Source organism: Mesoplodon densirostris, chromosome 6, assembly GCF_025265405.1.
Source record: "Mesoplodon densirostris isolate mMesDen1 chromosome 6, mMesDen1 primary haplotype, whole genome shotgun sequence".
Classification (NCBI taxonomy): domain Eukaryota; kingdom Metazoa; phylum Chordata; class Mammalia; order Artiodactyla; family Ziphiidae; genus Mesoplodon; species Mesoplodon densirostris.
This window is the reverse complement of record NC_082666.1, coordinates 19,734,506-19,856,401: the sequence shown is the minus strand read 5'-3', so window position 1 is coordinate 19,856,401 and position 121,896 is coordinate 19,734,506. Positions and strand designations below refer to the sequence as shown.

Here is a 121,896-nt window from a genome sequence, read left to right as displayed (position 1 = left end):
GCATTCCATAACCATTAGCTATTATTATCAACGGTATTATTGTTGTTATGCCTTCCTTTCTGTGGGCCTCAGTTTCCTCATCTCCAAACTTAAAATGTAGCCTAAAAACTTTCTATGATGCCACCTCACTTGAGCCTTAAAGTGGCATTACCATTCCCATTTTACAGAGGGGAAAACTGAGGCACTCAGAATTGAAGCCAGGCTGAGGATTCAATCCAAGTTCTTCTAACTCTCAGTCTCCAGATCTGTCCCAGCTCCTGGACTGAGGAAACATAAAAAAGGACCTGAAATTCAGCTGGTGACTCAGCTGGATGCTTAAAAAATAGTCTTTCTTCTCCATTTCATGGGGGTAAATTGAAATGTCCTTCGTGTGCACCAGTTTCCAAAACACCCTCTCAGCATGACAGCCACAGTGCCGGGACCGTTCCCAGTCTCTCTGGAAACCCTGGCACTTCTGGCGGACTCTGCAGGCTGATGAGAGCTGATGAAACCCCCTTGCAAGAAACAACCCAAATCACATGTTTCAAATGCAAACCACTGGACTTTGGGTCTCTGCCTAAAGTCCTCACATGGGCACCTTCTCCCTCTTTCTGAAGAACTGAGACCGCCTTTGGGAATAAACCCAAATAATCCTCCAAAGACCACGGGGTCCATCCCCTATTGGTAAGTAAGCCAGACTTAGGCCCCATCAAATGGATAGGTAGAAATTCTGTTTCTTGACAAAACAAAACCAGTAGCCAAAAAATAAAACCCACCAACTCCAAAGGAGGTGCCTCGAAATTTCTCTTTGGAAGTCCCTATACGTATCTAACCTCAGTCCTTCATGCTTCAGTTTCAGTCATTTCCTTTCCTTCTGTTCTAGAGGGCAGAAACAATGTCTCTTTTCACTGCAGCCAATCTCAGCTTCTCTTCTCAGCTCCAAAACAGCCCAGGTTTGTTATCAGCGATTTTCCTTTCCAACTTTCTTACTGAGAAGCAGAAGCTTTCCAAACGTAGGTAATGATCCGCTCCAACCTGTCACTTCTTTCAACAAAAGCCAGGGAAAGGAACAGGGAAGAGTCTTGTCCAAAGTCGCGCAGCAAGAAGGCTCTGGCTCTGCCTGTGCCAGACCCATCACACAGGGGAGAGGCCAGCTCGGCGGCCGCCCCGCTGCGCGCCCCTGGGCAAGTCTCAGACCCTCTTTGGGCCTTAGTCTCCCCATCTTCGTACGAAGAAAGGCTGGCCTTATTCCTGCAGTTCGTTCCAGTTCCTACCACTGTCGGAGCTGCCCACCCTCATGCTAGCCCTTGCTCTACCTCCGTACCCCTGCCAAAAAGAGGAAAAGAAACTTGCGTTACGCGTCCGGGGAGGGCGCACGGCTCCGAGTTGTCAGGCTGCGCAGGTTGTTGCCGGGTGAGCGAATATCACACAAATCCCACGACAGAGAAGTCCCACCTCCCCGGTAACCACAGCTACCCGGGCCACACCTCCAACCCAAACACAGCCCGAGGCCCAGCCAAGGACCACCTCCGGATTCCCTCGGTACCCCTCCCCTCCCGGTGACCAGCCCCAGCGAGAGAGAGAGAGAGAGAGAGAGAGAGAGAGAGAGAGAGAGAGAGAGAGAAAGCCAACTCCCCCATTGCGCGGAGGTGGAAACTGAGGCCAGAGAGTAGAGACTGCGCAACCCGTAGGCCGGCCGCGTTTGGACTCGGACCCTGATAGCCCGTCCAGGGCTCCCTCCTATTCCCGGGGCGGCAATCCGTCTCCTTCCCGTGCTCAGGGGTTTCCACGTGGGAGAGGCCGAAAGCTGCGCAGTCCCTGTGGATCGGAGCCCACCCATGCTGTCCACTCTCCCTCCCCATTCCGCCGACGGAGAAACTGAGACCCTGCGAGGGGCCAGGACCCGCCCCAGAACCACCGCGAACCCCTCCCCGCGTCTCACCTGCTGGCAGCCACGGCGCGCGGGTGGTTTCCCGGAGTTGAGCGGCAAACAAAGGCCTCCAATCCGGGCGCGGGGCGGGGCGGCGATATTTTGCATAATCCCGGAGGCCGGCCTGTGACGACCAGGGCGAGGCCTTTGGAGGCGGGGCCTCTGGAAGTTCCACCAATCGCAGAAAGGAGACAGCCCACGTCCCGCCCCCAGGGATTCCGACGTAGATCCAGGCTCCAGGACTGAAAATCTCAAATCTGGGAGATTGCGTGTCCTTCTGGAACGCACCCAGTGGCAGATGGGAGGCCTGGAGTTAAGACATTTGTGCAGGGTCGCACAGAGCCACAGTGAGGGAGAAACCATAAACTTTGATAGCCGAAACTACTGCTTCATAATAGTAGTAATAAACTTTTCTGGAGCACTTACATGTCAGGCACTGTTGTAAACTCTTACTATGCTCGATCCTCTCGTAAAAGGTTAAGTGGGTGTTATCACTACCCGCCAAGTGTATTCTACTAAAAACCATCATTAGACAAGTGGGCAAACGCAGGCCTGGAGAGAGATGAGAACTTGCCCTAGGTCCTGCAGTGAGAACAGCACAGAAATAATCCTTTGTTCAGTGAAAGCGCACCGTGAAGGGTGGCAGTGTAAGGCATCAAACTGGCCTAGGCTCTCGCCCTAGCTCTGCCAGTGGCGGCCACTGAACTTCAGGTAAATGGGATTCTCAACTCTGACCTCACAGGATTGCCGAGGGGAGTAAATAAATATGCATAGCACCAGGCCTAAAAGAAATAACTCAATGACACTAATTTAAAGGGCTCCTGGACCAATCCTATTTCACAGAGGGGAGGGGGTGGAATAGGCCCAAAGACAGGAAGTGACTTGCCCAAGGTCTGGCATCCAGCTGTGTTGCAGCCCAGTTCTCTTTCCTCATGGCAGAAAGCTCTTCCCAGTTCCCCAGGTTGCCACTGGGTCCCTACACACCCACACACTCTCCAGCGTTTATTGTTTGTAGATTTTTAAAAATAAATTTATTTATTTATTTATTTGTTTTTATTTTTGGCTGTGTTGGGTCTTCGTTGCTGTGCGCAGGCTTTCTCTAGTTGCAGTGAGCGGGGGCTACTCTTCCTTGCGGTGCACAGGCTTCTCATGGTCGTGGCTTCTCTGCTTGTTGCAGAGCACGGGCTCTAGGCGCGCGGGCTTCAGTAGTTGTGGCACATGGGCTCAGTAGCTCCGCGGCATGTGGGATCTTCCCTGGCCAGGGTTTGAACCCGTGTCCCTTGCATTGGTAGGCAGGTTCTTAACCACTGTACCACCAGGGAAGCCCTGTCTGTAGATTTTTGATGAAGGCCATTCTGATCAGTGTGAGGTGATACCTCATTGTAGTTTTGTTTTGCATTTCTCTAATAATTAGTGATGCTGGGCATCTTTTCATGTGCCTCTTGGCCATCTGCATGGCCTCTTTGGTGAAGTGTCTATTTAGGTCTTCCCCCATTTTTTTTTTTTTTTCCGGTACGCGGGCCTCTCACTGCTGTGGCCTCTCCCGTTGCAGAGCACAGGCTTCGGACGTGCAGGCTCAGTGGCCATGGCTCATGGGCTCAGCCGCTCCGCGGCATGTGGGATCTTTTCGGACCGGGGCACGAACCCGTGTCCCCTGCATTGGCAGGCGGACTCTCAACCACTGCACCACCAGGGAAGCCGCCCCCCCAATTTTTTTAATGAGTTGTTTGTTTTCTTGATATTGAGCTCCATGAGCTGTTTGTATATTTTGGAGATTAATCCTTTGTCTGTTGCTTCATTTGCAAAAAGGAACGAAATTGGGTCATTTGTAGAGATGTGGATGGACCTAGAGTCTGTCATACAGTGAAGTAAACCAGAAAGAGAAAAATAAATATCGTATATTAACACATATATGTGGAATCTAGAAAAATGGTACAGATGAACCTATTTGTAGGGCAGGAATAGAGACATAGACGTAGAGAACGGACATGTGGACACGTCGGGGGGAAGGGAAGGGTGGGACGAATTGGGAGATTAGGTTTGACATAAATACACTACCGTGTGTAAAATAGATAGCTAGTGGGAACCTGCTGTATAGCACAGGGAGCTCAGCTTGGGGCTCTGTGATGACCTAGATGGGTGGGATGGGGGGGGCAAGGGAGGTCCAAGAGGGAGGGGATATATGTATACATATAGCTGATTCACTTCATTGTACAGCAGAAACTAACACAACATTGTAAAGCAATTTTACTCCAATTACAAAAAAATGATACAAATGAACTTATTTACAAAACAGAAATAGACTCATAGACATTGAAAACAAACTTATGGTTACCAAAGAGGAAAGGGGGGGAGGGATAAATTAGGAGTTTGGGAGTAACAGTTACACATCACTATCTATAAAATAAACAACAAGGACCTACTGTATAGCACAGGGAACTATATTCAATCTTGTAATAAAAAACTTGAAAAAGAGTATATATATATATATATATATATATATATGTTTACATAACTGAAGCACTTTGCTGTACACCTGAAACTAACACAACATTGTAAGTCAACTATACTTCAATTAAAAAAATAATAAAAATAGATAAATAAATACGGTGATGAAAAAAAAAAAGATGAGAAATCTGAGGCTCAGAGAAGTTAAGTGACCTGCCCAAGATCACACAGCCAGGAAGTGGTGGATGTAGAATTTGAGTCCAAATGTCAGACTCTGAGGTATGGACTCTTTGAGGTGTGCCTTGTTCTCTGTCCTTGCGATCCTCACAGTGGTCTACTCCATCCCTCACCCTGCTTTCTTCCAAGCAGAGAGGGTGCCAAGTGATTTGAAGGCCAACTCAGCACTTGCTTGGGCAGGCCCTATTGCAAACCAAAAACTCTCCCTCTTCCGTCTTCTCCTTCATCTAGCAGCAGACCCTGAAACTGTCTAGTCATACCTTCCGCTCGCCCCCAGCTCTGGCATTATGAGTAAAGATGTTGTGGCCAGGTGGACCTCTGGCCCCTCCCTCTCCCAATATCCAAGCTGCCTTAGCCCATTGTTTTAGGTCCCTTCAAAGGCAACAGGACAGGACACATGTTTATCCTGGGGATTCACGTTGTGAACCTCAGGTAGCTGTGAGTCCAAATTTGTCCACTATCACTCATAAGGTATGCAACCTGGGGCAAGTAACTTGGCCTTTCTAAGCCCACTTGCAAAGGAATTTTTTTAAGCTTAAAGTTCTACTGGGAGGGGAACCCTCATACCCAATGGCCTACAGCCCCAGAGTCAGACCCAGGAATTTCAGAACCAACAGTTCCAGAAACTCACTCTTGTCCTTTTTCCAGAGGACAAACTTGGAATGGTGGGCAGCAGCTGCTGGGAGCTCCCTGACCCCTGGGGTTGGATGGAGTGGGGAGACGGCTGGTATAAGACACCAGAAGTCACGAGTTCATAGGGCAGGCCAGTAACTGGCCTGAAATTCACACAGCAAGTCAGTAATAGATGAAAACCTCTTGATTCAGAACAGATGCACAAGGACTCGGGCCTGGAAAAGATGTGGTGTTTATAAGGTCAGACGGCTCCTTTGTTCACCAGCATCCCAATGCAATCGTCTCCCTGGGGCTGACTCCAAGCCTGGAGTCTGAGCCCACACACAGCATCCCAGCCTCGACCAGAAGCAAGTAGCAGTATCCCCATTGTATTTATTTCCTGTGGCTACTGTAACAGCTTGCCACCAGTTCATGGTTTAAAACAACACTAATTTGTTCTTACAAAGGGAGGTCAAAGCCCAAAATCAGTTTCACCTTGCTAAAGTCAAGGTGTTGGCAGGGCAGGTTCCATCTGCAGGCTCAGGGAGAATCCATTTCCTTGCCTTTTTCAGCTTCTAAATGGCCACCTGTATTCCTGGGCTCGTGGTCCCTTCCTCCATCTTTGAACTGCATCCCTCCAACCTCTGCTTCCATCATCACAACACCTTTTCCTCTGCTGTGCCAAATCTCCCTCTGCCTTCCTCTTATGAGGACCCTTGTGATTACATCAGGCCCACCCAGATAATCCAGGATAACCTCCCCATCTAAATGCCTTAATCACATCTCCCTTTGCCATATAGGTAACACTCACACGCAACAGGAATCTGGATATCTTTGGGAGCCATTACTCAGCCAACCACACCCATTTTCTACATTGGGAACTAGGGTTCAGAAAGGTGAAGTCACCTGCCCGTGACCGCACAGGAGTTGGAGTCTGATGACAGGAGATCTGGGGCCTGACAAAGCCCTCTTGCAGCCAGTTGCGGGTTATTCCCTGCAGGGGTACTAGGGCTGGAGAGGAGCATACAGAGTCCCATGGGAGGGGCTGCGGCTTTGGGGGATACTGGCTGCTTTAGAGGTCCAGTGGAATCCAGGGCTCTGGACTCAGGTGGTCTTCTTAAGCTGGGGAGGGGACAGGAGCAGGTAAGAGCCAGATCTGGTACAAGTCTGGGGAATCAACTGCCCCCAACCCACTTCTGGCAGACCCCTGGACACAGGGCTGGACAAAGCAGGACTTCTCAAAGTGTTCTTGCGCCAGAGAAAGACTGGGGATGAAGGAAATGGGCACTAGGGCTGGCAGAGGGGCTGTGTAGCAGACCATTTTTTTGGCCCCCTCCCCTCCCCGCTCCCTCCATGTTTTTTTTTTTTTTTTTTTCGGTACGTGGGCCTCTCACTGTTGTGGCCTCTCCCGTTGTAGAGCACAGGCTCCGGACGCGCAGGCTCAGCGGCCATGGCTCACGGGCCCAGCCGCTCCGTGGCATGTGGGATCTTCCCGGACTGGGGCACGAACCCGTGTCCCCTGCATCGGCAGGCAGACTTTCAACCACTGCGCCACCAGGGAAGCCCCCTTCCATGGGTTTTTGCTTCTAACACTCACTGCCCTTGGCTCCTGGACCAGCTTGGTCTGCACAGATAGAGGGTGGGAAGTGACTGGGAATTCACTGCCTCTCCCCTCTCCCCCAGACCTTGTCCAAAGACTGACAACTTGAAAGCCCTGTCCCCTTACCCTGAGTGGGGACAACTCTAGGCCAAGCTTACACTCCAGTGTCCCCCGTGGGATCAGGCTGCCACTGTCCTCCCAGGACTCTTTGCCTGTAATCACATCCTGCTTGGCTTCCTCACCTTCCCTCCTGATTCTCCCATTGCTATACTGGACTCTCCACCACACTTCCTTAATGAATCACCTGCACAAACATCGTCATCTCAGAGTCAGTTTCTGGGACCCGCCCTAAGATAGGCCACCTCTCTGTGTTTTAAAACATTCATGCACATTGTGCGTTCTGCTTCATAACGTAAATGTGCGCTTAAAATATTACTGTGTAAGTTTCAGGGGTACAGCGTTACAGTTTAACAACTATATATACCTGTGCATTTTGAGCTAAAAATATCTGTAAATCACCTTCAAGGAAGGTGTTCCAAAGATGTGGCTGTTGCTCCAGTGCCCCTGCGTACCTGCTGTGTGACCCAGATTGAGCCAAGGGGGGGCAGGGAAAATGTGATATTCTGGGTGCCTCCATCTGTCTTACCATCCCCTCTCCACGTCAAGCAATCAAAATGCCAGCCACACAGGCAGGCCACATAGCACGCTGGGTCCTAATCTTGTTCAGATCTCTTTATTGAAAAATTAAAGTCATAAGCTCTGTATATAAATACACTGACGACGCTGATCACCTGCAAGGCCTCTGGGATTCGGCTAGGGGTGTGGTGGGAAACTGGGGTCCTGGGGTACCCAAGGGTGTGGGATGGAAATAAATAATAAATACCATGGAGGATGAGGAGCTAGGAGGAACGGGGGTGTGAATGGGGGGTGCTCGATGCGTATTTGTGGCACTGAAGGTCCTGCAAGATGCCGCCCTGGCTGGGGGCTGTGTCTACGGATTCTCATGTCACTGCACTCCAGACAAAAGCTCGGGCATCTGGGGATGGGCCAGGTCCTAGCTGGCCGGGGAGCAGCAGGGCCTCCACGCAACCCAAAGTTCCAGGCCCTGGGAGGCCTCAGGTGAAGACATAGGCGCTCTACCCTTCCCCTTCGTTTCTTCCCTTCCTGAGGTTTCATGCTTGTACTGAGTGCTTACTGTGTACTGGGCATTGCACCAGACCCCGACCTGACCTTCTGTTTGCCTGGCCCAGCTCTTTTTTCCCGGTTCTGGTCCAGTGGGCCAGGAAGGAGTGGAGGGATGTCTTCCTGCCACCCTGGCCATGCAGCCCCGGCCCCTGAAGGAGCTCAATAGTGCCAGGAGGGAGGAAGGACCAAGGCCGGGGGCTGGTCAGCAGCGGGAGGCCCTCGGGCCTTGGCCGCTAGAGCATCACATTGAACTCGGTGACCAGAAAGTCGACGTAGTCACGCTCCTTGCTCTTGAAGGCCTCTGCGATGATGCGCGCGGCCTCGCGATGCTCCTTGCCCCGAAGCGTCACCCCGTTCACTTCCAGGATCACGTGGCCCACCTTGAGCTGCCCACAGTTGTGGGCTGAGCCGCCTCGCTGCAGGAGTGAGACACAGGGCATGAGCACATGGGGTGCCTGAGGGCTAGGCCAGCCTGGCCTTGACCACCCACCAGGGTAGGCCTGCCACTGCCAACCAGGCAGCCACAACCTGGTGCCCACTGCCCTGATTAGGAAAACTGTGGCTCAGCGACAGCAAAGGCGGTATGAGCCTGGGTCTGCCCTTGGGTGCTGGGTCATCTCTGGGCGTGGCAAACCCCTGGGGATGCTGAGGGGGGACCTTCAGGGGTAGGGAGACGCGGTCAGGCAGGTCCCTGGGGACGTACCTGAATTGTGACGATCCTAGGCAGGGGCTGGCGGGTGTTGGCGCCGCCCTCGATGGCGATGCCCAGGGTGGCTGCACTTTTCTTCACGCGGACCAGGGTGGAGGTGGGCTCCAGGAGTCCGGGCTGCAGGTGTGAGAAAGGAAACCAGTGACAGGCCTCCTGGGTGGACAGGGTGCCATGACAGGCCTCTGGGTCAGCAGGGTGCAGACTCCAGCCCCGTGTTGGGAGCCTGCAGTGTGCTAGCACTAAGCGCAGCACTTGGTGTTCTCAGCTCTCTAATTCTGAGGCTCGGGAGGTTAAGAGGCTGGCCCAAGGCTGCCTGGGGGTGACACCAGGACTTGAATGCAGCCTGACTGCCTCGCCACCACATCACATCAGAACTGAGCTTAAAGATCCTTGAGACCCACCTTGAGCACTTGGCTTGTCTGTGTCAGTGGCCAAGGGAGGGTCTTCATACTCTGAATACAGAGGTCTTTGCTGACACCCACATCCCTCCAGTGACGGGGGGCTCACTACCTCCCCTGTGGTTACTTGTCAAGTTGAACCCTGCTCAGGACCTCCTGTTCTTCACCTGGGGCCGGCCTCCCCCTCCCCCTCTGCACCCCCCACTCCTCGCTCACCGGTTTGGCGGCCCCCTCTGTGGTCCTCTCGTTCCGAGGCGTCTCCTTGCTACTCCTGCCCTTGGCGGACACCACCTGTCTGCCTCGGCCTGGGGCGCTGGCTTCTGCCTCGCCGGCGTCCACGCCACTGTCCTCGCTCAGGGTCTGCCCGCTGTCCGAGAGCTGGGAGAGTGTGGAGGCTGCTGGGAGTGGGGACAGGAGGAGAGGCATGGTTTACAGCTGGGGCTGGTGAGGGCTTCCTGGAGGAGCTGGGCGGCAGGCTGGAAGGCTGGGGATTCTCTGGGCAGAGACTCCCTGCCACCCTCCCACCTACTGAGACCTGACCTTCCAACTGGGCCTGGCCCCAAGGCCACCACTTCCAGGACGTCTGCTTTGACTGCCCTTGGCCTAATGATTAAAACAGAGCTTAGGAGGCAAACCCAGCTCACAGATACGGGCTTTGTTTTGCTTTATCTTGTTTTGTTTCTTTTAACTCTCACAGTGTTGTCAATTTTTAACGAAGGGCCAACACATTCGAATTAGGAGATTTCACACAAAAATTAAATTCCAAGCTTCTCGGGGCGGCGGGGGGAAGGAAGGTTTGCCATGCTTGGTCTGTGCCCCTGCTGACCCCACCTGGCCTGAGCTGAGTGATGGGCACACGCCCTCTGGTTTAACAGTCAAACCGAAGCCGCTTCACTATGTGCGTAACGGCTTGGCCCCTGAGACTGAGACACTCTCGAGTCTGGCAGGTGGGGTTTGAATCCTCTCTGACCAGCTGTGCAATCCTGGGAGAGTTACACAGCCTCTCTGAGCCTCCATGTTCTCGTTCTAACCCAGGAGCAATGATGCCTATCCCATGGGTTATCATAAAGACTAATAGACACGATGTGTTGGGTGAAGCAGCCAAGAGAACAGACTTATGCTAGATTGCCTGGCTCCACAATTACATTCTGTGTCTCAGTTTCTTCATCTGTAAAATGGGAATAATAACAGTCCAGCCTCACAGAGCTGTTCGGAGGATTAGATAAGTTACTAATATCGGCAGGGTCCCTAGAACAGTGTTCCTGGCACACAGAAAGTGCTGTACACCTGTTAGCTTTATTATCATGTGTGTCCGGCTCAGTGCCAGGTCGAGAGTGATCCATCTATGATAGCTCAGGTTTCTCTCACCACATCCTGCCTGCTCTTCCCTTAGTTGCCTTCCCTCAGTGAGCTACTGAATGCAGGGACTCCGCATTCTGCATCCTAGTCTGCCCGCTGCTGGCATACAGCAGGTGCTAAGTAAATGTCCCCTGACCTGGCTGGCCACCTTCCCTGGCCAAGGCTGCCCCATGCATCATCAACTTCGCCACAAGATGGCAGCAGAATCCAACAAAACATACCCAACTCACTAAGAGGAGGGAGGGGGTCCAGGGCCTGCGGAGGGCTCAGCCTTACGGAGCGGAAAGCCAGCTCTGCCATATGCCTGCCACCTCCCCAGCTGGACAACCTCTGGAAGCTCAGGGCATGCGGCCTCGGGCTGGCCTCCCAGGTGTCTGGAAGGTCGAGCCCGCACTCTGACCCTGCAGCCCCAGGTCAGGAGACCTCCAGGGGTCCAGAGACTGCAATTTCAATGCCCACCTGTCCCCCAGCACCTGCTCTGTGCCTGGCACTGGGGGACAGAGATCACAGAAGCCACCCCTGCCCTGAACAGGCTCAGTCTTCTTGGGGAGACTTGTAGTTGAGTGCAGGATGACCAGGTCTGGGGCCCCTGGAGGAGGAGCCCGACCCTCACAGCCACCTGGCAGGACTGTCACTGTTATCTCCAGTCCCCAGTGGGAGAGCATGGCAGCCTGTCCATAGTCACACAGCCAGTAATAGCAGAGCGGGGACTCACATTCCCGCCTCTGCCTCCAAAGCCCCTCAGTGAGGGCTTGGGCTCGGGACCCTGTTCCCTGGACCCCCTGACCCTGAGAGGGGCAGGCCTGGGCTCGAAGGCCCCTCACTGGGTGAGCATCTGGTCCCACCTTGGCTGTGTTGATGGGCAGATCAACGTGGGGGGGGCAGGGAGCCCCTAAGATGACACAGCAGCACCCTGAGCCCAGCCCGCCAGGGTCTGTGGTACTCACTGCGCGTCTGGGGCAGTGCCCTCACTTCGTTCACGTCGGGCTCGCTGTCTGGGCGGTGCACCTCCACCATGACAAAGTGCTGGTTTGTGCCCGTCTGGTCTGGGTGGCCAGAGGGGGAGGGTGGCGGAAGGCTGCCCCCCGCCAGCGTGGCCTCTGCAGGGGGGCTTTTCAGGTGCGGGGGTGACTGGACCCGCGGGAAGGGGCCAATGGGGTGCTGGTTGACCAGGGCCAGATGGGCGTCCAGCGGCCTCTTGGAGCCGGGGTTGGCCGGGGAGATGGAGGCGTAGATGGGGGAGGAGGGCGAGTCCTGTGCTGAGGAGGCCTCTGGGGCAGGGGAGGTGCCCGCCGGCGGGCTGCGGTTCCGCGGAGCAGAGAAGACGATACCCGCGTGGGAAGATGCGGAGGAAGGCGGCTGGAGGTCCTCTCTGCCCGGCTTCCTCGTCTGGGTGGTCAGGTGGTCGTGGCCTTGGGGCAAAGGTGATGGGGGAGGCGGTGGCATGTAGCTAGGCAGTCCCTTGGAGGTGGACTTGACATCATCCTGCCAAAACACCCAACAGGAGTAGGAGTCAGAGCCCATCGTGCCTGTTAGAGGGGAGACCTGAGTGCCCCAGTGCACCAGGCCCTGGCTGCAATTCCGTCCCTGCTCTATCAGCTCTTGGCCACGCTGCTCTGAATAATGCAACACCCGAGTGGAAAACTTCTCCCTGCATCTCAGCCCCTGATAAGCATCAGGATCTTGGCGGGAGTCTCTGGGGATGGCGTCGTTACCTTTGGGAACTGAAGTTCTTGGCATTAGCCAGGGCTTGTCACAGGGCACGGGACTTAATTAGATGCAGGATGCAGAGATGGAAAACAAAGAAGGCCTTTCTTTGGCTTTTCTTTTTAAGGGATTATCATAGCTTCTGGAGACAGGAGGCGTGACAGGACTGATGGGAGAGAGTGGATAGAAGGTGGACAGACATGGGCTGGGGTGCTGTGTGGCCCTGGGCAAGACACAGCACCTCTCTGAGTGCACCTCTGGGCAACGGGGAAAACTGCACCCACCCAGCAGAGTCGTGGCGGGGTGGTGAGAAGCAGCGTGTGTAATGCATTAGCAAGGGGCCTGTGACCTGACAGGTGCTTGGTGAGTGGCAGAGCCTGTCATCACTATGCCCCCCTCCCTATGCCAGCATCCAACACTGGCACAGCTCTGATGGCCTTGTGGGCACTGTTCCAAATTCTTTACTTAGCTTAATGAATTGACTCCTTGCCACAGACTTATGGGGTAGTACACTATTATTACCCCCATTTTTACAGATGGGAAAACTGAGGCACAGAGAAGTTAAGAAACTTGCCCAAAGTCACACAGTCAGTGGCAGAGGGTGGGATTTGAACCCAGGCAGTCTGGCTCCAAAGCCCAGGCCATTCAAGAGTTATGTGGGGGCTTCCCTGGTGGCGCAGTGGTTGAGAGTCCGCCTGCCGATGCAGGGGACACAGGTTCGTGCCCCGGTCCGGGAGGATCCCACATGCCACGGAGCGGCTGGGCCCGTGAGCCATGGCCGCTGAGCCTGTGCGTCCAGAGCCTGTGCTCCGCAACGGGAGAGGCCACAGCGGTGAGAGGCCCGTGTACCGCAAAAAAAAAAAAAAAAGAGTTATGTGGGTCAGATCACAAGGCAACGCTACCCAGACTGCTGATGCGCGCGTGTGGGCACGAGGTCACGTTTAACTCCCTTTTCCAGTGCAATCACAGGGCCTCCTGGAGGAGCTCTCGCCACACACTTCATGCTTCAGTACTTGCTATGACAACGTTCAGATAACACATCAGAAGTAACACCAACTTGGCAAATAGTCCAACAGCCTGACAGCCCTGCCTCGGATCCCCAGAACTAGCTGAGAGCTCACAGCCGAGGGCCTCTGTCCCCTACCTGTGGCTCTCACCAGGGAGCCGGCCCCCAGGGTCTCAGGGAGACCCGGGAGGGCAAAACACAATGAAAGGGCCAGAGAGGGTCTTACCAGGGAAACGTCTGAGAGGGTGTTCATATTGCCCTGGACGGCCTCCCCCGTCTCCTCCAGGTCCAGAGTGTTCTAGAACAGAGGAGAAAGCCACGTGAGCAAATACAAACTGAGAGGGAAAAACCACGTTGCTCTTAGGACACCAAATCTACATGCCCTGAGACATCTTTGTGCTGTGGTTTAAGTTTCTCCTGACCTGCCCCACTCCGTGGGAATTTACTTTACACATTAAAATTAATGTCGATTTTCATTTGGAAATCAATTTCAAGGATGTCAATTTCTTGGAGACTTTCCAGGCCTCTCCTGAACTATGTGCGGATGCTGTGGCGTGGCTCTGGCCTTGACTGGGATTTCCTGTAGCTCAGCCCACACTCAACACTCTCAAAGCCTCCAAAACCCAAGGGTTCTCTCTCCACTGCTCCCCTCAGGATCCCAGGGAGGTGTGAAAGTGGCAAGATGAGAGGCGGATGGGGAAAGTCTCTCTCTCTTTTAATTTTAATGGTTTTGTGCTGTGGGGGACGGGGGAGAGGGTTATGGTTTCAATGGAGCTTATTTTGCAAAGATGTTCATTTCTTCCTTTCCTACCTCACCGGAAGCCTAACGCTCCCTCAGGTGACACTGAGCTGCCACCTCCAGCCACCCCGGGACGCCCAGCAGTGCTCCTCTCTAAGCTGGGCTCCTGAGGGCTCAGCAGAGTTACTTCTCTCCACCTTGCCGGGCCCAGGATGGCAAGGAGCCTCCACGACCATCACCGGGCTCAACTCTCAAGTTCAGCAACCCATACTGAGCAGTCTCAGTGCTCCAGACCGAGGGCCTGGGGACACAGAGGAGGTGAGACACCGCCCCTGCCTTCAATAGCTTAGAGAGAGCAGGGTGGACACAAATAAGCAAGGAGGCGACTGCACAGGGTGAGGAGGGGTCATCCGGGAAGGCTCCCTAAAGGAGCGAGCACGGCTTAAAGCTGGGCAAAGGAAGGGAGGATGGGTGTTTCAGAGGGAGGGGTGTGCATTAAGGAGGAAGGATAGAGGATGCTTGAGAATCTTCGGGGGGTTCCACATGAGTCAAGAGCTGCTTAGACCTAAGCCTGAGGGCAGTGGGTCACCATGGAGATGTGGTCAGGTTTGCCTCCTAAGAAGATCCCCTTTGCTCACTTCCTCTCCAGCCACGCTAGAGCCATGCAGGCATGTCAGGGCCTTTACATTTCACACTGGCTGTTCCTTCTGTCTGGAACATGCTTCCCCGGGACTATCCACAAGGCATGATCTGTTTGCTCACCTCCTTCAAGACCTTACTTAAATATCACCTCCTCAGAAAGGTCCACGCTGACAACCCCACCTAAAATCACAACCCCCACCCCTGCCCTGCTTTATTTTCCTCCTTTGCACTGATCACTATTCTTCACCCAGCAGCCACGATGTAATCTTGAAAGGTAAATCAGACAGTGTCTCTCCCCAGCTCATAATCCCTCCAGGGTCTTTCCATTTTACGCAGAGGAAATTCCAAACTCTGCCTTCGCTGTGCCTGGTGACTGGGCCCTTTCTTGCTACTCTTCCAACAGGATGGGATGGTTCCTGCCTCAGGGCCTTTGCACTCACTGCTCTGACTGCACTACACTCCTGGCTCACTCTCTCACTTTAGTTAGTTCTGACCTTAGTGAGGCCTTCCCTGACCAGCCCTGTTTTCAAACAGCGCCCCTCTCCAACCCCCCCATACCACCTCTGTCTAACCCTTGACCCTGCTTCGTTTTTCTGTATAAGATTTATCACCACCTGATCGGATACTATTGATTTGCTTATTGTTTGTCTCCCCACTAGGATAAATCCTCAAAGGCAGGACTTGTGACTACCTAGTCCCTACTCTATCCTCAGTGTTCCGGATAGTGGCTGCTTGGTAAATATTTACTAAGCAAATTAATTAATCCGCGAATGAATCAATGGGTGAATGAATTAAGCAGTGACCCTGGCTGTCACAGGGAGGAGGCCCGAGCAGGCAAAGAATTGAGCAAGGTGGCTACGGTAGGTCACAGAGAGCAGTAATGGTGGCTTGAATGAGGGTGAAGGCAGCAGGTGGATGGGAGGAGCCCCTTGACTCCATACCCCTAGGGCAGAGGCTACCAAGTCACTCCACACTGACCCCCATCTCAAATGAGCCTCCTGAAGCCTTGAGCGTTCTGGGTGGGCACAGGGAACGTGGTCAGCCACAGGAATCCACCAACCTACAAGATGCCCCGCCCTCCCGGCCCTGAGCCTTTCTCACCCAGGGCTCCTCATCTGGTCCTGTGATGCCTCTGGGACAACGTCAGGCTGGGACAACATCAGGCCAGGACAACTGCCTTGTTTTATCAACAAAGCTGAGGCTTATGTGCAAACCTCAGCTTCCTGACCTCTCCCGCTCTCTCCAACACTGTCTCCTGCACACCACCTCACGGGAAGACGCCCCAACAGCTTCGGTGATGCAAGGATGGGGAGATCCTTGAGGAGGGGAGGCCTGCTCTTTCACACACTGATTAGTGGTTCTGGCTTTTCTGAGATCGCACCCAGCTCTGCTACTCACAGGTGAGTGACACTGGGCAAACCACGGAACTGCTCTGTGCCTCCGTTTCCTCATCTTTAATATGGGTAAACAGCAGTTCCTCCCTCACGGAGTGGATGCATGAACACCTGAAAGATGCTCAGAACAGAGCCTGGCACAATGTAAGAGGGGAGGTTACCAGAAGCCTGGGATCTTGCAAATCTCCCCTAGGAACCAAATGGCTACACAACGTGCCCTGGCCCATGTGAGCACTTCGATAGAAAGAAACAGTAATCCTTTCATATACCCCCTCCTCCAAAACCGTAATGAGTCCAGTGCTCCCAGGAAACAGTCCAGCTGGGCAACACAGACCATCTAGGATGAAGGTGGATGGCGAGGCAGGTTACGTGCAGTGACTTCCCAAGACTCGGCCGTTACTGCCCTGGCCTCAGTAGGAGGCCCCAAGGGGACCATAGACCTGGAAGGTGCCTACACCAAAGACAAGAGGGGCCTCCATCACCTCAAATGTAGCTAGCCACTGCCACCTGCCCCCAAAATTCACCTTGTCGGCACCCTGGGGGCTTAGATGACAGTCCACGGTTGGACAAAAGACATGGGATTCTGTCCTGTTCTGGCACATCAGGAGCTTTGAATATTCATTTAGTTGATCAACAAGCATGTATCAGGCAGCCTTGACCTATGAGGAAAGCTCACGGGGGTAAAGGTGAGCAGGCCACTCCCCAACACCCAGCAGAGGGCCAGGCATGAAGGAGCTGCCCACAAACTGTTGTTCAGGATCACTGATGCGGCTGGCATTGTAATAAGGCCCACAGGAGGGGGCAAGGAAGGGTCCTGATCCTGGCAACACAAGCATGTTTTGCCGAGTGCTACAGGGAGGGCGTGACTTTCTCTTAGAGAGAAGGACATCAGAGAACTCCAAACTGTGGAGGGCCTACTGCATGCCAGATCCCTGCTGGATGTTTTCCTTACATGATCTCATTGATTCTCCCAACGACCCTGTAAGGCAGGCACTCTGACTGTCCCCACTCACATCTTTTACACTTAAGCTCAGAGAAGGCAGTGACTTGTTCAAGGCCACAGGGCCATTCTACAGCAGATCAGTTTTCTAACCCATGTCAGGGTGACCCCAAAGCCCGTGCAACCTTACCCTGACCCCAGAATTGAATAGGGTCCTGATACTATAGGAACCAAAGGGCCCCAGGAGGACCCTCTCTGAAACAAGAGAGAACACAGCCATTGCTGGGCCCTGGCCTCAGTCATTTCCTGCTGTTAGTGGTATCCTGGAGCCAAGATGGAAGGCAGGCATGGAGAGGTGGGAGGGTGAGGGTGGATCAGGGACAGACATCCGGCCCTGGGAGGAAGGCCTGAAGTGGAGCAAACGGCAGACGGGTTGGAGTCCAGCCCTGCCAGACTCCATCTGCTGAATCCAGACGCTCAGGAGCCCCGAGTCCCCGAGCCATGTTCCTTGTGCATCTGAAATAGCTGCAGACAGCAGGCTAAGAACCCGGGGGATGCGTCAGCAGAAACGCTTCTGGAACAGGCTTCGAGAGGAGGATCAAGGTCAGAGCTCACGAAGGAGCCTGTGCGTCCTGGCCTCCTCCCCACTCCCCTCAGCCCCAGCTGCTTGGGCTGCCCTCCTCCCGCACCCACTGAGGCCAGAGACTAGCTAAGGGTTGAAACCTGGAGGCTCAATGAATCCTGCCAGGTGGGACCCTTCATCAGTTCCACAGCTGAGGTGACGGAGGCTCAGAGAGGGGAGGCCACCTGCCCAAGGTCACACAGCAAGGACGGAGCAGGAAGCTGAACCCTACTCAAGGTCTGAGTCTGTTATCCAGACTACTTGCCATGAGAGCCAGGATGCCCTCAAGACCTGCTGCCGTTGCTCCCCCATCTCCTTCCTCCTCAAATCTGTGGCGGTTCAGAAAATCCCCTGCCTTCCAAAGAGAACTCCTTTTCATCTGAGTTTGCCCAGTCAGGGCTCAGATACCCCAGGGTCTGGTTTGAGGGGAACTGTGGGGAGAAAATGAAAGGAAATCATAAGGGGGCAATCACCTGTGCCTGCCTCTGCCAGATGGACTCATGATCCTGGAAAGGGAGGCCCGTAAGGCCGTGCGTGAGGCCTTACGCATCCTGTGAGGGAGGCCCTCCCCTCCCCTGCCCTCTTTCTCTCCCCTCTCTCCCCTCCCCTCTCTACAGCCCAGTTCCGGGGCTCTCTGCTCCCACCCTCTCATTACAATGGGAAGGCTCTTACATAAAGGTGCTATTTTCAGCTCTTCATTCTTCTTGCTTCTTTACTCTGATGTCTGGACTACAGGCTCCCCCCCCACCTCCACCCCAAAATGCACCAGAGGCCTGAGGCTGGGAGTGCCCTCCCCTTTCTGTCAATGGGCACACTGAGGCACAGAGTCACAAAGGCTTCTGGAAGGTCGGCAGTGGAGGCTGCTGAGAGGAAGGGGACAGCGGGAGAGAGAGAAACTAGAGAGGGAGGAGTGAGAATAAGAGGGAAAAAGAGAAGGGAGAAGACTGGGGAGAAAAGACCAAGAAGTGGAGAGCAAGGGGAGAAAGAGGAAGGGAACGTGAGAGAACAGCAGGACGTGGTAGCCTCGCCAGAGCTGGGGAAGAGGGGCTTGTCGCAGCCGGTAGAGCCAGACAGTCCTGGTGTTCCTGGGGGGCAGGGGGCTGCCCAGAGTGAAGGGGACAGGTGTGGGGGTCCAAAACGATCGAGTGGCCAGACCCTGGGGTGATGGCCGTGCTGGTGGAGACAGATCATGCCGTCCCAGCCTGTCCGAGCCGGGGCTTGGGTGGAAGTCTGGAAGCTGGAGCGGGGGTGGGTGGCCGAGGAGAGGACAGCGAGAAAAACAATCCTCAACACAGAGGGCTGGAACCTGCACTCGCTGGCGAGGCTGAGGCCATGGGAGCGGGCACTGGGCCTTTTAGCAGCTTGTCCACTCCTGCTACCATGTTTGGCCACCAAACCACAGAAGCAGAAAAGCCCCCGGGAAGATGGTGCACAAAGCCCTCCCGAGAGGCGGGTGTTACTGCCTTGTCCCAGCACAGCCCGTGCTTCCTTCTGCCTCCATGCATCTCCCTCCCAATGGTCTTAGGCAAAGGACGTCATTCAGTGAACAGAGAGGGTGACCCAGAATCTCCAGGTCAGGGACAGAAGAGCCCGTAGGACAGGCATTGGAAAGCGGGGCTCCAGGAAGGAGTCAGAAGCCGGTGAACCTGGCTGGGGGAAAACCCTGCATCTTTTATTTTCATTAACCTCTAACCGAAATGTAGCATCTCCTTCCTTTATGAATAGAGGCAACACAGCCCAGCAGCGCCTGTGACGCTGTCACAGATCTTTCGTAGCACATGGCAGAGGCTACAAAGTCCCATTTATGCTCATCACGGCCTGACAATTACAGCTGTTACTGACCTGCTGTCAGACCTGGTTACTGGGCGTGATGATAAAGCAGCACACATTTTACCATTTGTTTCCATATTTGAAAAAGGCATTTCATCATCTGATTTGTTTCCTTTGTCATCCTGTGTGTTTTAGTTTTAAACATTTAAAACTGTTATCCCGAGAACGGGTCCCAGGGCTTTGCCAGCTTGCCAGAAGGGTCCATGGCACAGAAAAGGTGAAGCCCCCCACCCTACAGTCCTACGTCAGTGTTTAGTCCAGCTCTCCTAGGTTATAGCCGGGCAAACCTGGGCTCTGAGGGGAGCAGGGGCTGGTCATGTCCCAGCAGGCTCTGACCTCCATGGACTTGGTTCTATTTGGTGGAAACAGCTTCCAGCACTCGCAGTCCCCACACAGGGAGGAGAATGCTCCTCAAAGCACTGGGAGGAATGGTCCTTATTTCAGACACCGGCTAAGGCAAAGCTGCAGCCACCCTGAGGGTCACTAATGCCTCCGGTGACACTATGGTTCTATGCTCTTGTACCACCCTCCGACCCACTTATCAAAGTGTGAATTATGGAGATGACTTGATTCGAGGCTGCCGTCCTCACTGCCCTTGCTAAGCTTCGTGAGGGTGGGCATGTTGTCTCTTGTTCCCGGCTACCAGTGCCCCGCTCAGAGCCTGCATGCAGGAGGTGCTCAACGAATGCTTGCCACATAAATAAGGAACGGCAGAATGACTGAGTAAAGAGATGGGCTCCTTCCTGCTCCCCCGCTAGGGAAGAACTTGCCCAGAAGAGGACTCCTAAACTCACCCGGGTTGGACCAGAGGCAGATGCAGCAGGTGGGATGTGTACCTCTCATCATTTGCTCCCTGTTTCTGGAAAGAGCTGCCTTGACAGTCAGGGGTCTCTGCAGCTGGAGGCGTCTGAGACAGGCCTGAACACCTCCGCCCTCCTTTGGCCCCGGATGAGGAGGAAGGCAAGGAGGCCATGGGGAGGAGTGTGACACTGCCAAGGGCTGACAGCCATGCCCTGCACCCCCTTCTCACCTTACTGCAGGGGAGACGGGCAATGGCCTTTAGAGGCAGGGGCCCCTTTCCAGGTACATGAGAGGCCTAGAATGCAAAACCTCTCAAATCCAGGAGGAAGAGGGCTGTGGGTAAGGCCAGGGCAAGTTCCACTGCCACCCCGACCTCAATAGCATCTGCTCCATGGGTACAAGGCTGGCTTTGGCCTTTCAGCCCCTTTTCCTCTGCAGTGCCCTTTGCCAGCCTTTAGAGTATCAACAGAATCGGCTCCTATAGAGTCCACACCTGTAAGTCCACCCCTACTCTCACTCAATCTCCACAACAACCTGTAGATGGCTGGCCTTATCAGCCCACTGTACAGGTGCAGAAACTGAGGCTCCAAAAGCTTAAGTCGCCTGCCCAAGGTGACACGGCTACTAGTTGGGAGAGCCAACCCTGGTGTGTGGGATTCCAGAGCTTGTGCACTTAAGCCCCTCTGCCACAGACCTGCTCACACTAGATGAGGAATTCAAGAAATGTCTGGCAGGCCTTTCTTCTTTCACGCAGCTCTCCTGGCCGACATCTTTATGGGAGGGGAATGATGCCGTTTGGAGGCAGCCCAAAATTCCCAGGGCTGACTCTCTATTAGACAAATGGAAAATAAACACAATTTGTTGAAGGGGGAGGGCTGCATCTGATTTCCTTTGATTGATTGTGTCTGGTTTGAGGGAAAATGGCTGCAGAATGAGCCACGTTTAACCTGGGATTGATAACCGTGCAGCACGAGCCAGGGAATTTGGGTTAAATGGAAACCGGCTCCAGCTGGGGCATCCGTCTGTGGCATGTGGGTCACAAGAGCCAGCCGCCTGCCCCCTTGCCCGTCTGAACGCCAGAGCAGAGGACATTTTCCTACGATGTGGGAGGTAACTGTCCAGGAGGCTGGAACGTTAGAAGATGATCCTGGGTGGCCAGGGAATGAGGTTTCATTTCGGTTTCTGCTTCACATTTCCTTGAACTCTGCTCTGTGCCAAGCCCTGGGCTGGCAGTGGGGACACAGACAGGAGAAAGATGAGGTTCCTGCCTGACCCCACCAGCTTTCCCTGTGTACTGGGGAAGACACTCAGGCAGAGGTTAAAGCAACATGGCGGGCATTTTAATGGAGATGTGAAAAGCACGCGTGCTCCACGAGGGAAGGGATTTTGGCCATGAGCAAGAAATGTTTTTGGTTGCTGTCCATCCAGATTGTGGGGCACGTTTGTTACTCAGCATCCCTGCAGCAAAAGCTCACTAATACATGGTGGTGTTGCAGACCAGTGCCTGGCACTTAGCGGCAAATGAATTAATATTATTTTAAGCTCTCTCTCAGGAGGAATGATGCAGCCCTTGTTCAAATACACAGGTAAGTGGTGGGAACACAGGGCTGCCATTCCTTGCCGTGCCTCCCCTGGACTATTTTCCAGAATCTCCTGACAAGAGGACTCTCAGAGTTGGAGGAGACTTGGGGGTCTGCCTGCATCATACAGATGGGGAGACTGAGGCTGACGGTGAGTGAGGGGCTTTCCTGAGGGTGCACTGCGTGGTGGGGGCAGACAGGAGGAAGGGTGTGGGCTCCTGACTCCCTGGATGGGCCTGGTGCCCTGCATTCCTGCATAGAGGGGCTTCCGGGAGGAGGTTTCTGTCCTTAGCTCCGCAAGCAGGCAGCATGGGGTGTCCAGTCTAAGACCTGCTGTGGGTGTGGCGGGAGGGTGTTCCCAGGAGACCCTGAGGCCAGGGCTGACCAGGCAGCAGGAAGAGCTGGCGCCTGCAGAGCCCGTCATCACGTCTCTTAGCAGCTCAGGCTGCACGACCTCCCCAAGCCCTTCCTGGGAATGAACCTGTTCTTGGTTCAAACCCATCCCCGTCTGTTCTCAACACTCAGTGACATCCTGGTGAACTAAGTCAGATCACGTCAGCCCCTGCTCTAACCTGCCAACGGCTCCCACCTCACTCAGACGCGAGGTCAAAGTCCTCGGCACATAACCCGCCACTGCCCTTCCCCTTGCTTACTGCTCCAGCCTCATGGTTTCCGGACTTTGCTCAGACACTCCAGGCCTGCTCCCACCTTAGGGCCTTTACATTCGCTGTTCCCTCTGCTGGAAACACTCTTCCCCAGCTGTGGGCAGGACCATCTTCCTCACCTTTTCCAGATCTTACGCAGGTGTCACTTCCTGACCACGCCACCCCCTCCCCAAGTCCCCTTTCCTGTTTCGTTTTTCTCCTTAGCACTTTTTACCACTTAACATACCGTGCATTTCAGTTATTTATGTGGTTTGGTCTGTCATTCCTGCTCTACCCTAAATTCCATAATGGGAAGTATTTCTTTGTATTGTTTTCACCACTGTATGCCCAGCACCTAGAACTGGATATAGCACATAGCGATCACTCAATTGATATTTGGTAACAGAAAAGAGGGAAGAGAAAGAGGGAGAGAGGAGATAGATAGATAGATAGACAGATAGGTAGATAGATAGATAGATAGATAGATAGGTAATGCCTAGCAAGCATCTGGTGAGCTGCTTCAGGGAAGAATCACAACCAGACTGCAGTGTTAACAGCACCAGCTCAGAGGTAAGCAGGCCTGGGTTTGAATCCACATTCTACTGTTCACTAGCTGAGCAATCTTGAGCAAGTCACTTCTCTCTAAGCCTCAGTTTTCTTCTCCGTAAAATGAGGATCATAGCAGTACTTGCCACACCTAGTTACTGGGCAGGTCAAAGAAGATACAGTTGGAAAGCATTATCATAGTGTCATGGAGTTGCTTGACAAATGCCAGCTACTATTATTATTAATAAAGGCCCAAATTATTCATATGGACCAGGCTCTATGCTGAGCACTAGGGATTCAATGGTAACTCCAGACACAGTTGTTGCCCTCAAGCAGCCCACAGTCAAGGCGGGTAACCAGCCAGTCTTGTACAAATGATTGGAATATAATGACACAAGAGCCATGACAGCAAGAAGCCCAAGGGGCTGAAGGAGCCAGAGGCTCAAAGTCACTCTCCTTGAGAGGATCAGGGAAGTCTGCTTGGAAGAGGTGGCATGTGAGCTAAGGGCTGAAGCACACACAGGAGCTAGCCAGGCCACGTGAAGTGGGAAGGAGAACACTCCAGACAGACAGATCGTGTGGCATATGTGAAGGCCGAGAGGTCTCTCAACAGCTCCACAGCACAGAAATTATCATCCTCATTGTATAAAACTGAGCTCAGAGAGGTGAAACTACTTCTTGAGGTCACACAGCAAGGAAGCGGCAGAGCTGGGATTTGAACAGAGGGCATTCTCACTCCAGAGCCTGAAAAACCTGATGAACTGGCAAATAGGAGAGACAGGGAGCACCAGGAAGAACCCCAGCTCCCCACCAGGGCTGGGTGCGGGTGTAAGGAGGTGGGGGGCAGGACCACAGCCCCCTGCCTCTGCCCCAGCTGAGGCACTCCCACAGCCCCCCTTGGCAGGAAGGACGGTACCTCCATCAGGTCTATGAGCCACAGCAGCCGCTCCTGGGGAGGAAGCGTGGGCAAAAGGCAAAAAGAAAAATACATCAAATAAATATTAGGGATGGAATGGGCACAGCAAACCCCCTTCCCAAACACCACCCCCCCCACCCACACACAAAGGCAAAATAAACAAAAGGATTCTCCAAGTCCCTTTTTTCTTTACTTGGGATGCTGTGGGCAAGAATAAAGAAGGGGTGAGGAAACCCCACTTCTACAATCAGCATGGCCTCGTTCTAACTGCCTCCTTGAAGGAAACCAGGGGTTCCTCACTGCTCTGCAGAAATGACACGTGTCCTTAAAAAGGGCCTTCAGGAGATGGTCATGCCCCTGGGGGCAATCCTGGGACTCTCTAGCAGTTGAGGCTAGGGTCATTATTCCCACTTGGCAGATGGGAAAACTGAGGCTAAGCAAAGGGAAGTGATTTGTCCAAGGTCACACCTGCAACTGAAAGGCAGAGCCTGAAGGAGGACCCTGTTCAGAAGCCTCGATCAGAGAAGACCCAGATTTCAGGGAGGCTCAGGCCCCGTGGTGGCAGAGAAGCTCAGCATCTGCAAACTGGAGCCCTGGGCTGTGCGTGTGGAAAGCACCCAGGGGGGATGAAGTTTGGAGGGGGGGTGGCAGGTCCTCAGCCCAGTGCTTTCCAGAAGCCACCAAATGCCTGCAAGGCCCTGGATACAGGGTGGTTTTTCCAGCCAGGCTGTGACAGGTCAGGAAGAACAGAGGTTTCCTCTGCCCTCAGGCTGTGGGCAGCATGTCTGGGATGTTACTCATCCTTTACTCCTCCCAGCAAGCTGGGGAAAGCAGCACGGCTGCCCCAACACGAGGAGGGAAACAGAGGCACTGCGGATCGAGGCAGCCTTTCCACATTGCCTCTCCTGCCTGTACGATGTTCTCTTAGCACCCACCTGCGAGGGCTCGCCCTGGTCTTGGTGAGTCCTGATCTGACATGCCCGAGCTATCCAGTGGGTCTCAGACTCATGGTTATTCCCATTTCAGAAGCTGGGAGACCCCTTCCATCTGTCCCACAAACTCCCTGCCTAAAATCATCCCGTGGCCTTTCTGAAGTCTGCCTTTCCCAGGGTGCTCCAATCCACAGAGAGGGTCTCTCCGGCAGGGCAGGGTCAACTGCCACAGCTGGGGCTCAGATGGCCAGGGTCAGCACTCCCCAGGTGCAGGAGAGACCCCCGGGCTGCGACAGGGTCATGGGAGGCCAGTGCTGAGCTGGGGCTGGGACCCCTGCCCAGAGCCCTTCCTGGGTATAATAGTTACCCTGAGGCGTCTTAGTGCTGCAGCCTGGCCTGCCATCAGGGCATCAGGGCTGCCGTGGCCAGGGCCACCCAGGGCCTCAGGTGATTTAACCTAAACCTCTTGCCTCCCAGGTTAGAACACACCCCATTCCACCCACTGGATTTCTCATGCCTGATTCTAAAGGGACCATCCCAGAATTATAGTCGGCAACCCTCCAAGTTTTAGAGCAGTGACTGATGTGAAGCCACATATGGACATCATCAAGCCAATCTCTGTGCAGTTGGACCCAGAGAGAAATAAACCCTCGGGCCAGGGCCCCGCAGCCTGAAACCAGCTCATCACCTGTGTGCTACATCAGAGCCAAACATGCAGCCCCAGGTGGGAGGCAGCCTCCTCCCTGCCCCAGAAGTGAACTGCTTATCCTGAAGCATGACATCGCCTCCAGTGCAGCTGCATCCAGAGCCAGGAGGAATATGTGGCAGCTTCCTGGTCGCCCCAGGAAGGATGAGGACTCTTGGGGGATGAAGGTGACTTGGGATGGTAGGGATAGGAGGTAGAGAAGTAGAAGTTTCCCCAGAAACTCAGATCCCCAGAGCTAAAAAAAAAAAAAAAAAAAAAAAAGCTATATTGGGAGCTGGAGTCCTCAAGGGAAAGGCACACATGCTCCCGGGCTGTCTCCTGGTGGCTGCAAGCTCATCTGTGCCCACTTACCACCTGTGTCTGCAGGGGGACATCACGGCACTCTCAGACCTCCTGCTCCCCCAACAGGACAACGAACACAGTCTAACAGAGATTCCACCCGTAAGAGCTCCCAGTTCAGTGTCTGGGAGTAACAGTGTTTAAGGAACTGGACTTGCCCACTCCCTCTCCGACAGACAGGGAAGGAGAGGATGGGGCCAAGCCGGCTCTCCCGACCTCCAGCTCCGCCTCTCCCCAAGGCACCGACCTTAATAACTGGCTGTTCCGCATGATGGATAATAAGGCATTTCCTCTGCCCTTTCCTTGCAAAGGCCTCCCGGGGTTAATCTGCCTTTGAGCATGCTGGGGGCAGAGTCACACCATGAGATGGACCAGATGCTTTTCTAGGGGCTGGCGAGTCTGGGAGAAAGTCAGGCTGGGCTCTGGGGCTCCAGAGAATCAGGAGGGTGTGTCTCAGGGAAGATCCCAGTCACCAGGACCACGACCACGACCACGAATGCCCCGTGTGGTCTCTCGTGGGATCCTCGCATGGACTGGCATTACTTTTTCTATTCGTCTCCTGACCTGTGTTTTTCACCTTTCTCCCGCAGCCTGCACCCTATCCCCCAGACTCTGAGCGCCTGGGGCAGGGCTACAGCTGCCTTGTTCACCGGTTGTGTCCTAGAGCCCATGCCTGGCATGCGGCAGGCACCCAACAATTAGGAGGCTTTCAGAGGTGAAAAAACGGAGGCTCGGAAAGGCAAGGCACAGAGCTGGCAAGGGGTCGAATCCCAGCACAGACGCCCAGTGCTGGGACTCGAACCTGCATGGGTCTCACTCCAAAGCCGTTCTCTTAACTCCCCTGCTGGCCATCAAGCCAGGGACGGGGCAGGGGCAGCTCACCCTGGCTGCGCTGACAGTGGCGGAGGTGCCGTGGCTGCCCGTGGACGAGCCTGTGTCGCTGCAGGAGACCGTGGAGTAGGTGTCCCCGGCCACAGGGCCGGGGGGCTGCCGTGCCTTCATCGACTCGATCTCCCGCCTCAGCACCAGGTGGTCGAAGCGCTCCAGGTCTTGGGGGGAGATGGTACCTCTCACCTCAGAGAAGAGCAAGAACTGGAGACAGGGACAAGCCGGGCACTCAGCAGGGAGCTCCACCAGCAGGTGGGACGGCCCCCTGCCACCCCAAATGACCTGCATGCAAACCTGGCCACTGGCCTCCCCTCCTTCACCCTCGTGGCTCCCCACTGTCCTAGGAGAAAAGTCCAAGCACCTTCGCCTGGAGGCCGGGCCCGGCATCATCTGACCCCTGCTTCCCTCTCACCTCTTCCTCCCTGGCATCTCAGCCTGCACATAAGGCTGCAAGTCCCTGAACAGGAAGCCCCTGGCTGTCCCTTCCCCCTCCTCTCCAAACTGCGCTTCCTCTGTTAAGTCTTCCCAAATGCAACCACTCCCAGGGGATTTAATCACTTCTTCCTCGGTGCAGCTTTTGAACCTCCAACAGACTTCCACTAGAGCAGGGTTCTCAGAGAGGGCAGCAGGGCACAGTCACTTGGGGGGCTCGTAAAAATTACTGGTGGCCGGCTCCCATCCACAGAGGTGTGCGACTTCAGCCAGCCTGGGGTGGGGCTTGAGCATCGCTTTTCAAGAGCAATCCAGACGAGTCGAAATGTACACTCAGCATGGAAAGCCGCTGTGTTAGGGCCCCAATCAGAGGGGACCTTAACTGACAGTTTCCCCAGGAGTCTGCGGGCTCCCCCGGGGCAGGGTCTGCCTCGGTCACCAGCCTCCACCTGGGGTTCAGTTTGGGCCTCTTTGTGGGCTCTCAGGAGAGGAGTTGGGGACAGAGGGCGGCAGGGAAGGATGCGGAGACCCTGAGAGCTGAAGCCAGGCGCCCCCAGCCCCGCCTCGCCCGAGGAGGCGCAGGTCACCTTGGCATGGGTGTTGAGCAGCTCGAACAGGGCCATGACGAGGGCGTCCACGGACACGCTGCCGCCGCGGTACTCCTCCAGGTAGTAGGCCATGGTGGCACGCTCCTGCGCGCTCAGTAGGTGCCGCGCCTGCGCCTCCAGCAGCACCCGCGTCTGGTTCCCCAGGCTGCTCAGGGTCACCTGGGAGCCGGCCGGCCCCTTGTAAAACCCCAGCTGAAAGACAGCAAGACAGAGGCCTGGGAATACGGAGCTGCTCTGGAGGCAAATGGCCAGGCCCAGCCAGCGACCCCCCTGCCGAGGGATGGGGTGGGTCCCTCTGAGGTCTCGGCCCACATGGGAAAGCTGCAGATGTTACCGGTATGTTCCCTGAGCACGCGGCCTCGTGTGCAGTTGCAAAGTGCTTTCACGGCTCATGTAGCACTTTTACATATGTGATCGCATCACAGCCTCGTGACCATTCAGAGTCAAGCAGTATTATTATTATGGTGCCCATTTTACTCTCTAGGTTGAAGTATCCTTCTTGGTATGGGGATAATAGTAATTTTATTTCCAAAACATAGCTCAGCTCCGCACCCACACACTCCACCCTTCCTGCCTCTGCCACCATCAGCCGCCATCCGGTCTCCCTCCTTGGCTTTTCTGCCTCTCTCTGTCACCTACACGGAGCTGCTGAGAGGACCTCGTAAAAACACAGATCTCCTCACCTTGATCCCGTTTAAGCTCTTCAATGGCAACCTATCATTTTAGGTTAGCAGGCAAACCTCTTACACGACCCACTGAGTCCTGTGTGATCTGGCTCTCCCACCAACAAGCCAAGTGTGGCACCTGCCTCAGGGCTCTGGCACATGCTGTGCCCCCTGCCTACAACATCTGATCTCACTAACCTCCACTTCACATTCAGTTTATGGCCCAGACACCGTGTCACTACCTCAGAGAGCCTTCGCCCTCTCCCTCTGGTTTCTCCCCCAACCTAAACTGGGTGTCTCTGTCATTCTCTCTCATCAGACGCAGCACCTTTCCTGGACGGCACTGAAAGTCTTTTGTGATTAGATACATGTGCGGTTTTTTGTTTTTATGTGTGTCTCCTTCACTGGGGATAACCTCCACCAGGGTGGGGACCCGATCTGTTCTGTTCGTGCCGTTAACCCAGGTGTCCAGGGCAGTACCCAGAACCCGGTGGCACTCACAGACGTGTGTAGCATGGAAGATGGACAGTCAGCGGGCTGCCCAAATGAAACGAGATCGTGTCCGTGAGTCTCTCAGTCCACCCTGCCAGGCCCAGAGCTCCCTGCATGGGGAGCTGTGAAGAAGCCGAAGACACCCAGACAGAGAGCAACCTACCTTGTTGGTCCCCTCTGCTGTGAGATCCCCAGGAAAGCTATGAAGAAAGACAAGCATGTTCAACCTCATGTCTGAGCAGTTCAAACAGGCGCGGGGAAGGGAACGGCTGCTTTGCTGTCGGATGAGCAAAGCTTTGGGAGAACTATGGCCTGCACTCGCCGGGGCCACTCAAGGGAATATCAGCCCCTGGACAGACGGGCAGCTTCTGTCCTCCTGACCAACCATGTGGATGGCATTTCTAAAACCATGCAAGGTGGTCTCCTGAGTTGTTTCCAACCCTACAGGGGCCAGGGAGGTAACAAGGAGAGGAGAGACTAAACGGCAACTGCCTCGTGGCCTCGGAGTCAGGCCAACATTAGGGAGGGTGGGGATGGGGTCAACTGGAGATGCTGAAGTGCAATGCGCAGGTGCAGCTTGGTTCCAGTCTATTTTCACAAAGAAACGTGGGCTCAAGCTGCCAGGATCCCTGATTTTCAAGAAGCAGCCAGAAATCCAGTTTTTTCCACGGGAAACCAGATGACCTTTTAAATGTTGGTAACTAATTTTTAAAAATTATAATACTGTGCAGGTGAAAGGAAGAGAGGAAAGAGGGAATGAAGAAAGCGAGAAAGAGATGCTCTGGGTGTGTTTGGCTTGGGGGCCACCAGCCAGTCTGAGACTTCTGATGGAAGTCCAAAGGTGATACTTTACATTATCAGCAGCTGCACAGCCACCTGGCAACTGTATCTCACTTTATGACTCCCAAGGCCCTTTCCCCCAGTTAATGCATGGGATCCTCATCCACACACCTGGGATGGGGGCTGGGGTTATGATTCCCACTCCTCAGACAAAGCAACTGAGGGCCAAAAAGTAAGTTATGTGATTTGCTGGGGGGCAAATAAAGAACGGGAGAGCCAGATCCTGTGGCTCAGCTTTCCAAGGGAAACCAAGGCCAGGAGGGGACAAGGGATGTGCCCGAGGTCCTGCCCGGCAAATGGAAGGGACCCCGGGGCTGGGACCACAGGCTCTGGGAATCAGTGCAGTCTTCACAGGTCAGGGCACAGTGCATGGCGAAGAGGTGGGAAGGGCTGTTACTGGCTTTCAGAAATGTCCCTGGGGTCCTGGGGCTCAGAGCGAGAGAGCAGGGCAGCCACACCCTGTTGAGTTCGTGGCGGTGTCCCCGATCCGGGAACTGGCGATCCACTTGGTCTCGTCCACGGTGGTTCGGGCGCAGGGCAGCCTCCCGACATCCTTCACTGTCAGGATGAGGTGCTGGGATGACGTGAGCAACCTGACTGCTTCGTCGTGCAGGATGTTGAGAAAGCTCTGCCCGTTCACCTCCAGAATCTGGTCCCCAACCTGCCAAGACCACAACACAACACAGTCACCTGGGCTGTTTGCAGGACGCCGACATATCAGGGCTTCAGAGCCCTGGTCCCAATTCTCCTCCTGGGTAGCCTACCAAGGAGGTCACCGAGCCTCAGAGAGTCTGTGTGGGTGCTTGAGGTCATACGGCAGGAGGCTCGAAGAGGTTATGTGAATTCCTGAGGGTCACACAGCAAATCAATGGCAGAACCAACTGTCCAGTCCTGATCTTCAACTCATGTTCCTGTCACTAGAAAGGGCCACCTCCCCTCAATTTAGCAATGGCTTTGAGGGATGTGTCTATGAGATTCCCAAGGGTCCCCTGATCTAGAAAACAAAAGCCATTTCAGAGGCCTGGAGGTGGGTGGAATTAGGGGTAGGATGAGGTGTGAAGGCAGAGTTCCATTATTTTCCTTTTACACTTCTACATTGTTAAAATGTTTACAAGCATGCATTCTTATATTACCTTAAAGTGTAAACATCATTTTAAGTTACTCAAGAAAAAAGCAATAAATGAGAAAACTAGCCTTCCGTTAAAGGAATAATATATTGCTTGGATTCTTATCACAAGAAGGCGGTCTGGGGGCTTCCCTGGTGGTGCAGTGGTTAAGAATCCGCCTGACAGTGCAGGGGACACAGGTTCAAGCCCCTGGTCTGGGAAGATCCCATGTGCCGCGGAGCAACTAAGCCCGTGCGCCACAACTACTGAGCCTGCACTCTAGAGCCTGCGAGCCACAACTACTGATCCCACGTGCCACGACTACTAAGCCCGCGTGCCACAACTACTGAAGCCTGCGCACCTAGAGCCCGTGCTCTCCAACAAGAGAAGCCACTGCAATGAGGAGCCCGTGCGCAGCAACGAAGACCCAACGCAGCCAAAAAGAAATAAAATAAATAAATTTTTAAAAAGAAGGCAGGGGCCTCCCTGGTGGCGCAAGTGGTTGGGAGTCCGCCTGCCGATGCAGGGGATACGGGTTCGTGCCCCGGTCTGGGAGGATCCCATGTGCCGCGGAGCGGCTGGGCCCGTGAGCCATGGCCGCTGGGCCTGCGCATCCGGAGCCTGTGCTCCGCAACGGGAGAGGCCACAACAGTGAGGGGCCCACATACCGCAAAAAGAAAAAAAAATAAAAAATAAAAAAATAAATAAAAAAAAATAAAAAGAAGGCAGTTTTATTTTGTAATATAAGAACATATTTTTTAATGAAAGGAGTAAAAAATAGAGAGAAAAAACTAGCCTTCCAATAAACATAAGTATGTGACAAAACCAGAAGAAGTTGGCTGGGAAGCTGCTGCAGTGTGACCCGGGGCACGTCAGAAGGACGTGCAGCGTGTTTAAACTCGGAGGTTCGGTGCTTTTCCTCTGTTCACCGATGGGTGACCAGAGGGGGCTGCCCAGGGTCAGAGCCCACCGTGGCCTTGAAGGGCAGCCCCATGATGCCAATTATTTTTTATTTTTTATATTTGTTTATTTATTTATTTATTTGGCTGCACCGGGTCTTAGTTGCGGCACACTGGATCTTCATTGCCGTGTGTGGGATCTTTTAGTTGTGGCAGGCAGGCTCCTTAGTTGCGGCTCACAGGCTCCTTAGTTGCGGCTCGCCAGCTCCTTAGTTGCAGCATGCATGTGGGATCTAGTTCCCTGACCAGGGATCAAACCCGGGCCCCCTGCATTGGGAGCACGGAGTCTTAACCACTGGACCACCAGGGAAGTCCCTGTAATGCCAATTATTCCTGGCCGCTTTTCCTTCTCCCCCCGTCCCAGCCTGCTGATGGCACGTGGTCACCCTCAGGGGCGTTTTCCAGCATTTTTCAAAGCAGAATTTGGAAAAGGTGAGCCAATTGGGAATTTGGAAGAAAAAGAGAATAAGATGTGTTGATGAGGCTGAGAACTGAAACCCTGGTCCCCAGTTTCTCATCTTTTCTTTAACCCCTCACCTGCTGTTGAGGAGTTTCCAGAACAGAAAGTGGTTACAAATTCAGACTTTCTGGGCATCCCTGGTGGCACAGTGGTTGAGAGTCTGCCTGCCGATGCAGGGGACACGGGTTCATGCCCCGGTCCGGGAGGATCCCACGTGCCACGGAGCAGCTGGGCCCATGAGCCATGGCCACTGAGCCTGTGCATCCAGAGCCTGTGCTCCGCAACGGGAGAGGCCACAGCAGTGAGAGGCCCGCGTACCGCAAAAAAAAGAAAAAAAATTCAGACTTTCCGACCCTCCTCTGCACCAGCGTTGATGTGCTCAGAGAGGGCCCACTGCATCTTTGCCTCCACAACCCCATTCCACATTTCCTGCACACCTACTACATGCCAGGCTCTGAGCTGGGACACAGTGCACAGCCAGACAGATCACATCCTGCTCTCAGGCTGCTCAGCGGGCTCCGTCTTGTGCTATAATTGGGTTTTCCCACCAGCCTCTCCACGCTATGTCCCCAGGGCCCGGCACCCAGTGGGATTGCAATAAAAATTCATCAAATGAATGAAGAGTCAGACACCAGTCCCTCCATTCCTAGCTCCAGGACCATCTCTGCTGCAGCTCAGTGGGGACCAACACATGACACCAGCCTGGGGCCCCAAATTTCAAACCACTTTTAACCAGATGCTGACTGTATATCAAGAACCTTGTCTGTCCCTTTACATAGTTTTCCTTATTTAATATCTTCAGTATCCTGCCAAGTAGGTATCACTGCTCTGCATCTCACCAGAGAGAAGACAGAGGCTCAGAGAGGTTAAGTAAATAGTCTGTGGTCACAGAGCTAGTGAAGAGGACAGCTAGGGTGTAAACCCAGGTCAGGTCCCAAGGCCCTAGTGCTTTCTACTACTGGGCTGCTGTCGGGCTTCAGATCCAGCGTGTCCAAAGGCTGCCATTCCTCCCTAGCCCTGCCTGCAGCATCCAGCTCTGAAAACCCACCCCCATCATAAACTCTACCTTTATTCCCTGACTAGACTCTCCAGGAAGTCTCACCTTCCTCCTCTCCCATCGGTCCCCTAACCTGGGTCCCCACCTGCTCATACCTGAGCTCCTGAGCTGGCATCCTCCTCCGTGCATTAACTTCTAAACTGGCCTCAGACCTAGCACCCGATTAATGTTTCTTCAACTTTCTGCTTTCACGATATCCTTCCCGGCTTAAAAACCTCAACAACCCCTATAATCCAGGAGCCAGCATAACGCTAAGGGTTTCAAAGACCATCAGATTCAGGTCCAAATCCTGGCTCTGCTACTTTCATGCCACATGAGCTCAAGCAAATCCCCCAATGAGCTTTTGTCCCTTAGTTTCCTCTGGTGTAAAATGGGGAATCCTAGCCCAGGATTGCCCTCCCAATCTCTATAGTCATCAGCATGTGTTTCCCAATGCCACCAGCAATATCAACAATTTTTTTCTCTCTTTCTGCATCTTCGAGCTCCCTAGTTGAGAAACTGGGGTCCCTGAGAACTTAGGCAACCCCAGCTGGTTTCCTTGTAAAGAGCTAGAGGTGAGACCCAACACCTGATTTGGGGCTTGGCACACAGCAAGTGCTCAATAAGTGCTTATGCGCGGAGGTATGGATTTCGCCACTTCCCACTGTGCCTCTCTCCCGGCTGGTGTTCCCCGATGCTGAGAAGCAGAGCTGTGTCAAAGGAGAGCTTCCCAGGCAGGCATTCGGGCCTTACTGAGAGCAGAGGGATGCTCTCAAGGCAAGGACGGCCCCCTCGGCCCACGTCATCACAGTCTCCCTGAGTAGCGTCTCTACCTCTCCCCTCTGCCCCTGGTTGTCCCCCCCACAGATCCGAGCTGGAGCCAGGCTGTACTTTTCATCTGCTGAAGGGCTCTGTTTCCTTAAGTATCCCTCTCAATAGCTTTGGCTTTTGTTAAGCTAAGGAAGTCAATTTTAGCCTTTCCCACACACTTTATTTCATCCCAGCAGTTTAATTAAAGGAAGTAACATCTGAGAGACCAGATAAGTAAGGGCATCCTTTTGTGAGCAAGCCTCTCCCTACAGGTCCAGGCCTGGGGGAAGCAACTCAATTCTACAAGCACCTCCCTGGCCCTTCACAGCAAGGCTGGAGAAGCACGGAATGTCCCAAATATTGCATGGGACGTATGTACACTAAAAAAAGTATTCGCTCTTTAGCTGGAACTCAGATTTAAACGGTGGCCTGTATTTTTATTCCCTAAATCTGGCAACGCTGAGGTCAGGGTGTCAGTAGCCTCTGGGGGCAATGGTTCTTGGGGGTGTGTGTGTACCGATTTAGTGCTGTGGTTTCCAAACTTCAGTTACTCTCCCTTCCCTGAGCTGGGCACCTGTTCTCTATGCAGTGCTGTGGTCACCGGCTCACATTCACTGCAGCCTCCACGTAAGCATTAACATCCATGAAATCAAAGGTCTGCTGTGCTAATCGCATTTCCCCCTAATGTCTGCTGAATGAATCCCTACCCGATCTGTGAGTCACTGTGGGGTAATCCACTTGGGGAACAGGTGTGAAGTAGGAGTCACACTCTGGAAACCCCGACTTAATGGGGGGGGGTACGTGAGCCCGTCTTCCCCATCTCTTTCCATCCTCTCCTATCTTTCTTCTTCTTCAGAGCCCGTTTTAAAACTGAAGCTCTACACAGGGAGATCAGCTCAGTGCTTTGTGACCGCCTGGAGGGGTGGGATGGGGAGGGTGGGAGGGAGGGAGACGCAGGAGGGAAGGGATGTGGGAACAGATGTATATGTATGACTGATTCACTTTGTTATAAAGCAGAAACTAATAAAAATAAAATCAAAATAAAATCGAAGCTCTAGACGGGGTTGTCTCCACGCAGCCCTCTGCAGCATGTGAGTTGGTCTGAGTGACTCCCATTTCTGTGTCCAGCTCTGTCTTTCATTCCCTCTACTTCTTGGAAAGCTTCCCGAGGTCCGGGAGCCCCGTCAGAACAGGCGTCTGCATGTTCACTGTCATTCAGAATTCACAAGCCACGTTCAAATAAATCCAGCGTCTCACGTGCTGCTCACAGCAGCCCCAGGCCAGCAGGCTGTGGAGTCCCGTCCCTACGGTCCAACAGAAAGATGCCCGTCGTTCTGAAGCCAGGCAGCCATGATACAGTGGCCGTGTGGTCCTGCACAGCTCGAGGACACTCCTCGTCTCCAAAAGGCACATGATACTGCCCGCCTTTTCCAGGTCTCTGAGAAGCAAGTGGGACCACTCAGCACAGAGCCTGACACTCGAGAGGCTTTCGAGATTTTCATTCACTTCCCTTCCAAATGGCGGGGACAGGTTGACATGTCAACTTGCTCAAGGTCATGGTCACACGTGGACAGTGAGCCAGCATTTGAGCCCAGCCTCTCCCCGATTCCCCCCCAAGCCTGTGCCACCTTTATCCCACATAGTGTCTGGCACGCGGGAAGCATTTAGTAAACAGGAAGGGATTGCAGAGACCCCTCCTCTCTCCTCTCCCAGGCTCACTTCCACTCACTTCCCCTTTTCCTTTGGTTTGTGCAATGTGAAGTCCAGGTGGAGTGTTTAAAGGTCTTCATCTGGCTCTTCCCCTAAAGCACTTCCCCACCCCCCCCCGCCCAGAAAAAATACCTAAGAGTTCTCCGTGTTTATTCATTGAAATGTTACTCTCTCCTTCCCACGGTAGCCAGCTCTGAGTTAGATAACCCGGGTGGGGGAGGGGGAGGGCAGATTTAAGGCAAAAAAAAAAAAAAGGAAAAAGGAAAACGTGGCTACTGTCAGGCCTCCCAAGGTCCCCTACATATGGGGAGACAGGCAGCACAGGGGCGTGTCAGGGAGCACAGAGCGAGGCAACAGCAAAGCCCAGACCCTTAGGCTGATTCACCAAGAAAACACCCACCAGCCCAGAGCTGTCAGGACACGACCCCCTGGAGAAGGGAGAGACAGGAGCAGAGTGTGACTGAGTGTCTAATATCGCTCAGCTTTCAGACAGGCGCCGACGGGGAGGCCGTAGAAGGATGAACAAATAAAGGAGCCTTTCTTTTATTTGTCACCACAGGCGTCCTATTCATCACCGGTGGTGAAGCAGCGGAGGGTGGAGCGCGGGAGGGCCCTTCATTTTAAGGCAGAGGAAAGACTCCTCCATCATCCACAGCCATCGAGTGACAGGCTCGGGTTCGGGATGCTCCGAGGAGAGAGGAAAGGGACTTCAACAAGGACAGGACACTGATTTTCCCCTGAACTTGGCCAGCCAACCACCGGGAAGCAGGAATTCACTTCCCCTGGGTCTGAGGTCCCTGGAGCAGTAGAAAGAGCTCAGCAGGCTTAGGAGTGAGCTGGCCTCGGTAATGATTCCCTCTTACTCCTTAAGAGACTTGGGGAAAATAATGTTATCGCTCTAGGCCTTTCTTCCCTCAAAACGGGAATAAGACCAGCATCTGTGAAGAGTGTTACACCAACTAAATAAGAAGCCATTTGCTGGGTGGTTACTAAGCACAGACCCAGGAGTCTTGCCCTCGGGATCTAATTCCAGGCTCTGCCACTTCTCAGCTGTGTGACCTCGGGTCATTTCCCTGCCCTCTCTGTGGCTCAGTTACCTTCTCTGGAAAATGGGGAAAGCATCAGTGCCTACCTCATAGGTCTGAGGATTAAATGAGTTAATACATTCTCCACTGTATCCCCAGCACCTAAAACAGCACCTGGCACATGGTAGGTGCTCAATGAATATTTATTGAATGAACACATACAAAGCAGGTAAAACAGTATCCAGCATACAGTAAGTCCTCAATAAATGCTAGCTGCGTATTTGAAAACCATGTTTACCCTTAAAGTGATCCTTGGTCACTCACCAACCAGCTATTGCAATTCTGCCTCCTCTGAGTCTCTCAAAGCCATACCCTCCGGCTTTCCACCTTCCGCGTCAACACTCACACATGATGGCCACACCCACGAGGCACATACTGTTATCCCCATCTTACAGATGAGGAGGCTGAGGCCAGAAAGTGAAGTGACAAGAGCTGGGATTTGGCCTTCGTTCTGCCCGCCTGCCAAACCTCTGCTCGAACCAGTATCGGCTCCTCCTCGAGGAAAAACCAGCCTACCCTTCCACCTCTGACATGACCTCTCAGGCCCGGGCATTCTGCCACGCACACAGTAGGTGCTCTGTTCTTGCCTGGTGAGAGGAACACACAAGCCCAAAGAACCCATGGAAGGATGGCAACAGGGCTGAGCTCCCACATCAGAGGGAGGCAGGGGAGAGACCTGCCAACCACTCGACCCCTGTGCCGAGCTGGCGGGCAGGAATCCACCCCCTCTGGATGCGCACACCAGTGGGCGCCTCGCTGGGCCAGGGACCTAAGGAGGCTGACTTCAGGCCCTTCTTCACCACCTTCCCAAGACTTTACTGAAATGGATTTTGCGGCTTCAAATGAGGACTCCGCTGACTGTAGCATTACCACAACGAAAATTCAAATTCTACTGAAGAGTTTTATTGCAATTATGAATCTTTAATAGTCTTCCATGTCAGGTTTAAAACTTTAATGGGCTTGTTTTCTTTCTTGTTTTTTTTTTTGGGGGGGGGTGAGCAATGCAGTTTTAATGAGACATTAGTTTTTTCCAACAGTTCAGAAGTCAGTAAACCTTGTCTGTATTTTTTTAAAAAAAGATCAAGGTAAATGCTCAGAAGGTTCCTTGAACAAGCAAGCTGTGGGTGAGGGCTGGGTCTGGGTGAGTTCATCACACCCTCTCTGGTCAACCTTGCTCCCACAAGGCAGAACCCACTCAGACATGCCACGGATGGAACTGGCGGACATGGCGCATTCTGACTTCCTTCTGGTTCCTTCTTCTCACACGAACACTTCCATTGTCGGTCCTTGCTTACTCTATTCAGGACATGGGTAGCCCTCAAAGAAGGCCTGCTCTAACCCCCAGGTCATCAGTGGAAAAACGGAGGCCCAGAGAGGGGAAAGGACTTGCCCAAGGTCATACTCTGAGTCAATGGTGGAACGAGGGCAGAGAAGCCACTCCTGAGCTCTTCTCACAGGAGAGTTTGGCTTTCAAGTGAAAACATCAGAGCAATTACAACGGTCAAACCCAGGAGGAATAACAGCTATGGAACCCCTTGAGCAGCTCGCTCAGGCCAGTGGCCTCGTACAATTTGGCTCTACTCTTAATAAGCACCACCTGAGGCATGGAATGGTCTAGCCTGTTCTATAGATGAGGGCAGTGAGGTTCAGAGAGGTGAAGTCACTTGCCCAAGGACACCCACCAGTCAAACTGCAGAGCAAGATATGAACCCAGCCCAACGGCTATTCTGAGCCCCCGACTTATATTTGCCTATTCAACATTTCAACTCAGAGGATGCAAAGCCACTCTAAACCAGCACTGTCCGAAAGAACTTTCTGTAGTACCAGCCCCAAATCTCTCATCATAGTTCGAGACCATGCTGGGCTGTAAGCACTGAGTTCAGGGCCAGAGTACCACACCCCCCTTTGCATGGCACACGGGAGGGCACCCCACCAACGCCTGACAGAATCAGTAACTTGTGAATAAACAATGAGATGAATGGATGAACAAATACACGAACAAGCAAGCTAGTCCCCTTGCCCTTTCTGGTTTCTGTAGACAGGCAAGAGACATTTTCCATGTATGTAAAGGTCTAGTTTGACAAGGCCAGGGCATGCAGGGAGGCTGGGTACTTGCAGCCTGGCTCTGTGCACTGAAGCAGGGAAAGAATATCCAATTTGTCAATCACAAGTAAGGGAAAGAGGTAAAAACACAAACCACAATTTAGCTTTGGCTGGAATTTCACTCTGGGAAATGGTGCACATTTATCCAGCCCTTCATTTTGGAAGAGAGAAAACTGGGGTGAGGGGTACAGAAAATATGTCATGGGTCTGAGGCCTCCTGGTCAGTTGGGGTAAAGCTGGCCTGGAACTAGCCCTCTCACCTGCTTTGTGCTGCTCCACAGACCTGTAAAAATCAGTGAGTTCTCAAGTTCAAGTCTTCATATACACAGAGTGACCAATCAGAAGAGGTACAGTATATACTCTATGCTGTATACTCTACATTTATAATGGTGACAGAAGAGAGAAAACAGGAATAAACTTAATAAACAGGAAATGTGCAACACACAGGTGAAGAAAACTTATAACACTCAAAATGGACTCAACAAACAGGAAAAGAAAAAAAAAGATGGCCTGTTGTTGGAAAGGATTCAGCATCATTAAGATGTCAATTCTCTCTCATTTGAAAATTTAACATTATCCCCATAAAAACACAAACAAGCTTTTGTTAGATAAGGTGACATAAAAAGTTCATGTGAGGGGCTTCCCTGGTGGCGCAGTGGTTGAGGGTCCGCCTGCCGATGCAGGGGATGTGGGTTCGTGCCCCGGTCCGGGAGGATCCCACATGCCGCGGAGCGGCTGGGCCCGGGAGCCATGGCCACTGAGCCTGCGCGTCCGGAGCCTGTGCTCTGCAACGGGAGAGGCCACAACGGTGAGAGGCCCGCGTACCGCCAAAAAAAAAAAAAAAAGTTCATGTGAAAAAATAAAACTGCACATGGAGGAACCCTAAATGCATATGGCTAAGTGGAGGAAGCCAATCTGAAAAGGTTACATAGTGTATGATTCCAACCACATGACATTCTGGAAAAGGCAAAACTATGGAGACAGTAAAAAGATCAGTGGTTTGCCAGGGGTTTGGGGAAGGAGTGGGGGGATGAACAGGCAGAACACAGAGGATTTTTAGGGCAGTGAAACTATTCCTATGATACTGTAATGGTGGATACATTTCAGTATACATTTGTTGAAACCTACAGAATGTACAATACCAAGAGTGAACCCTAATGTAAACTATGGATTTTAGTTAATAATAATGTATCACAATGTGGCTCATCACTGTAATAAACGTACCACACTAATGAAAGATGTTAATAATAAGGGAAATTAAATTGTGTGTGAAAAGGGTGGATGGAGAAAGGGGTATATGAAAACTCTATACTCTCTGCTTAATTTTTTTTTATCAACCTAAAATTACTGTAAAAATGAATCTGTTAATTTTTAATAATAATTTTTAATAAAAAAATAAAAATAAGAGAATAGCTATGAAAACCCTGATACAGAATTGCTACAGGAGGAGGTACCAGATACTAAATCCTGCTCTAAAGCCTCTGCAATTAAACGGTGGGGGACTGAGCAGATGGACAGACAGGGGAACAGGCTAGAAATAGGACCAAGGACACACAGAAATGTAGTACATGATAAAGGTGGCATCACAAATCATTGTGGCGAAGATGGGCTTTTAATACATAGCACTAGGATAACTATGTAGCCATTTGGAAACAGATAAAATTGGATCCATATCTTATACTGCACACAAGAATAAATGAGATCTGCATGGAGTTCAGGGCCAGTGTGCTAATCAGAGCTTTAAAAAGAAAAATGTATTTACAAGTGTTAAAAGAAAAAAATGGATAAAATGCTCTATATCTAAGAAAGGTTTTCTAAAGAGACCTCAAATTCAACAGAAGAAAGAATTGGTAATTAAACTAAATGATAATTTAAAAAACTTGCACATTGGGAAAAAAAAAAACTCTATAAGCAAAGTTGAAAGAAAATGACAACCAAGGAGAAAACATTTGTAATACATGTCACAGATAAAGGACTGGTAAGCCTTAATATATAAAGAATTCTTAAATTTTAGGGGGAAAAGTCCAAAATCTTGACAACAGAAGGATAATAAAAGACACAACCAAGTTACAAGAAGACATAAAAATGGTCCATAAACATATTAAAAGATGTTCAATTTCACTCATAAGAAAATTACAAGTTAAGCTACATCAAGATACCCTTTCTCACCTATCAGATAGGAAACAATTAAAAACTTGACAGCACCTGTCGGGCATGCTCAGACATGGTTGGTGGGAATTCAAGATGGAACAACTCTTATGGAGTGGGACGTTGCAATATTGACCAACTATATATGTATTTACCCTTTGACACAGAAATCCCAACTCTAGAAATTTACCCTGAAGATACACTTCCCAAAGTTATAGAAAACATATACATGGAGTTACCCACTGCATCATTGTTTGTAACTGTAAAATACTGAAAACAATCTAAGCGCCCAGACAGAGGACAGCAGTTGAATAAAGTACAGCAAAGCCACACAGTGGAGTACTATGCAGCTGTAAAAAAGAATGACAAAGACTTCTGTGCAATGACATGCAGTGATTTCCAGGATGCTAAATTTTCAAAAATTAACTGAAAAAGAATATCTATCGCATACTACCTTTTATATAAGGAAGGCAAAAGAACATATACATGTATCTGCTTATTCTTGCAAAAAGAAACAGAAATTAGCTTATTTAGTTGTCTTGCGAGGAGTGGTGGGGGTGGGTAGAAGGGATGTGGGGGAGAAGTAATACTTTGAGTACGTTTTTTTTGTACAGTTTTGATGTTTTTGTTATTCAAAGAGTAAAATTAAATCAATAAAAATGTGGGGAAACCCTACTGAATTCCAGCAGAAACAAATGAACCTATTTCAAATCAATAACAGAAGTAAGGTGAAGGGGAAAAAAGAAATAACCCAAGTAACACAGTACTTTGACTATAAACACTCAGTTTACAGACAAAATGTACTGCAACCAAATCAGAAACACAACTTAGTGGGTTCGTTTTCCAGTGCTATGTATGTGGCAACTGCAAAACTACTTTTGTGTCTTGGAAGACTGGGCAAATGATAAATATAATGAACCACCTAGACAAGAACCAAGAACCTCCCTCAGGGCCAGCACTATGCTAGGTGTTGGGGATACAGTATGTACTGTACTGTATTAGTTCCCTATAGCTGCTGTGACAAATTATCACAACGTTAGTGGCTTAAAAGGACATAAATTTATTATCTTACAGTTCTCAAGGTCAGAAATCCAGCATGGGTCTCACTGGACTAAGACTAAGATGTCAGCAGGGCTGAGTTCCTTTCTGGAGGCTCTAAGACACAATCCATTGCCTTGCCTTTTCCAAGCTTCTAGAGGCCACCCACGTTCCTTGGCTGTGGCCCCATTCCTCTATCCTCAAAGCCAGCATCTTCAGGTTGAATCCTTCTCATACAGCCATCTTTCTTGTTCTCTCTTATTATTCTCTCCTCCACTTTCAAGGTCTCTTGTGATTACACTGGGCCCACCTGGATAATCCAGAATCATCTATGTCAAAGTTAGCTGATCAGCAACCTTAATTTCATCTGTAATCTTAACTCTCCTTTGTCATATAACCTAACATATTCACAGGTTCTGGGGATTAGGATGTAGACATCTTTGGGGCTCATTATTCTGCTTACCACATGAGTGGTACTCAAAACACGGCAACACTCATGGTTAGCCAAAAAGAACCAAACACTAAAAGGTTTTCACCACCCCATCTGGGTGAGAAAGTTTAACAGGGCATCTGGCACTTTGCCAGCTGGAGCACACTTTGGTTCAAACTTGCTAAGAAATATTTGACAAAGTGGTACAAAACGTTTGCAACTCTCCTTCTAGGAATTAATCCCAAGAAAATCATCAAGACTATGCAAAACAAAAAGTTTCAAAAATAATTTGGACCCCCCCTCTTAAGTGTCTATGAATCGATCACTCAAATACCCTATGGTATATCCATACAGTGATGCTATAGAGTCATAAACAATAATGTTGCAGAATATTTAATGACATATAATTATTTTTTCCAATTAAACTTAAAATTGCATCTAATAGAAATAGGCAAACAGTAAAAAATGGGTATATACACAAATTGTAAAAATCCTGCCTCCCCAAAGTTCCCTTCCCTTAAAAACACGTCTCAGGCCCCCAGACTACTGAAGTCACAGGCCCCAGGACTGAGACTAAGAAGTAACCACCATTATACATATATAATGGAGTACTACTCAGCCATAAAAAAGAACGAAATTTTGCCATTTGTAGCAACATGGATGGCCTTGGAGGGATTTATGCTAAGTGAAATAAGTTGGACAGAGAAAGGCAAACCTATGACATCACTTATATATGGAACCTAAAAGATACAACAAACTAGTAAATATAACAAAAAAGAAGCAGACCCACAGACATAGAGAACAAACTAGTGGTTACCAGTGGGGAGAGAGGGGGAGGGGCAATATAGGAGTGGAGGGGTGGAAGGTACAATCTATTAGGTATAAGACAGGCTACAAGGATGTATCGTACAACATGGGGAACATAGCCAATATTTTGTAATAACTGTAAATGGAGTGTAACCTCTAAAAATTGTATAACTTTTTTAAAAAAAGTAACCACCATTAACAGTTTCTTGGGCATCCTCCCAGGAACTCTCTTCACATATGTAAGTATGTACAAATATACTTCTCTTCTTAAAAAAAAATGGAATCACATAACTCCGCTCTGTACTTTAATATTTTGCAAAGGTCTTTCTGAAATGGAAAGATGTTATGGAGGATGGGGGAAAGCAAACAGTCCGACCCCAACTTTGAACTATTTTTGTCCATATCCTAGGCCCTGTGAGCGTAACACTCTGGAAGGACAGACATCTAGACTGTTGCATGAGGTTTTCCCTTAGTGTAGGATTTTTTACATCTTCTACAGTGGTCATGCTTTACTTGTGAATTCAGGTTTTTTAATGTTATCTTAAAATTGCCCATCTAACGTGGTCTTCAAATGTGTTAAAGAGACTGGGAAGGAATATGCCAAAATGTTCACAGGAGTTGCCTCTGAGAAGTGAATTCCAGGCAATTTTAATTTCAAGCTCTTTATTCATTTTCTCTGCTTTCCAGACTACATATGGAGGCTATATTGTTGAGGGTAAAGAAAATAAATTCAAAAAAGAAATGTAAAAATTTGCCAGGGGGCATGATATAAAGCTAACATCTCCCTTGACATTTGGGTGTCTGGGGAAGAGTGGGCCTGGGCCCTTGGCAGATCTGTTATGCCACCCTGGAGAAGAATCTTTTTTACACCATCCAGTCCAATCCTTGTCTCTTAGTAATTTGGGAAAAGGCATTCTCGTCCCTCTCTGGGCTCAGCAGCTTGCTGGCACAGATAGGCTGGGAGGCGATTTAAGCTCTTCTGGAAAGATCCCCTGAGGTTTCTCTCATTTGTTGCTCCTTTTAAAATCTTACTTCAATTGGAAACAACTAAACGCCTGACTTCAAGGGAATGGTTAGGTAAATTATAATTCAGCCAGAAGATGGAGTATTATCATGCAGCTGTTACAAATTGCACTTATGAGAAGTTTTTAATTACATGGGAAAACGCAAGTGAAAATGTGGGATGCAAAATAGTGTATACTGTATAATATCATTGTGTAAAAGTGTACAGAGAAAGGAATAAAAGGTGCTAACAGGTGGAAACAACCCAAATGTCCATCAACTCACAAATGGACAAACAAAATATGTTATAGCTACACAACAGAATATTATTTCACTATAAAAAGGAATTTACTGATATATGCTACAACACTATGTTAAGTGAAAGGAGTCAGACACCAAGGCCACATATTCTATGATTCACTGATATGAAATGCCCCAAATAGGCAAACCTTTAGAGACAGAAATGGGGAATGACTGCTAAAAGGGTACAGGAATTTTTTGCAGGGGGTAGGGGAGATGATGAACATGTTTTAAAATTAGATGGAGGTGATGGTTGTGCAATCTTATGAATGTACTTCACTGATCTGCATACTTTGAAAGGGTGATTTTTATGGTATGCGAATTATATGTAAAAAAATAAAAGATGTTAACAAAGGTTGTCTTCAGAAGGTAGGACATCTGGGTCCTTCTACTGTCGCATGTTTTCGCGTGTGTATTACATATTGAATCTATTACGTTAATAGCTGGAAAAAATAAACAAAAAAGCAACAAAGTCGCCCAAAGGGTGTGAGTTAATAGTTCTAGTACACAGCCCCACCCAGGTCTCTGGACTTCCCAACCTCTGAAAGCTCTGGCCTCCTTCTGTCTGCCTTACAGCAAACAGCTCCTTGATTCTGGAGTTAATGCAATCAGTCCAAGTGCTATGTGTCTCTCCGGGTTTGTCCAGCCATCGGTGAGGCCTGGGAAAAGCCAGGGTCTCCTTCCCCGCCCCACGCCCCCTCGCCCTGCCTCTCCTCTCGGCAGCCCCCAGGTTCCCCTCAGCACACCTGTGAGCTCCAGCCCATGTGTCTGTGCCTTTGCTCTTGCTAGTACCTCCCTGAAGATCCGTTCCTTCACTTCTCTACCTGGTATAATTGTCCACAGTCAACACCCCAACCAGATTACACAAGGGCAGAAAGCACATGTCTTTTGGCTCCTGCTTTTGCGTCAGACACACACACACGTTTAGCAAATCTCAGGTGTCTGAGTGAATACCCTGTAAGGCCCAGCTAGGGAGCTACTTCCTCTCTGTAGCCACATTGGCTCTCTTCCCCTGGGCTGATGGCTCCCTCCCGAGGTCCCAGCCCAGGCAGGGGAGTGCAGTAGTAACTGCAAGGATTTTGAACCAGCTCTGCTTGGGTTCGAGTCCTGGCTCCACCACTTCCTGGCTGTGTGACCTTGGTTAAGTCATTTAACCTCTCTGAGCCTCACATCCGTGAACAGGGACAAAAACCTTTTTAAAAGGTGGCTGTGAAGGTTTAAAGGAGCTAATATATGTCAAGTGACTGTACATAGTAGATGCTGTGTGTTATTCAAATATTACGTAGTCTTGGTATTAATATGGTACCTAGTTTGCTATTTACTCCTCCCTCCTCCTCAGTAGACTGAGATTTGAGAACAGTAGCCTGTATCTTTGTCCAGCAGTATCAACAACCTAGGAACTTATGAGAAATGCAGGATCACAGTCCCCATCCCAAATTTTCCAAGTCTTATATGCTCTCCTAGAGCCTTGCCACTCTCCATCAGGAGCTGTAGTGGGTTGAAATGTGTCTCTCCCCCCAAAAAAGTGATGTCCAAGTCCTAACCCCCAGTACCTGTTGAATGTCACCTTATTTGGAGATAAGATCTTTGCAGGTGTAATTAAGGATCTTGAGATGGGATCATCTTGGATTTAGGGTGGGCCCTAAATCCAATGATTGGCATCCATAGAAGAGAAAGGAGAGAGAGATGTGAGACCCAGAGACATGCGGGGAAGACCAAGTGACGAAGAGGCAGGCACTGCAGGGATGCTGCCACAAGCCAGGGAGTGGCAGGAACACCAGAAGCTGGAAAAGGCAAGGAAGGATCTTCCCCTAGAGCCTTCAGAAGGAGTATGACCCTGTCGACACCTTGATTTGTGGGAGAATAAATATATGTTGTTTTAAGCCACTAAGCTTGTGACGATCATTTGTTACAATAGCCCTAGGAAACTGATACAGGAAGTAAGAGTTATTTCCTTCCCCTTGAACCTGCCTTCTGAGGCTGGGTCATAAAAAGAATACAGCTCTACTTGTCTCTCTCCCAGGACCCATGCCCTCAGAATCCCTTTCGAAGGCACCATGCTTAGAAGAAGCCCAAACTAGCTCTGTGAGAAGATGGCATGGGGAGGCCCATGCAGGGAAGAGCTGGGGGCCCCCGGCCAGCAGCCAATGCCAACCTCCAGACATGAGACAAAAAGCCTCCCAATGGCTCCGGTGCCCAGACTGAGTCTTCCAGCTGTAGCCTGAGGATCACGGAGCCGAGACAAGCCGCCCGGCTGTGGCCTGTCCACTTCCTGATCCGCAGCAAGGCTGAGCAGAATCTGTGGCTATTGCACACCTCTTGGTTTTGGGATAGTTATGAGGCCATAATAACTGCAGCACTTGCTGAATCATAATCTGCACTTGACAAGGTCCCTGATAATTTGTATGCATGGTCAAGTGCCTGAAGCACCGCCCCGCATGGTTACTGACCTCTCTCAAAGCCCGTCACGTGTGCCCTATCCCACAGCAGGGGCTAAGGAAATGCTCGCTGATCACTGTTTCCCTTATGAAACGGCGGAACAGGCTGACCTCAGATCCAGCGAAGCATGCACATCCTCAATATACAGGCACCGAACTTGGCATGGCCACATGTGGAGCCAGAGGGCAACTGACGACCCTCCCGTGCTGGTCAGTCCCTGCCCAGCTCCTCGGGCCCTTCCCTTGGCCACTTGGGACAGGGATGAGAAGCAGAGCCAGCCCCCGGAAGCCCAGTCTTCCTCCTGTGGACAGCATGTTCATGGGGGCCGTGGGCACCTGAACGAACGCTCTCCCCCTTTGCTGTGACCAGGGCAAGCCACAGCTGGGCTCCTGATTCACGTGGCCTCCCTGTAGAAACTAAGTGTTACTCTTTTCGGCAATAGCCTGCCTGGGAGCAATTACTACCCTAGCAGGGGCCCATTTAAAAGTCAGGAGGTAGGACTAAGCAACTCGAACGTTTGCAATTTACTAAACACCCATTCAGAGGCTAGTTTACAAACCCGGCTAGGAGAGAATGCTATGGAAGGACTGAGAATGTGGCACAGCCAGTGGCAGTGGGGTGGGGGGGAAGAGGCTAAAACTGTCGCCCAGCCCGTGCCAGGATTCTCAGGAAAGAAACCACCTTCTGACTCCTCGGAAAGGTGTTCATCATCTGGGCAGATGCAGCAGCTACCCGAGAGTTTCAGATGCCATCAAGGACCAGTCTCATGGGCTTCCCTGGTGGTGCAGTGGTTGAGAGTCCGCCTGCCGATGCAGGGGACACGGGTTCGTGCCCCGGTCCGGGAGGATCCCACATGCCGCGGAGCAGCTGGGCCCGTGAGCTATGGCCGCTGAGCCTGCGCATCCGGAGCCTGTGCTCCGCAACGGGAGAGGCCACAACAGTGAGAGGCCCGCGTACCGCAAAAAAAAAAAAAAAAAAAAAAGAACCAGTCTCACCCACGAGCACACACACTCATGTGGATACTGAAGATCACTCACATAACCAGAGCTACCATTTGAGGGGAGCTTATCCTGTGCCAGGCACTGGGCTTTACCTGCATTCGCTCATTGAGTCTTGACAATATGGTACTTAGGACACAGGTGGTGGTGGTGATGGTATCATTATTTTTACTATTTTTAGACAACCTGGAATCTATGGGAAGCACAACTCCTCCCCCACGGTCCTTGGAAGGGAAGCAAGATGCCAGCTGGAGGTTCACAGCTCATGGATTCCCACCCAGGAGAAAGAGGTGGCCACCACACCCCAGGGAAAGGCAGCCCCAGGGAAAGGCCTGGCAGAGAAGGCCCTGCTCCGGCGAGGGGCTTGGGAAGGGAGGCAAAGCCAGTCTTCTAAGGTGGAGCTTGGCAATGATGTGAAAGCTGTTATCCCACCTCTTGCTGAAAGAGCCAGGGGACTTTCAAGGCTCCAGGCAATCAGGGGCTGCTCTGATACAATTCCTCGCAAGCAGGCTCCGTGCAGGGCCCGGGCTGGCATGCCGGCGAGGAACTGAAGGAACAGCCTGGGTTTATTCCATCCCGGTGGGGCAACACCTGACTGACCCTTCACCAGGAAGGCAGGACCCACAGCGGAAACCACATGGATGGGCATTAGAGCTGAGAGCCAGGCCTGTGACCTTGGCCAGCCCCTTCCTGGCATGTGACCTTGGGCAAATCACTCCCACTTTTGGAGCCTCATTTTTCTCATCCACAAACAGAACCAATTCTATTTACTTACAGGCTTATACTGAAAACCAGAAATTAATTTTTTTAAAGCCAGCGTATTTTTTTTCTTTTTTTTTTAACATCCTTATTGAGTATAATTGCTTTCTTTTTGTTTTCAGCATTTTTTTTTAAATTGGGGTATAGTTGTTTTACAGTGTTGTGTCAGATTCAGTCTTAAGGTAGAGACATAACTGTGCAACATGACTAATATTTTGATAATCACTTATTGTGTTGTTGGTTCTATTTACCTATAGCATTCCTATATACATTGCAGGTTAGCAAAGCAAATGTTTCATTGGCCCCAGTCTTCTGCAAAATGTCCTATCATTAATATTGGAGTACAATTGCTTTACAATGTTGTGTTAGTTTCTGCTGTATAACAAAGTGAATCCGCTATACGTATACATATATCCCTGTATCCCCTCCCTCTTGCGTCTCCCTCCCGCCCTCCCTATCCCACCCCTCTAGGTGGTCACAAAGCACTGAGCTGATCTCCCTGTGCTATGCAAAGCCAGCATATTTTGAATACTTTTATCTGTGTTAAGTGCTTTTATAGAGATTCTCTGGCTACATCCCCACAAGTTCCTAAAGGTATTATTTTCCCAGCTTTACAGATGGGGAAACTGAGTCCAGGGAGATAAAGTGATACAGCTGGTAATTATGACTCCAAAGTGTGTGCGTTTAACCACCATGTGACACTGCCTGGTAATGACTCACAGCGCCTGACACAGTGGGTATGAGAAGTGGTTGCCATTGTTATTAGTTTTCCCCAAATAATACTTTCTTGCTGAAGTACAGCTTTAATCATAAATTCTTATTTAGATAATCTTAAGAGTTGAGCCAGGCCCGTGCTCTCCCATGGAGACGGCACACATCCAGTCATCCGGGCCCCCGGGCCCCCTTCTGTCCACAGCAGACACTACTGCGGGAGCCTTAGCTTAGCTAAGTATTCTTTCTGGCAGAACCCAGTTGCAAACGCACAAGTACAAACACTTCTGCAGCCACACTAATTAAATGGCGTTGGCACACAAGATAGAGATTATTTGCTGTCCCTGCGAATGGCAAGAGCACTGGGTTTGGAAGCACAGAAACACGGACAAAGCCTTTCTCAATGTAAAATTTAAAAAACCACGTTACCAGTCAGAGACATTCTGACTTCTGTGTTCAGCCATCCAGCTGGCAACGGAGGTGAGCATGTGGCCTCAGAGAGCTCTGCATTTGAATGGCCAATTCTCTGCCAGCTAAGAACATGCTTTGGGGCGAGCTGCTTAATCTCACTGAGCCTCAGTCTCTTCATCCATAAAATGGGTACAATCAGTACCTCTGCGTGGGGCTGCAATAAGGACAGACGAGGTGATCCCTCCTGGGCGGGACTGGGCTGGGAGTGGTCGGTGACTATGAGCGCTTTTGTGCTGTTGTTGTTCTGTAGATTTCAGGAATATCACTGGGTGTGTGGAGGCAGGAGCACACACACCACATACACAGAGAAACAACCCAAAGTCAAGGATTATTCACTCCTCCCTCACCTCCCGGGGGCAGTAAGCTCAAGCTGCCCAGTTTGCATGAGAACCATTTTACAAAGGGATGACCCTCTAAGTCCTGTAAGAGCCACTGCAGTTGGCCAGAGGAGGGGGTACGAGGGAAGGAAGAGGTGGGAACTGGATTTCTGTGACTAAGCTCCAGACCTGCCTGAGTTTCAATCCCAGCTCCTCCACCTACCAGCTGTGTGACCTTGGGCGTATTACTTAACCTCTCTGGGCCTTGCTTGCCCATCTCTAAAATGAGGATGATTCTACTGCCTCCTCACGGGGTTGCTGGGAGAATTAAATGACTCAGTGCAGGGACAGCACTCACTAAGCGCCCTGGTTGGCACAGAGGGAGCACTTCCCAGACGCTGGTGATTCCTATGATCATTACTGTCAGTTAGAAATACTGGAAGACTCCTCTGCCCTAACTTCCTTCCTTCTATTATTATTGCCCCTTATCAATATTATTATTATTATTACCCTCACACTGCGGTACCTTCCGCCATTTCCACCATACTTTTACTTAAACATATTCTGAATGGCCAGGAGAATCCTCCAGGTTCCAAATCCAAAAGCAGAGTGTGTAGAAACACTGAGCAGCTGTCACGACTGTGCTGATGTCAGAGACCTGAGCAGAAGCAGGGAGGGCTGAGGGCCTGGCTACCAAGGGCCGTCAATCTGTTTTTTTCCATCACACAAGTTCAGGGTTATAGGGTCTCGTGGCTAACAGGGGAGGTCCTGGAGCCAATCCCTACTCCGGTTTCACCACTTCCTTGCCGTGTGATCTTGAGCAAGTGACCTCTCTGAGCTTCAGTTTGATCATCTTTAATGAAGTCGATGTACAGTGTCTACGTCAAGAATTGCTTAGGGATTCATTAAGGTGGAACATAAAAGAGCACTTAGCAGGGCGCTGGGCTGGAAAAATCACTCAGTGGATGTTCACTGTCACCATTCCTCTCACTGACGCTCAGCCAGCACATCACCTGGGGATGCCAGGAGTCTTCGCTGCCTTCTGTCTCCCACTCCCACCCTCCCCATTCAACACGATTTCCATGCAGAGCATGCAGGAGACACAAATCCAGGTGCTGCGTCGCGCACGCCTCACTCTGGTCCCCAGATCACCAGCATCTGATGCCCATCTGAATGCCCACAGCCCTCTAACCACAAGAAAGAACCACGGGCTTGGGGTGCCCGGGGAGGGACATGGCTGCTCACCCCCTCCCTGCCACCTAGCCAGCAAGACTCTCTCCAAATCCTGCTCAAGATGAGAAAATGGACACGCTCAGGAGACATTTGTTTGTTTCTCCTTCTTGTGTTTTCTCTCTAGCAGACCGCAGAGAACATTACAGATACTAAATCGCAGTAGTAAGAAATGATAACAAGATGGCTAAGATACACTCGTGGTACATTTTTGTGCTTCGACTTTTGAGGAGGGGCTTCTCGTGGCTCTGAAGTGGCAACAACTTAGTCAAAATCTTAGAAATCAGAGATGTCAGGTTTTGAGCTGAGAAAGGAAGCATTTTTCTAAGAAGCTGATGGTTGGGTCACAAAAGGAACAGAATGAACAAGGGTCCCCACATCACTGTGTGCACAACAGGCCAGGGAGAAAAAGGTCTGGAAGGACACGCCAAGGTTGGGTCACAAAAGGAACAGAATGAACAAGGGTCCCCAAATCACTGTGTGCACAACAGGCCAGGGAGAAAAAGGTCTGGAAGGACACACCAACGGCTGACAGTTGTCACGTCCCGGGCTGGACAGGGACAGGGGAGGAAGGGCTGTCACTGCGAACAGGAGTCAGTGCGTGATCTGACTTTTCTACAACCAGCAAGTGTTATGTTTACAATTAGAAAAAAGTTAAGATTTTTTTCTTTCTTTTTTTTTTTTTTTTTTTTTTTTTGCGGTACACGGGCCTCTCACTGTTGTGGCCTCTCCTTTTGCAGAGCACAGGCTCCGGACGCACAGGCTCAGTGGCCATGGCTCATGGGCCTAGCCACTCCATGGCATATGGGATCTTCCCAGACCGGGGCACGAACCCGTATCCCCTGCATCGGCAGGCGGACTCTCAACCACTGCGCCACCAGGGAAGCCAGAGTTTTTTCTTAATATGTATTACACTTGGCTAACTTGGTACCTGCCAGGATTCTCTGCTGTAAACTTATTCTTTTTCCCTGCATAATTACAAAATATATTGGTAGAGATACTTTGAAACTATGCAAGACATCCTGTTTCTGCTTAAACTTCTGCCCACAATTTAGCTTCCATTGGTGCACCTTGCCTACAGCAATTAATACTGTAATGTAATGTTCTAATGGTGATTTTCTCTTCTCTTATTCCTTCTACATTTTTTCATGGGAATTTTTCCTTAAGGAAGAGTGGTCGCTTCTCCCCCATTGATGTATTTATTCCGTTCTTTGTGTAATTACATTAGTATGGATCCATGGATATTTACTGTCTTCTCCTTTGGCCACGAGGTGCTCTTTCAGGTTGGCTCTGTACACATCTGATAGGCTGATTGGTTGGTTGATTGATTTGGTAGCACATCTTTGTTTTCTGGTCCCAAAAGATACCCCAGGCTTCTCTGCCTTAGACCTGGAATCAATGACTCCTACAAAGAGCCCTGGTTCCTTTCATTTAGAGAATAGTGTTTAGAAACTAAAATCTGAGTGCTAGTTGTACCTATTTTAATTGTGTACAATCCCTCTCAATGGATAGAATGAGGAATTATATATGTATATACTAACTCACGCATATATACACATGTATATTGATCTCTGTATCTATTTATCTGTGGGTAAATGTATACATTTTGGGGTTTTTTTGTAAATGAGTCCATATTGATACCTCTGACAATTCCTGCACCACAGGGTTTATTCTATTTTCCCTTTCCTTCCTTGTAACTTTCTCTGGGAGTGAGAAACCTGGCTCTCACTATCTAAAATGTACTTATTTTTTCAAATGAACCCTGTACAAATGACGTAGTTTCAGAATTCCTAATCCATATCCCTTTGAGAAAAAGAAATCTGCCAACTGGAGTACAGTGTCTGAGTACAGTTCGTCTTGTCTTTGCCTTACAGTACTGGTAGAAACAATGTTTTTCAAAATTGCTTAGGTCAGCTTCTTCCTTCTCCATTCCCTTTCAGTGTGGTCACGGGAATCACCTGTAATAGTTAGATTCCTTTGTCTTCATTTGTCTCAGTCTGCTCTCCATCTATCCCCGCAACAACTGGGTTGATTTTTTAAAAATTTATATATAACAAAATTACTCTGTGTACAGTTCTGTGGGTTTTGACAAGTGCACAGACTCATGTGTCTATCACTACATGCAACCAGTTTTCCATACAAAACCATTTCCCAGGTCTTTTGCCCATTTTGACAGTTCTTTATACATTCTCAATATAAGTCCTTTGTCGGAAATGGGATTTGAAAATATTGACTTGGCTCCAAGTCTGTGGGTGTCTTTTCAATTCTCTTAAAGGTGTGTCTTTTGCAGAGGGAAGTTTTTAATTTTCATAATGTCCATTTTGTCAATTTTTTCTTTTATGGGCCATGCTTTTGGTGTCACATCTAAAAACTCTTTGCCTAATGCATGATCACACAGATTTTTCTCCTATGTATTCCTTGAAAAAAAATTATTTATTTATTTATTTATTTATTTATTTTGGTTGCACCAGGTCTTAGTTGTGGCACGCAGGATCTTTAGCTGCGTCATTTGGACTTCTTATTTGTGGCACGTGGACTCCCAGTTGTGGCACGCATGCCGGATCTAGTTTCCCGACCAGGGATCGAACCTGGGCCCCCTGCATCGGGAGTGTGGGGTCTTACCCACTGGACCACCAAGGAAGTCCCTCTCCTATGTATTCCTGTAGAAGTAGTGCAGTGTTATATTTTACTTTTAGGTCTACGATTTATTTTGAGTTAATTTTCATAGAAGGTGTGAGGTTGAGGTTGAGGTTCATTTGTTGGCATGCAGACTTCCGATTGTTCCAGCACCATCTGTTGAAAGGACTACCCTTTCTGCATTGAATTACCTTTGCACTTTGCCAACAGTCAGTTAAGTATGCTTTTGTGGGTTTATTTCTGAACTCTCTACTCTGTTCCACTGATCTATGTGTCTATCCTTTCACTAATACCGCATCATGTTGTTTACTATAGTTTTATAGTAAGTCTTGAAATCAGGTACTAAGTCCTCTAACAGTGCTCTTTGGTTTCAGAATTGTTTTAGCTCCTCTAGTTTCTTTGCCTTTGCATTACAAAATTTACAATCAGCTTGTAAATATCTACAAAAAGTCCTGCTGGGATTGGAATTGGGATTGTGTTAAATCTAGATCCAATTAGGGAGACCTGACATCTTAATAATATTCAGACTTCCTATCCAGGAACACAGTGTATATCTCCATTTATTTATGTCTTTTTTGGAGTTTTCAGCATACAAATACTGCACATATTTTGTTATTTATACCTACTCTAAACTGTATTGTTTTTATTAATATTGAATTCCAGTTGTGCATTGCTAGCATATAAAAATGCAATTGACTTTTGTATCCCTCCACCTTGCTAAACTCATTTATTAGTTCTAGGAGTTTTTTGTAGATTCTTTGGAATTTTCTATGCAGATGATCAGTCTCTGTAAATAGAGTTTTATGTCTTCTTTTCAGATCTGTATGCTTTTTCTTTCTTTCTATGGCCTTATTGCACTGACTACAATTTCTAGTATGATACTGAATAGGAGTGGTGAGGGACGACATTTTTGCCTTATTTCAATCTTAGAGGAAACCTTTTAGTTTTTCACCAATAAATATGTTATCTACAGGTTTGTGAAGATGCTCTTCATCAGGTAATGGAATTTCCCTTGGATTCCTTTTTTTTTGATTTTCAATTGCTTTATTAACTTTACATTTTTCCATGCAAATGGGTGAAACTCTACTGTTGACAGAAACTTAGATTGCGTGCCAAGGCAATCTCCAATTAGAAGCTGGTAACACAAGAACCCACCTGACACATGGAAATTACATAAGGTTCACAGCAAACGGATCAGTAAGGGCATATCAGGAAAATGCAAGGAAAAGCAGAACAACAGTGGGAATCACAGTATTAATTTCATGGAAAATGGCAGGAGTCAAGGCATAAGGCAAAATTCATCATGATGGTCATGGTGATTAGAGAGCTCCCCCATAAGGATACGCAGACAATTCCTCAATTGCAGCTCCCGAAGTTTTCTCCTGATTTCTCTCATCTCCTCCATGAACATTTCCATATCATCTCCATCTCCACCCAACCCATCGTTGACCTGCCTATTGGGTATGGCCCATCGGAAATTAGGGGCAAGTCGGCGAGCCTGTCCCCGTCTATTATTTCCTGCTGGCTGGTGGCCTTCGCCCCCTCCCAAAGGGCGGTCTTCCTCTCCATTCTGCACAGGCTGCTCCACTTCTTCGTTTTCCTGGTGGATATATGCCATGATGAGATTTTTTTCCCCTGGTTATTTTTCTGGGCCTATTCTCGCTGTCTCCTGCTCCTCCTGATTCTCGCCACGAGTGCGCCGCCGCGATGCCTAGTCCCGCAGACCTGCAAAGGGGCGGGGTGGGAGCAGGGGGCTGCTGCAGCCGGGCGTTCGGCCCCTTCCCGGCCCCACGCCCCCGCCAACCCCTTGGATTCCTAATTTGATTAGAGTTTTTTTTTTATCATAAATGGACATAGAATATTGTTAAATGCTTTTTCTGATTACATGGTTTTCTCAGTAACATTGATTTTCAAATGTCACACCAGCCTTGCATTCCTTGGATAAAACCCACTTGGTCACGGTATATTATCCTTTTTATAGATTGCTGGATTTGTTTTTCTAACATTTTGTTGAGGATTTTCACATCTACGTTCACGAAGAATAGTGATGTGTAGTTTTCCTGAAATGTGTTTGTTTGTTCTTGGTATTACATAATGCTGGTTTCATAAAATGAGTTGGGAAGCATTCCCTCATCTTTTATTTTCAGGGAGAAACTGCATAATTTTCTTCCTTAACTATTTGGAAGAGTTCATTAGTGGAAAGCATCTGGCCTTGAGTTTTCTTTTTTGGATGGTTTTTAATTATAAATTCAGTTTCTTTGACACACACATAGAACTTTCAGGTTATCTAGTTTTCTTTCTTGAGTATTAGTGGTTTGTGTCTTTCAAGAAATTGGTTCATTCATCTAAGTTAGAGAATTCATAGGCAGAGAGTTGCTTGTAACATGCCCTTATTATCTAAGGTTTTTTTTTTTTTACTGTTAGAAATTATATAAATATTAAGAGGTAATTTTTGCCATCTTCATTAGGACTGCTGTAAAATCAGCCATAATCACAGATAAAAATACTTTTAAAGGATCCTTACTAAACAAGTATTCTGTAGTAGCCACACCCTTTTCCCACCAAGAATACAGACAGCAGCCTTGGAGAGTATTCCTGGCTCATTCTCTCCCTATTTCAGGGACACATAGAGACAGAGTCAGCAGGCAAAGTCGAACTGCCAGATGACGGAGGGGCTCTGTCCAGAGGTGTCTGGACCCACCTCTCCATGATCCTCAGCCAGTCCTTCCCCTCCTTCTGGTCCTCAGTCTCCCCATGTGTAAAATGGGAGGGTTGGAGGCTGGGATCTATGCATATAGATGGATTCCTATCACTTATCCTTCATCAGAGAAGAGCTGAAGGTGGCACCAAATGCCCATGGGCACCTTTGATGAGCAAACCTCATTGCGGGCCATGGCTGCTACTCAGCTTCTTCAACATGAAGGCAGGAGTCTCTAAGGGAAAGGGTCTGACCGCTCAGGCCCATCCCAGGTAGTTGTAAAAACCACTAACACCTCTTATCAGGATTCATCCCTTAACAAAACTGCCAGCTCTGTGCCGTGTTCAGGCCAGGATGCAAATGAAGCAGTGGTCAAGATTGGAGCTTTGGAGTCAAAAAGACTATATACTACCAAACGTAAAATAGATAGCTAGGGGGAAGGAGCCGCATAGCACAGGGAGATCAGCTCGGTGCTTTGTGACCACCTAGGGGGGGGGATAGGGAGGGTGGGAGGGAGGGAGACGCAAGAGGGAAGGGATATGGGAACGTATGTATATGTATAACTGATTCACTTTGTGATAAAGCAGAAACTAACACACCACTGTAAAGCAATTATACGCCAATAAAGATGTTAAAAAAAAAAAAAAACCTGGCTTGGGGCCTGCCTCAGCTGCAGCCACTGACTCCTTCATTCAAGACACCCACTGTGTGCCAGGCACTGTCTAGGCAGGGAGATAACAGTGTGTAAAGAACACCCAGTCTCTGCCCCATGCTGCTGGGATCTCAGAAAAGAGACAGTCATTAATAAACAATCCCAAATTATGATGGGATTACAAGTTCCTACCTCACGGAGCTGTGGTGAGGGTAAGAGCTGACACGTGGAGATCACCTGCTCCTGGGTGACTGTTCTGCAAAGGATGCCATCCCAGGCTTAGTCTAGAGAGGACCCTGGCGGAAGCCAGTCTGCAGAGGGGTCAGCCCAGCCCAGCTGGCTTCTCCAATTTAGCTGACACACAGCACACACGACAGATCTGCAAAGTAGCAGTTCATCCCCATGGCCACTGAGACACCAAATGTGAAGCAGATGCTCCACGGCCGGCCCCAAGACCACAAGTAGCACAGGGGTGACCCCAAGGGTGGGGCATTCATGAGAACAGAGATCCTGCCCCAGTGAACCCCAGCCAGGATGGAAGCGTGGCTCCCACTGGCAAAAACAAAATGGGCCTCCCACCCTGGAATGACCTCAAGGGTGAAGGCCGTGGAGCTGGGCAGGGTCAGGGACAACCACTCTGGGCTTCAGACGCTTGGTGATTTCTAAGAAGACTAAGTGGCCTGTGTTTCTTTTCTCCGCATTCTTTTGACATTTAGCCAGTTTAGGGAGGTGGCAGAGTAAAGCCCATGGCTTTTAGAGGGCTTGAAGGGCTAGGGCCGGATCCCTGTGTGATCCTGAGCAAGGCACTACACCTCTCTGAGCCTCAGTTGCTCATCTATTAAATGGCATTATTAATGCCCACCGTAGGGCTATTGGAGGATTAAATAAGTGTATCTAGGGCTTCCCTGGTGGCGAAGTGGTTGAGGGTCCACCTGCCGATGCAGGGGACACGGGTTCGTGCCCTGGTCCGGGAAGATCCCACATGCTGCGGAGCGGCTGGGCCCGTGAGCCATGGCCGCTGGGCCTGCGCGTCCAGAGCCTGTGCTCCGCCGCGGGAGAGGCCACAGCAGTGAGAGGCCCGCGTACCGCAAAAAAAAAAAAGAGTGTATCTAAAGCGTTTAGCACAGTGCCCAATTCATAATAACTGGTTAATAAATAGCAACTGCTACCATTATTATTAGTTTTAAATGCCAGTCAATTCTGGCTGTCCTTAAAGGAACAAAGTTTTATGGTCCATTCTTTGGTAGGGTTTGCTGGGGGCAGGTGCAAAGGAGTAAGAGAGGCGTAAAGATCAATGCCGAGGGGGCAGTCAGCCCCTGCCGGGAGGGTGGGACAGTTCCAAGTTCCATGCGGCCGCCCCCCAGGCCCCCCACCACCGACCCCCACCCCACCCCCGGTGAAGGCACTGGGAAGTGCCTGACCTCCTCCGAGGAGCTTCTCCTCCCAGCCCAGTGTTGGCTGGGCTCACAGGGCCCCTCAGGAGCTAAGGGAGCGGCTGGAAGCCAGGCACAAGGGGAACTACTGCCCCAGGAAAGCTCTGCACGGTGGCAAGGAGCCCTATGTACAAATAAAGCCTGTTCTTGGCTCTACCGCCCACACGGCCAAGCCCCTTTATTTCATTTCAATATGCCTAATTCCATGGTGCGTTGGCAACAAACAGAATCAATCAGTCCTGGACGCCTGAGTGAGTGTAGGCAGGTGTTAGCATATGCGAGGGACCCTGGAGAAGAAAGTAAAACAGTGGCAGGGAATATAAAATGCTTTACTGCGGTGGGGACTGAAGATGGAAGGGACTTTACTGAAGGTGGGCATTTTATGAGCAAATAAAGCCTCTGACTGCCTGCAACTGAGAAGCAAACTAAAGTAACTGAAGACCTTCTATGGAATATTTTTCCTCTGCCTTGTTTGAAAATGGAAACTGCTTTATGGTTGCTGTTTCCATGACTATAAAACTAGTATTTGCTCCATTCAGATACTGTATAAGGATGTAAAGAATAAAATGAAAATCATCCATAATCTTCCCACCTCGGGACAGCCACGTGTAGACGTTTCTCTGGGCATATTTTTGTATATGTATACAATATGCATGCGATCCTGATAGAGATGTGGTCTGGCAGTCTGTTTCCCACCTAATGACATACCATGGACATCCTTCCATATTAATAACTGCAGATCTCAAGCATCATCTTTCCATGGCTGCAGTCTGGGGTGCATTATACACCCTGTGTGATCTGGCTGTTCGCCTCCTCACATCATCTGGCACTTTCTCCCTGCCTGGCTTTCTGTATTCAGCCAACTCTGGTCTTCCTTTGCACCCGGAACACTTCTTTCCACTTCAGGGACTCAGCATTTTCTGTCCTTTCTGCCTGAAATTCTCCTTTCCTCTTTCACATAATTAATTTTCTCCTTTTAAATTTCAACTGAAATGCTTCTTCCTCCAGGAAGCCTTCCTGGATATCTACCACCAGACAGAGTTCCATGTCCTTTGCCATCTTGGTATTTATCACAATTGTAATTAAACAAACAGTTGTGGAACTTATTCCGCCCTTGTCTTCCCACTAGAAAGTAAGCTCCAGGAGGTCAGGGACTGGGTCTGTCTGGCTCAGCTCAGAAGCCACAGGGCAAGTACAGTGTCTGGCGCTCAGGAATCCTGAGGATATATCTGCTGATTAAATGCAAGGAAGGAAAGGAGGGGCAGCCAGGGAGACCCACTGCCTGCATGTAACACCCACTTCCTTCCTTCCTTCCACACAAAAGAGGGATCTGCCAGCAGGTTACCTACTTTGGCATCTCTCGGTGGGTATGGGAACCTGCAGGTGAAGGAGAACGGATCATGTTCCTGTGCCTGGGCACCCACTGGTGCTCTCAGGCCGGGAAAATGTGCAGATCTAGGAGAAAGCCTCAGAGATCCGCCTGCCCAACCGTTCAACTGCTGACTGTCTGAGCTGGGAGACTGAGGCCCAGAGAGCAGGGGACAAGTCCACTTTTACACAGCTGGTCAGGGCAGGTCCTAGGCCTCCCATTTCCCCCCAGACAGGGCAACCCTAGGCTCTGTGAGGCCTGGGTTCAAATCCCAGTTCTGACATGAGAGAGAATTTGGCCTTTATCTCCATGAGCCTTGGTTTCTTCAACAGAAAACTGGAGATGGTAACACCCACATGATCACTGGGAGGAAGTGGAACATGGTGGTTAAGAGTATGGACTTGGAGTGAGCAGGTGTGAGTCCAAATCTAGCGCTTCCTAGCTGGGCGACCTTGGGCAAGCTGCTTACTATTGTTCCTGAGTCTGCCACCTGTCAAAGAGGGAGAAGGACATTCATTTTTCATATACTGTTGCAAAAATTAGTAAGATAATGTGAAGCATTTAGCGCAGTCCTAACATAGTAACTGCTCAGTAAGTGGCTAACGCGATAGCAAAGCTACCACCTGTCAGTCATCAGAGGGGGAGAGAGAGAGAGAGACAGAGAGAGACAGACAGAGACAGAGAGAGAGAGATGCTCAGTCCTCTCCGGCCAGAACCTAGCATGTCACCTCTCTTGCACGCTGCCGCTCCCCGCTCCCACTTTCTCTTAACATGGATTCAGTAAGAGTGTATTCACCGGGCTTCCCTGGTGGCGCAGTGGTTGAGAGTCCGCCTGCCGATGCAGGGGACACGGGTTCGTGCCCCGGTCCGGGAAGATCCCACATGCCGCGGAGTGGCTGGGCCCGTGAGCCATGGCCGCTGAGCCTGCGCGTCCGGAGCCTGTGCTCCGCAACGGGAGAGGCCACAACAGTGAGAGGCCCGCGTACCGCAAAAAAAAAAGGAAAAAAGAGTGTATTCACCATCAACAAAGTATGGAACCTGCTCATGCATTTGCTGTCACTGAAGACACTGCTTACATCATCACACAGCATCCTTCCTAAGAAGGACCAGCGGAAAACTGCCCTCAGGCCTCAGGAAGAGGAATAACCAGGCTTCTCCAGCACAGTTGGTCTGTTTTCATCTTACAAATGTCCCTGACCTGCTTCCCTCTTTGTGTTGGCTGCCGGGAAGCTTGGAGTCAAATCCATGTGCTGCCTGTAGCGGTCTGCAGCCCCACACGGCGAGTGTTCTCAGAAGGACTCTCACCTCGGCTTTCTCTCTTTCTCTCTGCCTCCAGTTTTCTTCCTCCCAATTTCCTCACTTAATCGTTTAAAACAATCTTTACTCTGTGTCTAGAAACTGACTTGAACCTTTTTTGAAATTTTGGGGGAAATAAATGGAATTAAAAATGCATACAGGCTATGGGCTTCCCTGGTGGCACAGTGGTTGAGAGTCCGCCTGCCGATGCAGGGGACACGGGTTCGTGCCCCGGTCCGGGAAGATCCCACATGCCGCGGAGCGGCTGGGCCCGTGAGCCATGGCTGCTGAGCCTGCGCGTCCGGAGCCTGTGCTCCGCAACGGGAGAGGCCACAACAGTGAGAGGCCTGCGTACCACAAAAAAAAAAAAAAAAAAAAAAAAAAAAATGCATACAGGCTAAACATAACGTGCTATGCTGAATTGGACTGTATCCTAGAATAGAAAAGGGGCATTAGTGGGAAAACTGGTGAACTCTGAATAAAGTCTGTAGTTTGTTTAACAGTATTGTACCAATGTTAGTTTCTTAGTCTTGACAAACGCATCATGGTTATATAAGATGTTAACATTAGAGGAAACCGGATAAAGGACAAATGGGTAATCTCTTCGCAACTTTTCAGTAAATCTAAAATTAATACAAAATAACAAATTTATTAAATACAATCTGCATATAGAATACCACGAGATTGTCTCCTTTTGGAGTCCCAACAAGGAATCATCTTTACTTGCTGAGAGCACAGCAAGCCGGAGACCCAGGGCATTTCAGAATCACCTAGAGCCTACCTGCATCTACTCCTCTCCCCACCCCCGCCCAGGCTGGCCTGGTAACCAGCACAGTTCTAGAACCAGAATTCTGATCCCTGGATGGGAATTCCGGCTTTGCCTCTTACAGCTGTGCAGCTCTCTGAGTCCCAGATACTGTGCCTATAAAATGGGCTAACGGAAGAACTGCTTTCACAGGAGCGTTGGGAGGTTTAGGTGATTTTATGACATAAAGTGCTTGGGAAAGAGCAGCCTGTCTCAGTCAGTCTAGGCTATATAACAAAGTACCACAGACTGGATAGCTTATAGACAACAGACATTTATTTCTTGGAGTTCTGGAGGCTGAATGTCTGAGTTCAGGGAGCCAGTGTGGTCAGGTTTTGGTGAGGACCCTCTTCTGAGTTGCAGACTGCCAACTTCTTTCTCATTGTATCCTCCCAAGGCGGAAAGACAGCCAGGGATCTCATTGGGGTCCCTTTTCTAAGGGCACTAATTCCATTCATGAGGCTCTACCTTCATGACCCAATCACCTCCCAAAGGCCACACCTCCTAGTATCATCCCTTTGGGGGTTAGGGTTTCAAGGTATGAATCTGGGAGGAACACAAATATTCAGTCCATAACACGGACCCTCAATAATTTTAACCTTTATTTGTAATGTCACTGTGAGTTTATTCCTCATCTTTTTCTGACAAAGAGATGCTATATATTGTTATTATCTGGGAAAGGGAAGGGAAACTCAGAGAGGTAGAGGGATTCTCCAAGGTCACACAGCCACTAAAGCAAAAGCAGCAAAGCTGGGATCTGGACTCCAGACCCAGAGCTCTTCCCATTATGCCATGTTTCCTAAGAGAACCCCCCGAGCCACATCATGGAGGATGAGGCTGGAGTCTCATTCCTGTCTCTCTGCCACTCCAGCCTCATCCTCTGTGGCTTGGTGGGGGAAGAGGTCTCCTGACTACCACTCTGATCTGCCATGACCCTTCATCTCGTCCGCACAGAGAATCCACTTCCCTCCATCAGTGGGGCATTCAAGGCTCTTTGTTAGGAAGGCACGACCTCATCTCGTGCCTTCTTTCCCAGCCTCACATGTGGCTAGTTGCCCATCCAGTCACACACGGTCAAACCACATGGCTCCTTCAACCAGACAGCTCCACAGCCCAGCCCGTTTACCCAGCAGCCTCTCTCGTCCCACAAGACGTGGCTCAAACGCCACCTGTACCCAGGGTCACTGCTGCTGTGGCATCCCTGACACCAGGATTTAGCCCAAAAGCATGCTGCCATTTATCTAGGTGACTAGGTGTCCTTAGTCCAGCGCCCTTGTGGACGGTCTCTGCCTCACTCACTGTCACCTCCCCCCCACAAAGCTCTGAGCCAGTTCCTGGCCCTCCCCAGCGGGGGATACAGTGTAGCAGTTAAGACCACGGGCTTTGGAATTAAGACTATTGGGCTCAAACCCTGCTCTGCAACTGATCAGCTGCATGACCTTGGACACGTCTGTTTAACCTCTACATGCCTCAGTTTCCCCAACCAGGAAATTTGGGTAATAACATACTACCCCACGGGATACGGTTTAATGAGATGATATGTGTAATGTCAATTACGGATGCTGGGCACACAGACAGCCCTCTTTAAAATGGGAGCTAATTGCTGGTTGCTCTGGATCAAACGCCAGCCCCGAGGCTGCCTGGTGCAAACCCACCCCAGCCTGCAGCTTCCTCTCCTCTTCCCTCTCCGAGTACCACAATCAACCCTGAAGTCGGGGCCATCACAGGCCATCAGCAGTGTTTCCAAAACAGCAGCCACGAAGAGCTCAAGCTGGCCTGCTGCCCAGCAGCTCGTGGGAGGCTGCCCTGCTCTGCGGATGGCTAGGAGAACTCGGGGTTCGGGAGTGGAGGCGGCTCCTGCTGCCCGCTCTGAGCCCTGAACTAGAGCCGTGCGGCCAGGGGAGGGCTCTCCGCCGGGACAGGACGTCCCGTTGAAATCAGCTGCACAGGGCTCCACACACAGGTCTCTCCCTCCCTCACCCCAGCACGTTCAGCCTGGCGCCCCATCCCCTCCCTGGGAGTCAGGGGTCTCTCACCTTGAGCCCGCTGCTTTCCGCTTCAGAGCCCGGGTCCACGCCAGTGATGTAAATGCCCAGGCCGTACTCGGCTCCCCCACGGATGGTGAGGCCCAGGGACCGGCCATCCCCCAGCACCAGGTTCACCTGCAGGAGGGAGGGAAGAGAGTATTCGAGGGCCTGGAGGGCACCGGGAACGTTGGGGGGCACCCCCTCCCATACTCTGACGGGCACACCTATTCAGGCCTGCAAGATCTCCTGGAACATTCCGGTTTCTGCCCCAGCTCCGCCCCTGGTTTGCTGAGTGACTTGGGGAAGTCCCTCTCCCCTCTGTGGGTCACAGGTACAAGTGTGGTAAAAGGAAGGCGCTGAGGAGAGGACCTCCAGGGACCCCTCTGGTGCTAACGCTCTAGACACTCCAGGTTTTCATGCGTTCCTCACAGCATGGTGGCCACAGACTCTCCAGGCCTCCACTGGCTGCCCTTGACTATACGCCCTTCAGTCAGGGAGTGCCCGTCAGGCTGCGGACCCTCCACCCAGCTCCCTCACCTCCCATCCTCCCACCTTAGGATCAAGGCTAAGTCCAGGTGCAGGGCCCCACCACCTGCCACCCCAGGGGTCTCCCGCCTCCCCAGGGGCCACGGCAGTGTCGCTTCAGCAGCCATTCATTCCACAAGCGCAGGGAGCACCCACTAAGGGCAGACCCAGTGCCAGGCCAGGGGGTGTGGAGATGACCCAGACACAGGCCTGCTCCCCAGGGCTCAGAGTCCTGAGGGGCAGAGAGACCAGTAAACACACCTTCACGGCACCGCGTGATCAGAGCCAGATGGGGTAACTTGCGGGCTGTGTGGGCCCCGCCTGGAGGTGGGGGGATGGGTGGGGAGGGGCTTCCTGGAGAAAGTGTCATCTCTGATGAGACTGGAGGGTGGGCAGGAGTCAACCAGGCAAGGGTAGGGCAAGGGCAAGAGGGGCATTCAGGGTCACGGGACAGCAGTAGGAGAGCACACGTCACACAGGACCAGAGAAGTGAGGCACTGTGGCCAGAGCAGGGAGCGCCGGGGGTGGGATGGGGGCCGGGGAGGTGGGTGACTGGGCAGGGGAGGCTGGGGCAGATTCAGGAAGCCTCAGAATCTATGCAGGAACCTGCAGGAACCTGCAGGTTAAGTGTGCCTTGCGTCTGAAAGGGGAACTTACAAAAAGAAGTGTCCAGAACAGCTGGAACCTACCCCAAAAGGACAGAAAACATCCCGCAACAAGTTAAGACCCAGTGACCTGTAAGGGGCCTAAAGAGAGCACAGTGTGACCACCCACAGGAGAGGAAGGGATGGAGGTCCCGGCGGGCATCAGGGGAGGGCAAATGTCATGGTGTTAGGGAAGCCACTCAACTAGCTTTCTAATTCCGAAAAGTCATTCATCTAAGAGTTATCAGGGGCTCTGCACCAGCCACCAGGAGAAGCTTTCTACATTTATTATCTTCCTTCTTCGACGCCCCCCGCCGCCGGTCAGCGGGGTGGTGCTGAAGAGGACTGACTCAAGTCCAAACTGCCCAGTGGGGGCCCGGCTGTGTGACCTTGGGCAAGTTACTTCACCTCTCTGTGCCTCAGCGTCCTCACCTAGAAAATGAGGATGAAAATAGTGTCTGCCTTATAAGGTTACTAGGGAGAGGATCAAATTGAGAGACAAATGGGAGGCTAGTCTCTGGCCCACAGTAAACGCTCAATAGATGTTAGCCACTGTTGGTGCTACTTTGCACAGGACAAAACCAGACAAGGCCACACGGCCGCAGCTGACACCTACTGGCTGGCAGGCCACTGTCGGGAGAGAGCCCTACACACAGAACGACTCTACATGGTTTGGTTCTAAGACTGTAGACTCCGCAGCATGTCAGGGAGGCCCATCCCTGTGGGAGAGTGCCAGGCCGTGCTGCCCAGTGGAGTGGCCCCAGACCCTTTAGTCCAGAGCCAGCCCCCCATCTCCTCATCAGACACCATGACCACATTATATGGAGAGCATCCGTGAGGCCCACAGAAGCCTCAAGGGGACTCGTAAGCAGTCACCCAGAAATGTCAGAGTTCTGGGAACAGCAGGCTCTGGGGACGCTTGAAGTTGGACTTGGGAACAACTTCCTAGCCCCCTCCCTTCCCCAGTGCAGCTCCAGGGCTGGGATAGGTTTGAGGTGACCTAGGTCCACCCTGGTTCACCCTGGTCCCTCATCACATCCAGGTCTGTGTGTTTGGGAGGTGACAGTGTGGTGGCTGCCTCTGTAGACTCTGAAGCCAGACTGTGGAAGTTTAATCCTGGCAATGACACTCGCTATGTGTGTAACACTGGGCAAGTTACTTGACCTCTCTGTGCCTCAGTTTTCTCATCTATAAAATGGGGAAAACAATCACAGCAACTTTATTGGGTTGTTGTGAGTGATGAACGGGTCTATCTACTTGGAGCACTTAGAATCATGACACAGCAGAAGCACGCACACAGCGTCAGCTACTGTTATTATCTTCAAAATGTCCCTCTTGGGGAAGCCATGGTGCTGAGCTTGGGCAGGTATGATCTGGAAAGAATGAGGAAGCCTTCTTCATGCGAGAGAATGAACATGGGCTGCTTCTCAGACAGGGACAGGCCGTGCGCACGTGAGCCGGTGCTGGTATTCCATCCAGTGCAAACCAAACCCCAACTCCGCACTGGGCACAGATTCAGGGGAGAATCTAACTGGGTCCCTGTCCTCAGAGGAACCCCTGAGCTGGAGTATTGGCTATTGATAGCTCACAGCTGAGTGCCTGCCAGGATCTGCCTCACCTAAGGTCACAGCCTCCCTGGAGCAGCTCCCATCCAATGACTAGCTGATGCAGACGAGTGAAAGCCTGACCCCTGCCTCAATTCAGGACAACCTTGCAAGTCGCCCCCAGCTCCAGAGCTCCCTTGGGAACAGCCAAGGCCCCTGCAGAGATGGTATCACAGCCTACTCCTCCCTCCGCCCAGTCCTGTATTCCTCATGCCTTTTCTGGTGGAGTTCCCAGGGCATTGCGTTGCTGCTGTAATAAATGACCATGGATGTAGGGGCTTAAGACAACACAGATTTATTATCTCAAAGCTCTGGAGGTCAAAAGTCTACAGTGGGTCAACAGGACTGCATTCCTTTTAGAGCTTCTTGGGGAGAACCCACTTTCTTGCCTTTTCTAGCTTCTAGAGGCCACCTGCATTCTTGGGCTCATGGCCCCATCCTTCATCTTCAAAGCCAGCAGTGTAGCATCTTCTGATCTCTCTCTCTGCTCCTGGCATCACACCACCTTTTTCTGACTCTGACACGCCTGCCTTCTTCTAAGGACACTTGTGATCACACTGGGTCCATCCACACAATCCAGGATAATGTCTCTATCTCAAGATCCTCATCTGAATCACACCTGGGAAGTCCCTTTGCCATGTAAAGTGACCTGTTCACAGGCTCCAGAGATTAGGAGGTAGACGTCTTTGGGGCATCATTATTCTGTCTACCACAGGCACATTCCTATAAACCTCTTTCAGGGAAATCCTGGTCTCAGAGTCCATTCCTGGGAGCCCGACCACAGGCAGAGCATCCCAGAAATATGACTTCTAAGCCCTGAAGGCCAAGGGGGTCAACCAGGGCAAGGGGAGGGCAAGAACGTGTGCAAAAGCTCAGAAACAGGACAGAGAAAGGCCCCCTGGGATCACTGCAGGGTTCTGTTTGGTGGGAGAGTGGCAGGGAAGGAAGGTATGGCACTCGCCTGTGTCGGGGGGCAGTGAGCGAGGTCAACAAGCCTGGGCTTCAAGCAGGAGAGAAAAGGCCCAGATTCGGATTTTAGGGAGACTCCTGGGGAGGGCTAGCAGCAGACGAGGCCAACTTCTGGAGCTCCTTTAAGACAAGGTGTGTGCCTTACGACGCGGGTGGGGTGAGGGAAGGCGAGCTTCACACCTGGGGGACGTCAGTGAGGCTGGCTGAGGACAGAGTAGCAGTTACCGCCTCAGATGGACCCTTCCTGCAGGCCGTGCTGCTGCGGCATGGAACAAGGCAGGCCTGGCCTGGGGGCCTCACACCAAGGCTCCAGCCCAGTTCACTTGGTGTCGTGGGTCAGTCCCTCCCCCATTCCCACCCCTACCTGGTCTCTCCAGCTCCGGGACATGAAGATTCTGGGGGGAGAGAGCAGACAGGAACCCAGGAGCACACAGACGGCTGTGGTCCCCGCCTTTGAATAGTAAGGATGAAAACAAACCCCACTGCCTGCCAGTCACTTCCCCATAAATCCTTCACATGGGAATAAAACGGAGTCTTCCTCCCAGGACTGTAATAACAGACCTATCAACAGCAGGGTATCTGCTTCAGTCACCTGCTGGAAACTCCACCAGCACTTGGCAGGAAACAAAACTCACCTATGGGAAAGGGCACTAAGCTGTGAGAGGCAGCCTGGCATAGTGAAAAGAATATCATTCCCACCAATAATAAGAATATAATGATAACTCACTAAATCAATTGGTTACTAAACGTATTGAGTCTTTCCTAGATCCCAGGCATTGTGCTCAGCACTTTACATGCCTTACTTCGTTGAGTCCTCTTTCCTTCTCTATGGTTTCTCTTATTATCCCCATTTTCCAGGTAAGGAAAGTGAGGCCAGAGAGGTGAAGTGACATGGCCAAGGTCAAACAGCTGGCAGAGCCCAGGCATTTAATCAGCTCACTGCACTGCCTCCCACAGGCCTGAGTTCGTATACTGGTTCTGCCCTTTACTCCTGGGCAACCCTGGGGCAGGGCCTGTTGCTTTTCTGATCTTCAGTTTCCCCATCAGTGAAATGAGAGTTGCACAGCTTGCCCGGCGCAGGCACTGCCATCCCCCTTCCCACCTTCCTCTAGAACCCCAACCCTGTCCAGGAAGCAGCGTGAGCAGCCTCAGGAGATGACATCAATAAACATTTGGGGACAAAAATGATATGAAAGGTACCTAGCACCTAGGAAGCATTGGATAAATGATGGCTGTTACTGCAATGGATTACTATGCCCCAGGCACTATCCTCTGTGCACATGATTTATTGATTCTTGAAACAGCCCCATATGGCTGCTATGACCATCCCCAAACCATGGCTAGGGAAGCTTAAGTGACTCACCCAAGGTCAAGTGTCTCACCCAAGGTCACACAGTCAGGGAGTTCTGATACCAGGTGCGATACTGTGATTTATACTAAGAAATATGTATTTTGTCTTTGTCTTCGTTCCTGGCACTGAGCTCCTGAAACCTTTGTAAATTCCTAGGTGATAAGAGCACTAAGCACATCTGTTGTTCTAATGAGGTGACTCTGATTGGCCTTCTGGAGGGTGGCTGGTCCCCAGAAAGACCAAGCCATGATTAGAAGCTTGGAATTTTCAGCCCCACCCCAATTTCTCTAGAGAGGGAAGAGGGGCTGGAAGTGGAGTTAATAACTGATCGTGCACGGGACTTCCCTGGTGGTCCGGTGGTAAGGAATCTGCCTTGCAATGCAGGGGACGCGGGTTCGATCCCAGGTCAGGGATCCCACATGCCGCAGGTAGCAACTAAGATCCCACATGTCGCGGGTAGCAACTAAGCCTGCGTGCCACAACTACTGAGCTCGTGCGCCTCAACTAGAGAGAGAACCCGCACACCACAACTAGAGAGAAGCCCACGTGCCACAATGAAGAGTCCGCACACCACATCGAAATCCCGCATGCCGCAACTAAGACCCGACGCAGCCAAAAAAATAAATAAAAATTTTTAAAAATTGATCATGCCTACATGATGAAGGCTCCACAAAAATCCCAATAGTATGGGGTTCAGAGAGCTTCTGGGTCAGTGAACAGGTGGAGGTACGGGGAGAGTGGTGCACCTGGAGGGGGCATGGAAGCTCTGCACCCCTTCCCACATAACCTGCCTTACACATCCCTTCCATCTGGATGTTCATCTGTATCCTTTACCGTATCCTTTTATAATAAACTGGTGCACAGTAAGTAAACTGTTTTCCTGAGTTCTGTGAGTCACTTTAGCAAATTAATCAAAGCTGAGACGGGGTCAGGGGAACCTCTGAGTTACAGCCGATCAGTCGGAAGCACAGCTGATAACCTGGACTTGCAACTGGTATGTGAAGTGGGGACAGGTAGGGGGTTGTTTCATGGGACTGAGTCCTTAGCCTGTGGGACTGGACACTCTCTCCTGGTAGACAGTGTCAGAATTGAGTTAAATTGTAAGACATCCAGCTGGTGTCGCAGAGAATTGCTTGGTGGGAACCCCCCACCCACCCACATCTGGTGTCAGAAGCGCTGTGAGTGTGATGGTAAAGGAGAAACACAGGAGGAGAACTGTAGGTTTTTCTTCAGAGCCGGTCCCAAAGGCTCCTCGCCTTCCATTCCCAGCTGGGCCCCAGCCTGAGCTAAGGGGCAGGCCCCTCCTTATCTCTGCGGCTGCTGAAGGCATGAGCTTGGGGGAGCAGCCGCTGCTGCAGAGGGTCTGCCTGCTCAGCCCGGAGCGGGGCCTTGGGACCGAGCAACCACTGAGACTTGCTCACTTGCTCATGGGCCAGTGACCCTGGCAGGGGGCAGTAGGGGACTTTGAGCCCTGCATTTTAATTCAGTCATTCATGTAATAAATACTTACTGAGCACCTCCACTGTGCCAGGCACTGATCCAGGCACTTTGGGCGTACCAGGGCCCAGAACCAAGAGCCTTACACAGTGATGGGGAGAGGAGGCCCTACCACCGTCTCCATGTTATAGAAGAGGAGATTCAGGCTCAGAGAGGTTATGTAACTTATCCAAGGTCACACAGCTGGCAAGTGGTGGAGCCAGGACTTGAACCCAGGCAGCCTGGTTCCAGTGTCTTACTCTCCCTGCCTCGCTGACACCATACTATCTAACTCCCACAACAGACCTGTTCCAGTTTTTTCATACAGAAGCTACATCTGTACTATAGAGGCTGGGGGTTAGCCCAGAATGGGAAGCTGGAACACTGAACAACTCTGCACCCTGTTCGCCTCTGACGATGTGATGGTGACTTGAGAGCAGACAGGCCTGATTCCCAGAGGTGCTACCTGTGTCCTTCCCTTCTGTTCCTTCCTTCAGCCTCATGGGATGGTTCTCACACTTCAGTATGGAGAAGGGCATTCCTAGCAAGGGCTGCCAAACCAGAACCAGCTTCAGTGGATGGCTTAGGAGGTTTTCAAGGGTAATTTTGCTACATGTGATTTTTACATCACTATTGCCCTGAGAACTCATTTCCCTAGAAGGTGTGTTCCCACTGGGGTTGAGGTTAGGATTTTTGAAGTTTGGCATGGGAAGTCTGGGAGGCTGGTGGTGGCTATCTGGAATATTAGCTGAGACCAGTCTGCTGGAGGCCAGGGGGCCAGAAGTGAGGGCTCCAGAGACATTTCCCCCATGCCCTTAACAGGAAAAGGGGGGCTCCATGTTGTATCAGCAAAAGGAGGAATGGGGTGGGGGCGTGTAGAAGCTTCAGCCTGGAGCTATAAAATCTGTGAAGGCTTCTCTGGTGTGGTTCAGGGTATTTCCTGCCTCCTGAGGTATCTGGGTCCTCCCTGGAGCATGATTCCCTCAGCCTTTGCCTTCTACATTTCTATATACGTTACTCTAAGACTCCCAGAGGGCACCCTACATCCTCCCAATCCTCCCACCCACTCAATTCCAGTGGCAGGGTCCTTCTCTCTAAGACTTGAAGATGCCATGCTCATTCCTACCTCAGGGCCTTTGCACATGCTGTCCTTGCTGCCTGGCATTTTCAATGCTCAGAACGGTACGTGGCGGCTCCATCTTCCTCTCTCAGTCTCAGCTCAGAAGTCATCTCCTCAGAGAGGTTTTCCCTGCCCACCTCATCTGAAACAGAGCCTCCCTCCCCATCACCCTCTAACCCCCTTCCCGATGTTATTTCCTTCCATCAATCTTCACCACCTTAATTATCTTGCTCATTTATGCTCATTTCTGGATTTTTGTCTCACGCCTCCTACGACTTCCGAACTCACTGGAAGCTTCCCCAGAGCAAGGCTTCATGTCTCTTGTCCATTTCTCCATTCCCACCTCCCATAACAGCATCAGGCACAGGTGCTCACTAAGTGTGGGCTGACTCGCTCAATGGGTCCTAGTTGCCGCAGTGCCCCCTGAATGTCGGATTTTGCATCTGTAAAATGTGCATAAGGACACCTACCCCCTGGGGAAGCCACGAGGATTCAGTGAGATGCTGTAAGCACAGAGCCAGCACATGGTGAGCTCTTTCTATTTTAAGTTCATGCCCTATACAGGGAGGAGCTTGAGAAAACGATAAAGCAAGTTCTCTACCCACCCTGGAAGGCTGGCCTTGAAAATGACTCAATGCCACAGGCTGTGCTGCTTTCTCAAGATGGCCAGAGAGCAACATCGCCTGGCGGGGAGGGGGATATGAGCCCACCTCTGCAACCCTGGCCACCTTGAAGAAGCCCAGGCAGGCTCTGACGGTGCACACGAACTGGCTACCCCACTACCTCCTGCCTGGCACAGAAGCCCCCGCCATCTCTGCCGCTTCCTGCATATCGACATTTGAGCAAAGAACACAAAACACATTAAATAAATGTTATGGTCTTACGGACAGGAAAAGAGAGCTGAGAAAGAGTCTCCAGAGGGAAGGCGGTTGGCTCAGAGCCCCAAGCTGTGTCAAGGTCTTAAAACACCAGAGACCAAAGTCATGGTCATGCTTTGACCATGGTCATGGTCACACCAAAGTCATGCTTACAGGAATAACTTTCTTGGTCCCAGGAGCAACCATAGGGCACAATGCAAACAGCACCCGGAGTGAACCTTAAATATCAGGGGGACCATCTCTCACTCCTTTCTAAAGAAACAGTCATGGTCTTGGGGAGGAAGGCTCTGTAGGGGGCACCTACTGATGCCCCTGGCCGTCTTCTTCAGGTTACAACACCCCATGGTGCTTTGGGCTACAACCCCTCCTCCACCGGCCACAGTCTTGGTGTTCCTGTCCATCAAAGGGCACCTCCCCACCAGCCAATCAGGTGCTCCCTCCCTGGAATATGAATCTTGAGGGGAAGGATGCAGAGAACAGAAACCATGGGGATCCCTTTCTTCCTGGAGACTGCACCCTGAGCCCCTCAGCTTCAGTTCTGGGGCTGCCCACACCCTTCCAGTAAATTCTGACTTTGTGGAAGGTGACCAGGACCGGTTTCTGGTTTCTCTTCCTTACAACCTGAGACCCACACTGCAAAAGGTGCCCTGTGGAGCTTGGAGTCATGGCAGCTGCATGTGGCCATGGCCTGGGTCTGAACCACTGAGACGTTAAATCATCTCTAGTGTAAATCATCCGAGCTTTGTCTCTTCCTCTTTCCACTCTAGGGGCTACAGGGGGACTAGGCTTCAACCAGAAGGGGGCGGTATCCCAGAGGATGGCAGAGGGAGAGCAGAGCTGCTCCATCAGCCTAGATGGTCCCCTTTACTCTGCTCTGTGAGGGGCAGATAATCTAGCTTATTTAAATCACGGTATTGGGGCTCTTGCAGCAGCAGCTTGGTGTGAATCACGACATGTGGTGCAAAGGTTAAAACGAAAAGAAAACCCTTCAGGTGGGACTTGAGGGAGAGACGAAGGCCAGAGCCCCTACAGGCCAACCCCCTTCTTCCAGCCTCTAAGAAACTTCCCTATTCTAGGTTTGGCGAGGAGAATGTGGCCTTGGTGGCCAGCCCGCCATTCCCGGCCCCCCACCTCCAGGAGGCCCGGCGAGGCCAAGGCCCAGAGGCTCACCTTTTTCTCATCCCCGCCTTGCAGGAGGTGTAGGGTGCTCCTCCGGTCACCCTCGTGCTGCCGCAGGGTGCTGCCATGGGGTGGGGGCAGGCCCGAGGGAGGAGAGATGCTGCGGCCTTGGGGGTCTACCCAGGTGTAGATATGGTTGGTGACGTAGCCGCCGGGGATGCGCCCCGCTGAGTACACCGACAGCACCAGCTTCTTGGAGCCCTTGAGAGCCTAGAGAGAGAGAGACACGAGTTAGCAGGAAAGGGGACGGTGAGGGATTATCCAGAACTTGCTTCCTCTCAGGACCCCGCCCATGGAGCAGGCGACCAGCTCGTAAATGTCTTCCCTTTCCTAGCCCTCAATTTTGTCCTATGGAAATGAGGACACCTGTCTCACCCCACGCCGGCCCCCGTCTTGAAGTAGTCCAAACACACGGAATAGGACCTCTCAGCGTACCTGTGCAGGACAGAGCAGGCCTACAACTGCATCCTTATGAGGGCCTGCTGGGCAGGCCTCAGGGAACTTGGATTCTGAGCGTTCCCACCATTCGCTAACAATAAGGGCAGCTTGCCGTGCCTGGATTATTTGTGCAAACCATGTGGGGGCCTGGGATGTGGGTACAGACGGAGGTGCCTACCTCTGGTGCTGAGTCTCTAATGAGCATCCCTGGTAGACAACATTTCGCACGTGTTGTTACAACTCAGTGCTGGAGGGATCAAGCCCATCCTGTGTGGCTGCGCAGAGAGAGGACTCAGATGCTCCTGCCTGGTTTCCTGCAGACTTTGCCTCGCGTGCTGCTCCTGTGTTCACTGTGCTGTGTATCCTTTTGCTGTAACAAATCTTAGCCACAAGCCCAATCATATGCTGAACCCGTGAGCCCTTATGGAAACTGGGGGTGGCCTTGGTGACCCCGATAAATTACTAGACAAGAGAGTCAAGAGATAAAAATACTGATACTAATGGTGGCTTAACAATGATCAAGGGTCTGTATGTAAGAAACACTTGGCTCTGTACCTGATGTGCTTTAGCCCCTGAAATCCTCATGGAATCCAATCCAATCCAATGATTTAGCGGAAGCAAACGAGCGAAATGACCTGCCCGCACAGCCAGTACGGGGTTCCTTTCGTACAGCAACTAATTTTGAGTGTGCATACCACCTTGACTCGCCACTTTCTAGTGTGGGGATGGAACAGCCACAGGGAGAGGTGAACCCAAACTCCGAGCCCTGGGAGCGGCCATGTTGCTTTCCCATGATGCACCTGTACTGACACAAAGCCCTTTATTCAGGGAGACGGTCACTTAGCAGTGGGATTAACAGCAAACATACCCCTAAACCTGGGACTTCTGAGCCAATGAGAGATAGAACCTGCCCGTGGGAAAATTCACGCTGCCGTTAAAATCGCATTTTACAATCATTACAAAGTATTTGTAATGCCATGGATGTGTGATACATTTTAATGTTAAGTGCGGTCAAAAGGATATAAATCCTGTCTTACAGTGTGACCTCAGTTATGTTAAGAGAAAAATTACACAGGAAAGAAGAAAGGAAACTGAGGAGTAACATGCCAAGAAGCAGTGCTTCTCTCGGGGTGGCAGAATTATGGGTGATTATTATTTTGTCCTTCCTGTTTCTCAATATTTTCCAAATGTTCCGGAATGCGTTCAATGCCGGACAACAGCAATATACATAAAAGGGTAGGGAGGCACTTAGCTCTCTGAATCTGTGGAGCACCGGGTTCTACTGACCCCCCAGTTCTCTTGGCAGACAAAAGGGGTCAAGGGTGGGGCTTTCAAAGACAGTGAGTGGGGAGCCCTGGCTGGGCGGGGCTGCCAGACAAGGACACTGGGCCACAGGACTGGACACTCTTGACATCTGAACCTCTTCCAGAGGAGGACGGGCAAGCTGGAGTGACCCTCAATTCCACAGCTTAATGCCAGTCCCGGGTGGAGGGATAACGAGAGGATGGCAGCTCTCCAAAATCCTGCTTGTGAACTAGATTTCTGAGAAGATGAGCAGAGAAAGATTGTACAGTGTTCTTTTCCCATTCCCTGGGACTTCCCTGACAGGACAGTTGGGAAAATAAAACCTCTGTGAAGTTTGAGATGCAGGATGGAGGAAGCTGTAGACCAAGTGGGCTTCTGCCAGAACTCAGGGCATGAGCACCCTCCGCAGAAGCCCCTGCAGCCTCTGAGCGGTCTTCCCGACCCTTCTGCCCTGCCCCCTGCTCCCTCCTACTCCGTGAAGGCACTGCTGCAGCTCTGAGGCTGCTCCAACTGGCCTGCCTCTTCTTTGCTCCCTTCCCTGGACAGACGGTGAGTCTGAGCCCCATCACTCATCAACAAGGGCTGACCGAGCCTACTGTGTGCTGGGCCTGGAGAGAGCAAAGTGGGCATATCCTCATGGCACCTACAGCCTGGAGAGAGACAAGGCTCTGTCAGGCACACAGTAGGTCCTCAGAAAAACCTGGTTGTCCTGACTGGATGAGGAAGCACATATATGGCCTCCAAAGGAATCATAGCATGCACAGGCATCATCCTGCAGCCACCTTCCTCATCTGATCCGGAAGGCTGCGCTGGAACTAGGGACGGGGAAGGCAAGTGGAAAGAATGGACGTTGTGGATTTGGGCAGCACTGGATTTAAGTCGCTTCTGTCACCTGTAGGTCAGGAGCCCTGGGGCCGGCTGCTTCCTCTCTGAAAGTAGCCCACATGGGATGCAAGACAATGCCCACCTCTCAGGATTGCGTGGGTTAAATGAAAACAGTGTGCTTGAGGGCCGGGCCTCTGCACACAGTGGGGGGTCAGCAGGTAGCAGAGCCCACTCGCCTCTCCTCCCAGGAGTGATCACATTGAGAAGGGAAACCAGGTGTACATAAGCATTGTCCAAGGAGTTTAAAAAAAAAAAAGAGGTGTCTGAGAGAATGCAAACCAATGCACAGCGCGTGATTTGTATTCTGTATTGCTGGCAGTCGTGGCATTCTCTTGGTCAGTTCTATAAATAGGCAAGCAGCAACCTTGAGAACGGAGAGAATGTTAATGACTTTGATGAGAACACCAGCACGGAGAGCTGGCGCCGGGGAGGGCCTGGGAGGTCACGGAGTCTCCTAAGTGCTGCCCGTCCCCAGTGTGGTCCAGAAGGGGACACTGGCAACCCGAGATGGGAAGGGACTGAGAGGGTACAGCCCAGACACAGGAGGCCAGCCCTGGACAAGCCTCTTCGCCTCTGCACCTCAGTTTCCCCATCACAAGCCTGTGGGACCAGAAAATCTGACGGTCACTCAAGCCTAGACCATTCTGGAACCTCTGATATTGGCTCTTTGTTGGGGGCGTAAATATAGGCTTTCCTTGGGTCTTGGAGAGCACGAATATCATCATCCACTGCATCATCATCCATCTTTATTTTCCTAGCAAAACTGAAGAAAAAACGAGATTCCTAAGACAGCACTTTCCACATCCAAGCAGGCTCTGGGAATATGGTCTTGGTGCCGTGGCCATTAGAACCCAGAGGGAAGGCCTCCATCCATGGTGCTTTGACTAAACCTTGTGTGTCACACAGGGAAGGCGAGGAGGAGGGGATGGTCTAGGAATTCAGTTTCTACTTTCTCACTGCCTTCTTGTCTCCTTTTTTTTTTACAAACAACCGCTTGCTTATTTTAAAAGGCGTCACTGAACGGAGGGGTCAATTCCTAAAAAGATCTGGCCGGTGCTTTCTTGCCCTGACAACCCTTCCACCTGCCTTCCACACTTACTCACCATTGCTACCTTGATCCCCGAGGCTCAGGCCATCTGGAGGATAGTGTGGTTAGGTGCCCAGGCCATTCATTTCACAGAACTGGTGGCTTCTCTCACTGGCGAGCCTCAGTAGCAAGCAGCCCTATGCAGTAGGGCAAAGTAGAAAGAACTCTGGCTGTGAAACCGAGACCCAGGCATGTCCCTGTTGTGCCACTGTCCTGCTGGGTGGTCGGGGGCTACGTCCTCCTCTTGCTGGGCCTCGGTTTTGCCAACTGGCAATGAATGGGTTGGAATCCCTGATTGCTAAGCTCCTGCCCCAAATTAAACTTCAATGTCCTCTGGTTCATTGCTGTATTTAGAAGAAAAGAAGTTGCTATCAGGTCCCTGAACCAGATCTTGAACCTGGAGGCTCTGAGGTTCCATATCAATTGGGAGGGACCAAAAGGGTTTAAGAAAACACCAGAAAGGCAGATGGAGTATCTCAGGTGTTGCAGGATGCACACCCCAACTCGGCTCTATCATGGGCAGCAGAGGGACCTTCAAAGGGACCTGAGGGCTGGGGGGACACACTCCAATGGGACTACAACTGTGTTTCCCCGCTCTTTGTAGGCAGCTGCTTATGTGTGGTACCTTAAGCTACCTTAAAGCAGCCTGCATGCTCTGCCTGTGACTGTGGGTGACTGTCAACCACACCCCTCTCCTGCTGCAGCAACCTGCAGAATCAGCCAGTCTCCGGAATCAATTGCTTATAACCTGTGCCACCTCACACAAGTTACCAAACCTCTCCGTTCATCTGTTTCCCTCCTGTAAAATGAAGGTCTCTTTTCTACTCTCTCTATAGGTAGAGGAACCCTATTAGCACAGTGCCTGATACTTAAAGAGTCCAATGAGCTAAGGTTAAACAAATTCCATGAGATCTAGGGAAAGTCCACTGCAAGCAAGAGCCGTCACCAGAGGCCTCCGCTCCCCTGCGAGTTATCACATTTACTGATGAAACTTGACCGAGGGGCTTACCAGCATTCCACCAGGTCAGATCACGGAAATCTCGACCTGACCCGGCAGATGGCACGGCTAAGATACGACCCATCACCAGATGACTACTCAGACTGCGTGCTATGATTGTAGAACTGTAAACTATATGTGGATGTCTTCAAACTTAATAACTTGCTACTTGGAGTAATGCTCTCCGGAGGCAAATCTGCCTCACTCAGCTCTTCAGAGCTGACTCTGACACCCCAACATCACAGTCCAGGCGATAGAATTCTCTGCTCGGCAGAGGACTGAGAGATAGACTGGAGACGGCTACAGTGTGAAGGGACTGGGGGGCGGGGTGTTAGCACGGCAGATGCACACGTGCTCCTGTGTTCAAAAACATGCACCAAAGTGCGAGCACAAGGTCACAAGACCGTTAGACTACTGTCTGGAGGGGCAGGTACAAAAGAAGTGTTTCAGAAAAGTCTCGAGTAAGGACATATAATGGTGAGTCATCCACCATATTTCAGGGCAAGGTTTTCTCTTCTGGGGAACAGAGGGGAGCTGGTCTAAGACCCAGGTTAGTGATGGGGAAGAGAGGGAAGGATGCGCTACCCTGCTCTTCCTGACCCCACCGTGCCTCGTTGGGCTTTGGTTTCAGACTCACTGGGCACCAATCCTGGCTCCGAGGTTGACCTGCTGTGTGGCACAGAGCAAATAACCTAACCTCTCTGTGCCTGTTTCTGCACTTAAAATGCAACTGTTGTAAGGATTATTAAGATAATGTAAACTGCCTCTATAGTACATAGCACAGAGTAGGTACTAACTAAATGCACATGAATTCCCTTCCTAAGTCTACCAGCTTCTTCTCCCAAACAAAAGCCCTAGAAATTCTCTAAACCTCCCATCTACATGAATACAAATACATGAGCAACTTTAGCCCCTCCCTCCCAACTTTCCTCCTCTTCAGCAACTTCCTTCTTTCCTTTAATCCACACTTCCTCATATCAGCCCCGCCTTTGACACTCAGCCCCTTTCCCACCACCTCCAGGAAGCCTTCCTAGATAGTGAGTGACTCCCCTTCTCGGAGAGCACCCAGCACACTTGCATGTTTTTGTTGCCATCTATACTATAGCCTCTGCATCACCTTCATACATTCTGTCTCTAAGACTACAAGACAAGTTCCTTAAGGCACAATGCGTGTTCTGTTTTCTTTAAACCCTCCCCCTGTTCCTTCTCCTTCACTTACTTACCCATTCATTCATTTCATTCATTTGCTCATTCATTCAAGATATCCACTGGGCTTTTGAGATGCCAAGCAGCCGCCAGGAATTTGTTCAAATGAGGCCACAGAAAGAGCAGTACACTAGCCTGGGGCTCAGGCAGCCCTGGGTCACCATTCCATGCTTCTGCACACTCACGTGAGCATACACACCTCAGACACACGTGGAATTCGGAGAGAGAAGCAGAAGAGGGAATGGTTAAGAGCCGCAGCTCTGAAGCAGGGCTGCAAGGATTCCCATCCCGGCTCTGCTAGCCGCCGATGGCAACCCCAGGCAAGTTACTTAGCCAGTCTGTACCCCAGTTTCCCAGGCATAAGATGGGATAATAGTAGTATTGTCTCACAGGGCAGTGGTGAGGATTAAATTAGTTAATATACATAAAGTGTTCAGTGCCTGGAAGATAGGTAAGAGGTACAGAAGGGTTAGGTGTTATTATTACAGAGAACCCAGAGTAGAAGTCTCAATTCACCATCCATGGTAACCACACACAGCTACATTCTGGTGTCTGTCCTTCCCGACTTCTTGTGTGCATTTTACAAACACGTGGATGTTCACACACAAAACTATTGTTGTCTGAGGTTTATACAGGTTGACTCACACTTAAGATTTCATTGATATCTTTTTTTTTTCAGCTAAAAAATATATTTTGAAGCTCTTTCCTCAAAAGATCCCCTCTTCCAACACTACATGGCATTCCCTGGCAGAGATGCACAACCACTGAATTCCCACTCCCCTATTGCTGGACATTTATGTTGCTTCTCACTTTTGCCAGCACGAGCAATCTGCGATAACATACTTTTACGTGCATCTTGGAGCACACGTGCATCTAATTCTCTACACCAGAGAAAAGTGGAATCCCAGAGGCAGTGGGCTGTCTTTTTTTCATATGCAACCCTGTCCCTCTCTGTGTAGTTCCTACAACTACCTGCAGGGGGCAGCGCTGTGAAACCTGGACCTATAGGAGGCCTCAATGCCCCCCATCTATGGGCGCTGTGGATGGCAGAGGGCTGTGCAGCTATCTTTTCCCGAAGCAGAGCTCACTGTGGCGCAGGGATCCATCCTCTTTCATGCCTTCTTCCACAGGCTCCAGAAATCTCCCCGTTTAGGCAAATCTTGGCTCTATCTTCCAATCCCTTCTGGGGACCAAAGTATTATAAAGCATCAAAATAAAAAGGTGGCTGAGGGGGAGGACCCCTCAAGAGTTTTTCAGTAAAAGGTATACTCACTAGAAAACCGTTCCCAGACATAGTTCCACGTCTTCCTAGCTATGAGAGTTCAGGCAAATTCCTTAAGCCCTCCAAGCCTCAGCTTTCTCACCTGTTAAATGGGGATACTAATGCCTACCCTTATGGAGCTGTGTGGACAAAATGAGGACCGACAAGATAATGTACACAAAGCATCTTGCACTGGGCATGGCATACAGCAGGTGCCCAGCAAATGGTGGTTAATATTGATAACAGCAAAACGACTGCAATGACCACGCGTTTTATTCTTCCCACGGCACATATGAAGAAAGAACATCTGGGTGCTGAAGTGTCTTACGTAAGGTCACAGAGAGGATAAGAGGCTGGGCTTGGACTTGAATCTTGGATTCTCCAAACTCATGCATCTCTTACCAGTAGTTCAAGAAGGTTCAAATAACACAAGGGCAATCCTACATCTTGGCCTCGCAAGATGGACAAGGAGCGGATCTGAAAAGGGAGCGTGGACTTACAGGCTGTAAATAACTGAGAGGCCTTGTACTCTTGAACCCTGAGCTGGTCCCAGGTGCAGCCATGGGCACTGGGAAGACCCTCCCCATTAGCCCCACTTGGAGGGAGGAGAGAAATTTGTGTGTGCACTCTCGGCCCCTGTGGCATATTTTAACGTCATGAGACAGTAAAGCCCTAATTAACACTCTGTCTTCAGAGCTCCTTCCTCTGCACCACATTTTTGTCTGTGTTAATTATTACCTCTTACAGGGACCACTAACTGCAACAGCTTTCCAGCCTCCTGTCTCAGCCTTCAAAGTTAGTCTCTTCAGGGTGTCCGGACACCCTTTTAAAATGCAAGTGGACCATTCCCGGCCCTGCCCCAAGCTCTCCTAGTGCCTCTCAGGCCTGCACAGCTGGCCCTGCTGCCCAGCCAGCCTCATCTCCTGCCCTGCCACCTAGCCTTCCTTATAGTATCAAGTGCTCCAAGCTATTTGCATGTGCTGCTCCCTGTCCCTGAAGGTACATATCTCAGCATACTCACTTATATAAGTGATTATTTTATCCACATCTTTCTCAATAGACAGAGAACACAGGAAATTCTTCTGGTTTGGTCACAGATGTATCAACAAATATGAAAGATAGGAGATTGTGGGTGATTCCACATAAAATGAGAGACAATGAAAAATGCAATTGAAATTGCCTTCCTCCTGAAATTGACCTCCTTCCTCTTGAAATTGACTGCCAATGAGTAATTTTACCTCTCCTGAAGTACCAATGAGTTCTCTATAGAATCTAAAAATAATGTATTGGGCTTCCCTGGTGGCGCAGTGGTTGAGAGTCCGCCTGCCGATGCAGGGGACATGGGTTCGTGGCCTGGTCCGGGAAGATCCCACATGCCACGGAGCAGCTGGGCCCGTGAGCCATGGCTGCTGAGCCTGCGTGTCCGGAGCCTGTGCTCCGCAGCGGGAGAGGCCACAACAGTGAGAGGCCCGCGTACTGCAAAAAAAATAAAAATAAAAAAATAAAAATAATGTATTAATTTCTCTTTTTGCCTTGGTTGCTAGGAAGCTCAAAATTCCATTTGAATATGAAATATCATTCCTTTAAAGGCACCACCTCACACACGCTTGTGTGCGTGAACACATGTGCGCATCCATGCGTGTACACACACACACACACACACACACACACAATACACTTTTCAGTATGGTTTCTGATCCCTCTTTCACGTGCCTCTTTCACGATATGCTTTTTTTTTTTTTTTGCGGTACGAGGGCCTCTCACTGTTGTGGCCTCTCCCATTGCGGCGCACAGGCTCCGGACGCGCAGGCTCAGCGGCCATGGCTCACGGGCCCAGCCGCTCCGCGGCATGTGGGATCTTCCCAGACCGGGGCACGAACCCGTGTCCCCTGCATCAGCAGACGGACTCTCAACCACTGCGCCACCAGGGAAGCCCTCACGATATGCTTTTTAGGTTAAGTCACTCAGTTATTTTTGAAGTAGGAAGTAATATTAATTACAAATATATTAACAAATAAGTACATGGGATATGTAGAGTTTAAAGAGGATGTTAAATCACACCAGTCACATAGAAGGTGCTCAGGAAAACAACTGTCAAGTGGATGAATGAATGCTAAAGGACATCTCAAGGATTAGACATCTTCTGTACGCAGTTGGAAGCAGAGATATTTTTCACAGACGTATGAAGCAAAAGTGAAAGGAGAAAGGTAATTAAACCACTGAGGAAATGTGAATACATAGAGATACAGGCCAGGGGAGATGGCAGAGAAGTGATGACTAGTTAAGGAGGGTGTGAATATCTGCATCTTCTTTTCTCCTTTTCAGTTTTCTTAATGATGTTTAAACTTGCCTTTAATTGGGAACTTACTAAGTAGATTTTCAAAAACCAACTGTGCATTCCCCTCATTCTCTTTTCTTTATGAGTTTGACCTTCTCCAAAGGCTCAGTGTGAAGATGCAGAAGGAAACCTTTGCTCCAGTGGTGGGAATGCCAGGATCCCAGAGGCTGGAACAGACACCTGAAATTTCAAAATCCCTGCTCTCCAGTATCTTTGCCCCTAAATGTCTTAGTGAGCTAAGGTTGTGCAAAAAGGAAAAACATGATCTCACACCAGTCAGAATGGCCATCATCAAGAAATCTAGAAACAATAAATGCTGGAGAGGGTGTGGAGAAAAGGGAACACTCTTGCACTGCTGGTGGGAATGTGAATTGGTACAGCCACTATGGAGAACGGTATGGAGGTTCCTTAAAAAACTAAAAATAGAACTACCATATGATCCAGCAATCCCACTACTAGGCATATACCCTGAGAAAACCATAATTCAAAAAGAGACATGTACCAAAATGTTCATTGCAGCTCTATTCACAATAGCCCGGAGCTGGAAACAACCTAAGTGTCCATCATCGGATGAATGGATAAAGAAGATGTGGCACATATATACAATGGAATATTACTCAGCCATAAAAAGAAACGAAACTGAGCTATTTGTAATGAGGTGGATAGACCTAGAGTCTGTCATACAGAGTGAAGTAAGTCAGAAAGAGAAAGACAAATACCGTATGCTAACACATATATATGGAATTAAAAAAAAAATGTCATGAAGAACCTAGGGGTAAAACGGGAATAAAGACACAGACCTACTTAAGAATGGACTTGAGGATATGGGGAGGGGGAAGGGTAAGCTGTGACAAAACGAAAGAGAGGCATGGACATATATACACTACCAAACATAGGGTAGATAGATAGTGGGAAGCAGCCGCAGAGCACAGGGAGATCAGCTCGGTGCTTTGTGACCGCCTGGAGGGGTGGGATGGGGAGGGTGGGAGGGAGGGAGATGCATGAGGGAAGGGATGTGGAAACAGATGTATATGTATGACTGATTCACTTTGTTATAAAGCAGAAACTAATTAAAAAAAAAAAAGGAAAAACATGAAGGATCTAAGAGAGGGAAAAAAATGTTGTCCTTGGCGATAATGCTATGAGAAATTTACAAGATAGTGACAGAGTGACCCTCCCTTTGCAAAACAATTCACAAGATGAGGACAGAGCATTCCAGAAAGATATTGATTCCTTTTTAATGCAATTCTTCAATTATCCACTAAGCCTGGCTTTTAGTCTCTTATAATTTAAGTAAATTACTTTACAAATGTTCTTTTAAATTTTGTCTCTTTTTTCTTTTCTTTTTTCCTTTAAGAAGGAACTAACAAGATTCTAGGAGTCATAAATATAATCACCAGATGCGCCTCGATGGGTTTGCAATGGACTGCTTTGCTGTCTAGGATCAATGTCCATAGCACATCCATCCATCAGGAAAATCAGTTTATATCAGTATCATTTTCTCAGTGCACGAGTGGATACATGGATGGAGAGTATTCTCCTTGCTGACTCTCTACACTCCTATCCGTCATCACTTTCTGTGCATTCTCCGTTAACACGGGGATGGGCTTCCAATTTAATTCACACTTAGACTGAAGAATCTGAATTCAAGGTGGATGAATCAACCACCTCCTAACAATCTACCCAGGAGATATGATAAAGAAAAAGGCTGATAGATTTGATGACATGGAGATGTCAAATTCTTGTGATTCAATGGGCAAAGAACATCAAAAAGTTATACACCAAATAAATGTTTTATATAATATATGTATTATATATCTATATATGTATATACTATATGATATATTCTATACACCATGTATATGTATATACAGCTATACAAACAATAAACATGCAAAGCAGTTCAACTTCACTGTTTAAATTATGCAAATCAGAGTAGGATACATTTTGTCGATCAGATTGGCAAAAATGGAAAAGAAATACAATATCCAGTGTTGGCAAGGCTGGGGAAAAATGAGGCGTCTCATACACTGCTAATGTTGGGCGGAGGGACTGTAATAAAAACAAACTCTTTCCCAAGAGCACTTTGGCAACATCTACCCAAGCCTTAAAAATCTGCCTATCCCCTGAGCCAATGCCACCTCTAGAGAGACAGACCAAAGAATTATTAGAGATGTGCTTAAAGATTAATGTGCAAAGGGCTTCCCTGGTGGCGCAGTGGTTGAGAGTCCGCCTGCCAATGCAGGGGACACGGGTTTGTGCCCCGGTCTGGGAAGATCCCACATGCCGTGGAGCGGCTGGGCCCGTGAGCCATGGCCGCTGAGCCTGTGCATCCGGAGCCTGTGCTCCGCAATGGAAGAGGCCACAACAGTGAGAGGCCGGCGTACAGGAAAAAAAAAAAAAAAAAAAAAGAAGATTAATGTGCAGGGATGTTTAAAGCAGAAATATGGATAATGTTTTTTTAAAAAACAGTCCAACAAGAAGAAATTAGTTAAATAAACCATGAACCCCTTTGCTATATTATGCAATCATTAAAAATCATTTTCGAGAAACATTTATCAAAGTGGGAAAACAGTCCTGATACATTGTCTGGCGAAAGAGGCAGGATCCATAACTATGTTCAGAGTGGCAGTTTTATAGAGGGTTCCCCGTGCAAACCTACACACATAGGCACACAGGGAACTGAACAGACAGGAATCAAATTGTCCACAGTGACTGTTTCTGGGTGGCGGGGATTATCAAGATCTGGGGGTATTTTTCCTTTGTGTTTTTCTGGGGTTTCTAAGTTTTCTAAATTGAACCCGTATCTCTTAGGTCACACACACACACACACAGAGTTTATTTTGAAAAGCCCAAACAGACTGCTCTACTCATGTTTCCTATGATCCGAACAAAACGGTCTTCGATTTACCCAGTTTGCAATGACCACCAGTTTTTTGTTTTTTTTTTTTTTGCGGTACGCGGGCCTCTCACTGTTGTGGCCTCTCCCATTGCGGAGCACAGCCTCCGGACGCGCAGGCTCAGCGGCCATGGCTCACGGGCCCAGCCGCTCCGTGGCATGTGGGATCTTCCCGGACCGGGGCACGAACCCGTGTCCCTCACATTGGCAGGCGGACTCTCAACCACTACGCCACCAGGGAAGCCCCAGCCACCAGTCTTTTACACAAGGCCGAGGAGACTCTGTCCTCATCCTGCCCAGATGGCAGACAGCAAGACAGATTCAAGCCTCCACCATCCAGTGAGATGATTTCGTAAGCTAAAGGTTTATCCTAGTGGGGGTTGAGTTGAGGTCACAGTTATCTAGTTAGGGGATTTCCACAGACTGCACAAAAGAAAATCCTGACAAAGGTCAGGGCACGGTGAGAGAGATAAGAGAGGGGGACAAGGAAAGGAGGCAAGGAGTGCCCACTGCCACCTCTGTACCTAAGGTTTAGTCAATGACACGCATAGAGCTTTCCCAGGAAGGGGCAGGGCGGCCGTGGCCTGGGTTGTTTGGGTCCTCATGGCTTTTCCTGCCAAATGGAAAAAAATGGGGAAGAAGTGTACATTTAACTAAACCCCAGGTCTGGCCAGCACCGTGGCTTACACCCCGCTTCTCAGAAGCTGTCGAGAGCAGTGGCCAAGAGCAATGCTTTGGAGGCAGAAAGACCTGGGTTCAAATCGGGTCCTGTGACCTCCCATCTGTGTGCAGGTGACTGGTCACTTCCTCTCCCAGATGCTCAGTTTCCTCTCCCCGGGGGCTGTGTGAAGAGTCGGTGTGTGAAGCCCGAGCAGAGTTCCTGGTGGCACACAGAAGACCCTCCATGTGGCCATATTTATGAGTGTGCTCAGTATTGTAGGCTTATAAGCATCTTGCGTGTTACGTATTTTATACAAAGTAGAACATCACCTGGTAGGAAAACAGACCCAACACAGTGGAGTGAACATAGTGGGTAATCATTCAATGTTCAAATTAATAGATGTGCCCAGTGCTTCAATACATTACCTGTGGCATGCCATCAATATCCCTATTTTAGAGATGAGGAAATGGAACAGAGAAGTTAAGTAACTTGCTTGCCATTTGACTATTATTCCCATCACAATTTTATTGAAGAGGAATCTAAGAATCAGAGAGGTTAAGAAGCTTGTTCAAGGCCCTACAGTACAAAGTGGCAAAGCTGGGCTTCAAACCCAGAGCGTCTGGCTCTAGAGCCCAGGTTCAAGCACAGAAGGACGTTGCCTCTTTCCGGTGCTGGGGTGATGGATACATTCCCTCAAGTCAACAAAATCTGGGTTTAACTCCTGACTCTGCCGCTTTCCATCTTTGTGACAACAGGCAAGGGACAAATTCTTTGTAGTTTTGCAAAACGAAGCAAATAAACGTGGTCCCTACCTGACAGGGCTGTCGTGATGTTTAAGTGAATTTATATATACAAAGGTTATTACTGTTCACAGAGCAACACAAGAAAACACTAGGAAGTATATACCCTGTGTCACAACAGAGTGAAGGAGGCCACTACCCGGAGGAAGGGGAGGGGAGAAGGGAAGGTTTCTCGCGGATGGGGCAGCTGCATGCGGGCGGCAGGACAGCTGGGAGGATGCACTGGGGCCGTGGATGTCAACGGGTAGAGAGAAACAAAGCCTTGTTTCAGAGGAGGGCGTGCTGCTTGTCTGGCCAACTGTGAACTGCACTTGGGAACAGCCAGAGAAAAGGACTGTCTGTGGGTAAAAAGGGATCGGATCACGGGCAGCCCGAACATCAGGATGAGGGGCTCGGCCTCTGCCCCGTGGTCTCCCAGCTCCGGTGCGGGGCACTAGGCACGGCATGGCTGGATCAGACCCAAGTTTAGAAAGTTCACCCTGCTTCCAGGGTGCAGAATGGACTGGGCAGCAGGTGAGCAAGATGGGAGACAGCGAGGAGGCCTCTGAGGTTTGGGAGTGGCGATGGCGGGGGCGGAGTGAGACCTCACTGGGACCCGCTGGGGAGAGGTCGGTCCCAGAGAGTCTAACCCTGCCAGCGCTGGTGCAATCCCCAACGGGGACCATGGAGAAGAGGAACAGGTCAAGTTACTAACTTGGGAAATGTCTGCGATTTGCACGTGAGTGGAGAGGTGCCATCAGAGGGTCAGAGATGAGCCAGGGCTTCCAGGGCAAATAAAGCTGTCGTTAATACTAGAGAAGAGCTGAAACTATAAATACAAATAAATAAATAAACTAAAGGGAGGACAGGAGCTTCCCTGGTGGCTCAGTGGTTGAGGGTCCGCCTGCCGATGCAGGGGACGCGGGTTCGTGCCCCGGTCCGGGAAGATCCCACATGCCGCGCAGCGGCTGGGCCCGTGGACCACGGCCGCTGAGCCTGTGCGTCCGGAGCCTGTGCTCCGCAACAGGAGAGGCCACAACAGTGAGGGGCCCACGTACCGCAAAAAAATAATAATAGTAATAAAAATTTTTAAAAATAAAGGGAGGACAGATCGTGTTCAGAGACCACACTGCTAGGAGATGGGTGAAGAGACAGACATTTGGGAGAAGAGGGGAAGGAATCGGTGGGCGATTCTGAACAGCCTGACCTGCCCAGCAGACTTAAAAATCTCAGGATTTGGAAGGACTCTTGGAAGGGGGGAGAGGGTTCAGGAGAGTTGGGGAAAATCTGGGAGAGGTTTGGGGAACCCAAGAAGAAAGAAGAGGGAGGCGGAAGAGAGATGAAGAAAAGCATAAAGGTCATGCTGGGTCCAGACACACCAAAGGACACCACACCCTCCATCTGGGGCCAGGAGGATGGAAATGGCAGAAGGAAAACCCCTCCCCGAGGACTCCTGAGCGCAGCTTCCCTGCCTACATGGGAGGTTAACTTCTGATAGCTGGACCACTTTTCTATTCTTTTCTTAATCAGAAACCTCTAATGAAGCCTAGAACACCATTGCAGAAGTGGTTCAAGTAAATTACAGGTTTTTTTTTTTAAAGTGCGGATGCCCATGTTGTCAAATCACCACTTTCACCTGCATTAATTGCTTAAATGGGTTCTGGAAACAGCTAACTCTTCTGCCTCCTCATCAGGGCCCCTGGGGCACCCAACAGGGAAGGATGCTGGGGAACAAATTTGGGCATGCAGCTGATCGGGGGACAAGGCTGTCACAAGCTGGCCTCTGGGCCATGCATCTATCTTGCCTCCCGACATTTTTAAGGGAGGTCGGGGCATACAATTCCACTCAATCCCTGGGCTTAATTACTGCTGTAAAATGAAAATGCAGATGCCAACATCCAGATAGGAGCAATTACATTTTTAAAGAAACTCTGTCTATGTGGGAATATTGATTACATTTAGTAAATGACTGTGCAATTCAAACATCTACAATGGATCACGAAAGCCCCAAGTTCCAGAGTTTTCTTCCAAATACATTTTTTCTTTGTTTTTCAACAGGCACAACGGAAAACTTTCAAAGCCAAGCAAATTCAGTCGATAGCAGTTTTCATTTCAATCCTTTCAGTGCGACCTCTACATCCTTATTTCTCAAACTTTTGATGCACAACTGCGTCAGTGACCTGTTTGTAAGGACAGGGAACCAGGCTCACCAGTGTGGGAGTCTGAGTCACAGAGAGGCAAAGGGAGTTGCTCAAGGTCACAGCCAAGTACACTGTCAGATGAACCCAGGTCCATCTCCAAAAGTTACCTCTTGGGTACAGACCTCCCTTCCCTTGATTTTCCAATATATCAGCTGACCTTGCACATCCGGAATTGTGCTCCGAAACAGCTAAGGATGGGGACAGGCTCGATCCACCTTTCTGATCAAGTCTTTATGTGGATATAAATGGGGGTGGGCTGGGGGGAAGGGGTGGAATCCAAAAGAAAGATGTGCTTCCCAAACCTCAGAGTGGTTAAGACTTGTCTGGGGCGGGGGGGGGGGCTTGTTAATTTGTGAATCACCACTTTTAAGGCCCCAACACCTGGGTGTCTGGAAACACACTTTTGATGTCACTTTACTATGTTCTTCCCTGTAGCCTGCAGCTTAAAAGTACTATAGAGAGGACAGCTTGGGACTTGTTTATGGGAGGCTGCTCTATGTGCTTTGCATTCGAAGTTGAGAGGATGCTGATATTATGAAAACTCAGGTAGAAAGGAAAAATCACTATGAAACTGGCTGCCAGCTGAAGGAGTACCACAGCCAATTTAGCAGAAGGAACACAAATTCTCAAAGGGGGACGGAGGCAAAGGGGCTGGGACTGGAAAAGAAGAAAAAAAACCATTTATGCATTCTCAGATAAAGCAGCTTTGAAACATACATGTGATTAGTAGGAACTTGCCCTTCACCTGAAATGCTGAGGTTTCTTGAAACCTGAAGTGTTTCTTTTTTTTTTTTAATAATAAAAAGCCAGAAGATATAGAAGATATATCTCACTCGAAAATGGTTCATTGATTGCTTTAGAATGCATAAATGATTCTATTTTGGAATCTAGACACAGTCAGGCTGTGGAAATAACCCACTTCTGGGAATGTGATTTTTAAATTAAAAGCAAAGTGATAAATGAAATAACTGAAGGGGTCTCTTAGGGTCAATTTGGGCTGCAGACATTGGAAAAAGCTATTGCCCAGGGCTTCCCTGGTGGCGCAGTGGTTAGGAATCCGCCTGCCAGTGCAGGGGACACGGGTTCCAGCCCTGGTCCGGGAAGATCCCACATGCCGTGGAGCAACTAAGCCCGTGCGCCACAAGTACTGAGCCTGTGCTCCAGAGCCCGCAAGCCACAACTACTGAGCCCACGTGCCACAACTACTGAAGCCCGTGTGCCTAGAGCCTGTGCTCCATAACAGAAGCCTGAGCACCACAACGAAGAGCAGCCCCCACTCACAACTAGAGAAAGCCTGCCTGCAGCAACGAAGACCCAACGCAGCCAAAAATAAAAAGTAAATAAATTTATTTTAAAAAAAAAGAAAAAAAGAGTTATTGCCCACCGTCACAGACCACACTTTTTTTTAAGGTCTTTCACTTAAATGGTATTAGAGGGTTTCCTATTCAGTAGGTTTTCATACCTATTAACTCATTTGATCTCTAGAGCCATCCTGGGAAGGAGGCAAGTGGGAGGTAGCTCTGCCCATTTCACAGTTCTGAAGCTGAGGTTCAGAGATGTCACGTGATCTGCCCACAGCCACACAACTAGCTTCCTGGTACAGCATACAGTAGAGCCTATGGCTTTCCTTGATTTTTCTATCCAGCACCCAGTACACTGCAACCCACAGACTTTCTTAAGCAATCACACTCAAGAACCAAGGAATCCTGAAGTCACCAGCATTGTATTGGGAGTAAGATCATTCCATTCATTCAGCAAATATTTATTTATTAAAACACCTACTGTGGGCCAGGCACCGTGGAGGTGCTGGGGGTGTGTCAGTGAGTAATGCAGGTCAAATTTCAGTTCTCATGGAGCTTACTCGAAGTGGGGAAGGCAGATGATAAACAGTAAAATGTCCTTCTGGTAGTGACAAGTGTGCTGAAGGAAATTAAAGCAGGGTACAAGGATGGAGGAGTTGGGGGGTGGGGGCGACGCTGCTTTGGAGAGGGTGGCAGGGATGCACATGCATGCAGATGTCACGGCACTTAAAACACTTGGTGGGACCTCCCTGGTGGCGCAGTGGTTGGGAATCCGCCTGCCAACGCAGGGGACACGGGTTCAATCCTTGGTCCAGGAAGATCCCATATGCTGCGGAGCAACTAAGCCTGCGAGCCACAACTACTGAGCCCGTGCACCACAACTACTGAAGCTCGTGCGCCCAGAGCCCATGCTACACAACACGAGAAGCCACTGCAATGAGAAGCCCGGGCACCACAACGAAGAGTAGCCCCCGCTCGCTGCAACTAGAGAAAGCCTGCACGCAGCAACGAAGACCCAATGCAGCCATAAATAAATAAATAATATAAAAAAAACAACAACACTTGGTGACCTGTGGCCATGGATGGATCCAAGTCCCCCTCATGACTCCCTGAGGGCACGGGCTGTATACTGGTCATCTCTGATTTCCAAGTACAAGCCACAGGCCTGGGTGTGGTAAGTGCTGCTTAGAGCACCAGTGGACAAACGGCTCTGCCTGATGACGGGCTGGACTAAAACATGTCACTTTCTCTCGACATGTAAGCATCAGACTCCCCACTTAGTAAAATGAAGCCTTTGGATAGTTTTGTTTTTGTTTTTGCGGTACGCGGGCCTCTCACTGTTGTGGCCTCTCCCGTTGCGGAGCACAGGCTCCGGACGCGCAGGCTCAGCGGCCATGGCTCACGGGCCCAGCCGCTCTGCGGCATGTGGGATCTTCACGGACCGGGGCACAAACCCAAGTCCCCTGCATAGGCAGGCGGACTCTCAACCACTGCGCCACCAGGGAAGCCCCTTTGGATAGTTTTTAAAAGACCCCCTGAATGTCAGGCACAAAATGTGCCATCTGCTTGCCGTCCAGCAGCGGGCTGGCATTGCCGTCCAGAAGGACGGGTACATAACCCTAGGGCTGGGTTCCAGGCGGGGAGGTAAGGCAAAAGGGCTACTTAACTCCTAATCCCAATGGTGACCCTGGGCTAGTCCATTTCACCTCCTTGGGCACAACCCTCCTGACCTCCCTGCCTTCCCTGGGGCGGGGAGAAGGCACCCAGCGTACAGCAGACACACACTAAGTCAGCCTCCTCTCTTCCCGGTGGTGCTCCGGAAAGCAAGGTTAAGACACAAGTGCACCGACCCCATGGTGCTGATGAGGTGTTGCCTCCTGCAGCTGATGCCCCGAGTGCATGGGAAGCAAATGCAGAGGCTGATTCTTGCTCTTTGCACCCTTTCCACCTGCCCTGCTGTAAAAGTAAAATGGAAATGTCTGCAGCACAGGAACCTGGAAAAGGCGGCCCCCGCCCTGGGGCGCAATTAGAAGTCTGTGTGAGCTCAACATTAACATCAGATTCTGGCTTGGGGGTTTTTAAAAAAAAGAAAAAAGGAAGAAATAGAATCGGTTTTGAAAGATTTGTACTGCAGCCTGCAGCTACCTCTAGCCATGAAATGTCATTCCTTCTAATCAGATTCTCTGGTCCTTGCTGGGCACTAGTCCGGGGTCCCTGAGCCGTGGAGACCAAACACTGCCCTTCCAGGTCATCAAAGAACCTTGTTGGAACGCCAGTTGGAGCCTAATCCCCAGGAACGCCTGCTTTAGTGCAAAGCCCTTTGAAGGTGGGGGTGGGATTATGACTTGGGAGGAGATGCACATGTGCAGCAAGCACGAGCCGACAGACAGGCAAGGGGCTGCGTGCACTTGACAGGTGTGTACAGACTGGGTGTCTCGTGGCTGAAAGCAGGCGGAGGTGGGAAGCAGCACCGCACACAAAATCCAATTGGTCGGGGGTTAAAGGATCATACTTATCTTTGTAGCTCCATCTAAATGATGAATCTACAGCAGGTAATAAACAACTGGGTTTGTCGGGAGGGGGAAGGGGAAAAACAAGAAGCTAGTGCTGGAGTGATTCTACATCTCTTTCCCATCCAGCTTAAAGTCAGGAGGCAGGAATCTTCTACTATAAAAATATCAATCCTGAAAAAAACAAATAAAGGCATTCTCTTCCAGAAATGTTTCTTTGATTTGAACCGTAAATAACCAGTTGAAAGGCACCATCATTTTCTAAAACCTCGAGGATCTGCTTGAACCAAATAAATACACAAGACTAAATTAAAGAAATGCACCCTCTCAAGGTACCGCATCACGCTCTGGGCCCAGCAACCAAACATCTATTCAGTAATGGTTTTATTAATAGTGAGCTTTCAACATGTCATTACTGGCAGGACTCAGAGGACCCAAGAATTCGTGCAGAGCCAGAGGAAAGCCTGTGTGTCCCCACGAACACATTACCCATGGTTTCCAAATTGGAAGACAGGAATGAGGGGAGGAGGAGCTGCGTTTCAGACACCAAGTTGGAAGTGCTAATAATTTGTAATGGCTTCAGCCAACCATGTACAATGGGAAGATGAAAAATGTGTCATTTAGAATGTGCCAGACCAAATACAATAACTTATATTAATACAGACAGATCCTTCCCGAGTTCTTATGCAAAGGAAGGGAGGGTGTGATAACTCTAATTAAATGAAAGGGCCAGCCACTGTTTTAAACTTCTGGAACGCTTCAAATTCTAATATGCTCCTTGGATGTACCTGGGGGGATTCAGAGACTGTAATGAAGCCGTTTAATTTTTATCGAGATGAAACACACGCATCCATACACACACATCCCGGCGGCACGTGGATACCCCGCATTCTGCTACCGGAACAATCAGGGACTCAGAAAGCAAGTGGGTGAGTGAATTTGATTTTGAATGCTCCCAGGGTGGTGCTGGGCATGCCACAGTCCTGTTGTCGTTTTCTCATTTACTCTGGAATGGCACAAGGGTTAGTGTTCTTGGGTTGAGGGACAGCAGTCAAGTTCTCGTCAGCACAGTGTGTAAGCCACCAATTTCTTGATCTGGTAGGAGGCTACCCAAGAGTGCCAAGATTCTTATCCCCCAATCGTTAGCCAACTTTCTTTACTCTGTGATAAACGAGATCAATTCCAAAAGAACAAGAAAACACCGGATTAGACATTCTAAACGCCTCTGTGTAGTACATACTGAGCAAATCACAGACTGTCTGAACTGGAAGGGACCTTGGGCAGCCCTGGCTCACCCACCCTAGGACCCGTGGAGAGTCAGTGACTGGCCCAAGGTCACACAACAAATGTGCAGCAGAGTCCAACACCCCTGGCCTGTGGACTTCTTGGCCAATTTATCAAGCATTTTTGGCTGAAAATCTTTGAAAGATCTACTTTTTTATTATTATTAGCTTGGCTCCTGTTTGTTCAAGATAGACTTTTCAAAAAATCAAACGTTTCAGCATAATTGCAAATAGTAAATGGCTTGCCTTATCCACACCTGTCCCCGCTGATTTAGCAAATAGGCTTCAAGAGAGGCATGGGAGCCCCACCAGACAGGATAAAATCCTCACTGAACTTGCCCTAACAATGGATACTTGATTTGTCAGAAGAGAATTGGAAGAACCCTTGTATACTCAATCTCCTCTGTTCACTGAGAGGAGGTGACCCTCTCTGATTCATCAACTCTTAAGGAATTTGATTCCTAAAATTTAATTTTCTTTATACACACACACACACACACACACACACACACAATTAATCTCTCCTTTGAGAAGCTCAGAGGATCTTTCCCCACTTTCTACCTGCAGAGGAAAAATAAAGATTTCAAGATTGAAAACATATCTCCTCAATACCCAAAACATGGAAACAACCTAAGTGTCTACTGACAGATGAAGGGAGAAAGTAAAGGTGGCATATATTTATATACAATGGAATATTATTCAGCCATTTAAAAAAGGAAATCTTGGGCTTCCCCGGTGGCGCAGTGGTTGAGAGTCCGCCTGCCGACGTAAGGGACACCGGTTCGTGCCCCGCTCCGGGAAGATCCCACATGCCGCGGAGCAGCTGGGCCCGTGAGCCATGGCCGCTGAGCGTGCGCGGCCAGAGCCTGTGCTCCGCAACGGGAGAGGCCACAACAGTGAGAGGCCCGCGTACTGCAAAAACAAAAATAATAATAAAAAAATAAAAATAAAATAAAAAAGGAAATCTTGCCATTGGTGACAACACAGATGAACCTGGAGGCCATTATACTAAATAAAATAAGCCAGACACAGAAGGACAAATACTGTATGATCTCACTTATAAGTGGAATCTAAAAACGTTCATCTCATGAAAGTAGAGAGTAGCACAGTGGTTGCCAGGGTTTGGGGGTGGGGGAAAGGGGAGATATTGGTAAAAATTCCAGTTATAAGATGAGTAGGTTCTAAGGATCTAATGCACAGCACGGTGACTACAGTTAATAATTCTGAACTGTATTCTTAAAATTTGCTAAGCGAGTACATCTTAAGTGTTCTTATCATGAAAATAAAGTAACTGTGAAGTGATGGATATCTGAATTAGCTTAACTGTGGTAATCATTTTGCGATATAAAGGTGTATCAAATATCCCATTGTATACCTTAAATACATACAATTTTTACTTGCCAGCTATACTTCAATAAAACTGTGGGAGGAAGCAAAAGATAAACAAATGAAGTAAACAAACAAAATTGAAGAAGAAGAAAACAGAAAACACATCTCCTACTAAATGCAACGTGATATTCTGCAACAGAAGGACAGAAGCAGAAACACTGGTGCCGTTTGAATAAAATCTGAAGTTAAAATCCCTGCACTGTAGCTTATAAAGAGGGGCTGGAAGTGCAGAAATCCCGGTTAAGGGCAGTTTGTACCTCATAGAGAAGCTGGGGCCTCTTTGGGCTTTCAGTTAAGGGACTTAACACCTTTAACTTTGTGGAAATGTGTCAACAGCTGCAAGTGTTCTAAACTGTCCCTGAAACTCCCGCCCATCCTGCAAGCCCAGGCCCTCCTGAGGCCTCAGAGATGAGGTTCCGCCTCCTCCGTTTTAAATTCCATCCATGGAAAGTCCGTCCCCCTTTCTCCCCGGAGTTAAGGTGACACACAGCAGCACTCGTTTGCCTGTTGCTTCTGGAGGGTCCAAAGGGGTGTGTTCCAGGCTGGTTATGTGTCTGGCATTGGCCGGAAGGAAGAGGGTCACCCGAGAGGCAAGTGTTCCCCCAGCCTGCTCAGGAAAAGTGACAGGGGTGAGGCCTGCCCGGATCGCACTGGCTCTCACCCATCCAAGGGCAGTTCTCTCCTATCAACACCACCCCGCCCCGCGCCCCCCGAGCAAGGGCAGTTCGGGAGCTTCAAAAGCTATTCCAACAGAGTTCAGGTCTGACTCTGGAAGCAACAGGAGTAAACACAGGAGCGAAGGCCTGGTGCTATTCTGAGTCACCGGGTAGCAGCACCTCGGTGTAGTCGGGGGACATTCAGGGAGAAGATGCCTCTGAGCGCCATCAACGAGATGGGGGAGGGCCAAACGGAAACTCACAACTGAGCAGCTCCAGCCTTAGAGGTGCCGCAGAGTCTGGGGTGGGAACTGAAGGGAGGCTCAGTGTTTTGAAAGTCCACGTTACCTGAGGCCTTTCCCAAGTTTATCACCTTGTGATGATTAAGCTACCTGAGTCCTTTTAAACGGCCACTAAAATTGAATCCATGTTTATAAATGACCATTTGGATCAAGTATCTTTCAAGTATAAATGGCTCATCTGAGAACTCCAGACTTTTTAGTCAAAGGCTAATGGACTATTTCTTTATAAATAGGTGGAATGTCAGATAACAGGAAGAGATTGGCTTGGGGGAGGAGACAGAGAGGACGATGCCCGGAAACCCACAAGGAGCTTTGTCCGCTGCACCCCTGAACAATATAAACTCATCCGTCTTTTTTCAGAAGCAGTGTAGAAGTTTCTAAAATCCTCAGGGGCCTCCCTGAGGGGCAGACAGATCAGGAAGCAAATGAGGGAAGCCAAGGTCAGGGGATGGTCATGCCCCAGGTGAACAGTCAGGAAGTGGGTTCAAGATGCACCTGGCCACAGGTCATTAACAGACACAGGAAGTAGCCTGGGGACCTCTGCTGCCTAAGCGTTCCCCAGCAGCCTGCAGGCCCTCCGCTGGAGTCCAAAACACCTGCATAGAGGGGACCCGAGGCAGGGACTGAGTGGTGGGGTGGTGAGAAGCTGGGTCACAGGCAGCCCCAATCTCCTGGGAAGCATTTTCCCTGCAGAAGCAGATTGTGTCACTGTTCCTTTTCCCCAGAACCCTTCACTTCTTGCACACAAAGGTGGTGGTGGTGGTGGTGGTGGTGTGTGTGTGTGTGTACCCCTGCAAGGGATCCCTGAATCCACACATAAACCAAACGCTCTCCACCTCATACTCCAGTTGATCTGCAATAGCCCTGGGCACGAGATCAGCAAACATGTACATTCCTTTAAACAGCATGATTAAATCCCTAAGAGCTAGTTGTCAGGAGGTTATTTTTCTCAATTAACAGACACAAAAAGCACAACTACTCTCAAGGGGGGGGGATTTATTCTTGACATTCAGGCAGAGGCCTCCTTCCCAACAAGGTTAGAGACACTTACAGTCCAAGTGAGAACCAGAGGTTATGAGGGGGCAAGTGACGTGTCCCGAGATACATGGCCTGGTTCAATAAACAGCAGGGTCAGGCCAGAACTCTGTGGGTCACCAGACCAGCCTCCCTGGACCACTCTGACGCTAACACAACTTTCTTTCAGGGGCAAAAGCCTAGAGAATAATGAGAATAACAACAGCAGAAGGGGAGGTCACCCACTGATAACTAACTATATGCCAAGCAGAGACCTTATCTCTCTTAATGCTCATAAGAACCCACAGCCCCTTTCGCACTTTGTAATCACACATTTGCCTAAGTATTTGATAATGCTTGTCTCCCAACACTAGCCTTTATGCCCCATGAAGGCAGGGTCCGTGTCCGTTTTGCCCATCACTATATCCCAAGTGCCTGGCATCTATTTGCTCAAAAAACTAGATGTTCCTGTTTTAAAGAAATACTTTTAAGAAAAACGGGACCCAGAAAGGTCAAGCGATTTGCCTAAGGACACACAGCATGGACTTAATGCCAATATGAGGAGTTTCGCCACTCTGCCCCGTACTCACCCCCAAACCAGAGCCCTACCTTGACGGCCTCAGAGTGGGTCACCCGGGCCAGGGATTTGTCGTTGACACGCAGAATCTGGTCCCCGACTCGCAGCCCTTCCTTCTCTGCCAGAGAGCCTGGCTCCACCAGCGACACATAGATGCCCACGCCATGCTCCGAGCCCCCGCGGATGCTGAAGCCCAAGCCCTCGTGGGCCTTGGCGCGCCGCAGGCTCACTAGGCGCACCTCCCCGGGCCCCGCGCCGTCGGGGCCGCCCCAGGTGGGTTGCCTGTAGGAGGAGGTGGCGGGCAGGTAGAGACCCTCGGCAGTGTATTGGTCGAAGAGCAGCTGGTCGGAGCGCGGGATGACCAGCCGCAGCATGGGCAGCAGACGCCGCTTGACCGGGCTGTCCAGCAGCACGCGCAGGGTGCGCACCAGGTCGAAGACGTTGCGGCGCGCGTGGTAGGCGTTCAGACAGTGCGTGAACTGCTCCCGCTCCGCCTCGCTCAGCAGCGCCGTCAGCGCCTGGTGCAGCTGGCGCACGTTGGCAGACAGCAGTCGCAGCCCCGCGCCCCCGCCGCCGCCGCCCGCCCCGGCCGCGGAGCCCAGCGAGCCGGTGGAGGACGAGCTCACCGACAGGCCGTCCAGCTGCGCGTTCATCTCCCCGCCGAGGGCCGGGCGGACTCGGGGCGCGCGGTGGGGCAGCCGCTGCACTCGCTGGCACTGGCGCGACAGCTGGATCCCCGGGAGCGCGGAGATCGCAGCCGGAGTCTGGGTTTGGGAGCTGGGGGGACGCCGAGACAGGGGCTGGATCCGGGGAGACGCAGAGACGGCTGCCGGAGTCTGGGCTTGGGCGGGGCGGGCTGTGGGCACGGAAACAGTGCCAGAATCCTGGGGGTATCGCGGAGACCAGTGCTAGAGTCCCGGGCGCGCGAAGACGGAGGGGGTCGCGAAACTGGAGTCCTCGGGGCGCAGAGACGGAGGCTGGAGTCCAGAGGACGCGGAGACGGCGGCGGGGTCCGAAGGGACGAGGAGTTGGCGGCTGGAGCCCGGAGGTCGCGGCTACTGCGGCTGGAGTCCGGGGGGACGCGGAGAGAGCAGCTACATTCTGGAGGGCACAGAGACGACGGGTGGCTGCAGTGGGGTGGGGGGGTGCCCAGCAAAGCTGACCGCCCCGTCACACCATGCCCGGGGCTCCCCCAGCCGGGCCGCCCGTTCCTCTCGGGCTGGGGGACCCCAAAGTCATAAGTTGGGGGGGGCGCTCTAGTCCTAGAGCCCCCCGAATCGCAGCTGATGGAGCCGCACGGGCGTCCGGCAGGGGGTGCGGGGCATGTCCGGGGCAGCCCTGGGAGGCAGCAGCCCGGGAACCCCTGCGCCCCCCGAACCACCCGCGCGCAGACGGAGCCGCGCGCGGCCGCGAGCCGGGAGTTTGAGAACTGTTGAGCAGCCCGGGGCCGATCTTCCAGCGAGTTCCGACGCCGTCGCTCTAGCCAGCCCAGTCTTGGCCACGCCCCCTTGCCCCTCCCCCGCCCCTCCCCCGCCCCCCCCGCGGGCTCTTCAGGAAATGACGTCCGGCTTCGCGCCTGGCGGTTGCCTGGAGACGGGGTGAAACAGTCCAACCCCAGAGAAGAAAGGGGTGAAAGTGGGGGTAGGGGTGGGAGGATAATGCGAGTCCCCCGACTTCTCCAGCCGCGGGCCGGGGGACTGGACCTCAAAAACTGTGCTTTTCCGCGATCGAAGCCTGTTCGTCAGGATCGCTTTGGTGCAACTAGCCAGCTAGCTAATTCACAACTCGGGGCGGGGGGCGGGGAATAACCAACTTTTTGACCCTAAAATACTAAATGCTTCAGGCTCAATTTTCACCTTGAAAGCTCGCGGTCCCTTTTTGCACACACTAACATTCAAGTTCCTGTGTTTATGTAGACGATTGTTGGACACCTACTGTGTGCAAGAAACCTATCTCTTCAAGCATATACTGGTGTCTGCAGGAGCCAACTCCAGTGCAGGGATAGATCAGACTGGACCCCTGCCCGATCTCCAGTAGGTGGGAAAAAAGGTGGACACAACACACACACATGCAGATAAAATAGAAAACTGGAGATATCGGAATAAGGTGGGTGGATTGTATCAATGTCAGGATCAGGGTTGTGATCTTGTCAACACTGGGGGAAACCGGGTGAAGGGTATATGGGATGTCTGTATTATTCCTTACAACTGCATGTGAATCTACAATTATCTCAAAATAAACATTTTTTTTAAATGTGTATGAAGTGGGTTGGGAAAAAAGTATTCTATGCCTTCCCATACCAAGACAAATGGGAAGATACTCCAAGGCTGGTTTAGAGACTCTCATCCCCGTCACCCCCCAATACAATCTAAGGGAAACCTGTGTTTTTATTCAGAGGTGACTTTCTAAGGAGCCCAGTAGTGACCCCAACACACACACACACACACACACACACACCCCTACCTCGCACACATCCCCTCCAACCTGAATTGTCTCTCCTAATCTATCTTCCATAGAAAGACATATTTTCCCTACAAATATTCTGGAATTGCCATTCTAGAACCACCTGACTTCTATCTGGGAGAGGGAGAGATGGGGTGTCACCTGAAGGAGTAGGTTTGAGCTGGACCCAGAAGGATGGAGCATTCATTCATTCATTTACTTATTTGATCACTCTGCATTCACCATTTTCCAATCACCTATTCTGTCCTGGATCTTGTGCTGAGTGTTGGAGACCCCAATTAAAAAAATGAAATCTCTTACCTCAAGGAAGTTAGTCTAGCAGGGGAGAAAGACCACATAAATTAAGGTAAAAACCAGTATGATAAGTGTTGTAACGGCTGAGAGAGCCCAGGTTTATGGGAGGAGAAAATGGTAAGGACTTTATCAATCAAAGAGGTGACACCTGAATGAAGGGGATGGACTTTCTTTTTTGGACAATGGGGAAACACGGAGGGATTTTGTACCCTGTTAGCTTAGTGCATTCCCAGAACTGAGGCTAGGAATTGAAGTTATATTATTCTCCCCAGATTGTCAATTCTCTTCTTCATTTCCCTAAAACAGAGCTTGATTAAATTAATGCCCAGTGAACATATTTGAGAGGGTGTTTTAAACAGCCAGTGTCTTGGACATCCATCTGACAGCTCTGTTACAGCAGTTAATGATGTGTATCTTTCTTTCTCGTTCTTAACTGCCATTGAAGCCCTGATGTAACTAGCCAAAGGTATTTAAGAAAAAAATCAATCTCCCTCACCCCCAAAATATACTAATGGCAAACCTCAAAATGCCACCAGGCAGGGCTTCATTGTATGCAGTTCAGGTTTTCTGCAAAGGTATTTCATGCTAAGCTTTCACTTACTTTGTGTTCTAATTATAATTATTGGCTTGATAAATGCATCCCAGGAGCTAAGACCCCCATTCCCAACATTTTATTTCTGTGCAGAGGATATTTGCAAGAAGGTATTTTGCTTTGGGCAGCAGAAACTACTGCTGAACACAGGTCTTAGTAGAAAAAGAAACACTTTCTTCTGCAAACATCAGAGACCATCTGGGATACTGTGCTATGGTTTAATGTCATAGAGGCCAATTTGGGGGGCAGACAAGTGCAAGAACATGGAAAAAGAACTCATTGGGGTTTCTTCCAGCCATCTTGCATGACCTCCTTCGTATCAGTTTGCACTATGTACCCTTGGATGCGAGGCAGTGTGTAACTGTGCTCAAACCTCAAGAATCCTATTTCATGTCTGAAGATGTGTTTGTCGTTCAGAAATAAGCTCTTGGAAACCCAAGATGCCTGCGCTTCTGAGGGCTGCACTGCCTCCAGCCTTCAAGACCTGGAAGAAAACCCTGAGTACGTGAGCAGACCTGGCCTTGGTTGCATGCTGCCCTCTTCAGAAGGAAAATAGAATTCTCCCGTGTCCGCTGCAGGCTTCCCGTGGCTGTCTTCACCAAAGCCACTTTTAATATAGTCCATTATTGTTACCCAACTCTGGCAAATCAATGCCCTTCTCCTGTGGATATTCCTGGAAACTTGGACTGGAGCAGTTGAAAAGACAGAGGGAAGAAGAGTGAATTGTATTCAACTCAGAAGTGCTTTGTGTTGAACTGGATTTTTGGTTGTTTATTTCTCAAGTGCTTGCTTTAACCAAGAGACAACACATCGAATTGCACTCTGGATATTGGGCAGAAAACCATTTTTCCAACCTCAGAACGTCCCTTTACTAGTTGAGAGACCCATGGCAAACGGCTTCCCTGCTCATCTGTAAAATGAAGCTTCTAAACCTTCCCTGTCTCTCCAGAGCACAGCTGTAAATACCATGTCCTGTGCAGTAAGTGAAAGCACGACGCAGCGCATAGGTCCGCCTAACGTTGTTAGTTTCTCCTCTTTTCTATGGAACTTTTTGAAATCCTTTTTCTCTTTCATAGTCATTTGGAGCTTCTCCCCTTCCCTCTTATCTACTGGAACGTATCCTTAGAAGACAATAGAGATTAATTTCATTTGAGATGCATTTCCCATGGGACATATAGAAAAATATAGCTAATGTTTATTGAGTGCCAGACACTGTTTTAAACATTTGTAAAAATTTTAACTCACTCAGTCTCCCACTTATTCTGTAAAGAGAGATACTACCACCACCACTACCACAACCATTATCATCATTCTGGTAAAACAGACAGAAAACCGAGATGTAGGGACATTACTATCCCCAAGGTTACAGCGGTAGCTGATGGAAGAGTTGGGATTTGAACCCAGGCCATCTGGCTCCAGAGTTCTTACTCAGTCACTGTGCTGTGCGGCCTCTCAAGTGTTTGGTTTGAAGACGCTAAAAGGTACCCTATGCGAGCGGCATAAAGACCACATTTCTTGCAATTTGGGCTGGGCATGTCAGAGTTTAAAAACAAGTCACACACTAATGGCTCCTGGCTGGTAAGCGGACATTCTATGGTGGAGAGAATGAGCAGGGGTTTAATAAAAAATATCATTGAGAGAGACGGAGATGAAGAGGATTGGGGGACCCCCAGGGCTCTCAGTCTGGACAAAGGAGGAGGACACTCAAAGCCATCTGGTGTAGGGTGTCCTAGGGAGCCTCTCCCAGCTCTGGGATCCCTAAAGAAAGAAGGTTAGCCACTGGCGTTATCACTTCTGCTCCAGTACCACAGCCTATCTCTTCCCTGCAGTATCAGTGGGGATGGTATCAGCAGAGAAAAGGAACGCATTCGCCTCTATGACTAGTAGATCATGCAGACAATATTGGTGGAAGTGCAGGGAGATAAGAGAGAGGGCAGAAAAAGAGAAAGCACAAAAACATCAGGAGAGGAAGAGAGAAACAGGTATTTATCTTAGCCTGGGTATAATCTCCAAAGAGTCTGTCTCATGGTAATGGAGAATCATGTGGTGTTTGTGCTAGAAAGACGTTAGAGCACAGAGTTGATCTCCAGGTTCAGATCCCATCTCTGATGTTTGTTACCTGTGTGACCTTGGGGAAGTCATGGAGGGCTTTTGCACCTGAGTGCCCTTACCTGTAAAATGGGGACAGTGGCACTGCCATTAGTGTTATAATGAATATTGATTGAACTCAGGTATGCAAAGTGCTTATGGCACCTGCCTGGCATGTACAAAGCACTTCCACAAGGCTTGGCATCTGTCTCAGTCCAAGCTCCTACTGCACGGGAGGCTCTCAAGAGCAGGACCGTAGCTCCTTTACCTCTGTGTCGGGTGCTCAGCTCCAGGACAAGCACATAGTAAGTGCTCAGTAATTACTGTTGAATGCATCCTTAGTTCTCTTCCTCTCCCGCCCTTGGTTACGGATAGGACCATCAAGGCTGGAGAAGGTCATTGTCTGGTCCCCAGTCCCAGTGGCAGCTAGAGGTGTCTGTCCCAGGCTTTCTGATTTGTAGCTAAAAGGAAAATTTACTGAATGCTTCCAAAGAGCCCTTTACAGGTGTTATTTCTTTTTAATCCTCACAACGGATCCTGTGAAATGGGTATTATTATTATCCCCACTTAACAGATGAGGAAACTGAGTGTCTAGGCTATGAAGTGGTTTCCCCAAAGTCTGTGCTGTTAACCACCCACCATGCCTGCCCACTACATGTTCTCACTGTACCTTGTCTTAAGACAGATGAGATTGCAGCTGATTTCTCTCACACAGCCTTGGGGAAACAGCAAACTCAGATGGCAATAATAAATGGCAGGGAGCTGATCTGTGGGCTGGAAAGAGGCAGAACAGTGGAAGTGACTTTATCAGGAGTGCTTGTGTAATCGGATTGCTGCGAAGTCTGGAAGGGCTTCTTTAATCACAGGATTATATATTAGTTACACAGGGACACTCACTCCACACATCAGCTTGGTTCAGATTAGAGAAGCCCCCAGCAAAAGCATCCTTACCATGCACACACCCACGTGGTTAACTGGGGCATCCATTCATGCCTTCACTCTGTCCATTCACTCATCATTCAAATTTTCCTTAGCTCCTCCTCTGTTCTGCCAGGCAACTGTTCTGGGGATCCAGTAAGGACAAGACCACCATGGTTCCTGCCCTCCTGGAGCAGACAGTCGGGGGCTGTCGTGTTGTGTGCATCAAACGTACTAATGGGGGCTTCCCTGGTGGCGCGGTGGTTGAGAGTCCGCCTGCTGATGCAGAGGACGCGGGTTCGTGCCCCGGTCTGGGAAGATCCCACATGCCACGGAGCGGCTGGGCCCGTGAGCCATGGCCGCTGAGCCTGCGCGTCCGGAGCCTGCGCTCCGCAACGGGAGAGGCCACGGCAGTGAGAGGCCCGCGTACCGCAAAAAAAAAAAAAAAAAAAAAAAAAAAAAACAAACAAAAAAACGTACTAATGGGTGGCTGGAGGGGAGCGTGATGAGCCCTGGTGTGAGGGTCCCAGACAAGGCTCCCCAGCTGGCATCCCCTTCTCTGAGCCTTCTTTCAGCATCACAGCAAAGGATCCGTACTGCAGACAGACTCGGTTAAATAATTCCAGCTTATATAACCCTAGAGGAATCACGTCACCTCTCTGAGCCTCAGTTTCTTCATTTATTTAAAAAAAAAAAGAGCTATAGAAAGGGCTATAAAAAAAAAAGGAATAGTTGGAAGGCTAGTGAAGATAATGCATGTAAAGCAGGTAGCGCAGTGCCTGGGACCAGGGGAGGTCCGGTCTGCTCTAAGAATTGCTTTGAGAAAATAACTCCTTAGCTTGCCTTGCCTGTATTGATCCTGTAAAACTTTTTGTTTTTTTAATAGCCAGGTGCTTTAAATTTCTGATTAATTGCCTCATTTCCTCACGGCTCCTCAAGCAGACTTTTTGTTTTGTGTGTTTTTATTTTTAACATCAGTCTTCCGGAATTCTGAAAAAGAACGCTGTCCTTGGGATCCTCTGTATATTGTTGGCCAAGTCCTTTCTCTCCGTGCCTCAGTCTTGCCATCTGTACAATGAGGGGCTTGGGAGGCAGGGATCGGCAGACTTTTCTAGCTCTAAGAATTAAGTGTTTGTTTCTAGAGCAGAAGAGGAGAAGGGGAGGGGAAGACAAAGATGAGGGGGAGGCATGAAGAGTTTTCTGGGGGTTCTGAGCAGATTTAGGTTTAGAATTCTGTCTCTGGCCCCACGGCTGAATGATGACTCTTCCTCTGACTGGTTTGAGGCTCCTAATGGCTCTTTGCCTCCAGGTTTCAAATAGCAGCTAATGGTCCTAGCTGCCTTTCAGCAGGTTTTGTGAATTTTGCCTTTGACTTTGACCATCCTCAAAGACACTCAGCAGACATTGTTATTACATTTACACGGCCCAATGTGCCCAATTGCTTGGCAAATTGTGTCAAAGAATCTATAACTGTTACAGAAGAATCCTCGCTCTCTGCATTCTTCTTTATTCCTTGGAAATTTGATATGCTTATTGAACTTCTATGAAGGTAACAAACAATGGAGTTCTAATATCCTAGAATTATAGTGAGCCTTAAATCATACTCATTCATTCATTCAACCAACGTGTATCAGGTGCCTACTATGTGCCAGGCACCATGTGGGGCTGAAAGAGCTGAACTCTAGTCCTTGTTTTCATGGCTCCCATCTACTTGGGAATAATATATAAAGAATAATACTGGCTATGTGTTGTAATAGAATGTATTAGTTATCTATTGCTGTGTAACAAATTATAACAAACTTGGGAGCTTAAACAATGCACATTTATTATCTCATAGTTTCCACGGGTCAGGAGTCTGGGGATCGTCTATCTGGTTCCTCAGCTCAGTATCTCAAAAGACTGCAATCAAGGTGTTGGCAGGGCTGTGTTCTCATTCGAAGCCTTCATTAGGGAAGGATCCACTTTCAAACTCATTCAGTTGAGGGCAGAGTTTATATTTTATGACAGTGTCATGGAAGGCCCCACCGTTTTGCTGACTGTTGGCTAGCGGCTGCTCTCTGACTCTAGAGGCCATTCACAGTTTTTCACCATATGGCCCACACATGGCAGCTGACATCTTCAAAGCTAGCAAGGGAGTCTCTCTCTCTCCAGCCTACTAAGATGGAGTCTTCTATGATGTAAGGTAATCTTAGGAGTGCCATCCCATCATGTTTGTCATAAAAGGTAACCTAATCAAGGGAGTGACACCCCATCACTTTTCATATACTATTGGTTAGAAGCAAGTCACTGGTTCTGCCCACACTGATGGGGAGGGGATTATAAAAGGGTGTAACTCATTGTGGGGGTCACCTTAGGGTGTGGCCGTCACATAGAAAATGGACGAAGTGTAACAAGTGCCCAGAGGAGGAAGCCCTGATTCTTCCAGGTGAAGTCAAGAAGGCCTCCTGAAAGAGGGGACATTTGAAGGGTAACACTGGGAGGGTGAGTAAGGGGTCACCAGGTAGACATGCTGGGAAGGACACTCTAGGAAGAAGCAACAGCATGAACAAAGACACCGAGGCAGGAAAGAGTGCAAATTGTTCAGGGAACTGCAAGGAAGTTCTGCATAGTTGGATTCAGCAAGCATGTGGCCAGAGATTTGGCTGGAGAAGGGGGTGGAGAGAGGCAAATCATGATGGACATGGAATGCTGAGCTTGGCGATTTTGACAGCATCCTCAAAGCAACAGAGAGACATCAATTTGCCAGTGTGGATTCCAGTTCTTCCTAGAGGAGCATCTGGCACCTTCTCTAACATCTCTCAAAGATTTATACACTTTTTCATAAAGAATCCTCAGTGACGGTGGCACTCTTTCAAGGGTATGATAGACACTAGAGCTTGCTAAAAATATGTCTGCACCTCCACGGCGTACCAAACCATAGACTGTTTATATTGGAAGGGACTTTCAAAATTCATGCAGGCCAGTGACTGCCTTTTCTCCTCATGTCAATCTGATGCAGCAACGTGTGGCAGGCAGCAGAGTCAGACTGAGCGAGGTTCAAATCCTGGTTCTGCCCCTCACCTGCTGGTAAGACCTTGAGCAAGTGAGGAACCTCTCTGGTCTGTTTCCTCATCCATGAAATGCAGACAGTAAAGAATGCAATGAGGATCCAGTGTAATTGTATATGCCAGGCACTCATCTGGCATACAGGATGTGTATTCGTTTGTTAGGGCTACCATAACAGAGTGCCATAGACTGAGCGGCTTAAACAACAGAACTTTATTTTCTCACAGTTCTAGAGGCTGAAAGTCTGAGATCAAGGTGTCGGCAGAGTTGTTTCTTTTGTGGCCTCTCTACTTGGCTTGTAGATGGTTGTCTGCTCTGTGTGTCTTCACATGGCCTTCCCTCTGTGTGGGCATGTCTGGGTCCAAATTTCCTCTTCTTGTGAGGACACAAATCATACTGGATTAAGGCTTACCCTAAAGATCTCATTTTAACGCATTTACTTCTTCAACGACCTTGTCTCCAATATAGTTATGTTCTGAGGTACTGGGCTTAGGACTTCAACATGTGAATTTGGGTGGGGGAGCACAATTCAGTTCACAATAGAATACTCTCAACTAATGTTAGATGCTTCTTCCTCCGCGTCTGATTGGTGAAAGTCCTTATGTTCCAATTTCAGCTATGATTTCTCAGCCTCTCTTAACTATTCCATGAGAACCAGTTTGTCTCATCAATAACCTTCCAGAAGGACGTGTGTTGACACCTCGCTCTGTAAATAACAATAACAGCAAGATAGTCCATGATGCTAACCCAACACCCCTGAGATATGCCTGAATCAATTGAATAACCTTTCCTTAATTTAATCCGATGGAAGTAATTTTCTGGAACACACCATTACCAGGGAGCAGTATGATCTCCAGGGCTTTTTGATGCCTAATTAAAAGGCAGTGTAGCAAAAAGGAGACTGCAGTTACATCTCAGAATCACATTGTTCTGACTTGGGAGCTGGAGGAAAGGAGTTTTTTTTACTGAACTGTGAGGAGGATGGGAAACTGAAGCCCCAGAATGTGGCCCAGGGAGACTGTGGGAGCCTCTGCTGGTCACGTGGAGAAGGCTCTGTGCCTCTGTTTTTGCTTGTCAGAATAAGCCAAGGTCATTGCTCTTTCCTTACAGGTGATGGGCCTGAAGGCCTGCCCATGGGCTGAGATGGTCATTGGCTGAGGAATTTCAGGGAAGGCTGATCCATCTTTAATATTAACTCATTCAGCAGCACCTTCTTATTGAAGATTTCTGAGGTGCTACTGACGGTGGACATAATAATAAAAATAACTGATAATTTATAAATACCTCTAAATTATGGGTTCTTAACTTGGGGCTTGTGCTTCAGTGCATCTGTGAAGTCCCTGGAATTATGCACATATTTCTTCTGTGTGTGTGTATTGATGTTTCGTTTCTCTAAATTCTCTGGTCTATGAGCCCAAAAGATTAAGACCTCTCTACTCCAAATAATATTTACTTCTATTTACTGAGCGCTTACTCTGTATCAGGTACATTATGTTGCTTTCTTCATTTAACACTCATGTCAACTCTCCCATCTTTCTGTATCATCCCTGTTTAATAGACAAGAAAACTGAGGCTGGGAGTCTAAGCCTTCAAGAGGCCGAGTCTGGATGTGGCCCATCCATGCAACAAACACTTATTGAATACATACTACGTGCCATGCATTATTCTAAGAAGCAGGGATGAAGTGGAAAACAAAACAGAAAAAGTCTTTGTTCTCCTGGAATTTACATGCTAGGGAGATCTGAACAATCTACTGAGATGACTACTACTAGATTGAAACATGCTGTTATACTATTTTACTTATATCTGTATGAGAGCATGTAACAGTTATCAATTGCCGCAAGAATGCTGCATAATAACCAACCACAAAATTTCAGTGGCATACGATAATAAATTCTTACTTGGGGTTAGGCAGAGGGGTTCTGCTGATCTGAGTCTGCTTGGCAGCTTTTGGCTAGGGTCACATATGCGTCTGTCAGTCAGCTGGCAGATCACCTGGAGTCTGGCTGGCTGTGCTGACCTCGGCTGGGATGCCTCTTCTCTGCTCCAGGTGGTGGCTCATCCTCCAGTTGGCTGACTTGACCTGGCTCTCTCTCAGCAACGCAAGAGAGAGAGAGAGTGCAGAACCACATTGCCACCACGTTCTGTTGGCAAAGCAAGTCACAAGGCCTGTCCAGATTCAAGGTGCGGGGTGGGGGTGGGGGTGAGGGGAAGGGGTTTAGACCCTGCCTCCCAATGAGAAGACCTGCAAAGTCACATTGCAAGGGGCATGGATACGGGGAAGGGAACAACTGGGACTATTCTTGCAATTAATCTACACAAAACAGGCTGTAGTGGGTGGGATAGTGTCCCTCCCACCCCACCAAATTCCTGCGCATCCAGAACTTCAGAATGTGACCTTATTTGGAACAAAGGTCTTTGCAGATGTAATTAAGTTAAAGATCCTGAGATGGGATCATCCTGAAGGTGAGCTCTGAATCCAATAACTAGTGTCCTTATGAGAGAGAAAAGAGGGAGACTTGGCACCCAGAGACATGAAAGAAGGCCAGGAGAAGACTAAAGCAGAGGTTGGAGTTAAGCTGACAGCAGCCAAGAATACCACGGTTGCCAGCAGCCACCAGAATCTAGGAGAAAGGCAGGGAATGGGTCCTCCCTCAGAGCATCCAGAAGGAACCCTCCCGGCCTTGATTTTGGGTTTCTGGCCTCCAAACTGGGAGAGAATACATTTCTGTCCTTTTTTTGTGTGTGTGTTACGCGGGCCTCTCACTGTTGTGGCCTCTCCCGTTGCGGAGCACAGGCTCCGGACGCGCAGGCTCAGCGGCCATGGCTCACGGGCCCAGCCGCTCCGCGGCATGTGGGATCTTCCCAGACCGGGGCACGAACCCGTGTCCCCTACATTGGCAGGTGGACTCTCAACCACTGCGCCACCAGGGAAGCCCCCATTCTGTCCTTTTCAGCCACTCACTTTGTGGTCATCTGTCACAGCAGGCATAGGAAACTAATACACATGGTTAATAACAATTATTTAAAGTTGCTGTGCTTCAAGTGTTACAGTATTTGACTCTCCCCATTTTAGAGATGGGAAACTGAAGTTGAAAGGGTATGATGACTTGCTCAGGGTCCTTCTCTAAGACAGGTGGTGGAGAGACTCAAATTCAAGCAGCCTGGTATGGGCAGGACTTCTCACACTTCGATATGCACAGGAATCTCCCAGGCACCTGTTACAGTGCAGAACTCAGTTGATGAGATGAGATGAGATGGGACCCGGGGTTCTGTGCTTCTCACGGGCTCCCGGGTGATTCCAATGCCATGGTGCCTGGACCCTCACCTGAGCAGCAAAGGTGTAGTGGGGGACGGGCACTGAGCACTGAAGATCCAGATTCAGGATTCCATCCTGAGTCCTGGCTCCACTATTGCCTCACCATGGACCAGGAGCAAGTGGCTGAATTGCTTCACTTTTCACAGTGGGAGTAAACTGAGGATGATCATTCCCACCCACCTCAGATTAAACGAGGTGAGGGGAGGATGAGGGGGGAGCAGTGGAAGTTCATGGAAGGTTTTCAGGGACAATTTCCCTTTCTCTGGGTCTTGGTCTCAGATTCATAGATGCAGTATGGCTCCACAATTAGGAGCAAAACACAGGCCATGGAGTCAGACTGACCTTGGATTAAACCCTGACTCACCTGCTTCTGAAAGCTTCAGTTTCTGTGTCTCTAAAATGGACATACACATCTTACCTGTCTTCCTTGTGTGGTCTTCTTGAGGATTCAGTCAGATAATGCATGTAACGTGATAAGCACAGTGACTTCCACATGGTTAGTCCTCAGTAAATGCCACACAAACATAATAATAATTAATTCAGTTAATATGTTATTGTTATTATCGTTAAATCAAAATGAGATGATGAACTTGGAAGCCCTCTATAAACCTTCAAGACAGCAAACAAAGGTGAAGATAAATGGTCTCAAGGTATGTGAATTCAAATTTGCCCTTTTGACCACTCTCCTCAGAAAGCTGTTTAGGATGGAGGCCACCCAGGGCCCAGCACTGAGCTGAGAGGGCAAGTCCTAGTAAGGGAGGCTTGGCAGTGGTTTCCTGTTCCCCTGACCTCTGCTCAAGAAGGGACTTAGACAATTACACTACAATGAGGTGGGTGCTCAGGGAGAAGGCGGTGACCGTGGCACAGAACGGGCACCTAGCCCAACATGGGGGCTGGAAGCCAGGAAAGACTTGCTAGAGGAGACAGTGCCTGAGCTGAATCTTTTTTTTTTTTTTTTTGAACTGAATCTTAAAGGAGAAGGCAGGTGAAGAGAGTTGGTTGGAGAAGGTGCTGTGGAATCGAAGCCAAGCTTCTTCATTCAGCTTAAGGAATGAGTGGGGGTCTGCCTATTGTGAAGGTGGAGAAATGCAAACCTGACCGAGGGTGTCATTTCTTTTGCAGAAACCCCGTTCAACCAACAAACGTCAGAAAAGAGGTTTCACCTCGTTTGAGAGCAGGGAATTGCTGATTAAAATGAAAACAAGACATTATTTCACACCATCAGATTGGCAAAAATCAAAATATCTGACATTACCAAGTATTGGCAAGAGTATGGTGCAAGAGGTACCGCCTACAGGGCTGGTGGGAGTGTAAATTGGCACGACTACTGTGGAAAACTACTTGGCAATCTCTAGTAGACTTGAAGACATGCCCAGTCTATAACCCAGCAGCTCTACAGCTTGATACAGCATGTTCCCCGGAGGAACTCTGGAACTTTTGTACCAAAAGTGTGTCCGTTAGTTCCTGCTGCAGAACAAACCACCCTTAGACAATAATCGTTTATTCAGCTCATACTTCTGTGGGTCACCTGGGCAGTTCTTCTGGTCTGGCCCAGCTTGACTGGTCTCTGCTGGGCTCTATCATGTAGGACTGGCACCTGGAAGAACTAGGATGGCTTCACTCACATACCTGTGGGTTCACTGGCTGTTGGCTGGGGTGAAAGGTGTGGCTGGGCCACATGTCTCTTGTCCTCAGGCTCCATGCATGATTAACACCCTTGCCTGGTACAGGGGCGTCCTTAGTAAATGGAGAGCTGTCATCACACGTGCCTGCTGGATGAACTGATAACCTGGTTTAGGGAAAGGTAGGCTTAGAGGTTTTATTCTTTTTTTTTTTTTGCGATACGCGGGCCTCTCACTATTGCAGCCTCTCCCATCGCGGAGCACAGGCTCCAGACGCGCAGGCTCAGTGGCGATGGCTCACGGGCCGAGCCGCTCCGCAGCATGTGGGATCTTCCCGGACCGGGGCACGAACCCGTGTCCCCTGCATCGGCAGGCGGATTCTTAACAACTGCGCCACCAGGGAAGTCCAATAACAATTATTAATACAACAAAAATGATAGCTTCTACCTATTGAGCAATTACCATGTATTAGACTCACGTATTAAAGCATTTAATCCTTGCAACAGTTCTATGACATGGGCGCTATTTTTATTTGCATTTTATAGGTAAGGAAATTGAGTCTTAGAGAGTTTAAGTAACTTTCCTGGTTTCTACTTCTAGCCAAACTAGAGAAACAGGGATCAGATTTACTTTCCTTCTTGATTAACTGAAAAACCAAACAACAGCTCTCAGGATATTGGCTATCAGTCAACGAAGGACAGTAATCTCTGAGAGATGGGAAACAAAGGAGATGTCTTATGCACGCACCAGCTTTCTGCCTGGAGAAAGTTTCTAGTCTACAATGCTGATGGAGATATGGGGTAGAGCCTGATATCCCCAACTCAGGCTCCTTGAGTTGAGGATACAGAGCTGGGAGTTCAAGAAAGTCAAGGTGGCTAGTGTTTGTAAGGTAGAGTACCAGAGAGAAGGGAGCTTAACAGAGAGAGAACTCTGGTGCTTGTCAGAGGGTCACTCACAAGTCTTCCGTTTACTGACAAGTGCACGTATGTGTGGAAATTGCCAAGACTGAGGAAAGAACCACCTGAAAGAACTAGAGGAACATGGCTGAGAGTTCACACAAGACTGGAAACAGCCAGAGTGGAAAACTCTCATAATACATGGGGCATTAATGAAAGGACTAAAAACGGTATTGCCTCATTAGCAGAGAAAAATTAACACTGACTAAATATTGCTCTGGTCATGCTAAGTAAAACATAAAATAAAGCCCTGAAAGGATGAAACTGCTGTCAAGTAACTGAACCATATCCCATAAAAACAGCTCAAAAATATATTTTAGAAATATATAAGGACGACCTGGCCAGATAAAATGCTAAGTGAATGGGCTAAATGCATACAAAGTTTAAAAGCTATACATTTTATCTTTTCTGGTTATAAGTGTCCTAAATTAAAATGATCTCTATTCAGATTTGTTTGTTTGTTTAATACAACAATGTCCAGTACACAACATGGTAAAATTTATAATGTCTGGCGTCCAATAAAAAATGACTAGGTATGCAAAAGCAGTAAAATAAAGAGAAAAATCAATTAAACCTGACCCAGTAATGACATAGATGATAGAATTAGTAGATATGGACATTGAAACCATCGTTATAACTTTATTCCATATGTTCTAGAAGCTAGAGGAAAGAATAGACATGTTAAGTAGATACAAGGAAGATACTTAAAAGATCAAAATACCCAAACTGAAGTTCTAAGAGATGAAAACTACAACATCAGAGATAAAAATACATCAGAGGAAATGTATGGCATATTATACATCAGAGAACTTTAGTGAACTTGATGACATAGTGATAGAAAGTATCCAAAACTAAACAAAGAAAATGCAAATCAATCTATTATGACAGAAAGCAGATCAGTGGTTTTCTGGGAATGAGGGTTACTGGGAGGGGTGGGAGGGGCAGGAGGAAACTTTTGGAGGTGATGGATGTGTTCATTACCTTGGTGGTGGTGATGGTTTCACATGTGTTTACATATGTTGAAACTTATAAAATTGTATGCTTTGAACGTATGTAGTTTATTTTATGACAGTCATACCTCCATAAATCTGTTTTACAAAACAGGTTTCCAAAGGCCATACAGCTAATAAATTGCAGTCTGGCTCCAGATGCTAAACACTTAAGCACTACTTTATACCACAAGGTAGATATTATTATTCCCATTTTATAGATGAAAGAGACTCAAAGAGATGACGTGAATTCTCCAAGGTCATGCAGCTGGTAAGTGACAGAGCTAGAATGTAGACCCATCTCCGTTTTACTCCAAATCAAGTGCTCTTTCTGTCCCATTCTCTCCATTTTTGGTGTTTATTTGAAGTCTGTAGACACCATGCACACAGCCTCTGCTCTCCCCCGGGACTCTGGGTCATCTCCTCCTCACTCCACACCTCTTCCTCCAGATACAAAGCGCCCCCTGGACTCCCAGTCTTCACCCATGGATCATTACTCAGCTGTTTACCTTCTCTACCTGGAAACACGGGAACAAATCAGTTTGTAAATGCCTAGAAGAGAACAGGCTCCGAGTAATTGCCAATGCATGTTTGTGAAAGCAAGAGCTTGCTGGGCACTTGGAAGGAAGCCCCTGCCTGTTTTAAAGAAATAAGCACTCTGAACTGAGACAAACAGACCAGCATGCATGCAGCACTTAGCATTAGAGAATCCTTTCTCCTCTCTCGTGTCTTTACAACTCAGTAAGCTCTGTTTTCTCACCCTCCCTCCTTTTTTTTAGGTGAGGCAACTGATGGTGAAATTGGTTATGAGGCATGGAAAAACATAAGTAGCTAAGCTTGCATCGAAATTCATCCTTGTTCGGGGAGGAAATTTACTCTGAATTCTAGATCTTTTTTTTTTTTTTTTTTTTTTTTTTTTGCAGTACGCGGGCCTCTCACTGTTGTGGCCTCTCCCGTTGCGGAGCACAGGCTCCGGACGCACAGCCCCAGCGGCCATGGCTCACGGGTCCAGCCGCTCCGCGGCACGTGGGATCCTCCCGGACCGGGGCACGAACCCGTGTCCCCTGCATCGGCAGGCGGACTCTCAACCACTGCGCCACCAGGGAAGCCCTGAATTCTAGATCTTATTAAGGTCATGGCACAGTGAACATCTGACCACTTTTTTCAATATATGCATGAAGTTCATACAGTCAGAGCTGTTAAAAACAAACAAAAAATAAACCCTCCAACCACCTGTTTCCTGGGGTGGGAGGGAGGTTTCTATTCCAATTGGGGGGTTCCAACAGATGGCTGCTATCAAGAAGTACACTAAGGAGAACCCTGTACAGAGCAGGGACCAGCCCTGACAACTGCTGAGGTCCCTTCCCAATCTGGTGGTCTCTGAACAACAACGGTACTACAGTCAACCTTAGAACATGAGTGCTATTTATATATGAGGTTAGGGGTGAAGAGGAATGTCTGCCTATGGCCTGCTCTGTCCCCTGATCTGACTAATTCAGCATTTCTCAACCACTGGGCTGTCTCTCTCTCTGTAATGCAAAGTTTTAATCATTATGTAAAAAAATTTTTGTAGTAACTAAGAAAAGATGCCATTGCATATTGCCTGCTGGATGGCATGTTGAGTGGTTACGAGATGCAGGGCATAGCAGGGCATGCCTCTCCCTGAACTCCAAGGACACATTTCATGCACCTCTGAATTTTGTGAACTACAAATGTTGGATGATATAAAACATATTAATTAAGCTTTCTTTCTGTGGGCAAAATTTGAAATAAAATTCCCCTAAATTGGAAAAAAAAAGTGCATCATGTAAAGAATGATCTCCAAACTGGAAAGAGGCTGGGACGATTTGTATTCTGGGTTTATGCTATTGATTCATGGCTATTGATTCTTGATTTTAGCAGGTACAGATCCTGACCATTTCCCTTGGTCACGATCTGTCTTGATTCACGTACTATCTTCAGGAATCATGTCCCTTGCATTGTCCTGTTAAAAGGTAAGAAGCAACATCAAGCCAGCTCCCTCTGGAACATGAGGGAACTTGGTCTCTGGAGCAGGTTGATGCAATGGAAATATTATGTGAACTACATACACAATTTTATTGAGAACTTTTCTAGTAGCCATATTAAAAGAAGTTAAAAGAAACAGGTAAGGACTTCCCTGGTGGCGCAGTGGTTAAGAATCTGACCGCCAATACAGGGGACATGGGTTCGAGCCCTGATCCGGGAAGATGTCACATGCTGCGGAGCAACTAAGCCCGGCGCCACAACTACTGAGCCTGTGCTCTAGAGCCCTTGAGCCACAACTACTGAGCCCATGAGCCACAACTACTGAAGCCCACGCGCCTAGAGCCCGAGCTCCGCAAAAAGAGAAGCCACCGCAGTGAGAAGCCTGTGCACCACAGCGAAGAATAGCCCACGCTCGCCGCAACTAGAGAAAGCTCACGCACAGCAAAGAAGACCCAACGTGGCCAAAAATCAATAAATAAAATAAATAAGTTTATTAAAAAAACAAAAACAGGTGAGATAAACTTTAATAATATATTTTATTTAACCCAATACATCCAGATTATGTTATCTTAACATGTAGTCAATAGAAAAAAATGATTTTTGAGATATTTTACATTCTCTTTTTCATACTAAATTTTCAAAATCATGTGTGTATTTTAGTGATAGCACATCTCAATTCAGAATGGCCCCAAGTTCTCAGTAGCCACATGTGGCTACTGACTACTGTATTAGGCTAGAATATATAAGGGGAGGGGTCAGAGCACTAAAGAAGTTTACTTGGTGAGGGGCATAGTTGCATGGATGGTTCCTTCCAGAAAACAGTATGTTAACTGCCTCCCTTATGCTCTAAAACATTCTCTGACTCTGGCAGCCATTGTACCGTAATTTCTGCTCCCTTCATCTTAGTAGGTCTTTTAACCCCACCAAGTGGCCTGCCCCAAACTCCAGTATTCAAAGGCATCTTCTCACACAAGAAGACTGAGAACCACTGGATATAATATTGGACAAGCCACAAGTCCATTAATGACTTTTTGAGATAAACTTCCCATCTGTAGAATGGTGATAGGCAGGAACACCAAGAAGATAAAATGAGGCTGCTGATGTGATGGTATAATTTAATTTTTATTATGGGTGGTTAAAGTTATATTCCTTGGCTATATTGCTGTGCGTATGTCCGTGTATAATTTTATATTTCACCCTACCTTTGAAGCAGGTATTTGAAATTAAAGCAAGCAAAAACAAACCTAAACAAACAGATAAACAAACAAAAATCCAGATGAATTATATGTATTTATTGAACCTCTAACAAACCAAATCCAATTTTTTTTTTTTTCCGGTACGCGGGCCTCTCACTGGTGTGGCTTCTCCCGCTGTGGAGCACAGGCTCCAGATACGCAGGCTCAGCGGCCATGGCTCACGGGCCCAGCCGCTCCGCGGAATGTGGGATCTTCCCGGACCGGGGCACAAACCCATGTCCCCTGCATCGGCAGGCGGACTCTCAACCACTGCGCCACCAGGGAAGCCCCCAAATCCAATTTTTAAAAAAAGTTTAACTGCAAATTGAACCACTCTACCCAAAACAACAACAGCGATAAAACAAACAAGACCCAGGGAGTCACTTCTAAGTAGTCTGATACATTTTTGATCTTTCCTGTTTGCTGCCCAACCTCAGTCACAGAGCCAGGTCCAGGTTTGCTACACCTATCACAGGGCTGCTCTTAGGCATGAGACACCAATACTTGTGGCTCTGGGAGAGGTACTACGGCATCAGCCAAATAATCATTATTTTCTTATGATATGCTGCAGATGTAGTAAGGCTTGTCTGTTGATTTTATAGACTGTGCAAAAAAGGAACCATTTCAGGGCTTCCCTGGTGGCGCAGTGGTTGAGAGTCCGCCTGCCGATGCAGGGGACGCGGGTTCGTGCCCCGGTCCGGGAGGATCCCCCATGCCGCGGAGCGGCTGGGCCCGTGAGCCATGGCCGTTGAGCCTGCGTGTCCGGAGCCTGTGCTCCGCAATGGGAGAGGCCCCAACAGATTTCAGAGGAAATTCCAAGCTGCCAGGACAGGGAAGTCTGTTCCCAAACAGTTATCACAACACATCTGGGTACTCTGATTGAGTACTTGCTTAAAGGAAATTGCCCTGAGACTCCATTCAGTAGCCTGTTCCATTCTGTCCTGCTCAGAATCAGATTATTTTCCTTCCATTTGAATGATAGGTTATTATTATGTACCTGAGAAAAGACTCGAAGCTACTGCATGTGGGTGTCATACAATATTTCACTCAATACAGTTTAATGAAGAACAATCAGAAGAGCTATGTTTAATCTTCTTTGCTTGAACAACCAATGGCATGTCCAAGTGCTAAGCTGTAAAGAACTGGTCTACTGTCCTCCAATGGAAAATCCATGGGCTTTGAAGTGGGGCATACCTGGTACATATCCTAGTTTTCCTCCTTATACGGTATCTTAGTTTTTCCATCAGTAAACTAGAGATAATGCTGGCTATCCAACAAGAGAGAAAATGAGGTCATATAAGTAACTTCTTGGCAGACAGAGGTGCTCAATAAATACTTCCCCTTTCCAATTGCCAAGCCAGAATTCTCCACCCAAACTGATCTTTCAAGTAATTGCTGGATGTCTTTCAACTAGAACAGCAGATGATGAATTTGTGGATCCTATATAAATTATGACCAACTTTATTACAGCAGCCCGAGAAAGGCTTCCCACAGGCTGGTAGCCAATAATCAAACCACTGCCAAACTAGAGGACTTTTCTGCTCTTGTTCCTGAATTAGTGGTGAGATCCTATCAGCTCCTTTGACTGTAATGTCAGTGTATTCTTAGCGGCAGAGCGATCAATCAGAAAATAATGAGGAATTAATGGGAGCTGTATGTGAAGATGTGTGTGTATTACTGTTTAATTCCTTGGAATAAAAATTCTAGTAGAATAGTTGGTTAGCAGAGCCTACACATTTAAAAGACTTTTAGAACATATTGTCAAAATGAACTCAGGAATATTCCACCAGCAGTGGAGGAAAGTGCTCCTTTCCTCACAACCTCATTAAAACCAAATTTTGCCATTTTTCACATTGACTAATATGAAACATGAAATGGTATAATGTTTCATGGGTAAGGCTTTTTTTTTTTTATGGGTAAGGCTTTATTGGGCTTTTTTCCCATATGTTTATTGGCCATTTGTGTTTATTCTGTGTTCATGTTTTTAGTCTCATGTTCTTTGGAGATTAAGTTTTTCCTTATTGGTTCATAAAAGATTTTTGTAATATAGATCTATTAACTCTTTATCATATATATAACAACTGTTTTTTTCCCCCAGTGTGTTATTTGACTTTTTTTTTTTTTTTTTTTGCGGTACGCGGGCCTCTCACTGTTGTGGCCTCTCCCGTCGTGGAGCACAGGCTCCGGACACGCAGGCTCAGTGGCCATGGCTCACAGGCCTGTGGGATCCTCCCGGACCGGGGCACGAACCCGTGTCCCCTGCATCGGCAGGCAGACTCTCAACCACTGCGCCACCAGGGAAGCCCTTATTTGACTTTTAAGATTTATTATTCTATTTTTCAAAATTGTCTACAAAGTAATGAGCAACCACTTTTCCATCCAATAAACGTTTGTTGTGCCAAGGCATTGGCATTAGAAGAGGAAGAAAGCTCAAACCTCTGTCCTCTAAGAGATCATAATCTAGAGGGGAACAGACATTTTTTTTTAAAGTGCCATCAACCCAGTGTAATAGGTGCTACGGCCAAGGGAAGCACTAGGGTCCACAGGAGCAGAGTAAGGACATTCTAACCCAGTTGGAAGAGGCGGAGGAAAATGAGGGAAGGCTTCATGGAGGTGGTGACATTAGAGCCTGGTCTCAATCAGACACAGCATGGAGGCCATTCCAGGAAGAGGAAAGAGCACAGGCAAAGGTCCCAAGGCATTGAAGAGGCTTCATCTTTTCAGAGACTCCAAACAATTCAGAGTGACTAAAGCACACGATACAATGGAATAAGGGGAGACTCATTCAAGGAGAGGGATTTGACAGCAACGAAGGTGGACAAGTATGGGAGGACCAGGTCATGAAGGACTTCAGGATGAGGAGCTTGAATGTCATCCTGAGGAGCACGGGTTGCCAAGTGAAGGGTTCTGGGCTGGGAAGGGGCCAGGTCAGAGTTAGGCCTAAATGTTAAGGCATAGACTAGAAGCAAAA

At 49.5% G+C, this 121,896-nt stretch overlaps 2 protein-coding genes across 3 annotated transcripts; both read right to left on the bottom strand.

Annotated features, from left to right (window-relative positions):
• Positions 1-7,523: 7,523 nt before the first annotated feature.
• WHRN (whirlin) lies at positions 7,524-100,070 on the bottom strand. 2 transcript variants are annotated; one of them, XM_060100814.1, is made up of 12 exons: positions 99,430-100,070; positions 74,300-74,518; positions 64,572-64,697; positions 30,185-30,387; positions 29,050-29,086; positions 27,709-27,921; positions 26,684-26,893; positions 13,397-13,468; positions 11,405-11,942; positions 9,315-9,496; positions 8,695-8,817; positions 7,524-8,407 (listed from the first exon to the last, which is right to left on the bottom strand). In XM_060100814.1, the coding sequence occupies exons 1-12, from the start codon at positions 100,048-100,050 to the stop codon at positions 8,225-8,227; spliced, it is 2,727 nt and encodes a 908-aa protein (XP_059956797.1). In that variant the 5' UTR covers positions 100,051-100,070; the 3' UTR covers positions 7,524-8,224. The 2 variants fall into 2 exon arrangements, with proteins under 2 accessions (XP_059956797.1, XP_059956798.1); XM_060100815.1 differs by having other exon boundaries at positions 9,315-9,493.
• On the bottom strand, positions 55,562-55,909 carry LOC132492359 (protein BEX3-like). Its single transcript, XM_060101816.1, has one exon. It carries the CDS (start codon positions 55,898-55,900, stop codon positions 55,562-55,564), a length of 339 nt encoding a protein of 112 aa, XP_059957799.1. The 5' UTR covers positions 55,901-55,909.
• Positions 100,071-121,896: the final 21,826 nt, after the last annotated feature.

What these genes read in the sequence shown, in the direction of transcription:
- WHRN (XM_060100814.1), bottom strand. Translation starts at nt 100,050, where the DNA reads ATGAACGCGCAGCTGGACGGCCTGTCGGTGAGCTCGTCCTCCACCGGC. An exon ending in CAGCAGAGGGGACCAACAAG is followed by an intron (nt 27,922 to 29,049) that starts GTAGGTTGCTCT and finishes GCTGTCTTTCAG; the next exon opens with CTGGGGTTTTACAAGGGGCC. An exon ending in CCACTGTCAGCGCAGCCAGG is followed by an intron (nt 13,469 to 26,683) that starts GTGAGCTGCCCC and finishes CCTCTGTTCTAG; the next exon opens with AACACTCTGGACCTGGAGGA.
- LOC132492359 (XM_060101816.1), bottom strand. Translation starts at nt 55,900, where the DNA reads ATGGCATATATCCACCAGGAAAACGAAGAAGTGGAGCAGCCTGTGCAG.